The 123,995-nt window shown below is 50.4% G+C and overlaps 1 protein-coding gene across 1 annotated transcript; it reads left to right on the top strand.

Annotated features, from left to right (window-relative positions):
* Positions 1–2,751: 2,751 nt before the first annotated feature.
* LOC118211024 (plexin-A1-like) lies at positions 2,752–100,509 on the top strand. The gene is made up of 28 exons (XM_035387729.1): positions 2,752–2,865; positions 5,152–5,275; positions 6,180–6,333; positions 9,900–9,999; positions 19,361–19,475; positions 36,104–36,304; positions 51,817–51,913; positions 54,815–55,005; positions 62,241–62,392; positions 63,790–63,913; positions 64,582–64,718; positions 67,371–67,538; positions 71,849–71,942; positions 74,054–74,290; positions 75,641–75,784; positions 77,159–77,393; positions 79,754–79,896; positions 80,633–80,889; positions 82,993–83,059; positions 85,745–85,891; positions 86,373–86,532; positions 86,715–86,818; positions 86,932–87,028; positions 89,670–89,860; positions 93,762–93,931; positions 96,094–96,306; positions 96,592–96,742; positions 98,876–100,509. Exons 2-28 carry the CDS (start codon positions 5,261–5,263, stop codon positions 98,969–98,971), a joined length of 3,960 nt encoding a protein of 1,319 aa, XP_035243620.1. The 5' UTR covers positions 2,752–2,865; positions 5,152–5,260; the 3' UTR covers positions 98,972–100,509.
* The last annotated feature ends 23,486 nt before the right edge of the window (positions 100,510–123,995 follow it).

The raw sequence follows: 123,995 nt of genomic DNA, 5'->3' as shown, positions 1-123,995 counted from the left end.
GGCCCGTTTACCTCCGACGGCCCGAGGCCTGAACTCTCCCTGCTCCCGGCCCGTTTACCTCCGCCGGCCTGAGGCCTGAACTCTCCCTGCTCCCGGCCCGTTTATCTCCCCCGGCCTGAGGCCTGAACTCTCCCTGCTCCCGGCCCGTTGATCTCCCCCGGCCTGAGGCCTGAACTCTCCCTGCTCCCGGCCCGTTTATCTCCGCCGGCCCGAGGCCTGAACTCTCCCTGCTCCCGGCCCGTTTATCTCCCCCGGCCTGAGGCCTGAACTCTCCCTGCTCCCGGCCCGAGGCCTGAACTCTCCCTGCTCCCGGCCTGAGGCCTGAACTCTCCCTGCTCCCGGCCCGAGGCCTGAACTCTCCCTGCTCCCGGCCCGAGGCCTGAACTCTCCCTGCTCCCGGCCTGAGGCCTGAACTCTCCCTGCTCCCGGCCCGAGGCCTGAACTCTCCCTGCTCCCGGCCCGAGGCCTGAACTCTCCCTGCTCCCGGCCCGAGGCCTGAACTCTCCCTGCTCCCGGCCCCTTTTTCAGGAGGCTTTCAGGGAGGCCGTGTTTCATCATCGCTGTGCAGAACAGTTTGACCGCACGCTGGAACATCTGCTGTGGGGCGTGTTGGAGCTGAGCCCCCCCCCCCCCCCCCCTCGCCCAGCCGGGTCTGTTGTCTGCGCCCTGCTGACAGTCAATGAGGGCGTTATGTTCCTCCGTCCTTCCTCCAGAGCCCCCTGTGGTCACAAACACAGTTCCCGAATGAGAGACCCGGCTTGGCCAATGTTGCAGTTTGGCAGTGGAACTTCACACAAGTGTGTTCCTCAGTATTCTCCAGCACTGTTTCTGTTTCCTGTCACAGTGGTCAAGGGTCAGTGTTACAGAGCCCCCTCATATGTTTGCAACAGCCATATAAGTTTTACAATCTCTGATAAGTGTTTTATTATTTTTATTTTATGTTTGTAGATTACTTGCGCACTGAATTAAAATACATTTTTCAGAACTGCTTGTTTCCAACAGCCATTTGGTAATATCCAGGGTTCTCTTTTGGGCATTCTGGAACCTTTTGGGCATCTACTGTTCTAAAGAGTTGCCATAGAATATTATGTCAGTTGTCAACCATCAATGTACTCTGCTTTAAAATTGTAAAATGTATTGCAAAAGTGTTGTTAAAAATGAAAGTCAATAGTTTGTGTATTTGCCCAATTTAATCTCATGTTGATATTTAATTTTATTTTATTGGTCATACATTCCATTAGCATACAGGTACATATATTAAATGTTCATGCAGTTTTTGCTCAGTTTCGTTAGTAGGTCCATTCTGTCATTTGTCATACAGGTGGGTGTCTGCCCACTCACCATGGAGAGACTCATTGATTATTTCAAGTCTGGTGGGTTTGAGAATCAGAAAAGTGCTTCAACACGTACAGACACACAGTAACAGCCAGGCAGCACACAGATGTGCACCTACTGATGTACGCGTGCTCACACACTCGCAGGCAAGTTCTCTGTGTACCCGTGGATCAGCGTTGTTTTCCCTAGACTAGCGAGGGCGTCTGTCTGTCAGATAGTGGTCACCGTGGTTCCCAACATGCTGACGGCCGCGTGCTCTCAACAGCTGCCACCGAACCCGTCCCTGCCACCGGCCACCTGCGCAGTCAGTCACGCAAACGCACAAGGACAGGCACGGAGAAGTGCATTTACTCTTTCTCATACGTGTACACACACACACACATACACACACACCCTCCACACACACACACACCCTCCACACACACACACACACACACACACACACACACACGCTCACACACACACGCTCACACACACACACACACACAAACACACACACACACACGCACACATACCCTCCACACACACACACACACTCACACACACACACACACACACACACACACCCTCCACACACACACACACACACGCTCACACACACACTCCCTCCACACTCACATACGCGTACACTCACACACACGCTCGCACGCTCACACACACATACAGATACACACACACACACCCTTCACACTCACACACACACACGCACACATACCCTCCACACACACACACACACTCACACACACACACACACACACCCTCCACACACACACACAAACTCACACACACACCCACACACACACCCTCCACACACACACCCACACACACACTCACACACACACACACACACACACTCTCCCTCGGCATGCCCGCGGCGCTTCCACAGACCTCAGATCGGTGAGCCCCGGCGGCGTGGGGGGGGCAGGGTCCGGGCGGGTCGCCCTGGGCGGTGCAAGACCCGCCGGCTCCCCTGTCAGTCCGGAACCTTCCGCCTCGCTCACGTAGGGAAGGGGGCAGAGGTACGCTCTCGGCAGACAGGAGAGCAGACACTGGCAGACAAAGCAGAATACCAAACATGGAGAGCGGGTGACTTGGGCGGCGTCTCTGTCACAGCCAGGGGGGGACCTCAGGCCAGGCACAGCTACACACAGGCCGCGTGTGCACATGCAGGCGTGTGGGCTAATGTGCTTTGCAACAGCCCTCAGGGAGCTCCTGTTCTCAGCACTTTTTAAAACTTTTTTACACTTTGTACGGTGTAACATTGTATCTATGAATGTTGAGAAGTGCATTATTCAGTGCGATGCAGTGAACTGACACATACTCTCTCTCTGTCTCTGTCTCTTTTTCTCCCTCCCTCTCTCTCTCTCTCTCCCTCTCTCTCTCCCTCCCTCCCCCTCCCCCCCTCCCTCTCTCTCTGTGTCTGGTACAGGTGAGCCTGGTTCCTGTGGAGAGCTGTGAGCAGTACAGCACCTGTGAGGAGTGTCTGGGCTCCAGAGACCCCCACTGTGGCTGGTGTGTCCTTCACAACATGTGAGTGAGCCCCATGCAGCGTGCGGCGGCCAGGCCGAGCCTGCGCTAGTGTGAGAGAGGTCTGGAGGGTTCTGCCTGGGAGGTGTGGCTAACGAGCTCGGGCAGCAGCCATTGGCTTTCAGGTGACTGGGAGGTGTGGCTAACGAGCACGGGCAGCAGGCATTGGCTTTCAGGTGACTGGGAGGTGTGACCAACGTGCTCTGGCTATAGTCATTGGCCTTCAGGTGACTGGGAGGTGTGGCTAACGAGCACGGGCAGCAGCCATTGCTCTTCAGGTGACTGGGAGGTGTGGCTAATGAGCACGGACAGCAGGCATTGGCTTTCAGGTGACTGGGAGGAGGAGATATGTAACTGTAAAGTTTGATATAACCTCTGGACATGCTCAAGAGTGGTAGTATGGCCTCTAATTTTATTTTCACAGATATCACTAATAATATTATTACTAATATATATTTTCATTCGACTTGTTCTTTTCATTCCAATGAGATTTTTTTAGTCTCTGGTGTACGGGAATACAGGAGAGCAGGAAGGGAGGGGGTTGAGGCGTCCATGAATCGTTAGTGTCTGAGGGGCTCAGTGTGGAGCTGGTTCTGCCACTAGAACGTGTTTGGAAGTGCGGAACGGGCGCGGGTTTCGCTGAGGACGTGGAAGAGCAGGAGCGCGGTGCAGATCGACTCGCGCCGGTCTGACTTCCTGTCGCTGCGGTTTGACCTTCCCTTGCTGCAGCGCTCCTTTCCAGCTCAATGAAATGTCCATTAATAGAGCTGCATGGAGAGGCGCTTGCCTCAGTAGCACGGGCTTCGGCGTTTTAAAGTGGAGCTTCAGTCCAGCGCAGAACAGCACAGCAGCACAGCACAGCTCCCTCAGCGCAGCAGCACAGCACAGCTCCCTCAGCACAGCAGCACAGCACAGCTCCCTCAGCACAGCAGCACAGCACAGCTCCCTCAGCACAGCAGCACAGCACAGCTCCCTCAGCACAGCAGCACAGCACAGCTCCCTCAGCACAGCAGCACAGCACAGCTCCCTCAGCACAGCAGCACAGCACAGCTCCCTCAGCGCAGCAGCACAGCACAGCTCCCTCAGCGCAGCAGCACAGCACAGCTCCCTCAGCACAGCAGCACAGCACAGCAGCACAGCACAGCTCCCTCAGCGCAGCAGCACAGCACAGCTCCCTCAGCACAGCAGCACAGCACAGCAGCACAGCACAGCTCCCTCCCCTGCTTAGCTCATTTCTTTTTTTTTTGAGGTGATAGAATAGCTAACCTTTTTTAACTTTCTTCCTGACTTCGGAGGTGAGAAGTTTAACTCTGAATCGCAATGCAGAGCTCTCACATTTTTGGTTTTAATATTAAAAATGTTGAAAATGTCAAAAGGCTCTTGGTTAAAACTTTAGGTGTTGATTTAACTCTGAAATACTGTGCTTCCAAGAAGAACTGGATCTTCTGTCATAGAGAAATGTGCGCTCTCTGAGTTTATCACCGAACGTTTAGCCGTGTTGGTTTAGACCGGTTTACTCTGAGATGGTGAGCTATGCACAAGCAGCATTAGCATTTTCAGTGCAGTACTCCTGTGTGTTGGGCCCGGAGTCCCGCACGCTCAGCTGATTAAACGCTGTGAGAGCGTGTGCGGTACTCCTGCCTGGGAGGTGAAGTGTCAGCTCTGTGCAAACGCCCCTCCTTCAGGTGGCTGCACTGGAGCCGTTTGATGTGGTTCTGCAGGGAGACAAGGCCTACTGTGAACATGTGCGGTCCGTTCCTAGACCTCACACATCTCCCTCCCTCTCTCTCCCCCTCCCTCTCCCTCTCTCCCTCCCTCCCCCTCCCTCTCTCCCTCCCTCTCCCTCTTTCTCTCTCCCCCCCTCCCTCCCTCTCTCTCTCTCTCCCCCCCTCCCTCCCTCTCTCCCTCCCTCCCCCTCCCTCTCTCCCTCCCTCTCTCCCCCCCTCCCTCCCTCTCTCTCTCTCTCTCTCCCTCCCCCTCTCTCTCTCCCTCCCTCCCTCCCTCTCTCTCTCTCTCTCTCTCTCTCTCCCTCTCTCTCTCTCTCTCTCTCTCTCCCTCTCTCTCTCTCTCTCTCTCTCCCTCTCCCTCTCTCTCTCCCCCCCTCCCTCCCTCCCCCTCTCTCTCTCCCTCTCTCTCTCCCCCTCCCCCCCTCCCTCCCTCCCTCCCTCCCCCTCTCTCTCTCCCTCCCTCCCTCCCTCTCTCTCTCCCCCTCCCCCCCTCCCTCCCTCTCTCCCCCTCCCCCCCCCTCCCTCCCCCCCCCCTCCCTCTCTCTCTCTCTCTCTCTCCCAGATGCTCTCGTAAGGATCGCTGTGAGCGGGCGGGGGAGCTGCAGCGTTTCGCCTCTGACCTGCGCCAGTGCGTCCAGCTCAGCATCCAGCCCAAAAACATCTCCGTCACCATGTCTGAAGTGCAGGTGCGTCACCTCGCCCACACGCCTCCGTTACATCAGTGGCTCATCCCTGTTACATCTGACACTCGCAGTCTGAATCTGTTACATCACTGACTCATCCCTGTTACATCTGACACCTGCAGTCTGAATCTGTTACATCACTGACTCATCCCTGTTACATCTGACACTCGCAGTCTGAATCTGCTACATCACTGACTCATCCCTGTTACTTCTGACACCCGCAGTCTGAATCTGTTACATCACTGACTCATCCCTGTTACATCTGACACATGCAGAATTAATGTTACATCACTGACTCATCCCTGTTACATGTGACACCCGCAGAATAAATCTGTTACATCACTGACTCATCCCTGTTACTTCTGACACCCGCAGTCTGAATCTGTTACATCACTGACTCATCCCTGTTACATTACATGTAATTTATTTGGCTTTTATCCAAAGCGACGTACAATAAGTGCACACTGAAGTACATTGGAACAACTACAAAACACAGGTCCGATAAGGTACAATACTCATTATGTAACAGTTACTCATAGCCATTAAGTTCACACAGTAAGCATAGTCTCGGCCAGAAAGTTATGGTAAGTCCAACTAGGAGACATGACGACGAGCTACAACATCAAGATACCGATACAAGTGCAATATAAGTGCTGGATGCAGGTACATGTGTAACATGAAAGTACTATTGGAACAAAGTAGAAAGATACAAATGATAAGAGTGACACTTGAATCTGACGCATCATTGACTCACCCCTGCTGTCTGTGTCATATCTGTGTTACATTGCTGTTGAAACGCTGTTGTTTCATTTGTCACCTCTCTGACATCTCGAGCGTTAAAGCTCTGCAAGGTGTCTCCGCCTCTGACACGTGTGTCCTCACCGACCATCCCCCCCCCCCCCCCCAGCTGGTGCTGCAGGCGCAGAACGTGCCGGACCTGTCTGCCGGGGTCAACTGCTCCTTCGAGGACTTCACCGAGACCGAGGGCCACATCCAGGGGGGGCTCATCTACTGCCTGTCCCCCGCCACCCGCGACGTCGCCCACATCACCCGCGGCCAAGGTGATCCGTCGGCTCCGCCTGCAGCTACACCCGCAGCTACACCCGCGGCTCCGCCTCCAGCTTCGCACCGAGAATCACCGTGAATGCGCCGCGCGTGCGCGACAGAGTACTTTGCGCTTAGGGAACGGGGGCCGTAAAAATAAAGGTTCCAGATCTGAATATTGGGCAGGAGACTGTGTGCTGTACCCTTGAACCCAGATACTTAACTTAGGATTTTTCAGTAATTGCCTGGCTGCTGCCTACAGTGACATTATGTAAAAGCTGAGCCTTGCCAGTCGCTCTGGATGAAAGTAGTTTGCCAGCGAGCGCATAATGATGATGTTGCGCGCGGCTCTGCGGCCGCGCCTCTCTCTGCCTGTCCCAGCGGCGGTATCGACAGGCTCATCCACTTTGGCAGCCCGCGGAGGCGATGGAAAGAGCTTTCTTGGCTTACCGATTGTCTCCGACCGACCTTGAGCGAAATATTTTGGTCATATCATCGCGGTGGAGCATTATTAATTAAAGGCTACCTCTCTCGCTCCCTCGCTTCCGTTCACCGGCGGGAGGGGGCAGGGCGAAGTCCCGTCGGCATCCTCGGCGGACCTCGGGGGGGAGGGGGGGCGCTGGGGATACGGGGGGTGGGGGGCGTGTTGGGGGGGGGGGGGGGTTCTGTGTGGGGTAGCGTTGCGCAGAGCCCTATGTCTTGCTGATTCTCAGCTCGTAATGGCAGCCCATGGAATGCGTCTGACCCCGAGGGGCGGAGGCCTGGCCAGCTCCTGGGGCTCCTCAGCGCTCCAGCCAATTAGCCGCTGATGAGAGGGCCGGGAGGGAAGATCCCTTATTTGGTTTAATTACCGTGAGGTGCAGTGTATAGATTGCACCTGCAGGTTAATCACTACGATCCAGAGTATAGATCACACCTGTATCGCAGGTTAATCACTACAATCCAGAGTATAGATCACAACCTGTATCGCAGGTTAATCACTACAATCCAGAGTATAGATCACACCTGTATCGCAGGTTAATCGCTACGATCCAGAGTATAGATCACACCTGTATCGCAGGTTAATCACTGCGATCCAGAGCACAGGTAGCACCTGTATCACAGGTTAAATAGTGTACAATCCAGAGTATAGATCACACCTGTATCACAGGTTAATCGCTACGATCCAGAGTATAGATCACACCTGTGTCGCAGGTTAAATAGTGCACAATCCAGAGTGTAGATCACACCTGTATCGCAGGTTAAATAGTGCACAATCCAGAGTGTAGATCACACCTGTACCGCAGGTTAAATAGTGTACAATCCAGAGTATAGATCACACCTGTACCGCAGGTTAAATAGTGTACAATCCAGAGTATAGATCACACCTGTACCGCAGGTTAAATAGTGTACAATCCAGAGTATAGATCACACCTGTACCGCAGGTTAAATAGTGTACAATCCAGAGTATAGATCACACCTGTATCGCAGGTTAAATAGTGTACAATCCAGAGTATAGATCACACCTGTATCGCAGGTTAAATAGTGTACAATCCAGAGTATAGATCACACCTGTATCGCAGGTTAAATAGTGTACAATCCAGAGTATAGATCACACCTGTATCACAGGTTAAATAGTGTACAATCCAGAGTATAGATCACACCTGTGTCACAGGTTAAATAGTGCACAATCCAGAGTGTAGATCACACCTGTATCGCAGGTTAAATAGTGCACAATCCAGAGTATAGATCACACCTGTATCGCAGGTTAAATAGTGTACAATCCAGAGTATAGATCACACCTGTACCGCAGGTTAAATAGTGTACAATCCAGAGTATAGATCACACCTGTACCGCAGGTTAAATAGTGTACAATCCAGAGTATAGATCACACCTATATCGCAGGTTAAATAGTGTACAATCCAGAGTATAGATCACACCTGTATCGCAGGTTAAATAGTGTACAATCCAGAGTATAGATCACACCTGTGTCGCAGGTTAAATAGTGTACAATCCAGAGTATAGATCACACCTGTATCGCAGGTTAAATAGTGTACGATCCAGAGTATAGATCACACCTGTATCGCAGGTTAAATAGTGCACAATCCAGAGTATAGATCACACCTGTATCGCAGGTTAAATAGTGCACAATCCAGAGTATAGATCACACCTGTATCGCAGGTTAAATAGTGTACAATCCAGAGTATAGATCACACCTGTATCGCAGGTTAAATAGTGTACAATCCAGAGTATAGATCACACCTGTATCACAGGTTAAATAGTGTACAATCCAGAGTATAGATCACACCTGTGTCACAGGTTAAATAGTGCACAATCCAGAGTGTAGATCACACCTGTATCGCAGGTTAAATAGTGCACAATCCAGAGTATAGATCACACCTGTATCGCAGGTTAAATAGTGCACAATCCAGAGTATAGATCACACCTGTATCGCAGGTTAAATAGTGCACAATCCAGAGTATAGATCACACCTGTATCGCAGGTTAAATAGTGCACAATCCAGAGTATAGATCACACCTGTATCGCAGGTTAAATAGTGTACAGTCCAGAGTATAGATCACACCTGTATCGCAGGTTAAATAGTGCACAATCCAGAGTATAGATCACACCTGTATCGCAGGTTAAATAGTGTACAATCCAGAGTATAGATCACACCTGTATCGCAGGTTAAATAGTGTACAGTCCAGAGTGTAGATCACACCTGTATCGCAGGTTAAATAGTGCACAATCCAGAGTATAGATCACACCTGTATCGCAGGTTAAATAGTGTACAATCCAGAGTATAGATCACACCTGTATCACAGGTTAAATAGTGCACAATCCAGAGTATAGATCACACCTGTATCGCAGGTTAAATAGTGTACAATCCAGAGTATAGATCACACCTGTATCGCAGGTTAAATAGTGTACAGTCCAGAGTGTAGATCACACCTGTATCGCAGGTTAAATAGTGTACAATCCAGAGTATAGATCACACCTGTATCACAGGTTAAATAGTGTACGATCCAGAGTATAGATCACACCTGTATCACAGGTTAAATAGTGTACGATCCAGAGTGTAGATCACACCTGTATCGCAGGTTAAATAGTGTACAGTCCAGAGTATAGATCACACCTGTGTCATGGATTAATCACTATAAACCCTGGTGTGTGAGTTACACCTGCGCGTTAACCTTTCAGTCTTTCTCTGACTCATTTTGTCACATGTAGCCATGTACGAATACGCCTTAATAGCATTCGTTTTATATTTTCCCAGATGCCAGGGTTTTATTCTTTTATTCTTCTGCAAAAAAATATCTTTTAAGTACTAGGAAGCAGCATGGAGACCTGCATTTAATCGGTATTTGTCCTTAACATTGCCTTATGAATAAGTAGACGCAGTTGTTTTTAATCGCAAACGCAGTGTGGCATGTTCATTTTGATCACTGAACTGAAAAACTAAAACTTTTTTTTATTGGTGAGCACAAGTCGAGGGGAAATGAGTCTGAATCCAAGAACATTTCACATAACAACGACTGCCAATGCTTAACGGCAACCGCCAGTAGAAACCGGTCGAGTGACGCCACCGACTCTCTCTCTCCAGGCGACAAACGTGTGGTGAAGCTCTACCTCAAGTCCAAGGAGACGGGGAAGAAGTTTGCCAGCGTGGACTTCGTCTTCTACAACTGCAGCGTCCACCAGTCGTGAGTAACAATATTTTCATGTTTTTTCTCCCCCCCAAGAGTTCTGTGTCTGTGAGCCCACGCCCCAACCCCTCCTCTCCCCGCCCCTCTTGTTATGAAAGGGGACCGGCTCACATGTGAAGCCTTCTTTGGTTGCTGTCCTCATGTGTGGTCTGTATTGGTCTTTACTCATGCTAGTTAGGAGGCATTCCCACTTCTTACTCACCCTTAGACACAGGAACAGGACTTATTAAATGTGCCAACAGCATTCAGATTAAAAGTAAGTACATATGGGCATGAGGGGAAAAAGTAGCCATAAAAGTCTGTCTGATTGCTTGCGTGTGCATATATATTTATGTCTAGCCTAGGTGCAGAATTTGTAATTCAGGCGGACATATTCTTCATATATATGAGATGGGTAACATAGAGAAAGAAAGTGCTAACGAAGCTTACTTTGGTCCCAGGAATTCTGGGTAGGACGAGGAATGCTAGAGGAACTGAACTGAAACGCTTACGCATGAATATTCTGAGCGAAAGGGAAAGATCTCTTTTGGGCAATGCCATCACCATCCGTTTTTGGTATCTTTATTGCGAGTCGGTGTAATACTCTTTTGCTCGGACAGCTGTTTAAAGGGCGATTAAGTTTGGGATTCCTACATGGTGCGTGAAATTGACCTTCGCCGCGTATTAAAACAGTGCTCCGCTGAAAGTTTAATCATTGATATGGGGCTCTACAAGTGGCGGTAATTTCCGCTAACTTTCTAAAGTACTGTAAAAGTCTTAATGGCTAAGTTGTTCGGCTGCCCGGTGCACATCGGCTCTGGCACCTGCTCTCTCTCTCTCTTCCCCTCCCCCTCCCTCTCCCTCTCTCTCTCTCTCTTTCTTCCCCTCCCTCTCCATCTCTCTCTCTCTTTCTTCCCCTCCCTCCCTCTCCCTCCCTCTCTCTCTCTCTCTCTCTCTCTCTCTCTCTCTCTCTCCCTCTCTCTCTCTCTCCCTCTCTCTCCCTCTCTCTCCCTCTCTCCCTCTCTCTCTCTCTCTCTCTCTCTCTCCCTCTCCCTCTCCCTCTCCCTCTCTCTCTCTCTCTCTCTCCCTCTCTCTCTCTCTCCTACCCCTCTCCCTCTCCCTCTCTCCCTCTCCCTCTCCCCCTCTCTCTCTCTCAAATTCAAATTCAAAATGCTTTATTGGCATGAAATACACTTGTACTTATTGCCAAAGCGTACACATAGAAACAGGAATAGGAAACATTAAATACAAACAACAATGCAATCAACAGTGTGGCAATGGCCATAACGAGTAGGCTATACAACAACAACAATAACAATAAAAAAATAATAATAATTGTGATTATAATAGTAATAATAATAATAATGTAGAAGAAAAAAAAAAAAAAAAAAAAAAAAAAAAAAAAAAGGGATAGAAATTAATAAATAATTAAAATAAATATATTTGTGGTGGTCAACCAGTGACTCTCTCTCTCTCTCTCTCCCTCTCTCTCTCTCTCTCTCTCCCTCGCTCGCTCTCTCTCTCTCTCTCTCTCCCCCCTCTCTGTCTCTCTCCCTCTCTCTCTCTCTCTCTCTCTCTCTCTCTGATGGAACGCGGTGGTCTTTGGCCCCACATCAGCGAGGACGCGCTGGCACGGAGCCCCGCGCGTCATAAACCACCCCTCCTTCCCTCCGCGTTCCGCCGGGGTCCGGTCATCACGTGACCGTGGCCGACGGCATTCATTGGTCCGCTCGAGGCTCCAAATGGATGTGTGCGATGTGGTTCCTTGGATGTGTTACGCGGGCGAGCGTGTTCACGGGGACATATATCCTAACGTGTGCGGTGTTCGTGCGGTGTGTGTGTTCGGTGTGTGTGCGGTGTGTCTGCAGTCTGTGTGTGGTGTGTGTGTGCGGTGTGTGTGCGGTAAACGCTGAGCTGTGATTGCATCCGGCGAGCTGTGCTGATGAATAGAGCGCTAGCCCGTATGATAAATGCTGCGTGCGGGAGGGCCTGTGTGGGGTCCTGTGAACTGTCTGTGTATCCTTTCTAAACAGTGGCACTGCATTGTTGAGTGCGTATGGACTAGTGATGAGCTGACAGGTATAATCACGAACTAACAGGAATTAAAATACTTCATACAAGTTGTGGTTTCATGAATATGGATAAAGGGACTTTGAACTGGATTTTTCTGTCACCCATGAGTGTGTGACTTCAGTGATTTTACCTGAATGAGTGTGTGATTTGACCTGAATAACAGTTTGATTTGACCTGAAAGAACATTTGATTTGACCTGAATGGGTGCTTGATTTGTTCTGAAAGAGCGTTTTATTTGGCTGGAATGAGTGTGTGACTCACCTTTCAGGCCTGTGCTCTGACATGTGAACCCTCAGCAGCACCTGCTCTCCCCCCCCCCCCCCCCCCCCCCCCGCCCCTTTCCCTTTCCTGTTTCCGAGAACCCCTCATAGTCAGGTCAGCATCCCATGGGATCCCCAAACTGAGAAGGGAAGTGATGTCACGCTTTTTTTGCACCAGCTAGGATAGCGCCCCCGTGTCTCACACAACAGCTGTCTCCAGCGCTGCTCAGTCGCTATCGACATGGGGCCACCCCAACCTGAAAACCCTGGCGCCCCCCAAAGAGACCCTCTCTTCCCCTGTAGCCACCGAACCTGCCCTGGCCTTCAGCCCCGCCCCGCGGGGTGCGCTAACCGGCGTGGTAAACGGCGGGTGTACTGTGAGGTCCGTGCTTGCGTACTGTACGCGCGCGTAAACAGGAAGTGGCCGCTGAAGCGTCTGAGCCGCTCGGCGCTGGGAGAGCTCGTGTGGCAGCCCGTGAGCTCCGGCTCCTAATGTCATTTCCTAAATTACTCTGCGCTGTCCCGAAGTCAGAGCCGTCCTCGGCCAGATGAAGATAACTTCATTTGAGCCCAGTGAGTTATGGCGTGTAGTCCGGAGTGCTCCTACCACTCGCTGCGCAGGGCGTGTGTGTGTGTGTGTGTGTGTGTGTGTGTGTCATACCATTCAGTCTAGAGTACTCTTATCGCTGTGTGTGCGGGTGTGTGTGTGTGTGTGTGTCATACCCTTCAGTCTAGAGTACTTTTATTGCTGTGTGTGTGTGTGTGTGTGTGTGTGTGTGTCATACCCTTCAGTCTAGAGTACTTTTATTGCTGTGTGTGTGTGTGTGTGTGTGTGTGTGTCATACCCTTCAGTCTAGTGTACTCTTGTCGCTGTGTGTGCGGGGGTGTGTGTGTGTGTCATACTCTTCGGTCTAGTGTACTCTTGTCGCTGTGTGTGTGGATGTCTGTGTGTGTGTGTGTGTGTGTGTGTGTGTGTGTTTGTGTCATACCCTTCAGTCTAGAGTACTCTCATTGCTGTGTGTGCGGGTGTGTACGTGCGTGTGTGTGTGCCTGTTCCTACTGTGTTGTGTTTGTGTTTATCCTTAATGAAGACTATTATTACTGTTTAATGAAGACTTTTTAACCAGTGTGGTTACAGTGCTGCCTGGATGTTCTGGTACACATAGAGGCACAGCATCTCCCACATACTCTCTTTGGATGTATTAATCTTGTCGTACGATGTTTTATTTGAATAATGTGTTTGCATAATCAGTTCACGATGCTTTTCGCACGGAGGGCACTATTTTTACGATTATTTTAATGCATTTCAGTGTTACGTTCCGTCGGACTCATTACGACCCCGTCTTCCGCCTGGCGTGTGCCTGAATACCGCACTCTCGCGTGTGCGGTGCCGAGCCTGTGCTCTGGATGGCGCTGAGACTGGGGGCAGTTCCACCACGCGCTTCATGTTTTTGTGTATTTATTTTGCCCCCCGGGGCGTGTCAGCAACCCTAGATGCACTGGCAGTGGGCTCAGGTTCGTCTGGGAGACTGTCTGCAGCCCTACACCTTACACCCTCTCAGAAGAGGGAAAGAGGCTTGGTATACACAGAGCCACGCTGTGCTCCACATATCCTCCGCACACCCCCCACCCCCTCCCCCGATTATTTATTCAGCTGATTATGTCTTGCCCTACACTTTAAAATGGCATAAATTTGCATAGCAACATTAATCTAATTAACAATCGTACTCCTCCATTTATAGTGGGGGAATAAGGGAGAAATTGAAACAGAAAATCACTTGGAGCTATGATTATGGCTTAATTAAATATTTCCATGCTTCCCCCCCTTTGCTGATTTGTCAGTGTCTGTGTGCGTCTGTGTGTGCGTATGTATGGGAGTGTGCGTGTGTGTGTGTCTGCATGGGAGTGTGCGTCTGTGTGTGTGTGCGTTTGTGCGTGCATTTGTGTGCGTGTTTATGCATATGTGTGCATGTGTATGTGTGCATGTGTTTGCGTGTGGGTGTGTGTGTGTGTGTGTGTGTGTGTCTCTGTGCGTGCCTGTGTGTGTACACTGTCCTGCTATACTGCCGTTTGTTGCCTGAATGTAGCTCCCCGTGTTCAGGTGAAGTGGGTTTTCTTAGTGTTGAGTGGGTCCTGATTTGTTGAGAGGTTTAATATGTTTAAGGGTCAGTAATCTGTACACTGCAGTTCCCCACCGGTAGCCTTTCTGAAACGGAGAGAGGGTTCGGGGTGAGTTTAGAGAGCGTTCAGAGGGGGCGGAGAGACAAAAGGCCCGGAATGCGGGGCAGAGGTGTGGAGGAATGTGCGGAGTGGCATTAAAGCCGCAGCTCTGCCCCCCCCCCCCCCCTCCTTCCCCTCCCTCGCTGTTCCCCGAAACAAGGCAGAGAGCCTTTGATGTGGGGCTGGGAGAACAGGCCGTTTCACAGATCCAGCACATTGCTTTCTGACCGCGGTCGTCAGGTCAACGGCCGCCCCCGTCGCCCCCGTCGACGCTGCGAAACCCGCCCGTGCAGCAGCTGGACGGAGGCCCCCCCCCCCCCCCCCCGTTGCGCCCCGCGTGACCTCACAGTGGAAACGCGTGCCAGTCCCCAGTGTGTGCCAAGCGGGGGTGATAAAGAGGCTTCTCTTCGGAGGGGTCCTGACCCCCCGCGCTCGAACGTGCCCGTGTGCGTAGCAACCGCCGAAAACTTCAAACGGCTGGGAAAACGGGGGGGGAGAAACCCCGAGCGTGCCCACAATGGCCCGTCTGAGGGCGGGGGGTGAGCGCGGGGCAGGGGGGAGGGAGGGCGGAGAGAGAGCCAGCGGAACGGAAGCGGCGGCGCGTTGCGGCGCGGTGATGCCGCTGGCGTTCGGAGGTCACAGCCTCGCCTGCCGCACAATCACAATTTTAATATGAAAGGATTCAATTAAAGCCGTCCTCGGGGGGAATGAAAGGGCCCATTATGGGGTGGGGGGGGGTTGGGGGGTTGAGGGGGTGGGTTTCTGGGCGCTGGCGAGCGGCAGTACCGCCCCGCGGAAGCCGGGGGGGTGGGGGGTCCCCCGGTTTTGATTTTCGACAGGCCGCTAGGCGCTCCGATGCTCGCTCCAGGGGGTTTCTCTTTGTCCGTCGCCGCGGAGATCGCCGGTGTGCTCGCGGGCTGTTAGGGTGTGGTGTTTGCAGCTAGCCAGCAGGGTAAGGGTGCGGTGTTTGCAGCTAGCCGGCAGGGTAAGGGTGCGGTGTTTGCAGGAAGCCGGCAGGGTAAGGGTGCGGTGTTTGCAGCTAGCCAGCAGGGTAAGGGTGCGGTGTTTGCAGCTAGCCGGCAGGGTAAGGGTGCGGTGTTTGCAGCTAGCCGGCAGGGTAAGGGTGCGGTGTTTGCAGCTAGCCGGCAGGGTCAGGGTGCGGTGTTTGCAGCTAGCCAGCAGGGTAAGGGTGCGGTGTTTGCAGCTAGCCAGCAGGGTAAGGGTGTGGTGTTTGCAGCTAGCCGGCAGGGTAAGGGTGCGGTGTTTGCAGCTAGCCAGCAGGGTAAGGGTGCGGTGTTTGCAGCTAGCCAGCAGGGTAAGGGTGTGGTGTTTGCAGCTAGCCGGCAGGGTAAGGGTGCGGTGTTTGCAGCTAGCCGGCAGGGTAAGGGTGCGGTGTTTGCTGCTAGCCGGCAGGGTAAGGGTGCGGTGTTTGCAGCTAGCCGGCAGGGTAAGGGTGCAGTGTTTGCAGCTAGCCAGCAGGGTAAGGGTGCGGTGTTTGCAGCTAGCCGGCAGGGTAAGGGTGCGGCGTTTGCAGCTAGCCAGCAGGGTAAGGGTGCGGTGTTTGCAGCTAGCCGGCAGGGTAAGGGTGCGGTGTTTGCAGCTAGCCGGCAGGGTAAGGGTGCGGTGTTTGCAGCTAGCCAGCAGGGTAAGGGTGCGGTGTTTGCAGCTAGCCGGCAGGGTAAGGGTGCGGTGTTTGCAGCTAGCCGGCAGGGTAAGGGTGCGGCGTTTGCAGCTAGCCGGCAGGGTGAGGGTGCGGTGTTTGCAGCTAGCCGGCAGGGTAAGGGTGCGGTGTTTGCAGCTAGCCAGCAGGGTAAGGGTGCGGTGTTTGCAGCTAGCCGGCAGGGTAAGGGTGCGGTGTTTGCAGCTAGCCGGCAGGGTAAGGGTGCGGCGTTTGCAGCTAGCCGGCAGGGTGAGGGTGCGGCGTTTGCAGCTAGCCGGCAGGGTGAGGGTGCGGTGTTTGCAGCTAGCCGGCAGGGTGAGGGCGGGGCTAGCTGCGCGCTGTTAGCCGATGCAGCGCCGTCGCCCCCCCCCCCGCGCCGTGTTTCCGTCCAGCGCGTACTCCGGTGTCTGCTGGAACCTCCCTTTCCCAGGGGCGGGGTTAAGCACAGGGCAGGTGCTGCGATTCGCTGACAAATCCAGACACGGTCGGCTGGACGTATCGAGAAGTCGGGCTAAAACATTCAGAGGTAGTGAGCTCTACTCGGTGTGCGCACTTGCCAAGTCCCGCAGGGAACCCAAAATTGTAAAAAAAAAAAAAAAAAAAAGAAATGTTTAAATAAAAACTAGAAAGCTAGAAATAAGGAGAGTATTATGGGATGTGTGCTTTATGGGCCAGAGCATGCTCAGTGTGCGGTACTTGGGGCTTGTATTGACAAAGAAGGGGAGATCTCCCTTTTTGATCATTGCAGGGATCAATGAGCAGACGACCGGAGGCTATTCATTTACAGGAACACAATATCTCGCCCAATTTCAGCGCATATACAGCAGGGAGGCGTCTCGTGAAGTAGGGTCTTCATTTCACTGCAGTCGTAACAGACTCGTCGTAACTGCGTTATTTTACGTGAGTGATGTGTCGGCCGATGTTGTTTTCAGAATAAAATGGCTGCCTTTGTTTTTGATGTGTTGTGTGTTGGGTCTGCTTGGACCTGGGTGAGGAGGAAGGCTGGAGCGAGGCCTTCTGTGGCGTTCGCACGTTCTCTCTGCGCCGCCCTCTCTCACGCTTCTCGTGCGTCCCTGTGCCCTCTTGCCCTGGGATGATTGCGGTGTCGTTTCCACCGAAGAGGAAGAGGGGTGGAGCCGCGACCCTGCCGACCCCGCCGACCCCTGCCGATATTCCCATTGACCCCGCGCGTGGAGACGGGACGCGGACAATAGGCCAGATTTATTTATCTTCTCCCGCCCTGTGTCTAACGCGGGATTGAGTGCTTCACTGTGCCCCCCCCCCCTTTACCGCGCTGAATGAGGTCACGGGCTGAGGTCAGTTTGAGATTACCCCCCCCCCCCCACACTTGTGATTTGTACAGAATTGCCACAGGTTTTCTGTCGTCCTTGTGCATATGGTTTTTTTGTTGTTTTTTTTTTTTGCCTACCCACCAGTCCTGCCATTGCGATTCGTGCTCCAGCGTGCAGTTCCCCACACCGCCGCGCTGCTGAGATGCAGCGTTCAGTCCCCCACACCGCCGCGCTGCTGAGATGCTGTATTCAGTCCCCCACACCGCCGCGCTGCTGAGATGCTGTATTCAGTCCCCCACACCGCCGCGCTGCTGAGATGCTGTATTCAGTCCCCCACACCGCCGCGCTGCTGAGATGCTGTATTCAGTTCCCCACACCGCCGCGCTGCTGAGATGCTGTATTCAGTTCCCCACACCGCCGCGCTGCTGAGATGCTGTATTCAGTCCCCACACCGCCGCGCTGCTGAGATGCTGTATTCAGTCCCCACACCGCCGCGCTGCTGAGATGCTGTATTCAGTCCCCCACACCGCCGCGCTGCTGAGATGCTGTATTCAGTCCCCCACACGCCGCGCTGCTGAGATGCTGTATTCAGTCCCCACACCGCCGCGCTGCTGAGATGCTGTATTCAGTCCCCACACCGCCGCGCTGCTGAGATGCTGTATTCAGTCCCCACACCGCCGCGCTGCTGAGATGCTGTATTCAGTCCCCACACCGCCGCGCTGCTGAGATGCTGTATTCAGTCCCCACACCGCCGCGCTGCTGAGATGCTGTATAATGCTGCTGGCTTCGTGTTGGAGGCGATTGCAGTTAAAGACCTATGGCTGCCTGGAGGGCACTGAGGCTCCATCTGAGTTCCACATCTGGAGCTGAATGGACTGCTTCTCTCCGCACGGCGGGCGGGTGAACGGATTGAGCGGGGCGAGCGTTTAATGAGGGGCGGGGCCTGGCCCTGGAGGGCCGAGCGCTATTCTGCGTCGGTTCCGAATGGCTGCTTAAATGACTTAATTGAACAAATCACCTGCCTAATTCAACCGAACGGGCTTAGTCTGCGGTCTTCAGGGCCCGGATTGTTTAATTTAGGAAAATGAAGAGGGAGCCTCGCGTCTGAAAATGAACGGCCTTGTTTTCGCAGACGAATGTTTTGCTCGCTTTGTTCGTCTAGCTTTGCAGCGTTTCTGGCCGTTGCTTCACTGTTTATTTCATACGCTTGTGTGTGTGTGTGCGTGCGCGTGTGCATGCTCGTGCTCATGCGCGTGTGTTTGTGTGTGTGTGTGTGTGCAGGAGTGTGTGTGTATTGTCTCAGGTTTTGGAATGCATCTGGTGCTGGGCCAGTCTTTAGATATGCATTCTCTCACCCCCCAGCAGGGAAACCATATACCAGCAGCCGGGGGCCTTCCCCTGCTGCTTTGGGGGACGCACTGGAGTGTGTGTCACGTCAGCTGGGTTAATTTGGGCTTGAGGACCCATGAGCTGCCTTCTCTCCTCCTCTCTGGGCCCCTGAAAGACCGCTGCTCTATAGATCCCCTCCACCTCTCCCTCTCTCCCTCTCCCCCTCTCCCTCTCTCCCTCTCCTGAGACAACCCACCTGCGTTTGATCCGTTGATTCATCTGTCATCTCTGCCCGGCCCTGTCTGTCTGCACCGGCCCATCTGAATTCTAATGGAGAGCGATCCTTTTCAGAAATGATGAAAGATTTCTGAGACAAAGAGCAGAGGTCACAAAGAGACGGAGAGAAAAAGAGAGAGACTGATGGGGGAAAGAGGAGAGATGGAAGGAGCATGCTGAGCCGGGCCCGAATTGTTTGTTGTGTGCTGCGTGTCGCTTGGCTCTCTGTCTCTCTCACTCTCTCTCACGCTCACTCTCTCTTCCCCCAGCTGCCTGTCGTGTGTGAACGGGTCCTTCCCCTGCCATTGGTGCAAATACCGTCACATGTGCACGCAGAACGCCAATGACTGCTCCTTCCAGGAGGGCCGTGTCAACGTGTCAGAGGTCAGTGCCCAACTTCCTGCTCAACTTCCTGTCTGTTTCTGAACTTCAACTTCAATTGTTTCTGTGAATAAACATATTTCTGTTGCACACGTGCACATACATTTACACGTGCACACACGCATAGACAAACCCACACACAAGCTTGCTTTCACAAAAATACACATGCATGAATATGTACACACACATACACACATACACGCACATACACACATGCATGTGCTTTCCTTTACAAAAACAGACTCGCATGTCCGCACACATGTAAACAAACCCTTGCTCACAACGAACCCGTAAGCCCTCTCTCTCCCTAACACGCAAAAAACCCTCTCTCACTTACGCACAATCGCACGCACACACACAAATACAAACACGCATAACACATGCAAACACGCTCTCTTATGCACACACACACACACACACACACACACAAACACACACACACGCACGTGCACCCATACGCACACACACAAATACAAACACGCATATACTTGCCTTCACAAAAACAAACACTCATGAAACTTACAAACACGCTCTGTTATGCGCGCACACACACACACACACACGCACACGCGCGCACACCAGTTGATTCCAGCCCCAGTTGGGTCTTTTGTGCTGCCTGTGGTGCATTGTGTCTCAGAGAGGAGTTCTGGGAGAGCCACCGGCGGCAGCTGTTTAAAAAAGCCTGGGATTTATGCATTTATAAACGGGGAAGGGTGAATGACTATGCAAATTGTATCTTGTTCTACATATCCAAATGCTACATTAGCATAAAAACTAATATCAATCACATCTCCCACTCTCTCCGGGCCCTGCAGCGGAATACCAAGTGGGAAACGGTTACTGGGGGAGACTGTTTATCAGCCGACGCCCCCCCCCCCCCACACTCCACACCGCTCCTACCCACAGCCCCCTGCCCCAAACCGGTCCTTACTCTACCCTGCACTAAACAATTTTGCAACAATAATTTTTTTAAATTTTGCATGCAAATCCACAGACCTGCTGAGGGACGTAGGGCCCCATGGTGCTCGGTTATCTGGGTAATGCAGTCTTTAAAATCGAGCTCATTCGCCCGTGCTTATTGGGCTTTCAGCGCGGGCTGACTCCTCATCTTTAAGGCCCGGATGTGCCTCTGAGAGAAGCCTGCTCTCGTCTCTTTATTCACGCTGGTCGCTAACCGTACGCTAGCTGATCTCAGTCCGGCTGTGCGTGTCTGCGTTGTGTAGGCCCGGCACTGCTTACACTGCACCTTCTTACTTCCCCTCAAAGCATAAGTGACACTTTCATCTACCTAACCGAGCTCCCTCACGTGGTAATATTGGGAGCAGCCATATGTTTGGCATCTCCTGTGCTAATGCTAGAAATGCCTGAACATTTGAAATGGTCCAGTGGAAATGCAGTCAGTGCCTAACATTTGGACATTTGGAATCTCTGGTGGAAATGCAGGCAGTGCCAATTTGGAATCTCCTGCAGACATCCTGGAACTGTGTAAACGTGAAACCTCCTGTATAATTGTGGGAAGTGTCCAAGCATTTGTGATCTGCGGTGAACATTCTGGAAGAGCCTAAATGTTTGGAGCCTTCAGTGGAAATGATGCGTCTTCGCCAAGAATCAAATTACTTATGCCTAATGAAGGCTGTGCTGTGTCTGCTTTGCTGAATCGTTCGGGTACGCGCAGGTCTCTGGCAGTAATCGAATTGTAAAATGTTAACAAGGAAGCGTGGTGTTTGTTCCCCAGGGGAGGGGGGCGGGGTGAGAGACAGAGACTAGGGGGTTTGGGGGCGTTTGGGGGCTTTCCGAAAAATCACTGGTTCATTCTGATGACCTCTGAGAGTAGAAAATTACTTTATTCAACGATTACAAATCCAAATATGGATGCATTTTGCCAGCCTTGTGTAAGCGATTGTAGACCTGTACATTAATAACATTTTTTAAAAATGACCAAAGACAGTCCCGGAATTATAGAACTTTTCAAAATTTGAACTGCACAAAAGTGTACATTTTTTGCCATCCATTGAGCTTGACATAGCTAGCTAGATAATGTTAGCCAACTCATTTCAGCATACTATAAACATTTAGTAATAAACAAATAGCTGTTTGCGGTCATTCTTAATCATGTCATGCGTTTGTACTGATGAAATAATCTGGCCTAGATCTGCAGTAACATAGCTATGTGACAAATGTGAAGACTGAATCCAGTGCTTCCCACAGAATTTTGTGAAACTTGTGGGGGGTCCCTGAGCCCTCTAAGGGGGTCCTGGGGCATGCGCTGTCCCACCTCCCCACCCTCTGGGAGAAAGCTTTGTTCATTTTAACAGTTAAATGCCTCAATCTGGTGCGCTTTGAGAGGAAAATGAAGAGGCTAGATCTGTGAAGTAGCGTGTGCTCCTGTAAACAATCCAGTCATAAACCCCTGCAGTTGTATTGCCTTTTAGGACACTTGAGCCATCAAAGAATTGAAGTAAAAGCTGTCACATACTGATTTATTTGAAGTGCTTGGAATTACACTCTAATGTTGCAGTAAACATGTCTATGTTTAAGCTATGTCAGATTTATAGATCATATTCAACTAAAATCCCGATGGTGATTGAAAGTTAACCTATCATGGAAAACAGTTCTTCACCAAAAATACCTCTGTTTCAAATTCTAATAGCTAGAACATTTAATATACAGGTTTCAAGTAGAGATTCTCTTGATTGGAGATATTCTAACTACGTGGACCTCTGGTGTCAGCATTCAGCTTAAAGCAGTACTTGAACTTCACTTCACAGTAACATTCAGCGGCTTTTAATACGTTTTTTAAATCAATAATGTTACCTAACACAGTCAGGATATGCAGTAGCTTTGCCAGTTTGATGCTGGGAATGTATCCTACTAGTGCAGGGTAAGTGTGTTGCTAACGGTCGTTGTTTTATCTTTACAGACCGTTGTAACCACTTTGTTCCTATTGATGTAAATGTACCTCAGAGTTACCTGCGAGTTACCTACCTCAGAGAACAGGCTACTGTATCGACTAATTCATATCGCAGTGCAAATGCCCACGATATCACTCCCTTGCGTGATCGACTCGACATAACGTTACACTTCACAGTCGAATAGCTTATTTGCTATCTTTATGCTGGTAATAACGTTTTAAACCATCGTAACCACGGTCACATCGATGTAGCTAGCAAATAGATCATTAACTCAAACAATGTTTTCTCCTCATAATGTGTTCTGGACCGATGGTTTACGGAAGTTGAGAGAATATTTTGTCTTCATTCTGAAACTGCACTTCTGGAACAATGCCCTTTGTTATACAGAACTGCCTTAGCTAGGGGGACAGCTTTTCCTATTTCGGTTAACAAGGGAGACGACACTCCCCCACGTTCAACGATGATTTGAACCCTGGTCGCCGAAACCCGGAGTGGCGGCTGTAGCAGCGTCGTGTGTAATGGGTACGGAACTTGTCTTGTAAAGGTCACAGGTTCGATTCCTGGGTTAGGACACTGCCGTGTACCCTTGAGCAAGGTACTTAACCTGCATTTCTGCCTGTATAAATGGATGCTAAGTAAAGACTTTAGAACGTTGTGTAAGTCGCTCCAGACAAGGACGTCTGCTGAACGCCTGCAGTGTAATGTAATGTAATGAAGCCCCAGCATCCAGACTTCGCTCTGCAGCGGACAGCCCTGCTCTGGAGGAGCGCTGGCGCTGGTCATCCAGACTTCGCTCTGCAGCGGACAGCCCTGCTCTGGAGGAGCGCTGGCGCTGGTCATCCAGACTTCGCTCTGCAGCGGACAGCCCTGTTCTGGAGGAGCGCTGGCGCTGGTCATCCAGACTTCGCTCTGCAGGGGACAGCCCTGTTCTGGAGGAGCGCTGGCGCTGGTCATCCAGACTTCGCTCTGCAGCGGACAGCCCTGTTCTGGAGGAGCGCTGGCGGTGGTCCCGCGCTTCGGCTCCTTCGCCGCAGCGCGCTTTGCCGCGCGTCCCGTTCGTTCCGGGTCCCTCTGCCGGCTAAGCCGCGGGGATCCTCCCCCGGCGGCCGCGCTCGCCCCAGCCCCCTTCCGCCGGCCTCATGGGGCTCGCCGTCGCGTCTACACGTTATTTTACTTTATTTTTTTTACCCCGTCCCTTTTCACCCCAGCAGCGGGGTTAGTCATCCCGTCTGTCATCCGGCCAGTCTTCCGGAACAGTCGTCCATTAATCAGTCATCAGGCTTTCCTCGCGCCGGCCCGAGGCCTCGGACTTGGCCTGTCAGCGGCGCTCGACTCCGGGCCCCAGAGGCAGGCCTGAGCTCCACCGCCCGCTTCCCCGCCTGTCATCTGCGGTCAGCATGCAAGCTGATACAGTGCGTGCACTGTGTGGGAGTCCAAGGTGCTCCCATTCTCTCTCTGACTCCCTCCCTCCCTCCCTCTCTCTCTCCCCCCTCTCCCTGTCCCTGTCCCTCTCCCTCCCTCACTGTCACTCTCACTCTCTCCGTCCTTAATTCATCTAACACCCGCTACGCTGAATTTAAACAAGGTAAAACACGCACAAAATAAAGAATGAGATGGTGGTTAATCTCTAATACTTTTTTTGGGTAACCATGACAACCACATGTCCAGTATAAACACTGATTCTTCTTTCAGTATCTCTCCAAATGCAGTCAATTCATAATTACGACTATCCAGAAGACTGCAGCTTTTTTTTTTCTTCAAAAGGAAAGCTAGCAATTACTAATTAAAGAAAAACAAATAAAAAATTCTATTCGGAGAAAAACAAAAAAATTAAGCCGCTGAATGTAACGGGTAACATTTACAAATCAAATATGTATAAATCAACATCCTTCTGACAGACAATAAACAAAGAAGCACATTAAATCCGACCAGGCAGAAAATTGCCTGAGTAAGCCACACTTCAGAAAGCCATCAAGAGAAATAAATAAATACATAAATACATTTTTCTCTCGCTGTGTGAACGGCTGCTGTACTCTCTGTGTAGTTATCCGCATACTCTGTTGCGAGGACCAGTACCCCAGGTCTGAGAGTGGTCCAGTCACAGTCCAGTCACAGTCCAGTCACAGTCCAGTCACGCCTCGCTGTGTCCATCAGTTGGTTGGGAATCCTAGGGCCCGAGTCTGCAGGAAGACTTTTTGGCTCGGAATTCCTCTTGGCTGTACGTTCAGAAGAGGGGGCGGAGCTGGAAAAGGAGGGGTTCTTAAACTGGAGGGTCGCCATACCAGCGGTGCAGTGCTGCGACGGGGACCTGATCCCGTAATCGGGGAGGTTGCAGGCTCAAATCCGTCGGCGAGGGCACTGCCACCGCACCCCTGAGCGAGGGGACTTAACCTGCGCCGCTTCAGCGGATGTCCAGCCGTATGAACGGACGTCGCGTTAGCGGAAGCGCTGTGCCTGTTCGCTCGGGCCGAGGTTGAGCCGCACCGTGCTCCTCTGCCCCGTCCTGCCCTGAGTGAGGAGAGAGTGGGAAGGAAGGCCCGCTTTATCTGGGCAGAATGTTGGCCGTGGTTGCGGTGGCGGTGCGAACGCTTTCCAGTGGGACACGATGCACACTGTTTCACCACTGGCATCACCTAGCGCCTCTCCCCCCACGCACTGCCTGGGATCCAGCCTGCTCCGAGCCTTATCTGTGTGGAGCAGGATCCTTACCAGTAAAAAGAGTGGGTGGGGGTGGAGGGGGGGGGGGAGAGGGGGGCAACACAGCCCCCTTCTGCATGTGTGCAAATCTCCCATGAATCTGTCTCCACCTCCTCTGCTGGCTGTTCCACCCTTACCGTCTGACCGCTCTCTCTCTCAGCGAATCCCGAGCGGAGGGAAGGAGAGCGAGCCACTTCGGCTCGGCTCAATTCATAACCATTACGGGCGCTTTTGTTTTAAAAGATAATAAAACAGCGGTTTCCGGATAGAATTGATCTTATTGACGCTAATTAGACGATGGATCAAAAAAGGACAAAGAGCGCCAGCACCTTCCCTCCCTCTCCGGCTCTGTCTTTCATTAGAGGAGAGAGAGAGAGAGAGGGATGGCTGGGGAGAAAAGGGAGGGAAAAAATGCGGGCTCTTTTAAATAAAATATGAGCGCTGTCGAGCAGTGAGCGGGAGAGCGAGGGAGAGGAGCCCCGTCTGCCCGTCATTCCCTTCATCCCTCCATCGCTCCATCGCTCCTCTGGGGGGACCCTCATAATTCTGTTTTTTTAAGCCTCTATTAGGGGAGAAACTGGAATCTGTCACTGTTGCCTTAATTGATTCCAGATGTGGGCGGAACGAGAGAGGAGAGCGCTCTGGCGAGAGTGGGGGTGCTCTGGCGAGAGGGGGTGCTCTGGGAGGGCTGTCGGCGGTGACGCAACCTATTTTCCGAACTGCCCTCGCGAGTTTCGGCCAGGCGAGGAGGGTCAGGGGACAGGGGACGGGGGGGACGGGTTGGGGGGGACGGGAGGCACCAGATTCGTGCTCTCGCATGTCGCGTGACCACAGCGCTCCTGCCGCGACCATCGCGTCCTCGAAGCAAACATTGATTCTCTGGGTTTCTGCTGACGCATTCATTTTTCATTCTCTTTTAGTCTTTTAGCGATATAGGCTTCTGCTCCACTCTTCCCTGGTCTCAATCCCTTTTAAAAAAATTGCTTTGTTTTCCTTCCTCCTGTTTCAGTCGCCTCTCTGTACAGGTCACAACACAGGCCCACACGGCCAAGACCGGGGCTTCATTTCTGAAGCTCACTTCCTGGTCTTGTTGTTAGCTGTTGCTCTCTTGCTCCAGTGTGGTTGGCTCCAGTTATAGGTCTTTCAGCCACCCATTTAAATGTAGGTCAATGGTGACAATACAGTGGACGAGCGCTGCTCTGTGCTCTCTGTGGCCTCTGGACGAGCGCGGGCTCGGTGCTCTCTGTGGCCTCTGGACGAGCGCTGCTCGGTGCTCTCTGGGCCTCTGGATGAGCGCTGCTCGGTGCTCTCTGTGGCCTCTGGACGAGCGCTGCTCGGTGCTCTCTGTGGCCTCTGGACGAGCGCTGCTCGGTGCTCTCTGTGGCCTCTGGACGAGCGCGGGCTCAGTGCTCTCTGTGGCCTCTGGACGAGCGCGGGCTCAGTGCTCTCTGTGGCCTCTGGACGAGCGCGGCTCGGTGCTCTCTGTGGCCTCTGGACGAGCGCGGGCTCGGTGCTCTCTGTGGCCTCTGGACGAGCGCGGGCTCGGTGCTCTCTGTGGCCTCTGCCGCGGGGAAGCGCAACCTTAGCCACTCCGTCCCCAAAATGACTCCTCACCGACAGCCTACCGGCACGCCCCCCCCCCCCTCCAGCTGTCTCCACCGCCCACCCTTCGGGGGGTGGGAGGGAATGTAGAAAATGACAACGTGAGCCGTGACTTTTGATGAATTAATCAGCAAGTGAAGGAATTTGGGACAAACGGGAGCTTGTTGAAGCCCCTCTCTCCCGTCCGCTCTGGACGCGCGTGGTGTAGCTGGCAGCTCCTCTCTTCTCCTCACGCCGGGGTCTCTGCTCCGGGATCAGAGCCCGTCACTGATCTCTGCCGTTAATTATTCAAAGTGTATTAAATCTTCATTTTCACATGCTTTCATGTCTGGTGCTGAAGCTGAATTTTCTGCCCTGATTTTTTTTTTTTAGGGGGGGGGTGTGAATGGAGGATGGGGGTCGGGATAGATGGGATTGAGGCTTCCCCATAAGGGGCCTTTTTGGAAAAACACACATCAGTCTTGATGTGTCCTCACCTGAAACTGACAGTGTTTCTGAGTTTCAGATTCTTTTTGAAACGGAAAGTCTAAATTACTTTTTGCTCGTAAAAGTTTGCGCCACTGAATCCTGCTGTCTGTTAGCACATTGTTAAAAATGTTCAGTCCATCAACATAAGCGTCTGAATATAATTTAGCATGTTTGTACATCGGTGATGTATTAATTTATGTTTAAGAGAGAAAAAATGAACTTTTTCAGCAGTTACCATGGCAACCTAGCAAAGAAACTGGCACGTGTTGTGAATGGTACTCTGACTTCCAGTTGGACACTTATGCTGTCTTAAGGACATAAAGAGCAGATTTTTTTTATTTTTAAACCAAAATAAACTGCCGGCTTCTACATTAATGAGCACATGTGATGATGCAACTCATTATTTAGCCTCTACCCTCTCTTAAAATATGGCAGGGATCTGTTGGGCTGCCACCTCTAATTGGGATTTGCCAGCTCTCTCTCTTTCTCTGTATCCCTCTCTCTCTCTCTCTCTCTCTCTCTATCCCTCTCTCTCGCTCTCTCTTTCTTTCTCTCTCTCTCTCTCTCTCCCCCCCCCCCCCCCTGCTATTTTGGGCGCGGGGGTGGGCGGACACTCAGGAATCCCTTTCAACGTTCAAAGTCCCTTTTATTTATCGCCGGGCTCCTCTGGGTGCCGGTTGCTTATTAAGTTGCTTCTCCTCGCTGCTCGACGTTCGGCTCCTGCCAGTCGACGCGGCCCCTGGCTGCCTAATGAGACGCTTCAGCTGCTCCGCCAAACGCATTCGCCAAAAATAACATTAAAGGGGAGGGGGGAGAGAATGGGAGATTGGGAGGGCTTTTAATTTGTTTCTCTGAATCCACTCCCGCGCCATTATCGTCGGTGGGGCAGGCAGGTGCCTCTGAAGACCCCTCCCTGGCTCGTGCGAGGCTTTTGAGGAACGCCGTTGGATTCGCGGCAGGAGTAGCTGGCGAGGCCGGGCGCTCTTTTCCCGCTGAAAGCGCGTTCCCTCTAATTTTAGCTGCGGGCTTGATTGTGTCGCTCTGTTTACCTAAAGTTTGGAGGAGGCAGCTGGCTCCGGGAAAAAAGATTTCATTCTGATCAGACGCACCACCTGTCTATCATTGTTTAACACAGCGGTTGGAATGCGATTTTTATGTAAACAAGCATAAGAAATGTGTGTGTGTGCGTGTGTGTATACACACACACACACACACATATATATATATATATATATATCATGGCACATGAACTATAGAAAAAATTGTTAAAAATGACAGTTTTTGGGATGTTGTTTGACCTCACATTATCTCACGAGCTGATTGGCTGAGTGCCTTCCCTGGGTTGATGTGCGTTTGCCGGTGAACCATCACCGGTGCCCTTTAAAGCTCAGAGCAGCGGCTGTGCAGAGGGGAGAGGGCGGGACCGGGCCTGGGCAGGATCGGCCGTTACCCCGCTACCCGGCCTCGGAGGCAGAGGGGGCGGGCGTCAGGGCTGCGAAATGTCAGGAGCGCTATCGGAGTGGAACGTGGAGCGATCCGGGAGCAGGGCGTGCAGCGGACCGTGTTCACTGTGCGTTCGGCCGTCTGCAGCTCCTGGGTGTTCCCGGGGCTGGGGGGTGACGCTGGGGGTGATGTTGAGGGGTGATGCTGGGGGTGACGCGTGCGGGCGCTGTGTGGAGTCTGCACGTATTCGTGCGCCGCCATGGAAGATTGAAGGACCCGCCTGAACTGTTGGTCAGCGTGTAACTTCCTGTTTGTCTGCGCTTTTAAACATTTATATGGCAATCCGACTTCCTTCCTCTAATACTGTAAATCTTCTCTTCTGATTGATTAAAGGGAGCCTCCACTGGGGGGGGGGGAAAACATGAGCTCAAAACATAGAGAACGGTGAACGAAGAGCACCTCTCTCTTGCTTCCTGTTTTTTGTTTTGCGGATTTGTAAAATGGATGCCAGCTGTCTGAGTGGATCGTACGTGAAGTACGTGAGCTGTGCGATTCGCTCAGTGGCTCTCTGCGACGTGAGAGAAGCATCCTTTCTCCTCCTCTGTTTAGCGTGGCCATTTTGTTTCATCGGCCTGTGCTTGGCCCTCGTTAGAGAAGTCTGCCGCTTGGAACCCGCGGCCGCCCCCCCGCCTTCTGTCGCTTCAGCGGCAGCGCGTGCGCTCCTGAACGCTCGAGCGTTCCGCTCACAGAGAGGAGGTCCAGACTGGCGAGATTTAAAATCTGTGTTTTATTTTTACTGTGAACCGAACAATGTAAGCTAATTGTCAGCATTCACAATTATCCGTATGCGCACAGATTTCAAATTAAGCGCAGTCGTGTTTGTTCATTAGCCTATGTGGTGCAGTGAGATTGATCATAATTAAAACATGTTTAAATCAATGCGTGTAATCTGATCACAGAAGTGGAAGTGAAGACTATTCAGGGGAAAAATGTTGTTAAGCTCAACTAAAAAAAAAAAAAAAATGAAAACTTGATGCATGCCCTGAATCCAAGTCAGCGTATTGTCGATTTACTGTTCTCTATAATTGCAGCTCCATTTTTACATTGCCAGTTCCCTTACAGTCAGTCAGTCCATCCACAAATCAATCGGTCAGTCAATTACACAATCAGTCTGTGAGCCAGTCAAGCGAGCCAGGCGGCTACTGAGCCAGCCAGGCAGCTCGCTAGTTAGTCAGTGAATGCAGAACAAAGCAAAGGCGTTCAAAGCAATTGCCTGAAGGTTACTGATGTGTGTTAAACAGTGCAGCGGCTGCTCTCCATTCAGGGTCTTAAAGGAAACTTCTCCTTCTCCAGCAGTGTTCCTTACAGCTCACTTCAAACCAAAAAGTGGTTTCTGCTTTGTTTTCCTGGAATTTCCTGTTCGCCCTCGATCTCCACAGGCCTAGAGAAATGAAAGTGGATGGGAGCTTGAGCCTGAATGGCCGCAGGCTGGAGGACTGCATTTAGCAGGGATGTTATTTTGAAACCTCTCACACCATTTAATGCAAATTAATGTTCCCAATTGTTCTCCTTCCTCGCCAGAGGAGAGGAAGCTGGTAAATGATTCTCTTTGCTGTGTGGAGAGGCTGAAAAGGCCCTGGCATTTAATGCCTCTGCTTTCCTCTGAGAGAGAGAGCGAGAGAGCGAGAGAGCGAGAGTGAGAGGCCTTACCTGCTTATGCAGTGCCAATCCCATCAAGATATGCTGTATTTTGTTTCTTTTCTGTTGATTTCACTGTTTGTGCTGGAATGGGAGATTAACCGCTCCCTCACTCTTTATTGCGTGCGTGTTTTCCCCCGTTTGAATTCAGCCTATCAGGTGCTACATGAATTAGGGATGGATAGCTCTGGAGACCCGGGGTGCTCCAGACAGCCCATGCATTATGCATCCTTAATGCGCCGTGCGCGTTCTCTCCCGACAGCTCTCCCCGCCGCCCGGCTTAGGCCCGCCAGTCCCGGCCTTTTATTTAAATAGCTCCCTGATTCTTATCGGGCAGAATCTCGCTCTCCCTGGTAAATGGGGCTCGAGTCGTGTTGCCGGGCGTCCTGCACACCTCCGCGGCTGGCTTATCGGATCCCACCATGGACACTTGATTGCTCGGTCGAGATAGGAGCTAAGACGTATAGAGAGAGTGGGTGCGGAGGAAAAGGCAAAAGGGACGTCTATGGTAATGGAACACCAGCCCCTTAGTTTTTTGGCACATGCTGCTCAATGTAAATTAAAGACTAAAAATGAAATCTAACTGGCATCTAATTTTGTTGTAAATTAAGGGAAATGGACCTGGCTCTGTCCCCCTGCCATCTCATTGATGAAAGTGCTCTCGTCCCTCTGAGCTGGCTAAAAAGTACCCCTGTCCCTGTCGAGTGGAAATGGGGACGGGAAAGTCACCCCTCGCGGGGGTGTGTCCTAAAGCGGACCCTGCAGCCAAACGAGCGGTCGCGTTTGTGCCCTCCCTGGCCTCTGCGCAAATTAGCCGTCCTTCTTCGTCCCGGAGTCTCATCGCTTGATAGCCCCCCCCCCCCCTTCCCCTTCCCCCCCACCATCAGCGCGGACGAGACCGCCTGCGCCAGCTGTCACTCAGCGTGAGCCCGTGCGTGGCCTTGTCCTCCGCCGCCCCGCGGTCACGTTTCGCCGGCCTGCCTCTCGTCGCGCCGCAGATGATTTGTCCGCAGCGTGTCGCCGTGTCGCTCCTCGTCCAGGCCGGGCTAGCGGCGGCACCGCCGGCTCCCCCGCAGCGGGGCGAGAGCCGGCGCGAGGGCCTTATTAGCATGCTAAGGGCCAGCTGTTCCTCACGACGCAGTCAGGAAGCGGCTACACGCTCTCAAAAAATGGCTGGGCCGCATTGTTCACGATGAATCATTTTTTGATGTAGAAGGACTCCAAATCCCATGATGCCCCTCTGCTTGTTCAGGGACAATAGCGGCTGCGATTTGCTGCCAGAGGGCGTGTAGCTGAAGGCAGCGTTTGAATAAAACAAACATGGTGAAATGGAGCTGAGGCAGCAGGGAGCTGAGAGGAGGGATGTTGGACCCGTTCCACTAGCTGTAGTGGAGCATGTTCGTCTCTTTTTAGTCTGTCTCTCTTCCAGCTTGTTTGTGACTAGACGAGAGGTGTGAATTTTCTTGTTGTTTTGACTGCAGCTGTTGGGGGGGATGTATGACTGCAAAATAATGACTTTTTGGGCAGATAGAAAATTATAAAGTATTTTTGGAGTAATTAGTGTGTGAACTCCCTCTCTCTGAGGTGCAGTCGCTCAAGTGGTCTACCTCCTGCCATAGTGGCTCTGCTTATTTCCTGTTATAAACACACCCCTTTAAAAGTGTGTCATTCCAAAGACTCCCCCAGAGGATTGTGGGCAGAAAAACATGTTGACCTTTCTGCGGATGATCAGAAAGACCAGTGAGGAACTTGCCCTCGCCCCTGCCGTCCCTCAGCAGCTAGGCTAACTGCACCTGGAGAATTCTGGAAGCAATAACACGAGTTTCCAATCCTCCAATGGACTTTCCCTCCCTTTTTTTTTTTTCAAAAGAAACAAAAGCAGAGCTGGGAACTTCAAAAGAATGAAATACTGTTTCATGGTTCTCTGCAGTTTTTAAACACAAGCCCTGGACTGTTTTGACACCTGTCGGAACCCGTTGGTCCTGCCCCTGCCATGGTGCCTTCGGAGCTGACGAGAGATGAGATCACAGGCCTTCACAGAGTCCCAGTTCCTTTTGTTCCCTTTGTTTCCAGTGACCACGTGGTTCTGGCAGGTGGTACGGTACGGGGTTCGCATAGATGGTATCGGCCCCGCGGAGAATTTGCCCCGACTATGCTTAAAAACAAGGAAGTCCTTCTTTGGAATTTGACCTCGAGAGAACGGAGCCCCCGCACCCCGCATTCCCCAGACGGGCTTTCACTTCCTGTTTCCAGAGGCATCTCCACAGGTGTGACCTGTGTTCTTATGCAGGGTTGGAAAGGGGAGTACGTCTGGCAGAGTCCCCCGCATTCCTGGCTGGAATAGAACTCTTGTGTCTGGCGGAGCCTGGTGTGGTGCTGGGCCGTCAGTCCCAGGAGCAGGAAGAGAGAGAGCCCTGTTCCTTCCCACCTTACAGATAAAACACCACATGGTATCAAGATGAGGGCCTGAAGAGTGTGCAGCGTCCAGACAGGCAGACAAACGCTTCCCGGGCTGGACATTGAGAGCATTACATCACACAGATTCTCTATTGCACCCAGATTGTCAGCTCACGGCGTTCCTCCTGTCCTCTGTTTTCTTACCATAATAGGATCCAGTTGGTATCATTGCCAGATTTTCTGGTGCTGCATTACAGGCCATGAATATTAATGAATAGCTGTGCCCAAGGAGAGAACATGCGTTGGCACCACTATTGTCCTTGCCCGGCCCCCACCCCCCCCTTCATTAATATTCATGAGCACTACACACACAGCTTCAGTCATGGAGAGACCGAGTTGACCACCTGGTGAGTCTAGAGAACATCTGTGGTGCAGAGCCCACCCTGAAGGCAGGGTATGGTTGCTGTGCAGCCGTCCCACCCACGACTGAGACAGACAGATGGGGGGGGGGGGGAGGCACCAGTGGGAATTTCGAGCGGTACAGGTGTCTGTTATTGATACAAGTACATTACATCATCGCACTCGCTTGCCTCACGACCAATCGTGAGGAAGACTTCGTTCTCTGTCAGCTGCCGCCATACGGGCGACTCTAGAAGCGCGTTGTTATCGAGTAGGATTGCAAAAAAATTGATACCAGCTTGATTCAAATAGATTTACAGGCAAACACACACTTCCCTTCTATAAAGGGCCTGGGGTTCGAAGAAATATCACCGGTGTTGTAGAGCATGTCGCCTGGGCACATGCGCCTCAAATGTGTAGGTTCCTCTCAGACGTATGAATCTAACACAATGTTGCCACACAGGTAAAAATAACTCCACATCATAGTCATGTTATCAAAAGTACTCTGCATGTATATGATATCCATCGTCTTACCCGTTGGTTATGTTGCCTACCTCAACTAGGCCTTCTGTTTATTGAAGCTGGTATTGTGCCATTTTGTTTATTAGCATATTCCTGTCTTCATTACAAGCTCAAGGCAATTAATTAACTTTTTGTTGTCAGTTATATGAGGGTTTGCGAATCCTATATCATTGTTGGTGTAAATGGATCTGCTTTCTAATCCCTGGAAGTGATCGTTTGTTCACCGGGCTTAATCAGCATTCAGTCCGCAGTCTGGCAGCCGGAATGGGTATTGCTCGATTTCATTATGTCTAATGTTTCCCCTCTTCTCAATCTTCAACTTTCAGTACCAGCTCATTACTCGCCATTATTCCGACACCATTTCAACAAAAATAAATGAAAATTTTAAAAAAAACTCACAAACAAAGCATGTCAGCTAATAATTGGTGTATAATTACCTAGCTGACTGATTAAGAATATTTCCGTTCTTTTCCGTTTCAGTATGAAAGTGTGTACAATAAATATTAAAAGGGTGACAATTCCTATAAGCCATGTAAACAGGCTATACTTTTCTCTAGCAGGTATTATGTGAACCTGTGCTTAAATATAATAAATGTCACCATAAGCACCGCAAAAGACTCCATAATAGCATCCATAATCACAAATCTAATAGAGCATGACAAATGTATACCTTATATGCTGTATGACATTTTATATCCGGAGCATAGTAAGTGGCTATAGATTTTTGTGAATGAATACAAATGGCTTTATACAGCATACACACAATGGATATAAATGAATGGATATGAATGCTATCATTTCGGCTGTGTTTATGAAGTCATTTTGAATGCTGTCCTGTTGTCTTTGCGTTAATTAAGATGCCTGTTTCAGACTTAAGTAATGTTGTTTGTTAACAATAAATAAAAAAACTTGTGCATTATTTGAGTGCTTTTGTGAAAATGTGTCCATAAGGCATGGGAATTTATTTATTTTTCTTCTTTTTTTTTTTGCCTGAATCATGGGTCACATTTTGATAAATTACTCATACGTGTAAATGACTGTGTTTCATACAGAAGAGCCAGATGATGCACATCAGTGTAGACACCTTTGCCACCGATGATTTTTTTCCAGCTGTGAAGTGATGAAAGAAGGTCAGAAATGTGTTAATATAGGGAGGCCGATCCATGGCCATCACATTTGCAACACAAAGGAATGATGCAATGTCACAGGGAGCTCAGAGAACAAAGCTTGTTCGGTTATTCTGATACAGCACGTCAGTCAGGGAACCCGCAGTGACTCAAAAGTTGCTCTGCCAGCGTGTGTGCACTGCTGCTTTTCTGATCTGATCTCAGGTGTCAAAAGAACTTTTCTGAGGTGCAGTTGAGTTCTGTGGCCGAGCCTGATTCTCTGCAGCGGTACAGTGTGCAGTGGATGGGCTTCCTTGGGAACACCTCTCCGTACAAATTCAGAAATTGTGATATAGCCCCAGAAGCTCCTGTTAGCAACCGGATCCTTCTTTCGAAAGAAAGTTGGCAAGGATGGAAGGAATGCAGGAGCTGACCGTCTGGTTACTATAGAGAATCTGCGGTGTAGTCCAGACCCACGTTGCTGTAACGAAAAAGCCTGTCGCTGTAGACTTCTGCTTCCCATCGATGTGGAGATGCCTCATTTTGTCTGCATTTTGTTTAGTGACATCAGTCCCTAGTCCCACCATATTTGAGCATGTCTCTTACGTGTCATTGGTCAGGAGGGTGCCTCTTGTTTTCATGATTATTTCAGTCTGCAAGGGTGAGGGGGAGGGGGGGGCTGTGGGCTGAGATGGGGAGTGTTGAGCTGTGTGGCTCTGTTTATCCACCCCCCTCCCTGTGCTGTTTGGCCTTGGGTTCCCGTTGTTGTGGCTGAAATCTTCAGCGAGTTTTTCCTAAATCGGAGGCCATCGGTAGCTGTCTGTGGAGACCCAACCTTCACTGAACAACGCCGGGTCAGATAAAGGCCCAGCTGTCTGTCCCAGTAACAGATTGGTCTCCGGAAAAAGGTCACCATAGGGGGCGAGGTGCGTGACGAATGGGGGTGGCACCGGGCCCGTCTCCCGTCTTCTACCCTCGTTCCCCGGCCGCGGCGACAGGCCGCCCTAGCGCTGCGGTCGGGGAGGGGGCGCGGGAGAGCGTGGCGCTGTTGTGCCCCGCGAAAATCTTCCGTGACGCCGGGGGGGGGCACAGTGCGGTCCAACTGGCATGACAATGTACTCAGCCCTGCCAAACTGCACTAAGCGCTTTAAATGGCCTGATTTCATTTCTCTCTCTGTATCCAGTGATTGGTCTGCTAATGAGCGTTGCTGAATCTTTTTTCTCCCTCTCCCCCCTCCGTTGGCAATTCATTCCATAAATTTCACCTGCCAGTAATACAAAGACAGCTTGTAGGCTCGTGCTCTCTCTTTCTCTTTCTTTAATGATGAGATGTATCCAGTTCTCGTGTTTTTCGCTGATGTGTTCTTTTTCCTCTCCTCTCCCTCAGGACTGCCCCCAGATCCTGCCCTCCACGCAGATCTACATCCCCGTGGGCGTGACCAAGCCCATCACGCTCTCGGCCCGGAACCTTCCGCAGCCGCAGTCGGGCCAGCGCAACTACGAGTGCGTCTTCCACATCCAGGGCGCGGTGCACAGCGTCACCGCCCTGCGCTTCAACAGCACCAGCATCCAGTGCCAGAAGACCTCGGTGAGCGCCCGGGCCTCTGTCCATCCTCCCTCCGCCTGTCCGTCCGTCTGTACCTCCCTCCCTTTGTCCGTCTGTACCTCCCTCCCCCCGCCCATCGGTCCGTCTGTCCGTCCTTCCTTCTGTCCCTCCCCTCGCCCATCGGTCCGTCTGTCCGTCCTTCCTTCTGTCCCTCCCCCCGCCCATCGGTCCGTCTGTCCGTCCTTCCTTCTGTCCCTCCCCCCGCCCATCGGTCCGTCTGTCCGTCCTTCCTTCTGTCCCTCCCCCCACCCATCGGTCCGTCCGTCCGTCCTTCCTTCTGTCCCTCCCCTCGCCCATCGGTCCGTCTGTCCGTCCTTCCTTCTGTCCCTCCCCTCGCCCATCGGTCCGTCCGTCCGTCCTTCCTTCTGTCCCTCCCCTCGCCCATCGGTCCGTCCGTCCGTCCGTCCTTCCTTCTGTCCCTCCCCCCGCCCATCGGTCCGTCCGTCCGTCCTTCCTTCTGTCCCTCCCCTCGCCCATCGGTCCGTCTGTCCGTCCTTCCTTCTGTCCCTCCCCCCACCCATCGGTCCGTCCGTCCGTCCTTCCTTCTGTCCCTCCCCTCGCCCATCGGTCCGTCTGTCCGTCCTTCCTTCTGTCCCTCCCCTCGCCCATCGGTCCGTCCGTCCGTCCTTCCTTCTGTCCCTCCCCTCGCCCATCGGTCCGTCCGTCCGTCCTTCCTTCTGTCCCTCCCCCCGCCCATCGGTCCGTCCGTCCGTCCTTCCTTCTGTCCCTCCCCTCGCCCATCGGTCCGTCTGTCCGTCCTTCCTTCTGTCCCTCCCCCCACCCATCGGTCCGTCCGTCCGTCCTTCCTTCTGTCCCTCCCCTCGCCCATCGGTCCGTCTGTCCGTCCTTCCTTCTGTCCCTCCCCTCGCCCATCGGTCCGTCCGTCCGTCCTTCCTTCTGTCCCTCCCCCCGCCCGTCCGTCCGTCTGTCCGTCCGTCCCTCCCTCGCCGTCCCCTCCGCGGGGCGAGACACCGCGGTGTCGGCTGACGCGCCGCGGGCTCGGCCTCGCCCCGGGAACGCGATACATCACGAGGTCCTGGCTGACAAACAAGATAGCGCGCGTGGAAGCGGGCGAGATAAGGGAACGGCGCACCTCATGCGTCAGCGCGGGAGACAGGAGCGCGGCGTCTGCTCAGATAAAGCCGGGCAGCGCCGCCGTGCGAGCCCGTCTGCTCTGCTGCCTCAGCGAGCCGCGGGGCGTGAGGAATGCCCGGTCCAGCGCGGCCGTTTCCTGGGTAACCGCAGGACTTCAGCGTGACGGTGCCAGAAGGCCAGCGCCCCAGCAGTTTGGGCTGCTTTAGCACCTTATTCAGCAAATCCCAGCCCGGGCGGAATCCCTCTGCATCTCTGGAACACCAACATGCGCTTGGCTCGTGGGTTTAAGTCGAATTCCAGGGCATTTTCTCTCTCCCTTTAATTTATCCGGAGCCCCGCATCGCCCTGGCCGAGCCCCGGACTCCCTTCTGTCCCGGCCCCGCCCAGCCAAGACCTGTCCCGCCGTCCCAAGCCCCGCCTCCCTCCTGTTACGGTTGGACGAACGATTACCCTCAGCTCCGGGTCCGGGCTCTGAAGGGCTGTCCGCAGGGCCCAAGCCCACGGGGTCCCCCACTCCTTCCTCCTCCTCCTCCTCCTCTCCTCCTGACAGCAGAGTGAAGCACGGGGGGGGCGTGGGAGGTGGGGTGGGGAGTTCCAGAGCCTCCGCTCCACCGCACCGTGTCGATGTGCTCCACTGAGGTGGAACACGCGGAAGGCAGGCCTGGATCTCGGGGGCGGGCCGTGGCGGGATTGATCCCGTTTATGCCTCCGCGCCTTCTGAGGGCCGGGGGCAGGTGATGGATCGCTTCTGCTTTGGGGGGGGGGGGGGGAGGGGGCGCAAGGGCAGGGAAAGTTCCTGCACGTTGTGTGGCGCTTCCTTGACAATGACAAGTATGGATTTGACTTGACCCCTCCCCCCTGCTGTCGCTCCTTTCCTGTTTTCGTTTACCTTCTCCATCTCCGTTGGCCCTCCTCGCTGCTTCGCTGCCGTGGGGCCTGCAATTCGCCGGCCAAACACCGGCCCCGTTCGGTCCCTCCCCCTTTTTTCAATCCTGTTTTTTTATCTGTTCGCTCAAACGTTTCACGCCGCCGCTGTCGACCGTTTGTCAAACACGCGCCCGTCACGCCGTACAGATGAAACTCTTGTTCCCAGAGACGCGTACGAGCGGAAACCGTACGCGGAGCGCGGCGTCGATGCGCGGCAGACCTGAGCGAGCGCTCGGTGTAATTACCCCCCCCTGGTAAAAGGGGCCGGGGCGTGATGCGTCTTAGCGGGGCGCGCGCTCATTACCGAGCCTCGGCCTGCATATCTGATGGCGTGGTGCCAGGCGGCCGCGGTCTTTATTGATGGCTACGGCAGGACCGCGAGCCGGGGCTGGGGAGGGGGGGGAAGCTAATTACACGGGGACAGCGCTGTCTCGCTAAAGAAGCTTTTATTGACTGTTTGCCATTGTAGCCGCTCCAAATAAAGAAACGCGAGGCGCGGGCTCCCTGCGCGTCCTCCAGCCCGTATCAGGAATGGAGGAGGCAGTATTATCGGCTAGTTTTACGGTTTCGGCAGTCGGTCTTAACCGGAACGCTCGGTCGCCGTGGCGAAGAATCTTTGTTGGAGTTTCAGTGAAGTTAGAGTTTCAGTGAAGATGCAGCGTAGCGCTGTTTTTCTGGTCACTATTTAAATTCAAGTGGAGCCACTGACGTGTCTTGCGTTGTATAGACGGTAAGAGTTATTTACGCTGCTGGATAGACTGGGGCAACTCCTCAGAGCTACAGAAAAGCCTCGTAGATGCATGCGCTTGATATTCAAGCCAGGTTTCTGCTACTGTTGCCGTCGTATAAAATAATAATAGTTTTCTGTTTTGGCAAACTGTATCCGCCATACTGTCTAGTGTACCACCCAACAGCAGTGCCTCAGAGAAGAAAATATGTAGGAGCCAAACATTATATGATGACAAGGACACACTGCAGTTATAGTTCAGCGGTTTGTTTTGCTCTGGGAGTTTTCCAGCATTATTGGGGAAATGTGACACATGCCTGCCCAAACCGCACCTCAGCTTAACACCGTGATTATGTTGACAGTTTGACACATGATGGCAAGTGGATTCTTGAGGTTCTTTCAGCTGGAAGCGGCAATCGAGTAGCTACCGTAAAGTAGAGGAGTTAGCCGATTTCTGTTCAGAGTTGTTTTTTTTCTAGCTGAGAGCAACTACCAACAGCCAATTAAAACTATTTAATAACCACGGCAACAACAAGCTGCTGTTTTACTGGGAGCCGTTTCCCTCAGATCCGCAGCAGCTGGAGAGCTGTGGAACATGAAATGTTCAGAGGTGAGCTCCAAAACCGAACACACTCGCTGGACCGAAACAGAAGATGAGGAGTTTATTGAACTGTGGCGGTTGCTGAGTCTGGTTAATCTCTTGCCAGACAGCAGACAGCTAGCACTTCAGAAGCCGGGAGCGCAGTAAGTGGTGGTGCTCCAAAGAACCCGCCGGACAGCTTGCGCATTTTGGCTCCCGTATACATTATAGGGAAGCATCAAACGGCCCCAAATTTACCAGGGCCCTGTTTCACCAAGCAGGGTTACTGAGTTAGCGGGACGACTGCACCGAGTAAAACTCAGAAATGTGAAACATGGGCTGAAGTGAAAAAGAGACGTTGCGGGTTTTGACCAGCGCTGCTATCTGGCTAGCTCCGCTATCCTGCTTTGTGAAACACCCCCCAGGTCCGTGAGTGGTCAGGCACAGTTGGGTTCCCCAATTTAAAAACTTGTGTGGAGAGCTGGCCTCACCAATCCTTATTCTGCTCTGGGCGGCTCAAGTCAGTCAGGCTAGTTTACAGCACACTGCACAGACGTGATTTTGAATAATGATAATCTGTATGTATTACTTGCTCATCGTTGTTAGCCGTAGCTGCCTCATGCGTTGCTTTGACCAAAAGCTCTCGGGCAGATGAATAAACGCGAATGCAAACGTGTAATCCTTATCCTCCCCGTCTCCCTGCGTCCCTCTGAAGTTAATCTGGCCCGGGGAGCACTGTTCCAGCAGCTGTACCGCAGCACAAAAAGGATGCAGTACAGCAAAATTTTAAGGAGAAACAGTAGAATGCTGAGGCATTCTTGGAGTGAATTTGGTCAGGTTGTTGTATGGTAAGTGCTGTCATATTTATTTGTTTTAATGTTGTTGAGGGCCAGTGTTGAGGGATTCCCAGCCAGTGTGCAAACAGTAGAATGCTGAGGCATTCTTGGAGTGAATTTGGTCAGGTTGTTGTTTGTTAAGTACAGTCATATATATATATATATATATATATATATTTATTTATTTAATGCTGAGGGTCAGCGTTGAAGGGTTCTTAGCCAGTGTGGTGTTGAGGGATCCTTAGCCAGTGTGGTGTTGAGGGATCCTTAGCCAGTGTGGTGTTGAGGGATCCTTAGCCAGTGTGCTGTTGAAGGGGGTTCTTAGTGGTAGTTGACTTGGCTCTCTCCCACCCGCATTACTAATGCATGATGTAAATGGCTGTCCGCTCATCTGAGATGCTGAATGTACTCCTGAATCCAGCAGACAGGGAAATCATGAGTGGTTAATAGATATTGGATTTTTGACAAGAACGGGTGGAAAAAGACCAATTTGTGTGGAGGAAGGAAAGGAGAGGGCGGGGGGGGGGGGGGGGGGGGGGGGGGGGGGGGGGGGGGGGGGGGGGGGGGGTGGGGGGTTCCTGCTAATCGATTGGTTAAACAAGAGGATGTTAATCCTGACTTTCGCCCACCCTGAACTCCAGCGCACAGATGGCGTATTGTTCTGTTCTGTGTGTTAGCTCAGCAGTCCGGTCTCCAGGGTCTGAGGGGCTGTGTTCATCTGTGTGTTTACACTGCGGACTGCACTCTCTGTTTGAAGAAGAGCCTGCTCGTCGTGCTTTTCTGTGTGTGTGCGCACGTGCGTCTCTGTGTACGCACGCGTGTGAGTGCGTGTGAGCGTGTGTGAATGTGTGCCTGCCGCGTGCACGCGTGTGTGAAATGACGGTGGAAGTTTAGCGTAAGTCAGGTCACGTCAATTCCATCAAGAGAGACACACCACGCAGTTTCGTTAAGAAAAACCCTTTGCTGTTTCTGTTTAAGAGTGCAGAAACTAGGCCTTTGAAGTGCCAGTGCTTCAATTAAAGAACTCTGACTGTGTGGGGCACTAAATTGAGTTTCCAGCCTACACAAGGCCCCAAGTCTCCGCCACTCCTGGTAGGACTGGATGATAAATTGTAACTGCAATTATTAAGAATTATCACCAGGGTAAGATGCACCATCCTCCTTTTGGTCTTTTTCTGTAATCATACCTGATGAGTAAGTGAACCTCCAGATTTCAGAGGTCCTATGAAATGCTTCTGGGGTGAAAATGACATCACTCCCATCTGTAGGGTGTTGATATGACCGCCAGTCAGAAGCATAGCCATGTGATTGAACAAATGCATCACATGATCACACGGACGCTACGTGGCCTTGCTGATTGGCTGTTGTATGAACACTCAATAGACACCAGTAGTGAGGCATTTTCCCGGAAGCATTTCAGATACTGCAGTATCAGGTGTGGTTATGGAAAATAAACAGTAAAAAGAGCTGATAGGCTGCTCAGTGGCGATACTTGTTATTGCTGTTATAATTATCATTATCATATATCACCCAGCCCTCATCTAGCTCAAAATCGTTATCAAGAACCAACACGAGGAGAAAGAGTCTGTGAATCCCGATGGCTTGATCAGTTTAGAACGGGACAACAGGGCTGCTTGATTCTGCCCCTGCCAGGGTGCTGTGTAATTAGGCCCGTTCGCTGGAGCACAGTGGCATGTTGGGACTGCGTAGTCCCGCTCCGAGGGGCTGCAGGGGGGCAGGGGGGGGGGATTAGGGCGCTGTTTGGGAACGCGCCGGGTACCATTCTGGAGCCTCCTTTCCCTCCGCGCGCGAGCAGAGGAAGAGCGCGCCAGTTTAGCACTGCCACAGCCCGCCGCGCAACACAGCCCCGTGGCTTCTGCCGCACGCCGAGCGTCGCCGTAACAACCCGAGCCGGCGTCGCGTTGCCCGACGGGCAAGACTAACCATAACTACAAGTTTCGGGGATGACCTCTCCAACCGGACCCTGGCAGTTTCATTGATGGAGCGTAAATGCATTCCTGTAATTCTGGTAATAGGCCATTGCTGTTGTGTTTGGAACAGAACTGTGGTGGTTTGTGAAGTAAAGAAACGGGGTCAGCTCTTCTGGGTCAGCGGGGGGCAGAGCCTAGATCTGGCTGAGCATGTTGAGGTGAGGGGGGGGTGGAGGAGGTGGAGCAGGAGGGGGCAGACGTCGGCCCCGCGGTCTGCCGCGCAGCCGGAGAGCCGAATTTCATTCGCGGGCGAGGGTACAGTAGCGCGCGGCGTGGCGCGGCCCCCCCGGCACCCGCGGAAGGGTCCGGAATGAGAAGGGACAGATAATATCGCGAGCGGCTCTACACCATTACCTCCCCGCTGATAAATGGCCAGCCTCCTCCATCACCCACTTTCCCTCACTTTCAGAAAAAACGAAAGAAGCGCAGGAGGGGGAGGTGGAGGTGTGGAGGTGGGGGAGGGGGGTGGAGAAAAAAAAAATCTTGTCTGGAATCTTCTGCATCCATCTCAGCAGCAGCTGTTTTTAAGCAGCGAGCGAGAGTATCAGGAGAGCCTGATGGGATCCAATTAAAGCGGCCGCAGATAAAATGATGATGAATTGCAGTCGGGCGTGAGAGAGACGGCCAGCGCGCATCACCGCCTGTCCCCTGGACCCCGCAAGAGACGGGGAGAGAGAGGGGCGGGGGGGGGGGGGTAGAGCTGAGGTCATCGAATCGGAGGAGAAAAGGAGGGCATCGCTGTAGCGGGTGTGCGGTTCCCTCTGGGGGAGGGGGGGGGGGGTGTCGGAGTGAGGGAGAGCGGCTTGCTGTGTGATCACCTGCAGCTCGGGTCTGATGGCGTCGAGCCTTCCCGCAGCGCTGGGCCCGGCTGTGCGAGAGCGAGGCTGGCGGCTGTGCGGTCTACGTGTCTGCGCTGATGCCTGGTTTGATGATGCCCTGTCGGGTGTCCTTTCTGCAGAACACCACAGCTTTCAGCCCAAATAAAACTTGGCTGTTATTGATTTTATTTTTTAAGGGGTTAAGCGTTTGTGATGATCAGTGGTCTCAGGGGTTGTCAGACTATGGTCTGGGGACTTCTGGGGGAATGAGAGCAGCATCCTTGGTTCTCATTATATTTTAGCTACGTGTTATATAGATCCAGGGTATAATGCCATTATGATTTAATAATGCTGCAGCTTTGTCGGATTGGGGTCTTCAGCCACATGGAGGTCATTTCAGGGGTCTTGAGATTAAAGACCAGTGAGCTTCATTGTACATAAGCTTGTCCTTGCCTTCAGCATCATTAGGGGAGCCACGGTCATAAAGGGCCACACAGGGCACCTTCAGTACAGATAGCAGGGTCACACAGGGCACCTTCAGTACAGACAGCAGGGCCACACAGGGCATCTCCAGTACAGATAGCAGGGCCACACAGGGCACCTTCAGTACAGATAGCAGGGCCACACGGGGCACCTTCAGTACGGATAGCAGGGCCACACAGGGCACCTTCAGTACAGATAGCAGGGCCACACAGGGCACCTTCAGTACAGATAGCAGGGCCACACAGGGCACCTTCAGTACGGATAGCAGGGCCACACAGGGCACCTTCAGTACAGATAGCAGGGCCACACAGGGCACCTTCAGTACGGATAGCAGGGCCACACAGGGCACCTTCAGTACAGATAGCAGGGCCACACAGGGCACCTTCAGTACAGACAGCAGGGCCACTCAGGGCACCTTCAGTACAGATAGCAGGGCCACACAGGGCACCTTCAGTACAGATAGCAGGGCCACACAGGGCACCTTCAGTACAGACAGCAGGGCCACACAGGGCACCTTCAGTACAGATAGCAGGGCCACACAGGGCACCTTCAGTACAGATAGCAGGGCCACACAGGGCATCTTCAGTACAGACAGCAGGGCCACACAGGGCACCTTCAGTACAGATAGCAGGGCCACACAGGGCACCTTCAGTACAGATAGCAGGGCCACACAGGGCACCTTCAGTACAGACAGCAGGGCCACACAGGGCACCTTCAGTACAGATAGCAGGGCCACAGCCAGTGTGCTTCTGTCACAGGGTGCAGATTTCTAGACTTCTTCTGCCACAAGTCTCACCTCACCACACAAGTCCCCTGAACAGTCAGAGAGAGCCACTTTGGACTAACAGGGACTGATGGTTTCCTTCCAGAACTTTAAAAAAACCGTCAGTGCCCATTAAGGAAGTAACACCAGCATTTCCGCTGCAGACTGCCTGACAGCGGTGCAGACCAGCTTAATTAGCGGTAAACACGCGTCTCGTCCAGCAGCAGTCTCTCTCTCCCGTGAAACGCCGCTCCCTGCCACAGAACCCTCGCCCGTCTCGGACCGCACCTGCATTTACCGCGTTCACATGAGAGGAGAGGTGCAGAGCAGGGGAGAGCCTTACCCTTCACCTCCTCCATCCCTCTCTCCCCTCGTCTGCCCCCCCCTCCCTCCCCAGTTTGTCTAGCGCCCCCCCGCCCACGGGCCCCTGCGCTGGGCAGGAGACGAGGCACTCCGCTCCCACGCGCTGTCCCGGCTAAATAAGGATTAATTGCGACCGGCCTATCAGCATATGGCAGCCTCTGCGCTCGCCCCCCCCCCCCCCCCCCTGGTTCGGCCGTAAAAAGGAAAGACCTGGCGTCAGGTTTATGTAAATTTCCCCCGTGGTTCTCACTCTAATTAGCTGGATCAGTGCAAAGTTAAAAGACGACAAGTTGTCAGGAGGAGTTAGGGAGAAGGGAGGCGCGCTTGCTCCTGGTCACGTCGCCTCCCCCCCCCCCCCCTCTCCCTCTCAAAATGTTATCCTGCAGTGCGGAGCGGGGAGCGGGTTTTCTTTAGCTCAGTTTGTGCAGGCTAGCAGTTTTTTTTTTTCCTCTCTCTCTTTTTTTGATATTTATTTTTTCATCACTAAATGGCCGCTGATAATCCCTCAGCGTGCTGCAGTAATGGAGTCCTGATGGAATCCCGCTGAGTCCCCTCCCATAATGCCATAATGCAACACATTGTGACCAGACGCAGATTCCATCCCGTCCGACCACCCGCATTAATCCCGTGTAGGATTACTGGGCGGCTCCTGATCCTGCTTCTGGGTGTTGTGTGTGTGTATGTGTGTGAGTGTATACGTGCGTGTGTGTGTGTGTGTGTGTGTGCGTGTGTGTGTGTGTGTATACGTGTGTGTGTGTGTGTGTGTGTGTGTGTGTGTGTGTGTGTGTGTGTGTGTGTATACGTGTGTGTGTGTGTGTGTGTGTGTGTGTGTATACGTGTGTGTGTGTGTGTGTGTGTGTGTGTGTGTGTGTGTGTGTGTGTGTATACGTGTGTGTGTGTGTGTGTGTGTGTGTGTGTGTGTGTGTGTGTGTGTGTGTGTGTGTGTGTGTGTGTGTGTGTGTGTGTGTGTGTGTGTGTGTGTGTGTGTGTATACGTGTGTGTGTGTGTGTGTGTGTGTGTGTGTGTGTGTGTGTGTGTGTGTGTGTGTGTGTGCATGTATGACCATAAGTTTGTCAACAGGTCAGTCAGTTATCATCTTGCTGGTCCCTCCTGTTCCCTCTTAACGCCGTCGCTCAAAGCTGAAATGGAGAGCCCTGCGCAGACGTGCTGCTTCATGGCGCAGTGTCCCACGCAGAGACTGGGCCAGGAGCTCCAGCTGCGGTTGCGCAAACACTAACAGCATTCCGCTGTGTTCGCATCGAGCTTTCTCTCAGCGCAGCTACACATACACAGACCACAAAGGATACACAGACCGTGAAGGTCACCGGCTTTGTTTACAGCTGGCGTGAGTGTCTGTGGGGGTCGTAAATCCTAAAATCACAGCGCGTTGCGTAACCGCGAGGTATGATCTGGTTATGTAGTTCTGTGAGAAGCTGTGGCCAGCAGCAGCGGGGCAGGGCCCGCGCGGGCAGCGCTGGTCCCTGTGAGCGGGGGCAGTACAGCGCCCGTGCGGATACTTTTGAGCGTTTAGACTGGGCCCACGTGGACAGGGCCTCCCGGGCGTCGCCTCAGAAGGCTCCGAGGACCCGATAGACGTTGCCGTGGCGAGAGGTAACGGGCGCTCGGAGGAGGCGAAAGAACCGGGGGACGACGCTGGCCGTAACGCGCCCCCGCCCTTCGAACAGCCAATGGGAGCGCGGGGGAGAGGGAGGCTCGCCGCGCGGGGAAGCTGAGCCCTCTGGCGAGGGGTTTATTTTTGGGGCCGTTCGCTCAGGTACACCTTCAGAATGACTAATTGTTTCGGTGTGACCCGCGCAGAAGGCGCTCCCTCCCGCCCCCCCCCCGCCCCCCCCCCACCCTCTCGCTCTCCTCCGGAATGGCAGCTGGCTCGTTTTGTAGCGTCGGCACTTTTCGGCTGGAGAGGTTCTGCATCTTCTCCGCCGCGATAGCGCTCCCGCCCCCCCCCCCCCCCCCGCGCCGCCCCCACTCTCTCCCTTGATCTATGGCGCTGTCAGAGCGAGCAGGAGCAGGAGATCTGGAACACGCTCCCCTTCCCCATGTTTAATTAATCCTTCCCAGGCTCCGGGTTATTTGTTTATTTACGTCGTCTCTCGGGAGGGCTCTCTCTCTCTCTCTCTCTCTCTCTCTCTCTCTCCGTGCCTTCCGGCCGCTAATTTGCGCGGGGGCCGCCGCCGTCTCCGCGCTCTGGAAGCGATCGCCCCCCCCGTCGCCCGGGTGCCGTGCCGCAGCGCGGGTAACCTCCGTCGCCGGCGGCGCTCGGCAGACTGTCCGGCGCGTCGCCGCTAGGTATCATGCGACTGGCAGTTAGCGCCGGGAGCTTTCCAAGAACAGCAGAAACGGCAAATTCAACACCGCGAACGCCCAGCAGTGGAGTGGGGTTCAGTGTGGTTCAGTGTGGGCGCAGTGGAGAGCAGAAGATACTACATTCTACTGCTGGCAATTCAGTCTGTCTCGAACTCGCTTTTTCTGTTATTGGAAAGATCACTGTTAATTGCTGTTGTCCATTATTTAATCTAAAGGATACCTTTTATGTGCATACACACCCACACACACACACACACACACACAGTTGGACTTAAACTGTGCACTGAATATTTTAGCGATGCAAATGCATCTAACACATTGCCTGAATTAACGAGCTATTCATCAGAATTTATTTTTTCGGCACACAAATTCAGGCTGAATTCAGAAAATAATTCCTATTAGAGAGTAAAAAGGGATTTGGCATTAAGACAGCAGTGTGCTATTGTTCATCTTTGTTCGAGCTAAGACTGAACCATCTGGAGGTGTGTGTGTGTGTGTGTGTGTGTGTGTGTCTGTGTTGTGGGTGGGTACTCCCACCTAATCAGGAAATGGACTTTTTTGTTTCTCTGACTGGTTTCAAATATTTTATTTATAGTCTTGAAAAAATACTCCTCCTCTCTCTTACCTTCAGAAGGGTTTTAATTAATTTAAATAATGCAATAGTTTTTGATTGTGTTACTCGTGTATGAATATTGAATGTGGAATTAGGCTTAAAGCCTGACATCTCTGCCGTGCCGTCACCCAGATCCTGCGTTCAGGCCTCTATTTCCACGGCAACAGAAGGTTCTGGAGGGACGCGGGAGCTGCCTGGCGCAGAATGTGTCATGGGTGTTCAGTTGGAGAGGGAGCGCTGCTTCTCCAGTGTCAGCCCAACCCCCCCCCCCCCCCCGACCCCCCCCACCACATGGTATTGCTGCCATGTAACAAGCGTGTGAATAAACCATGAGCGAGTTTTTGCGTGTTGAGAAAACACAGGTTCCCCACACCGGCGCCCGCTTTAAAGTTTAATCAGCCGCCGCGTTGGGCTGACCGGCGGGGTCGCGGGGGGCGCCTGGCGTAAGGCTGCGGGGTGTAAACAACCGTGTGCGGCCAGGGTCTGCGGCTCGGCTGGTCCGGAGGAGAGGGACCGCTCCGATCGCTCTGGGCCCCGCGCTCAGGCCTGACGCTCCGATCGCTCTGGGCCCCGCGCTCAGGCCTGACGCAGCGAGGACGGAGCTGCCCACGTGGGCGTGGCACAGGGAAACGCGCGTGGCGTTTGTTTTGGAGCAGGGCGGGGGGGTAGGGGGGGACGGGGGGGGGGCTCCCTGAGGCTGCAGACCTCTGGTCTGACTGTGACTGGCTGACCCCTCCACCCCCCCTCTTCTGGCCTGATGCAGGATGAGCTGCGGTTCCCTGGTGTGCTGGGTGGTCTCTGCGGTCGTGGGGGTTGGGGGGGGGGGGGCGGGTGGGAGAGCACGCGCATCAGGAAGCAGAACACATTTGATTACGCTGCGGGAGATGTATTAGAGCAATGGTGACGCATGGAGATGGAGGTTCGCAAGAGGAAATGAAGGACGAGAGACGTGTGTGTGTGTGTGTTTGCGTATGCGGCAATGTGTATGTGCGTGCGTTTATATGTGTGCCTTTCTCTTTTGTGAATGTGTGTGTTTGCACATGTTCTTTGTGCTTGCACTGTCTGTGTGTTTGGGCATGTGTGTAAACATGTATTTGGATTTATGGGAATGTGTGTATGTGCATCTGTATGGGCTTGTGTGCTCTTGCCTGCTCATACTGGCATGTAGGAAAATGTCTGCAAGCGTGATTCTGTCTGCATGCAGGAGGATGTCTGCACAGAAGTGACCTGCTTGTATTAGTGTGAATGTTGTGGAGATGCCCCCCCCTTCAGTGCTGAAGGGGTTGAAGGCTTTTGGGGGGGGGGGGGGGGTGTTCTCCAGGGACTCGGTCCAGGCTGCTAATAAATGTTAGGACAGCTCCGGCTGGGTGGTGGGGGAGGAGGCGGGAGGGGCCAAATGAGACATGTCAGAGAACAAATTGAAAATGCCAATTTCACTTACTCTTCAGCATTGCTCTTCACGGCTAAATTCTGCCACTTATTTCATGTGTAAATTAATGGCCTCCACTCGGTAATTCGGATTTACCAGCCATCTCTCTCTCTCTCCATCTCTCTCTCTCTCTCTCTCTCTCTCCCTCTCTCTCTCTCTCTCTCTCACTCCCTCTCTCTCTCTCTCCCTCTCTCTCTCGCTCTGTCTCTCTCTCCATCTCTCTCTTTCGCTCTCTCTCCCTCTCCCCCCTTTGCATTTTCTCTCTCTCTCTCTGCCTTGTATAAACTCATATTGAAGTGGAGTGCTCCTTCAGATGAGCAGATTTCTCTTAAGACGCATTTTCCTTGTTTTCTTGCACCCTCGAGCCGCCCTGTCACAATGCTTGTTTTTTTCTTCTCCTCCGCGTCTTTCCGAGAGAAAAAGGTGTTAAAAGGTAGGGAGCCGCTGAAAGGTTCTTCAGCAGCGTTGGGCTGTATGAATGAGCCCAGCGTGTTCAGTAAGTGCACAGTAAAAGCCGCGCAGGCTGGCCCAGGCAGAGGTTCCCGCGAAGCACACGATGCCTGTAGATGAAGGGCGGGTGACGTTAGGCCGGAGGACGGCGAAATGGCGGGCAGCTGAAAGAGCTGGAGCGGGGCTGACGTGTTCCTGCCGGGCTGGGACAGTGCAGGGCGGTCCTCTCGCAGCGCCAGTTTGAGGTTTCATCGGTCATCAGTTAGTTAAGAAACTGGTCAACATGTTCATCAGAGTGAAATTTCTCTCCGGGCTTGTCTGTTGAACTCTTGTTGCCTGTGCGTGCATGCGTGCATGTGTGCATGCGTGCGTGTTCGTGTACTTGTGTGAGAGCTTGTGCGCTCATGTGCATTTGAGTGTTTGTGTTTGTGTGTCAGGTTGTGTGTCGCTTCACACCTCATCATTCCTTATCAGTGGTAACCTCTGTAGGGAAAAAATGCTTCTTCTATTTTTTTTGCACCCCTCATGTGTGTGTTGTGTGTGCGTATGTGATAGAGGGACGGAGGTCACCTCTTATTTGTGAAGAGAGTGTCTCTCTTCCCCCCCAAACACCATGTTGATTGAGCCTCCCTACTGTGACCTCGACCCTTGTGAAGAGCAGGGAAGCAGAGGGCGCGGCGGCTACGCTCTCTTGCTAATGGAAAAATGACCAGGTCTGCGTGTGGCTTTGCGCCAACACACGGGTGCGTCTCCTCATCGTCAAAGCCTTCCAGCTCCGCGAGGCCTTGGATGCGATTGGTTTGTGCGAAGCTGGCCTTCCGTTCACTGCCCCCCCCCCACCCCGGCTCGGGTTGTGGTCCGGCTCGTCCTTGCTGAGCTCTGGGTCGCCCCCCCCCCCCCCCCTTGTTCCCGGGAGACGCGTGCATCAGGTGTTTCGGGGAGTCGGAAGAGAGCGCGTGTCTCTTCAGGAAAAAAAAGAGTAAGCTGAGCCGGGGGACTCAGCCAGAAAATCTACAGAACAGCCACCGGCTCTTTCAAAACTTCCTGACATGTTTAAGAAACTTTCTGACTGGAAAAAGACTTCACTTCCCTTTAAAGTAGGTCATAAATAGCATGTGAAGGAGGCTGTAGAGACTGCACTCGGAATACACAGCAAGAAATGTTTCTACTGAGTGTTATTCATTTGTTCATACTTTAATGTATTTGTCAAATAAATATAAGCAGAAAATGGTGCCTTGTTGAAGGTACTGAAGTGACTTATTGTTGAGTACGTGCAGACGGTGTATATGAGCGTAATGTTTGATGACAAGCCATTGAACCCATCAAGTGATTCACTCAGCCTGACAATCACCCATCCTCCCAGGATGCATCGTTCATATAGGACCACTTCATGTAGTCCCCACGCAACGGCACGCCATAATTTAACCCTTCAAGGTGTAGGATCGCAAATGTGTGATTAGAACGTTGTTAACTGAACATTCTAATGCTGATTTAACGATCACTGCTGGTAATTGAAAGCAAAGGAGTTCTGTAACACTTAACTTAGAATTCTGAAGATAAAAACATTCCAAAAGAAAACCTGCTCTCTAACAGGGTCAAGGCGTTTAAATCTTTTAAGTCTTGGGGAGCGACTGCGGGCGCCCCGCGGCAGGGCGCGGTCCGTGGCTGACAGCAGGGAGACAGCCAGCGCGAAGAACCGGAGCCACTTAATGGCGTCCGGCGTCGTCCGAGTCAGAGCTCGGCGAAGCGCGCGCTGTTTAGCAAACCGGTCAGCCGCACGCGTCCCTCCAGTGAGGCGTTCCACCGAGCGCGTGGACGGAGGAAGAGCTTCTCCCTCGCCTTCTTTCCAAAAGGAGTTTGTGTCAAACTTCTTTCAAAAGAATCCTTGACAACAGTTGACTTTGGAGGGAAAATAAACTCTGCTGTTTGTTGCCTGGGCTCTGCAGGGCACACGTCTTAATACACAAAACAAAATGAAGTGATCGTGAAGCAGAGCTGCGTTTTGCGCGAGTGTGTTCAGGTTTTGCTTGCGTTGAGGGAGATCTGTACCCGTGCACTGATTTGACTGGGTCTGTGTATCTGTTTGTGTTTTAGTATGACTACGAGGGCAATGACATCAGCGACCTGCCCGTGGACCTGTCGGTGGTGTGGAACGGAAACTTTGTCATCGACAACCCCTACAACATCCAAGGTAACTCCCCTCACAACCCCTCCCCCCCACTTCTTCTGCTACTGCCAAACCTCAACACATATGAACATCCTCAAGACGTATGAAGGATCTCCGGTCCTGATCCAGATCCTGCTGGTTTTCAGTGTGCCTCATGGGGTCGGGGACTGGTTTGCTTATTCCCAGTCAGAAGCTCCCAAGGATGGGGATGGGGGAGGGGGATCTGGTGTTGCCGTTGCTACCCCTCTGACTCCGCCCCTTGAGTTCACCTGCTCTCACCGTGGTCACGGCAACGTGCCAAGGAACTTTCTGACTACAGTTTGGAGCCTGGTCTGAGTGGAGGGAAAGAGGAAATGACCAGTGAGAGCCATGAATCTCAGGCCACCTAGCGCGTTCTCAGCTGGTGTTCCTCATATCCTGTCAGTCGATTAATCGGCTGTTAATTTCCTGTCGCCGTTTAAAGACTCTCAGGATGCACATCACTGTAACAGAGGGCGAGAGTGGAGACGAATGGGACTCCTGGAAAATATCTACTAATCACCCACACCTGTAGTGGGATACGGATCTGAAAGCTGATTGGGCAACCTTGCTATCGCATTACAGAACGGCAATCTTAATATCTGATAAGTAGTGCTGCATAGCAGGTGCTTTGGATAGAGAGAATGCGGTAATAATGTGATCTTGGCTTCACAAAGGCGTATGTGAATCTGTGGTTGTATCCTGGCCTAATGAGATTTTGCAGGCTATTCGGTGGATCTCCCTGAATGTTTTTTACACAGCGTGGATACGAGGTGTGGCAGGGGAAAGGTAACGGGACGTGTTTAACGGCCGCAGTGCGTAATGGCAGTGAAGCAGTGTTGTTCTCCTAACGGCCGCAGTGCGTAATGGCAGTGAAGCAGTGTTGTTCTCCTAACGGCCGCAGTGCGTAATGGCAGTGAAGCAGTGTTGTTCTCCTAACGGCCGCAGTGCGTAATGGCAGTGAAGCAGTGTTGTTCTCCTAACGGCCGCAGTGCGTAATGGCAGTGAAGCAGTGTCGTTGTCCTAACGGCCGCTGTGCGTGATGGCAGTGAAGCAGTGTAGTTCTCCTAACGGCTGCAGTGCGTAATGGCAGTGAAGCAGTGTAGTTCTCCTAACGGCCGCAGTGCGTAATGGCAGTGAAGCAGTGTCGTTGTCCTAACGGCCGCAGTGCGTAATGGCAGTGAAGCAGTGTCGTTCTCCTAACGGCCACAGTGCGTAATGGCAGTGAAGCAGTGTCTTTGTCCTAACGGCCGCAGTGCGTGATGGCAGTGAAGCAGTGTCTTTGTCCTAACGGCCGCAGTGCGTGATGGCAGTGAAGCAGTGTATTTCTCCTAACAGCCACAGTGCGTAATGGCAGTGAAGCAGTGTCGTTCTCCTAATGGCCGCAGTGAAGCAGTGTCGTTCTCCTAATGGCCGCTCCCCGTGATGACGTAGGGGGGCGCCGCGGCGCGGGTCAGGGGCCTCCTGAGTGTCTATAAAAGCGAAGCTCGCTGACCTTTTCTGAAGAGGAGAAGCGGCAGGATCGAACGCGCGTGGAGTTAATTACCGACCGCGGCGGCTCCACCGCGCGAGTCTGACCGGCGAACGCGGTGCCTCCACGCGCCGCCCGCGGGCCGCAGATGCCGCCGAACGAGGTGCAGCGGAACGTCTCTGAAGAGCTCCATTTTGAAACGGCGCATCCTCGCTAGGGCACCGCGTCGCCCGTAACGAATGTAGATGTGCTGCTCTTGCCACCTGGGGGTATCTACGGGGGGGGGGGGGGTGGCAGTAGTAGTAGCAGTACGAATAGCATTAGCACTAGTAGTGGTAGGACTAGCAGGAGTAGTGGTAGTATTTTTCTTAGCCAGCACCCTTATCCAGAGTGACTTGGCCAACTTACATTCTTACATACTGCTGCACAGCTTGATATTTACTGAAGAAATTTAGGCAATTAAGCCATGCTCGAGGGTGGAAAAGCAGTGCTCCATCTGGGATTTGATCCTGCAGCCTACACTACCAGCTGTTCTATAGTGCAGTAAGCCGGTCTGTGATATATGACTGGGAAAATGGTGCACTGTGGCTGCGAATAGGCCTGAGGCCTAGCTCTGCGGGCCCAAGCCCCGCCCCCTACTACACGGCCCCTCCCGCCAACTCCCCCCCCCCCCGAAATGTCCCCGAGACATCCATCTCCGCCAGCCCCGCGAAAAGAGAGATGTACCCTGGTGTAGCGGGGAAATGTTCGCGTAATTGCATCATTAATTTACTTCAGTTTAATTAGCGTGGGGTTACTCTTAAGCCTCACCGTGACAGAGAGGATTAGAGGAGGGCCATGGCTGGCGAGGAACGCGAGTTCTCTTCTGAAGTCCCGCGCACGCCCGTCCCGTCGATCCCGCTCGCAGCCCCGCGGGGGTCCGGCCCCCCCCCCCCCCCGCAAACATATCCCGCTTCCATCTTATCTCCGCTGTGCTAAAACAGCACATGTTTGGGCTGGTCAGCCATGGAAGAAAGTCTGCATTTCGCTACATGACATTTTTCAAATAAAATAAAGTTGTTTTTTTTTTTAAATCTGTAAATCACTTTGTGCTGTATATGCTCAAAACGTGCTACACAAATACATTAATGGAACTTTAAAAAGTGTGAGACATCAGTGTTACTCTCTGGAATATTGAAAGAATGATATAACCGATAATGAAAAGGTCGGCTGAACAAACCGAAAATCAATATTGCAAATAAAAATAAATACCACTACACAGCTAAACCTGAGCTAGCATGGCCGCACCTGTGGCGGTACTCTCGCTATCTTGCCCAGCTCTGCGGAGTTAAGACTTCACCCCGTCTCTGTGTTCACGGCCCTTGCCTTTTGCTGAGCTGACGAGCAGGCGTCCGCTGGGTGGACTCACCCCCCCCCCCTCTCTCTCTCCTCCCCAGCTCACCTGTACAAGTGCTACGCGCTGCGGGACAGCTGCGGCATGTGCCTGAAGGCGGACCCGCGCTTCGAGTGCGGCTGGTGCGTGCAGGAGAAGAAGTGCTCGCTGCGGCAGGAGTGCGCCCCCCCGGAGAGCACCTGGATGCACCCCGCCTCGGGGAACAGCCTCTGCACCCACCCCAAAATCACCAAGGTGAGCCACTGCGGAGGAGCGGGATACAGGGACAGAAGGGAATGGGTGGGGGGGGTCTATATAGGTATGAAGTTGTTAGTCTGTCTGTGCTAGTTTATATCTGTGTGTGTGTGTGTGTGTTTGAGTATGTGTGTGTGTGTGTGTGTGTGTGTGTGTGTGTGTGTGTGTGTGTTTGTGTGTGTGTGTGTGTGTTTGAGTGTGTGCATGTGTGTGTGTGTGAGTGATTGAATGTGATTGAGTGTGTGTGTGTGTGTGAGTGTGTGAGTGTGTGTGTGTCTGAGTGAGCGAGTGAGAGAGACAGACAGACAGAGACGTTGGTCCAGGCCATCTGTTGCGCGGGGTTGCCGTGGCGCTGGGTTGCCGTGGCGCTGGGAGGAGGCTGGCGGCGGCCCAGGGCATTGTTCCTGCTCTCCTCCGCCCTGTCACCTGGCTGTCAGTGCACATCAGGGCCCGTACTGAGCGCGCTCACACTGACACTGCTCCAGCACCCAGCCCTGCCCCTCTCCCTCATGGCCCCTGGGCTCTGGCACTGTGTGTGACTAAACCACTTCATTTATTTTTCACAGCGTTGCTTATATATGAGCATTCAGCTTGGCGCGGGGTAGAGGAATTAGAATGGTTTCTAACCAGCTCCCTGTCTTTTATAAAGGGGGCATTTTCTAAAGCGACCAATTCCAGATAGTGGGTAATTGGGGCAGCAGTGCAGAGAGACCTAATCCCTTTGGTAATGTATTCAGTCATCGCTGTGTGACGAGCACTGGAGCCCTAGGGGCGGAGAGGGTGGGGGAGAGACGCCATTTTAAAGAGGAGAGCCGGTCGGAGATGCCGCTGAAGAGGGGAACAGCACTTTACGCGCTTCCAATGCGTCTCGTAGGAAGGATCATTCTTTTTCAGCGGGCCAGCAGGAACAGCGAGATTTATTCCGAGGAACATTAAACCCAAAACCACGGGACGCTTGACTCGGTTTTGGGAAATGGTCACCTCGTAGTACCCGCCGCTGCCGTAAATTGCCGGTGTGGAAGCTGTCCAGATTTGGTGGGCTCGGGGCAGATATTTAACAAATATTTAAATTTTGATGGCCTTTTAACAGGGTGTCAACATCAGTGTCCAGTTGCTGTCACTTTTCCAGTTTTGAGTTTGAATTCTGTCCCTCTTGTTGCCCCAAACTGGCCTCATCTCATTGTTTTACGGACACACGTCTGGAAGAAACACATCTTTGGAGCTCCTGGGGGAACATAATGACAAGACCCACTTATTTGAGCTTCATAGCGGTGTAACTGCACACACGTTCTGCTTGAAGGTCTACACGCGTTTATCACACTGCTATTGCAGTCATGTTGAATGCTTCAGTTTTATAAGATGCTGTTAATTTGGTGTTAAACATACTACTTAAAATTTCAGAAAGTAAACCCATTACTGGCTGCCACGTATAGATCTATTTCAGACGGGGTCATCGTGATCTCTGTGGTATGTAATGATTGTCTTTTTAATCCGTAAGTATGTTGATAATTGCTATGTTTCATGGCTTCTTTCTGTGTCGGCTGTCATTTGTCACTTGTTTTTTTTGCCAATGTGAAGACTGGCTCCTAAAGCCGGACACGGGGAACGTTCCGGCTCATTCCGGAAAGATTTTGGAAGCTGCTACGCTGCCGGCCGGTGCTGGGAGAGGCTGCTGTCTGGGCGGTGGCAGTGTGGCGCGACCCACAGCGTTACGATTTCAGCACGCATAGTTTTTTTAAATAAAAAAGGCGCGGCCGAAATGCAGATGGCTCAAGCGGTGTGGAGCGGCGGTTCCTGGCTTGCTCCGGCGGTAGGCTAGCGGAATCGGGCCGCCGCGCGCCGCTGCCTCGCGCGAGGGGACGTCTGTCACCTTTAGAGACGCTCTCGTTGGAAACCCTCCAGCGCGGCCGTCTCCGCCCGCGTCAAAAGACTTTTACTGTACCGCGCGCGGCTCCGGCACCTTCCGCCATTAATCGAATATTCCTCCATCTGTCTCGCAGCTCTCCCCGAGTGAAGCCCCTCCCCCTTCCGCCGCGGCCTCTTTTCTGCTCGCTCCCTCTTTCTCACTCGCTCCCTCTTTCTCACTCGCTCTCTGGAAGGCCGCTGCCGCGCGCAGGCTTTATTAGCGCGCCGATTAGCCCGTAATTTCATTAGCAGCGGAGCGCTTAACTGGGATTTTAACTCTTATTTAACTGGATGGCAGGAGACACCCCCCACCCCGCTCTCCCCTCCCCCTCTTGAGGTCTTGAAAATGTGACGACCAGCCTCCCTTTCTTCCCTCCCTCATCTTTTTTCATTGTCGCCAGATGTTAAGTGACTAATGGCGGAGTTAGCTCATCTTGGATTGACATTTCCGCTGAGTGTGTAATGGATTCAGTTATGACACAGTGTTGTGTCACCGTCTTTAGAAGGCAGTGCATGAAATGAAGAATCGCCATCTTCGTGCACTCTAGCGCAGCTGCTGGAAACGGTGCTGGGGAGGCCATATTGTAGGGGCGACAGTTTACCGCACGCTTGCTCAGCTTCGGTCCCGAGGGGAGCCTTGACTCAGTGACCCCAAATTTCTTTAAAGTGCTAAAACCCTCGGACCTGACGATGGGCGCTAAATTAGTTTAATCAGGACTCCGGTCGGATGAGTTAGGCCCTTCGGTCAGTAAAACATCTGTAGAACCCGCAGCGGTCCTGAATTAGGGCTGGAAAACTCTGTGAATGTGTGGGGGGGGCGGCAGTAGTGGGGGGCGGTGGGGGTAGTGGGGGGCGGTGGGGGTAGTGGGGGGCGGCGGCAGAAGTGGGGGGCAGCGGCGGTAGTGGGGGGCGGCGGAGGTTGTCGTGGGCGCAGCTGCATTCGAACGCGTACGGCAGTTTGGGAAAGACGCCCGCGCGGTTCTCTGAGCTCAGTCTGCGAAGGCGCTCCGCAGGAATGGTGCGCTGGCCCTGAGGCTGCGGGGCCGAGCCCCGGCCTTGGCCGCGTGGTGAGCCTTCGGGGGGCGGGGCCCCAGCCGGCCGCGTCCTGCCCGGGGTGCGGCAGGTTCGCCTGGGCTGGAGCTCCTCTGCTTACCCCGCTACGCTGTTTCCTCCGGAGGGCATCGCAGGTGCTCACGGGCTACGGGTTAGACGTACCTCCGGTGAGCGCTAGCTCTCTCGCGCGGCACGCTGCCCTGTAGGGTGTGAAATAATCACCGGCTCTGAGGCGAGTTCGCCGTGCGAACGCCCGCTTCGGCTGCATTGCGCTTGCCGCGCAGGTAGCCGTATCTGCCGAATCCCGTTTCCATTAACATTTCCAAGAATTTTGGGAAAAATAGAAAACGGCGCTGTTGTGAGCATGTCCTGATGTGAGCGCCGGAACCTTTCCTGAGCTTCAGTGAAGTGGATAAGAGCAAAAAGCCAGAAGAGAGGGGTAACCCCGCCTTCCTTCCTGACGCCCTGGGGCCCCATCGTACCCGAGAACTCCAGCCTCTGTCCCTCTCTCAGCTATGAGCGCAGCCGAGTCCGGGCGCGGCTAGGGGTAGACGGTGACAGATGGATAAGCAGTATAGCTCTCTGCTCCTCGCTGGCCTTTAGTCAAAGAACAGTCCTGATTAATGCCGCCATTTTGGCTCCAGTGGGAGGGGAACGGAACAGAATAGTGCTGAGGTAATCGTTACAGGTCAAATGTTGCATAGCTGCTTCTATGAAAACGCGTCTCAGCAAAAGCATTGTTTCAGGCACGGGCATTTGTATAACAGCCTTTTAGTCATGGCGGCTATGGCACGTGCCAGGAATGTACAACAATAAAACACTTTTTTTTCTTCTTTTTTTGTTGCCAGTTTTCTTTTTGTAATGCCTGTTGAATTGTTCTGGGTGACCTTGAAATAAGTGAAAGCAGCCCTAACGATTTGTAAATTTGAAAATCAATCGTTAAGTGAACGAGTGGACGCGTATTTCAAGTTGCTGCCGCCGGTGCGTGTTAGGAGGGCGGGGTAATTGGTGGAGAGAGAGCCGCGGGCTGGTGTGTTAGCGGCTGTTTGGACGGGCTCCTGCAGATTCCTCTCGGCCTGAAGACCACTGACGCGTTTCAGTCAGAACAGGAAGGCAGAGAGCCGTGGAGGTTAATCTCGCCTCGGCCCCCGCCCTTCGACTTGCTCTCGCTCGCTCTCCGTCTGTGAGCACCGAGTCGCGTTTGAGAACCCCTCTGAAACCAATTAAAGGCCAGCTTGCTTTGCCCTCATTGGTTCGGCTCTCTGTGAAAGGCCAATGCTTTAGCTGCCAGGTCCTGCTCCCTCTAGTATTGTTTAGCTGCAGTTCTTACTCTAGAGCGTGGAGATCAAATGCACAGACACACAAACGTGTGTATACACACACACGCAAACACACAGGCGTATGCACATACACTTGCAAATACACACGCACACACACACACACATGCAAACATGCAGAACACATACACAAAACACATACACACATTCACACACACACAACACACACACACAAAAACACACATATGCACATACACACAAAACACACATACACACACACACACACCCAGAGAAAAGGCCCTGGTACCAGAGCCAAAAGGTGGTGGTGGGGGGGTGGGGGGGTTCTGTATGTGTGTACACCCCCACCATACTGATATCCCTGCTGCCGTTTCTGAGCAGTAAAATGTCCCTTCAGCAGGGCAGCGGAGAGCCCCCCCCCCCCCCCCCCCCCCTCCACCCCGCCCTCATCTCCGCCGCGTTCCCTCACCTGTGGGGGGCGGCGCAGAGCGCCACGCGGCGATAATGCCATTTGTCTGGCGGAATTGTCCCTCATAAAGCGACAGGTGTGGGACGACAAAGCAAATATTGTGACTGATGCGCGGCGCGCTCACAACAATCAGCGCATAATTAGGGGTAATTTCGCCGCCCCGGCCGTTCCTTTTCATCAGGGCCCGCCCATGTCCGCCGAGTGACGGCCAGCTGCAGGCGCCCGGCGGCCCCCAATCACCGCTCTTTCATTACCGCCGCAGCCGCTGCCCGCGCCATCACACATCCGCCGCCCTGAACGTTCGCCCGGCAGAACGCTGAACCCCGGAGCAGCGGGGGGGGGGGGGGGGGTCATTCTGTGTGTGGGTGCTGGACAAAGAGCCTGCAGACGCCCCTTTAGCGTCTGTTCCCGTGCTCTTTGTGCTGCTGTGACGTTAGCATCTGAAGCTACTCTGACGTTGGCGTCGGGAGCTGCTGTGAGGTTAGTGTCTGAAGCTGCTGTGAGATTAGCGTCTGAAGATGCTGTGAGATTAGTGTCTGAAGCTGCTGTGAGATTAGTATCTGAAGCTACTGTGAGATTAGTGTCTGAAGCTGCTGTGAGATTAGTGTCTGAAGCTTCTGTGAGGTCAGTGTCTGAAGCTACTGTGAGATTAGTGTCTGAAGCTGCTGTGAGATTAGTATCTGAAGCTACTGTGAGATTAGTGTCTGAAGCTGCTGTGAGATTAGTGTCTGAAGCTACTGTGAGATTAGTGTCTGAAGCTGCTGTGAGATTAGTGTCTGAAGCTACTGTGAGATTAGCGTCTGAAGCTGCTGTGAGATTAGCGTCTGAAGCTGCTGTGAGATTAGCGTCTGAAGCTGCTGTGAGGTCAGTGTCTGAAGCCGCGGCAGACGCCTGAAAGCTGAGTCTGGGATGAGCTCTTTCCTTAAGGCGCCTGTTCCATCAGCGTTAAGCAGCCGCAACCTTCAGCGTGATTTCCGCGCGGCTTGCTAATGTGAGCGCATGTAATTATAATGATGAAGTCACACGCGATCAGCTACGCTCTGTCGTGACACCAGTCCCTATATAGAGCAGAGTCTTTCGCATGTCTCTCGAAGGATGAGGGGTTAAAAAGAGACACAGACTATTACAGAACGCCGTGGCGGATCTGGGGGGTGCGACAGCTGTGGGGAGACGCAGTCGCTCTGCAAACAGCCCCCGTTTAGAGATAAAACATCACCCGCAACGACAAACTGTAATCATGGTGGAAATGACAGGACTGTCTGTCCATAAGTGCACTTACTTTACTAAGCCCCCGGCATTTGTGGGTTGAAGACATGACTCTGTATATTATTATATATCAGTTCCGGCATAAATGACCTGTGACCCAAATGGGGGGCTTGCTGGCCCATTCAAACATGCTGATGTGGCGCCCGCGCAGCGTGCCGATTCGGCGATGCGGAGCGGCGTAGTTTGGCTCACGGCTCGCTTGCCGGCCCCTTCCGGCAGCCGTGTCCCCGGTGCGACGCAGCGCTCGGGGGGGGCGGTCTCTACGCCGTTCGATGCCCATGTGTCGAGCGTCCTCGTCGGCACGGTGGCCTGACTCAGCTTCAGCATGCGCACGGCCTGCTTTTTCCCCCAACACCGAGGCGGAGGGCGCTGCTTCCCCTTCCCCTGTTCGAGCCAGCGCCTTTCTGTTTCTTCCTGTGTTCGATCGCGTTAGGAGGCTTTAGACGGGCGGGCTGGAGGCTACGCGGCAGCCGAGCCGTGCGGGGAGCTCGTGGGGAAAAGAGGGGGTGCGGGGGGAGCTGCTCCTAATAGAGGGAAGAGGACAGACTCTTCTTCCCGGAAAGTGTGGGCTGTGTCATCGATGAGGCGCTCGGGGACCCCACATCTGCTCTGGCGAGCAGGACCGTACGGCTGCGGTTTCCTCTTCCTCTCCCCGGGGAGACGGACTCCGTGCCCGGCCACTCAGTCTGGCTCTGAAAACTGCTACCTGCAGATGTGTGGCATGTGACCGCTCTCCCACACGTGACCTCTCCCGCGCATGTGACCGCTCTCGCGCACGTGACCGCTCTCGCACACGTGACCGCTCTCGCGCACGTGACCACTCTCACGCACGTGATGGGCACGCGCCTGTGAAAGCACTGAACAGGGCCTTTTTTCAATATTTAACAAGATAGAATAATTGGATGGTGTGCTACCTATTAATGAGCCTGGGGACCAGCCTCCAGTGAACGTGTTTGTGTGTGTGTGTGTGTGTGTGTGTGCCTGAGTATGTTTGAATAACTATGAGTGTGTGTGTACCTGTGTGTGAGTTTGTGTGTGTGTGTGTGCCTGAGTATGTTTGAATAACCATGACTGTATGTGTATCTGTGTATGTGTATGTTTATCTGTGTGTGTGTGTGTGTGTGTTTGGTTTGTCTAGTTTCTGTGCAGTCAGTGTTCTGACGACTGTAATGCGTTTCAGTTATGGTAAATGGTGGGTGGCTCAGTGGCTGAGGTGTTGGAGGTGACTCTCTCTCTCTGCTCTGCAGCTGTTTCCTGAGACGGGGCCGCGGCAGGGCGGGACCAGGCTCACCATCAGCGGGGAGAACCTGGGCCTGCAGTTCAGCGACATCCAGGCCCGAGTCCGGCTGGGGAAGGTCTTCTGCCACCCCATCGAGGACGAGTACATCAGCGCCGAGCAGTGAGTGCTCTCCTCTCCTCCCGCCCCTCTCCTCTTTTCCTTCTTTTCCCTCGTCTCACCCATCTGTCCTTTCCTCAGTAGTCCACCTGTCCTCTTCTCCACCTCTCTCCCTGCCTGTGCACTTCTCCTGCAGCATCCCTCCCTCCCTCCCTCCCTCATCATGGTCAGTTGAATCTGTTGAAATATAAAGTAAAGGTCTTCCTCAGTGTCTGCTGAACACCTACAGAACACATGCAGTCCAGCTGAAGGGATTACTGAACGCACCAAACGCCTGCACCTCCTCCCTGACACCCAAAAGCGCAGCCGAGGGAATGCGCCCCCGCGTCCTCCTCCGTGCCTCGCCGCACCCCCCCCCTGGGCCACATGGACTGCGCTGTCCAGGACCCTCCCCCCGGCCCGTTGCCGGGAGACGCTCCTGCCCGCATCCCTCCCTCCGCCCTAATTGCGCGGGGAACAATTACGCCGGTCGCCAGAGAAAGCATTCCGGAAGGGTCTCTCGGAAGCGTGCTCTGTGCGGGCGGGTTTCCGCGACGAGGTCAGAGGCCGTGCGCCTTCTGCACTTCCCCTTCCATTCCTGCTTTCCACACGCAGGCGATCGTGTCCACCTCTCGTGTTTTTGGTTAATACTGCAGCCCCTTTCAGTCTGTTCAGATGCTCACGAGGTTATCCAGCGTTATAGCTGCATTGATAATAACGGGCCCGTGGATTGATCTTGTGCCGGTCCTCCTGGGCTCCCTGGGTCTGAGGCGGGCAGAGCACGGGAGCGGCGGGTCCAGGGTGACGTCACCTGGCAGGGGCTGCTGTTGAAACAGCCTGCCTGGAGCGCGGACCAAAGCAGAGGGAATTAATAACTCGCGGCAGGAACAAAGGCCATCGAAGCCATGAAAGCAGCCCAAGCCGGTCTAATTAATCACCCCCCCCCCCCCCCCCCCCCGTCCCCCCCCGTCCCCCTCCCCCGCTCTGTAACAGGCTAATTAACAGTCCAGTGCGCATCCGTGAAGCAGAATGCTTCTTGGATAAGAGCGCGTCGCCTCCAGTGGTTGTGTTCGCTTTGCCGTAGTCTTGTCTTTTTTTTCCCCCCAGTTTCTGGTTTTCAGTTTTTACCTTTTCAGAACCCGATTGGCGCGACCCCTGCTGACTTTGATATTGCTTCATTTTTATTACAGTTTTTTTTGAAAAATTGGAGCTACGGAGTAACACTTGTAAGACCTGTGCCCCGCGTGCCCCCTCCCGGGACTTGAACCCGTGTCCCAGGGGCGCTCGGTTTGGCGCCCTGCGCTGTTGCGCCGTGTTGTGGAACGGCAACAGTGGCCCGGTGATGGGCGAGCGAGGTGCTCAGATGTTCAGTCGGCTGGTCCCTAACCCCCACCCCCCCCCCCCCCACTCTCTCCCCCCAGGATCGTGTGCCAGCTGGCTGACGCCACGGGTTACCGGGTGCAGGAGGCGAAGGTGGAGGTGTGCGTGCAGCAGAACTGCGAGCCGGACTACAGGGCCGTCTCGCCAAAGGCCTTCACCTTTGTGGTAAGCAGGGGGGAGGGGGGGGGTGCGGTGCGCGGTAACGAAAGCCTTCCTCTCCGCGCAGCAGCCGTTCTGGACTGAGTGTCACTAGACTGAGGCAGGAGAGACCTGTTTCTCCGGGGTTGTGATTTAAGCTGTGTTTGTGTGAAAGGTAGTCTGGTGGGTTTATTCACTCTTGCAAAGGCTCTCTTAGTGGGCATGTGCTTATTTGCATTTCCTTTTCCTGCGAGCGCTTCCCGGCGCTCTGTACCCAGTCCAGCCGGACTAATCTGCTTTGTTCCGTGCCGGTGAGTCAGAGGGCTCGGCCCCGCCCCCGGCTCCTCCCTCCCAGCGCTGGGTTTGGTTGGGCTTTGAGCGCGTGATGCGATTTCCACCCTGGCGCTCATCGTTAGCGCCTGTGCTACACGCGGCAGGGGTGGGCGGCTCGTTTCCTGGGGGGCCGGTGTGTGTACGCAGGCTTTTGTTTCCGCCAATTACCCGGGCTCAATGAGCCAATTAGATGTGCACACCGGCGCTGGGGCGCCCGCAGATCAGAGCAGGCCCCAGCGCCCTGGCGGCTTCCACTGTCATCCGTGACCTTATCAAAGGCTGCAGCTACAGCGTCTGATCAGATGCCCCCCGCCACCTGACTTAAAATAACATGTGTCTTCCTACCCCCGCCCCCCCCCCAGACCCCGTACTTCATGCGTGTACTCCCCTCCCGGGGGCCGATCTCCGGGGGCACGAGGATCACCATCGAGGGGAACCACCTGAACGCCGGCAGCGCCTTGACCATCAACATCGGCCTGCACCCCTGCCGCTTCGTGAGGTGAGCCCCCCCCCCGCTGTGCGTTACTAGCGTCCCGCCTGGGACGAGGCCCGGCGCTCCCGCCCCGTCCCGCCTAAGACGGGAGCGCCCGGTCTCGTCCAAGACCGCTTTTGTTTTCGTCTAGTGCACAAAGACTACGATAGTCATTTAGACTTGAGTGGAATGACCCATCCTTGGCGCTGTATTGTGAAGGTGACCGCTGTTATTGCTGTAATACCCGTTTCTGTTATATATGCAGAGCTTGTCACTGCTTTCTCAGGTTCCCATTTATAAAGGCTTAGGCCATTGTCGTTGCTTGTTTGTTATTTTCATTTATTCGTTGGGTAATAAAAACAAGTTACGGCGTTTGATGTGTTTTCCGTTGGTTAGCAAATATCTTTTCCTGTGCAGTCCCTGGACAGGTTGTAGTAATACAGCACAACAACGAATCAAATCACAACTATGAACAAAAAAAATCAATGTAATAAAAACAGTAAAAGTAACCGTAGCAACCATGAAAAGCAAATTAATGTAAAAATGTTAGGGAGCTGAACTTGATTGATGGATGACCTTACACTATGCCTTTATCTTTATTTGAAAAAACTACCAAAATGGCTGCCGTCCGGCACTTTTCACAAAGTTGTAGCGTTGGCAGAATTCCCACTACCCACAATGCAGTCTGCCCTCATAGAGGTGAGCCTATGAGTGGTACCTGAGCGAAGTTTGGTAAACGTATTAACTGTCACGGTCCTGTTAGGAAAGTCAGTCTCCCGTTATGAGTCCCAGCATTAACCTTGCTTTGGAGGAGCCGTCCTAATGACCACAGCAGAGCTGAACCCGGGGGCCGGGGGCCCCCCCCTCACTGTCCGTGCTCTGATTGGTGGGTGGTGTCTGGAGGTCTGAAGGCTCATTAAAGCGCGGGGCGGTGGAGGAAAGGCCTTTCCTGCCCTCGGTGGACGAAGGCTTTGCCTCCGTGCCAAACGCCAGGCTGGAGGCGGAGGGGAGAGACTGCCCTCCCGCTCTTTCGCTAGCACAGAGTGCAGCGCTGGAGAGCAGCCAGCCTCGCAATTTATCAAACATTACCCCCCCCCAACCGCCCCCCCCCCCCCACCGCCGACACCCCCCAAACCGGTTCCTGTTCTGCCGTGGCGGAAACGACGGCTCCATTCCTCACGTAAAGCAGCGGCGTGTTCTCCCTCTCTTTTTATCTCGACACGAATGCCAGACCCGCGCAGCCCGCAGAGGAGAGCGGCGTGAGCTATGTTCAGAACCCTGTGCCGTCATCCACCAGCGCTGACCGACCGGCCGGCCCCAGACTGGTGCTGCCCATCGTAAACACGTCTAGAATAGAGCGGATAAACATCCAGTCTTCTGCTATGCCTGTGTGTGTGTGTGTTTGTCTGTCTGTCTGTGTGTGTGTGTGTGTGTGTGTGTGTACGTGCATGCGTGTTAGTCGGAGAAAGATTTTTACTTGGTAAAATAGTGAGCAAGACCATAGCATGTTTAATTGTGGGATTGAGCATATTAATGAGCCTTTCCTCAGTGCTGTGCAGTGCCATTGCATTTCATCTCTGCAGCAGGACATGTTCTTGAGCGTTTCTAAAGCCGGCCTCTGCTCATTTTATTAGAACATACCCTGGCTGCCATATTAGAGCGCGCTGTATTTTCATATTCACTTCGCAGTCAGGCAGGGGCTCATCTTCTCTTCCGCCGCCTTCTCTGTCTGCGCCGCACTCCCTCACTCTCTCTCCTTCTTTGTGTTTGTGACAAACACCTTGTCAAAATATGTACGGTCCTGCGGGGTTTTCGCCGACGAGTGTTGTGAAAGGGGTTCCCATGGAAACGGCGCGAGAGTGGAGTCGGCGAAGGAGCGGCGAGTGCGCCTCCCTGTCAGAGCCGGGAGGACGCGGGCGCTCGGAGACGGCAGGAGCGTGCGTTCAAAGCGTCCCCGTTCATTTCCTGTTTGTTCCATCTGAAGCCCCCTTCTGAAGCTTTTAAAAACCGAGCCGCCCTCCCGCTCCCAACCCCGCCCCCCACCCCCCCCCCCAGAGCGAGCAAATGAATCTCGGAAGGTCGCAGAACAGACAAGATGTGTGTGTGTGTGTGTGTGTGTGTGTGTGTGTGTGTGGAGCACTGAGCTCCATGAAGGATCGAGGGAGGGGGGTGTGTTTAGGGAAGGGGGAAGCAGGTAGTACCCCGCTGCTGCCGGGCTATTGGCCCAGTGATCACTCCCGGTTTGAAGTGCTGTGTGACGGAACACGTGTATCTTCAAACAAGTGTATGTTCATTTCAAATTAAAATGGGAAAAATTTAAAAAATGTATATATGTTCCCTGAAAGACATGTGAAACTTGTTTCTTATCAAAAGGTAAAGACAGGAGTTTTGTGAATGGCATCGAGGGGAAAAAACAGCTGTTGTTACATTACAGGCATTTAACAGATCGGCTTAAAACAGCTTTTTTTTATACACGTATTATCCATTTATACAGCTGTATCCGTACTGAGGAAAGTCAGGATAAGTTCCCTGCTCAAGGGTACGATGGCGGTGTCCTACCTGAGAACTGAACCTGCAGTCTTTAGGTCACAAGACCAGTGCCCTTCTCCCTGGCTGAGAAAGCGGGTCTTTTTCGGAGAGGAAGTGGGTATTGAAAGGTAGTTCCTGTGCCCTTCGCAGGCGGGGCGCCAAGGAGATCGTGTGCGTGACGCCGGCGGGCCAGAGCCCGGGGGGCACGCCCGTCATGGTGGACATCAACTGGGCCGAGCTGAGGAACCCCGAGGTCAAGTTCAACTACACCGAGGACCCCACCATCCTGAAGATCGAGCCCGACTGGAGCATCGCCAGGTAAAACCCCGCCCATGCCTCGCTAGGCTAGGAGCCCGTTTGGGGCGCGCTGTCCCTCCTTTCACTGTGAACTGCATTGGGTCTGTGAAATATCCAAAGTAAAAGCAGCATTATTATTACTATTATTGTTGTATTATTTGTTACACTTGCCTGGCTCATGGCAATGCAACAAAAGGGAGACCACACAGGGGCAAACATTAAACAAAAGTATTTATTAAGAAAATAATGAGATTTAACAGAAAAACAACAGGTTTCAGTGTAATTGGAGTCCTAAAGTGAAGTGTAGTGCAGTATGGACTGTGTAATGGCAAAATGTACCGAAAACAACAAAACACAGCTGCTGGAGACCAAGGGAGAGCTCGCTCTCTGCACCAACCACCTCCTTTATGCTTCATGAGCCCAGACCTGAAGCCAATCAGCCAATCACACACACCTGCCAGCATTCCACCTGTGATTGAGAGAGAGAAGACACAGGTACCACGCCCAAGAAATCCAAGAGAGGGGCGTGACACATTTTATTTCATTTAATCTGTTTCTAGTGTGTCTGAAGCTGTCTTTGCGTATCCTCTTGGCTGTGTCGTTTGTCAGGTTCTGGCTGTGAGGTCTTGTGTAGCAGTGGCGTGTTCTCGTGAGCTGGCAGATTGGCCCAGTCCTCTCGAGAGGTGCCCTGGCGGCGGCGTATTTCGACAAACGGACGCGCCCCGCGCGTGAAGACCAGCGAAGTGAGCGGCGGGAGAAGCTACTTCACGCCGTGCCCTCGCGCCGCCCCCGGCGTTAAACTCTCAGGGTTTAAAAAATAAATAAAATAAGAGCGTGCCTCCTGAAAGACAATCAACACCTCGCGCTCTCGCCGCGGGTCCCTCTCTTTCCGAAAATAGCGCTTTACACCAATTACCCCCGCTCCGCCCCCGCGCAGCGTAGCCGGGGAGCTCGGGCCACGGCGGCGGCGGCGGCGAGGCCCCCGGAGGCCCCGGAGCATGCTGGGCCGGCCGGTTGAGGGAGCGGCGGCGGCGGAGAGCCGGGGTGTCGAAGAGGCGTGTGACAGGAGCGCGTTTTTTGAAGCCCGTCGGGAGGAAGGGCTGCAGAATGGAGGTGCGAGGTGGCGGCGGCGGTGGCGGCGGCGGTGGTGACGGGCCTCGCTTTCGGCTGACGTGCGAACAGAAGAGATCTTAAACGCCGGCCGCGGGGAGCCGACCCTGTTGCGCTTTCTGCTTCGTTTCCCCCCGGATCTTTCCGGAGCCTTTACTGGAGTTCAACACACGGCGATTACGCCATAATATCCGCACACCCAGCAGACCCCCAGCAGACCCCCAGCAGACCCTCAGCAGACCCCCAGCAGACCCTCAGCAGACCCTCAGCAGACCCCCAGCAGACCCCCAGCAGACCCCCAGCAGACCCCCAGCAGACCCCCAGCAGACCCTCTTTACCTGGGAAGACACAGGACACGTGCTGGGCTTTTTCCCACATTCCTCAGTCAGACGCCTTAAACTCCAGACAGTGGTGCGTGATTCCGCTGGTGAGGTTGGAGTTCGCGGGCAGGTACCCACATTACATGACATTAGTTTGGAAGACGCCTTTATTCAAAGTGACAGTAAGTTTACAGTAAGTGCATAGCGAAGGTCATCGGAACAACTGCAAAACACAGGCCAGATAAGGTACAATACACATTATGTAACAGTTATTCATAGCCATGAACACATTAAGTCCAGTTCACACAGTCAACTTTACTCTCTGAGCTAACCCATGCTGAGTCAAACTAGGAGGCATGACAAGCTACAACGTTACAAAGTACAATGTAAGTGCTGGATGGAGGTACGTGCAAAATGAAACCCGCCAGGCCTGCTGTGGTGGCGGTAGTTCTGCGGTGGTACTCAAGCCTGGCCCTGGATGGCCCTGACGTCTGGCCAGGCACTCGAGCTCTCGACTCAAACGCTCATTGTCTCGATTGAGCCGAATCCCCGCCGGGTCTCGAGAGCGCGAAGAGAGGCTGGACCCCCCCCCCCCCCGGCGGCCCTGGAGAGCGGGGGGCCAGGGGTCGAGTGGCCCTCGCGCGGAGGACGAGTGGGGGTGGGGGGGGGGAGGGGGGCGGCGCTCGGAGCGACGGGGGGTCAGGCTCAAGTGATGCCGGACGGGACGAGCGAGAGAAGAGGGCTCAAGGGGTCGTGCGTCCGCCTCAACACACAACCTCGCGTGTGTGTGTGTGTCCCTCGCCCTTTCTTTCCAGTCTCTGAGCTCACGCTCTTCCCATTCCTCTCCCCTCTCCCTCGCCCTTTCTCTCCAGTCTCTGAGCTCACGCTCTTCCCATTCCTCTCCCCTCTCCCTCGCCCTTTCTCTCCAGTCTCTGAGCTCACGCTCTTCCCATTCCTCTCCCCTCTCCCTCGCCCTTTCTCTCCAGTCTCTGAGCTCACGCTCTTCCCATTCCTCTCCCCTCTCCCTCGCCCTTTCTCTCCAGTCTCTGAGCTCATGCTCTTCTTGGCGTTGTCAGGATGGGGGGGGGGGAGGCGAGTGAAATCCCAGAGGTCTGTGGGCCCTGCCTGCAGCACAGCTGTGGCGCCCCGCTCTCTCTCCCCGTCTGCCGCGCCGATCGCCGCTGAGTCGCTCTCCGGCAGAGCCCGGCGGGAAAGGCGGTGTATCAGAGGGGCCCGGGCGAGCGGCCCTTCCCCAGGCGCGCCCCTCTCGCTCGCCCCAGATACGCGGGGGCCCCGTCTGGCAGGCGCTGAAGAAGCCCGAGCGCCCGGATGTTCTTCCGGAAGAGCTTCCCCGGGGCCGCCGCCGCCGCCGCGCAGCTGGAGCCTCTGTTAGTTACCGGCGCCGGCAGCGGGGGCAGAGGCTCGCGGCTAAGACGACACCGCCATTACCTCGAGCCGTCGGAAAGACGCATCCCCTCGTCTTGACGGATCCCGCTCTCCCGCTCCCCGAGAGCCGTGCCGCGATTGCCGCGCCTGTCGGCTTTAAATCGGGGAACGCGCTCCACTCCGGGCTGCGTGCGCACTCCGGGCACTCCATCACATTTCCACGCATGAGGTTTTCCCAGGTAATGGTGGGAAGTAATGGATAATGCATGAAATTACAGCCCCGGGCAGCTTCCCCCCCCCCCCCCCCCCCCCCCCCCCCCCAAGGTTTCTCCTCAGAAAGACACAGGACGTTAGCCGCGGCTTCGCTGTGAATCGAGACTGTCAGTGCGACAGTCGCTCGTTAAGCTGACGGGTGTCTGACATCACTGCGCTGCAGCTGGAGTCGCCCAGAGCCCCATTTCACTCCTCATCGTTCACCGCAGGAGCCTGACAGAAGCGTGCGTTCGCGCGGCCCCTCCCCCGCTCCGCGCTCTCGCAGCGGACGTCTCGTTCCGCGCTCCCGGCCTGCGGGTACCGCACCTCGGCACGTGAGCGAGAGGAAGGAGGTCTAATCAGCCAGTGAAGCTTTGGGAGGCCTTGGCTTTTCAGCGCACTTGCGGTCCTGAAAGCCTTTGTTGGGATCACGGGGTCGCGGGGTCTCATTGAGTCACCAGTCCAAAAGGCCCCGTAAAATCCAGACTGCGTCCCCGCGGTCCCCGAAGACCGATGTTTCACTGCACACGCCCGTGCCCTTCAGAGTTCTTTATTTAGCCGCCGCGCTCGACAAATAAAACACACGCGCGTATAAATAAAGGTGGAAGCCGCGGCGGCGAAGCCACTCTGAAATCCCCCCGGGGGGCCCGTGTTGATGCAGTCGGGGAGAGAGATCCATGCAGATAGTCGTCGCAATTTTTATGGAGGAAAATCCATTTTGAAAATCCTGTTGGTTATTCTCCGGAGCGTTACCTGAGCTAAAAAAGGGGCCCCCTGAGGAAAGGGGGGGGAGGGGAGGGGAGGGGGGGCTGGAGCTCGGCATAAATAACGCTAACGGCCACGGAGCCCCTGAAATGGGCCGGTGTCAAACGCGGCTCGGAGCGCGGCCAATCGGACGCAGAGCCGAGCGGACGCGTCGCGTTTGAGCTGGAATCGAAGCTGAAGTCGTGTTTTATCTGTTTTATTTATGACTGTTTTTTTTACTAACTTTGCTGTTCTGAAGGCTCTTCTGGAAGGGCTTGTTTGGAATGTGAACATTTCGCCTGTCCCCATTTGTCCCAGTCAGCTGCTGTAGATTTGTGTGCACCCGGTTTGTTGTTATGGAGGGATTTTGAGTCGTTGCGTGGATGGTATCTCACAGTGGATGTTGGGTGCGTTTTGCATACTGATTGTAGATGGGCCTTCGGTGCCTTTGTGGTGATGTCACACCCCTGTGTTTCTGCGTTAGCTCACTCACTGACCCGACTCCTCCTTCCTCTGTAGTGGCGGGACCCCCCTGACCATCAGCGGCACCAACCTTGCTACCATCAAGGAGCCCAAGATGCAGGCCAAATATGGGTCTGTGAAGTCCCTCCACGTGAGTATCGGTGTATTTATTCCCCACCTTACAGGGACTGCTACAGAATACTGCAGTAACAGTCAGGTTATTACCCACCTTACAGGGACTGCTACAGAATACTGTAGTAACAGTCAGGTTATTACCCACCTTACAGGGACTGCTGCAGAATACTGTAGTAACAGTCAGGTTATTCCCCACCTTACAGGGACTGCTACAGAGTACTGTAGTAACAGTCAGGTTATTACCCACCTTACAGGGACTGCTGCAGAATACTGTAGTAACAGTCAGGTTATTCCCCACCTTACAGGGACTGCTGCAGAATACTGCAGTAACAGTCAGGTTATTCCCCACCTTGCAGGGACTGCTACAGAATACTGCAGTAACAGTCAGGTTATTCCCCACCTTACAGGGACTGCTGCAGAATACTGCAGTAACAGTCAGGTTACTACCCACCTTACAGGGACTGCTGCAGAATACTGCAGTAACAGTCAGGTTATTACCCACCTTACAGGGACTGCTGCAGAATACTGCAGTAACAGTCAGGTTATTCCCCACCTTACAGGGACTGCTGCAGAATACTGCAGTATCAGTCAGGTTATTACCCACCTTACAGGGACTGCTACAGAATACTGCAGTAACAGTCAGGTTACTACCCACCTTACAGGGACTGCTACAGAATACTGCAGTAACAGTCAGGTTACTACCCACCTTACAGGGACTGCTGCAGAATACTGTAGTAACAGTCAGGTTATTACCCACCTTACAGGGACTGCTGCAGAATACTGCAGTAACAGTCAGGTTACTACCCACCTTACAGGGACTGCTGCAGAATACTGTAGTAACAGTCAGGTTATTACCCACCTTACAGGGACTGCTGCAGAATACTGTAGTAACAGTCAGGTTATTCCCCACCTTACAGGGACTGCTGCAGAATACTGCAGTAACAGTCAGGTTATTACCCACCTTACAGGGACTGCTGCAGAATACTGTAGTAACAGTCAGGTTATTACCCACCTTACAGGGACTGCTGCAGAATACTGCAGTAACAGTCAGGTTACTACCCACCTTACAGGGACTGCTGCAGAATACTGCAGTAACAGTCAGGTTACTACCCACCTTACAGGGACTGCTGCAGAATACTGCAGTAACAGTCAGGTTATTCTCCACCTTACAGGGACTGCTACAGAATACTGGAGTAACAGTCAGGTTATTACCCACCTTACAGGGACTGCTGCAGAATACTGCAGTAACAGTCAGGTTATTACCCACCTTATGGGGACTATTGTGAGTTGGTCTGTTAGTCAAAGTCACCAAGTCCCTGGGCTTGTTTGTGTCTGTCTGTCTTGGACTGGCAGTTTAACCTTTGAAATGTCAACCAGCAATGAACCAAAGCTAGCAAAGCTCACCCTACCCACTACCACAGGGCCTACATAACCTTTCTCAGATTTACACCTGAAATGAGACATTAGTCTTGGAACTGGGAGATTTTATTTGCGTTCTTCTCAATGTCAGGTTTGTTTTGGCTATTTTTTTGCATTTGTATCCACACGTTGTGCCAATGATGAATACCGCAATCCTTTTACGCTGCCTCAAAAAGTGCCTGCTTTTTATTTTGATTTTAAGAGATGTCAGGCTGTGACTAATGATATTCTAGACAGTTGGTAGTGTGCTAGAAGAAGTGGCTTTTTTTATTTCCTGGACCAGATTGGACTCGCATATCCACACATGGCAAAAATGTTTATTCAGCACTTCAGAGTCTTAGTCTGTCTGTATGGTGTCAGAGATAATAAAATCTAATTTAGTCAGGAGAATGGCGAGCATTGTTGGGCTGAATGGCCTGTTCTCCTCATTATGTTATGCTATGTTATGTTCAGATAGGGATAGAACAGACATGTCATCGCCATTCACAGCTTGATGGTGATTGGTGGATACTCCTTGGTGGCACTGCTTCTGGGATCCCTGAACCTGTGTGGGTAGCATGGCCAGAAGCTGTCCACCAGTTACGATTGGCGTTGTTATATTTGTTGTTATCAGTGCCCTCTGTGATTGGTTGAGCTCCTCTCTGGATTCTGTGTGCCAAAATGTCTGCCCTATTCCCATTTTCACTGTGGACGCTTGGCCCTCCTCAGAACTGCACGGTCTACAACAACACCATGATGGTGTGCATGGCGCCCTCCGTGGCCGGCTCTGAGAAGGGCTTCTCGGAGGTGGGCAGCGCCCCGGACGAGATCGGCTTCGTCATGGACAACGTCCAGTCTCTGCTGGTGGTCAACGAGACCTTCAGCTATTACCCGGACCCCGTCTTCGAACCCCTGAGCCCCACGGGCATCCTGGAGCTCAAACCCAGCTCCCCGCTCATCCTCAAGGTGAGAGGCAAGCTTCAGAGAGAGATGCGTCCGCACTTGGCTCGTTCTGCTCCCTCACAAGGACGAGTGGGTCCTTCCCTCCCCACCGTGGTTATTCCAAGATGTTAAGTAATGAGACCGGATTCAGCACTTTGTGCATATGTGCTTGTACCCCACCAGACAAAATGGCTGCCTGCATCGACAATTTTGCAATGGCATTGAGTCCTGCTCTTTTTTTCCTCTTCACCATAGTTTGTTTCCTTTATATTTGCACTAGGTGCATTGACCGCCATACTTAGCACTGATGGCATAGGACACCTTCAGTTCCACCATAATGTGACCTATGAGCTGCACTGAATGCACCCTCCGCCCTTCTGTGCCAATTAAGATCAGAAAGTGTTGAGCGCTTTATTTATTTTTTTCCTCAAGGAGCATTTTTTTAAACCTTTGATTGGCTCTATTAAATATTTTCCACTTGATCCAGTTCTCCCTTATCCATTTCTCCTTGAACTTCAAAGCAATAGAAAAAAAGAAAAATCTGCATATTTTACAGTGGAAAAAAAGCTTTTTTTTTCTTTGAGCTTATTTAAAAAATGGGAAAAAGAAGCATGACTACCATTACTTTACCATTAAATGAAAACTCTGTAATGAAACCTTTGATTACTGCAGCCACTGCTCTGTTAGCAAAACCTGCACATTAGCGGGAAAAATAAGAACAAGAAAATGCAATCCCCGCGATGTAATCTCGGATACATTAGCCGTGCATTAAATTTTTCATGCAATTAATTTTTCATGGCCGATCCTCCTGGGTAATGTAAAATGTAACCCGTTTGAAATTAAGATGTGTGTTCTTAGAGGGTATTTACCCACCTAATTGGATCCCTCGGTCACCAGATGGATTGGTGCCTCCTAGCAGCGGAGCGAAATGATACCAGAACGAATCGGCGCGTGAAGCGCCCCCGGTCCCAGCGCCTCACAGCGCGACTGGCAGGGGGACGCAGCAGCGCCGCTGCGCCTACCTGTAAATCCAGCGCGCGTCTGTGCCGCTGTTTCAGGAAGTGGGGCGGCTGGTCATTGTCGTCTCAGTGTCCCCTCCTGTCTTGGGGTTGTCTACTGTTGCCAATTTTTGAAGGAGTCATAATCGATATTGAAAAATGTTGAAATGCATGTATGATTATCAGCAGTAAGTGCCCGGTGCTAATTTAATGAGCTCATTTGATCTGACTAATGCACTGAGTGATTAAAGTTTCACGGGTGCTATAGGTAATTAATGGGTAACTGAAGCATCCTGTTGTGGTTCAGATCTGTGCTTTGTCTGTCTGAATGGAGGCACGCGGGTGTGAACGGACGCTCGCTTCTTTCCCCTCGCAGGGCCGGAACCTGATCCCCTCGGCCCCCGGGAACTCGCGGCTCAACTACACGGTGCTGATCGGGGAGACGCCCTGCGTGCTGACGCTCTCCGAGGCGCAGCTGCTGTGCGAGTGGCCCAACCTGACCGGGCACCACAAAGTCACGGTGCGTACCTCCGCCCGCCGCCGCCGCCGCCCGGGCCCCGCCCTCCGCCTGCTCTGTCTTACTCGCGCTTGTGATCCACGCGCCGTGGAAACCGCTTCACCCCCGTCCCGCTCGCACTGCTCCGCGCTGGGACGTTTGTGTTTACACCGCCGCTCTTCACCAGAGTTAATCTGCAGCGCTTCGTTTGTGTTTACATCACCTTGGACCCGTTAAGCCAGTGGAATTGTTTGCAGTGAGGCCCAGCGTCACCCCGGACCTCCTGGAAATGAGTCTGACATCCTCCATTTACTTCCCTTCTCTCTGGCTGCTCGTAATCCCCCCGCGCGCGCGTGCCCATTCCCGCAGGACTTCCTGGTTTGCTGTAGCTCGCGCCGCGTCGTGCAGAGAGCTCCTAACAGACCCAAAACACAACTCTGTGTTCCTGTGTCCGCAGGGCCCGGCGTAGTTTCATTTCATTTTTACCGAGCGGCGAAAAGCAGCCCGCGCTCCGAGGTTCGAGTGGCTTTGCGAAGCCGAGGCGATGCACGGACGAGGAGAAGATGAGGGAGGGGGGAAAAAAACATTATTTTTATAAAGCGCGGTCGGTACGGTCGCTGGACTGTGGACGGCGGTAAAAATAGAGCTGTCTCTTCCAGTCCCGAGCCGGCTGCCCTGATTGCGCTAGGCGGGCCCTGGAGAAGGCCACAGCTGTCTGGTCCCATGCCTGCGCGGAGTGACCTACAAAAGGGCTGAGCTTGGCCGGGTTCCCCCCCCCCTTCTCCCCCACTCCCAGTCCCAGCACAGGCACACTGACCCCATACGTGGACAGCTGCACCCCCCAGCCCCAGCCCACACTCGCCAAGCATTCTGGGAAAGCTGTTTTGATTCTGGGTTCAGAAAGATGGGCTTTCCCAGCGGACGCTCTCTCTCTCTCTCTGTTGGAGAGCGCTGACGGGGACGCGGGGGCCCACAGAGCCGCGCACGACTCGCTCTTTTACTATATAGGACAGCGTGAACATGGGACTTTTATTCTTCATAGCATCTGTATCTATTTCTGACTTCATTCAGCACAAGAGGGTAAATAATTCCTCAAAACACGAAAAGTGTATTTGTAAGTTAACAATTAACAGGTTGTTAAAATCCTGGGATTGCGATTGCGGCATACGCAGGGGTCCCCTGGAGAACCGCTGGTTTAGGTAAACGTGTGCGTTTTGGATACTTAATGTTACTGTCATTTATCATTTTTTGCTCCTTGTTGTCTGATGATGTGCTATAGAGACGCTACAGCTGAACACGAGTGCTTGGTGATAAAGTGTCACAGGTTGATGGAGTGCTGTTTTGTGCGTTCGTGCGTGTGTTTATGGCCGTCTGTGTGTGTGTGTGTGTGTGTTTCAGATTCGGGCGGGCGGGTTCGAGTACTCCCCCGGCACCCTGCAGATCTACTCGGACAGCCTGCTGACCCTTCCCGCCATCATCGGGATCGGCGGGGGCGGCGGCCTGCTGCTGCTGGTCATCATCGCCGTGCTGATCGCCTACAAGCGCAAGTCGCGCGACGCGGACCGCACCCTCAAACGCCTGCAGCTGCAGATGGACAACCTGGAGTCCCGGGTCGCGCTGGAGTGCAAGGAAGGTAGGGCGGCCGGCCGCCTCCCCGCTCTCTCTCACCGGCGGCACCTCCCTGCCCGCTCCTCCTCTGTCCTCCCTCGCTTCGGCACTCCTCTGGTGGGGTGCCCCAAAACCCGGCTCCAGTCTTTCTCAGTGCCTGTGTCTCCTTCCGCCCGTGCTCCCCACAAGTCTCTCTCACTCGTCCTCCAGTCTGTCTGTCTCTTCTTCCTGTCTGTCACCCTCTCTCTCTCTCTCTCTCTCTCTCTCTCACTCTCTCTCTCACGCTTTCACTGTCCCTCTCACTCTCTCACTTTCTCTCTCTCTCTTGCTCTCTCTCTCTATGTCTCTCTCTCTCACTCTCATAGTGAGATAAGTGCACCCCCACCCCTTCCAGGAGGCAGTCCCTTTGGTCTGGATCTGCTTCCTTTACTTCTGCAGCGAGATGTTCACACCTCCCATTGTCCTGCCAGGTGTTTGCTGTGGGTGTGTTGGGGGTGGGGGTGGGGGTGGGGGTGGTGTTGGTAGGTGGTGGTGGGGGGGTGGGAGCAGGCCAGGCCAGGCCTTTTCATGCACACTTAGGCTTTCTGATCATCGTTCTCCCTGGCGTCCAGACAGGCCGAGAATCCCAATCCAGACCCCGCTCTTCCCCGTCTGTTACGGTCCCCCCCCACCCTTACCACCGGCGGGCTGGCAGGTCAGTGCGGGGGCGGGTTTGTTGTGCCAGCCCCCTTCCCCGCCCAAGTTTGTCAGCAGTCTGTGTGCCTGCCAGCCGTCAGGGGCACGGAGAGTAATTGGCCATTATCTGGGCCTGTCCGTCCAAGGGGTCGCGACCTTTCCGGTCTGGCCCGGCAGTGCGGTCTGTCACCCGAGCGGGGGCCGGACGGAGGGATGGAGCCGAGAGAGCTGGAGCAGGAGAGAGGAGTGAACCCAGAGCCCTGCGTTTACACGCTTCACATGTATTTATTTTTAAAATGGACTTATTTGCATACTTTCATGGCAGATGTTCTTATCCGGGGGGCGTGGAGTTAAATGGGGACTGTGAAGGCTTGAAACGCACAAAGATATAAACGCTTTGTGAAATGTATGGTAATTGTGATGTCATACGGCGAGGGCTTCTACTCGCTTTTCAAACGAGCGGCGGGTGCGGCGGCGTTGGCGGTAACCGAAGTGGAGAATGCGTTCGCTCCAGCCTGGCTGCCAGGACTGAGAGCAGGGAAGGAATTTGTCCATCGCGACGCTTAGCGCGGCTACTTGGCGTGTGGCGGACCCCAGGCCGCGTCGAGCATTCTCGTTAGAGAGGATAGGCCCTCCCGCACTGCAGGGGAAAGGCAGCCGTCCATCACTGGCGCCTCACTCTACGCCCGCCACCTTCTGCGGTGCAGCGTGGGGGGAAACGAGCCTCCAGGGGAATCATGGGAGCAGGGCTGTCCGTACCCTCCCGTCAGGACCGCCGTTTCACCCGTCTGCCGTCTCATGAGATTGAATGTGAACCGGCCTCTTTTGAAATAGCCTTGCCCTTAACGGTCGCCCTGTCCGCTCAGTTTTCTCTTTGTGTGATGGACTTCCTGTCTCGTCGACGGACTTCCTCGAGTCTCCGTTGGTCCTGGGGAGCGGGAGAGCGCCGTCGCCTGCCGCCGAGCCGGTGCGGCTCGCTTTCCTTCTCTGACCATCACCGCGAGCGGGCCTCCGTAATTACCCGCTCGTTTCAACCGACATCGGAGACGGACATCTTTTAATGTTCCGCTACATTCAGAATTAAGGGAAAGCGTTTGATTGGTCAGCGGACGTGCCCGGCGCGGTCTGGCAGAGCTGGTTAATACATTCTCGGCGTGCGGAAGGAGCCGCCCTCTCTGGCGGGCGGCGGTGTGGCTTAGCAGTTAAAGGATGGCGCTGGTTGCCAGAGCGATCCGGGGTCAGTTTTCATTTGGGCCCAAGCCACTGTACCCTCGAGCAAGGCACTGAACTTAATTGCTTCATTAAATATGCAGCTGTAAGTTGCCCGGAATAAGGTCGCCTGCTAAGCAAATAAATAAATTCAGAGTAACAATTACAGAGTGAAAACATTTTTGTGAGCGACTGTGAGAGCTTCACGGCTCTGATGATGCGTAGTTTGAGCGCTAACGCCGAGCCGTCCTTGTTTGACGGCTTCAGGACGACGCTGCTCGTGTAGCTATTAAACATGCTACCACACGGTACATTTCAGACCACGTTGCTCACTGGCTCAGTGGCGGGTTGCTAGCATACATGTAGTTTTAATTGGGAATGGCTTCAATTGCATGTTTAATTGAATATGGCTTATTGTTGTTGGTGTTTGAAGGAAGATGGCGACGCTGTTTCTCCCGAATGCGGATGGAGTTAAAGTTTTCGGTGTCTCTTGTCCTGCAGCGTTTGCCGAGCTGCAGACGGATATCCACGAGCTGACCCAGGAGCTGGATGGAGCCGGCATCCCCTTCCTGGACTACAGGACCTACGCCATGAGGGTGCTGTTCCCCGGCATCGAGGACCACCCTGTACTCAAGGAGATGGAGGTACGGGTCAGTACATCACTCACGGTCATGGGCCCGCACCGAGGCACAGGACGGTCACAGCACCGCTGGATCGCACGGTCGGGCTGCAGTCACAATGCACAGTTCTGCGCAGTTCTGCGCAGTCACAACACAGGACTGTGCAATCACAACACTCAGCTCTGCAGTCACAACACACAGCATTCCGTACTCACAACACACAGCAGTGCAGTCACAACACAGCACTGCGCAGTCACAACACACAGCATTGCAGTCACAACACAGCACTGCGCAGTCACAACACACAACATTGTGTACTCACAACACACAGCACTGCAGTCACAACACAGCACAGCGGTGTAGAATATGTTCTGAATCTGTAGGGATGCTGCAGTTCATAAAAAGACCATTTAAATGTTTATTTCATGAACGCCGGAGCGTTCGAGAGCTCCTAACCTATCAGACGGAGAGCGCAGCGACTGGCTCAGCCGCTGCGCACGGCGACGCTGGAGTTGTAGACGTGCGTTTCCCGCTGAATTCCCATCGGCTTTCCGCCGAGCTCGCCGCGGTGCCGAGGCTCGATCTCCCAAGCGAATCGCCGCCGTTCACCTCTCCCCAGCGCTTTCCCGCTCCACTGCTTCTCTCGCTTTTTCTTTTTCTTTTCTTTTTTTCTCATCCCGCGCTCCGCCGGGCCGGGTTTTCCGCTCCGGGCCCCCCTATTCACTGACGCTCTCTCTATGCCCCGCCCCCCCCCCCCCAGGTGCAGGCCAATGTGGAGAAGGCGCTGACGCTGTTCGGGCAGCTGCTGAACAAGAAGCACTTCCTGCTGACCTTCATCCGCACGCTGGAGGCGCAGCGCTCCTTCTCCATGCGCGACCGCGGCAACGTGGCCTCGCTCATCATGACCGCGCTGCAGGGGGAGATGGAGTACGCCACCGGCGTGCTCAAGCAGCTGCTCTCCGACCTCATCGACAAGAACCTGGAGAGCAAGAACCACCCCAAGCTGCTGCTGCGCAGGTCTGTCTGTCTGTGTGCATGTCTGCGCGCGCGTGTGTGTGTGTGTGTGTTTGTGTCCATGTGTGCGTGAGGAGTGAAGACAGCCCTGGTCGCCTTCCTTCTTGAGTTCATCTTCCCTCTAATGTCCTGACCTCCTCATGTCACTGTCACTGAGGATTACACCCCTGAACACACACTCTCCCTGTGGAGACCCACAGAGAGAGAGCAACTGTGAACAGAGACAGCGTTATTGACTGTCAGCATTTTACATTTGTCAGTTACATTTGCACTGTAGTTCACTTGTTTAATCTTAACTACTTTGACAGTAGTTTAACATTATAAAATTGAGGGGAGTGGAAAGTGAAGGATTGATTGATGATTGTACTGACTGCAGCAAGCAGACTGCAGTCAGATTCAGAGGTTTTGAGTTTTGGAAAGAGACGGTCCATCTCGTTACCTGGTGGGGTGCACATCAGTAAATCTTCACTTCAGCATTTTCTTTTTATGTAGCGTCTGTACTGACTAGCTTCCGCCTGTTAAATATCCACAGATCTTAAATATTCATGAAGGCCTGTTGTTGAGTCCAACTCTTTCCCTAATGTATCTTCTCACAGATGTAAATGAATTGTAAATAATGATTACGATAAGGAAATGGAAGGCATTTAAATGCATAGCGCGCTGCCTCCGAAGGCGAATATTCCACAGAATCAAATTGACTGAGCCCTTTAGCTGATGTGAATGTAGGCGCAGCTGGAGAATTCTCCAAAGATGCCTACAAGTGCGTCTTATCCGTGTTCTCTTTATTGCATTTAGTCTTATCGCTGCTTACGGATCTTCCTGAAACGGAACCGACAGCGGGCTTTAGAGACTTGGAGAAACGCGTAAAGCTTGTTTTCAGGATTGAGGAATTATATCAGCCAAATCTTCACTTGAATCTGTTAGGTGTGTACCTGCACGGTGTGCTGTAAAATAAAGAACGCACGGCGTTCTGTCAGGAAACGCGTATGTGGACCTTTGCTCGAGGAACGTCGGTCGTACGCACATGCTCAGTCCAGATGATGTACCTCCAGGCTAACCAAGGGTGTTCCTGGAGATCTACCATCCTGTAGATTTTCATTTCAACACTAATTTGGCACCCCTGATTCTAGTCATTAGCAGCTCAATGAGATATCTAGCTGTTGAGTGAGGTGTGCTTTGTTTGGGCTGGAGTGGAAACCTACAGGACGGTAGATCTCCGGGAACAGGGTTGAGCAGCCCTGGCATTCCATTATGAAGGCGGTGGTGAGGAACTTGTGCTACCAAAGTAGTTTTGCTTGAGTTTTGGTGCAGCCAGGTCAGGGGCGGCCCAGGTGGGCCAGCGGCCCGGTGCGTTTCCCCAGCGACTCTATTACGGTCGCTGAGCTGTGCCGGCAAGCCGAATTCGATCAAAGAAATCAAATGCATCGGAGTGGTCAGGGCCACTGTACCTGGAGCCTGCTCCTGCAGCTCACTGATTTCTGCTGCAAACCTTTCATCTCTTTCTCTGCCAAAAATGTAAAAAACCTGAGTCCAGGTCCCTGCCCATGAATATACTTTAGCTGAGTTAAGAGTCTGACTCTGTTTGAGGATTGGGGGGAGGGGGGGGTTGTGGTGGGAGGGGGGTGTAAGAGTGTTTCTAATTTCTCCCATGGTCTCTTTAACAAATGAGGAGTTCTAAAGTCTGTTAATTGAAGTATTTTAATGATTTTGGGGGTCATCCGCGTGTCCCGTGTTTAAGATTAATGTGCGCAGCTGCTTAATGCGGCTAATTGCGAGGTTTTAGGGAAGGCCGCTGATTTGTCTTTGTCTGTTTTGCGAGCTCGTTTTTCGTTTTTGCCCGTGTGAAATGGATCGGCTGCAAAACTGCGGAGGGTATGCAGCAGGCGCTCCCGCTTGCCGTTTGTTCTCTCTCCCTCTTCCTCCTTTCATTTCTGCTGCATTGTGCACGGCGTTTCATTCCACCGAAGACACAGGGAAGGCGCTTTTATACACAAGCCGGGGCTGGAGCACAGCTCCACTGCATTTTCAGCAGGATTAGCTTCAGCACACTGAACGTCGAGAGCGATGCTCACGTGTTCCTCTCTCTTTCCTTTCCTTTTTCTCCAGAACGGAGTCTGTCGCCGAGAAAATGCTGACGAACTGGTTCACCTTCCTGCTCTACAAGTTCCTGAAGGTAAAGTCCCAGCCGCCCCAGGCCCCGCCTCCTGCAGGGAGAAGCGGGGTTTCTTTGCGCAGGGCTCGCTATCGGCCGAGGATGAGCGCGCTGGCTAACGCCGGTTTAGCGGCTTCCTGTCACAGCCGCCGGGGCCAGATAAGTCGGCACCTCGTCGGCGCCTCTGCCGGCGCCTTCTCAAAGCTCTTCGGTCTCCGGCGTCTCCACTCAGACGCCTGACGGGCGGGAGCTTTGAGCCGAAGCGTCCCCCTGAATTCACCACGCCCCCCGCGTCCGTACCGAGGCTCGCCAGCTCATGCTCGCGCGGAAGCGCTCTGGTGTTCTTCTTTGTCGGCGTTCGGTGGACGCCGGCGTCTCTCGGGGGAACGCGATTGGGCAGCTTGGGATTCCAGCCGTTATCCCCGCCCCCTGTAGGAGTCGCCTTCTTTAAAAAACTATCTCCGTACGTGCAGAGGTAGGGATTGTTTCAATTGGGGACGACAGAAAAACTCCCCGCATTGATTGCCAGGCTTGTGGTGGGGGGGGCGGGGGGGCGGAGAATGCTCCAAGAGAATACTTTCCAAATTCTCGGTTTGATTGTCGAGAGACGGGGGGAGGGGGGGGGCGCTGGTGGCGAGGCCGCGCGGAACTTGAGAGACGGCGCGGTAAACAGATTGCTGTCAGCTGGAGAGAAGAGGACGGGGAGCAGAGAGACGCTCTGCACCGTGTGCCGGCTCACCGGGGTGCTTTTCACCTGCACTTTCTCTTTCTTTTCCTTGCTTTTTTTTTGTTACCTTTGGCACATTTTCCGAGTTTCCTTCTGTTCTTACGAAGAGTAAGAGCAACAGTAGCGTAAAGGTGCGGAGTGAAGGTGTATTTGTTTTCTCACTCTTGCTGGCCCTCCTGTCCGCTTTGCGATCGCCACCCCTCTCCAGTTTTAACAGAACCGCCACTGAGGAACAGAAGCTAGTCCCAAAGCCTCAGTTTACATTTTTATCTTCTTGTTTTTTTATTTTGTATTTTGGCTTCCCGCCCCCAGCCCTCTGGATATCAGTTTAGCGCTAATTAAACCTTATTAGAATTTGCTTTTTGATGTGTTCCAAGAGCCTTTTGTATAATGTGGAAGATGATGGGGAGCGAATGACTAAACCAGCAGCGCTAGCCTAAGGATTAGCATTACGCCACCGTCAGCTCGCGCAGGCACGACCTGTCCCAGGATTGTTTTTGCAGCAGCAGCCACGCCCGCAGGCCCATAAAGCCAGCGGACTTGTGGGTGTCTGTAGCCCGTTCCCTGCCCCCCCCCCCCCCCCCCCCTCCCTGGCCTGCAGCCCCGCCCCCTCTCTCTCCAGCGAACGCTGGCTCCGAGCACGCCGCAGTGAAGCCGGGATCCGGAATCAGAGGCGATTCCCGAAGACAGGCGTGCGAACGCGGGGTCTCCGGGAGTGATGTACGCGTGTTCCCGCTCGTTAGCAGCTGTCTGCTTAATTACCGCAGATGCTAGCGCGTCGCGGGCGGCATATGGCGGCGTTGGGGAGGGTTACCCGGGGCCAGGAAGCGCTTGTAGGGCCCGGGGTCACGCGCGAGTGGAGTGGGACGGAAGCTCCTTCTCCAGACTGCCAGCGCTCGGTCACTTCTGATGGCGAGCCTCTGGATTAATGCAGAGGGTTATAAATGTCAGATGGTTCACTTTCTCCGACTGTGTGGGAGACGCTGTGTGTGTTCCAGAGAGTGGTAGCGTTTGCATATGCGTGTGTGCTTATGCGTGTGTGGCTGTGTGTGTGTGTATGCTTTTATGTGTGTGTACGCATGCGTGAGAGAGAGAGATTGTGTGTGCGTGTGTGTGCGTGCGTGTGTGCGTGTCTGTCTGTATGTGTGTGTGCGTGTGCGTGCGTGCCTGCGTGTGTGTGCATGTGTGTGTGTGTGTGTGTGTGTGTGCGTGCGTGTGCGTGTGTGTGTGTGTGTATGTGTGTGTGCGCGTGCGTGCGTGCCTGTGTGTGTGTGTGTGTGTAAAACGGAGAGCTCAGTCCTAGCTCTCCTGTCTCTCACTGCCTCGTTGACACGCTGACATTTCATGCACTCAAGTGCTTTTCGAGCACTTTTTTTACTGGGAGTCATTAACCTTCCATTAACTCCTCCGTCAGTTGCCGGTCTCGCTCCCCAAAGCCAGGAGGCCGGGCCGCGCATTCTAAACTGTTTGCCTTTTTAAGGGCCTTTTTTTTAAACGGGCCGCGCGGTCTGCGAGGGGGCGCCGAACGCCGTCGCGGCGACTGCATCATCAGCTCCGCCTTCGGGAGACGCGGAAGGCCTCGGAATGCCGCGCGTGATAACGACCGGCCCCCGCGGAGAGAGGGGGTTACGCTCCGACAACGCCGCAAATCACATCGCGGCTCGGAACGGAGCGCGTTCAGCTAAACGCGTTTCAGATTGGGTTTTTGTTTTGTTCTAAAATCTCCCGCGTCGTGAGCAGTCATCGATAGAATTACGGAGCCGTTGCGACGCCGACTTTCACCTTCGGGGCCGTTTGAGAGACTGTATCCGCCGTTTGACATTGGTGGGTTTTTTTAGAGACGTCCTGCGTCGTGCCTGGATAGACGTCCTTCAGCTTTGTCTGGCGCGGGGTTGGTGAATGGCGGGTCCGTTCCCCTGAAATCGCGGTTCTGGCGTTCTCCCCTTGCCGACGGGCGTGTCCTCTCTCCCGTTCCGCAGGAGTGCGCCGGCGAGCCCCTCTTCATGCTCTACTGCGCCATGAAGCAGCAGATGGAGAAGGGCCCCATCGACGCCATCACCGGCGAGGCCCGCTACTCCCTCAGCGAGGACAAGCTGATCCGCCAGCAGATCGACTACAAGACCCTGGTGAGCGCGCCCGAGGAGGGGCGGGGCAGCGTGTTCGGAGACCTGGGGGCTGTGAAGCAGTCCCAGGAAATGTGGGACCCCCCTCTGTCGGGACTCTGTTTACTTAATATTTTTTCAGCCGTCAAATAATGTAGCGTAAATGTAATTCGATAGCTGGGCGGTCACAAGCCGAGAAGGTTCTCGGGGAGCTGACGTCTTGATTTGCTACATAAATACCTGTGGTGTTTGATGATCTGTGTCAGCTCGAGGGATTTTCAAAGGTCAGCGGAAAGGAGATATGGTAGCGGGTGAAGCACCAATATGGCTGGGGTGCCCTTATGAACTTGACTTATTAAAAACAACAGAGGGATCCATACAGTATGACTCTCACGGTGGAGAGTGTGGGAACCTCAGAGCACACGTGCTTTCCTGACCTCAGCAGGATGTGCAGGCTTGTATCCTGATTGGCTCTGATGGTTTTCTCCTGGCCCCTCCCCCTCAGACGCTGCACTGTGTGAACCCCGAAAACGAGAACGCCCCAGAGGTGACGGTGAAGGGGCTGAACTGCGACACCATCACGCAGGTGAAGGAGAAGCTGCTGGACGCCGTGTACAAGGGCAGCCCCTACTCCCAGAGGCCCAAAGCCTCGGATATGGACCTGGGTAAGGACACCAGAGCTGTCTGTTTGAGTGAGTGAGTGTGGAATGGTGGGTGAGTGAGTGTGGAATGGTGGGTGAGTGAGTGTGCGGGTGAGAGTTTTCTCTTGTGTGCAGTGCTGTACTGATTGGTGGACAGTGGTCATGTGACACGGCGGTCTTCCTGAGTCTCCCTGTCCGTGTCGCAGAGTGGCGTCAGGGCAGGATGGCCCGAATCATCCTTCAGGACGAGGACGTCACCACCAAGATCGACAACGACTGGAAACGGCTCAACACGCTGGCGCACTACCAGGCGAGTACGCCCGCGCAGAACCGCCGTCTGTCGCCACGCTAGCCCGCGCGCCCTTTCCGATGCCCCGCTGACATCCTCTCTCGCCACCCTGCCCCCCCCCTCCCCCCCGACAGGTGACGGACGGCTCCGTGATCGCCCTGGTGCCCAAGCAGAACTCGGCCTACAACATCTCCAACTCCTCCACCTTCACCAAGTCCCTCAGCAGATACGGTGAGACCCCTTCGGCACCTGCTCCTTCAGCTTTACTTTCTGCCGCGCTGCAGAACGGCACGAAAATCACACTCCCGATGCATAGCACAGTGAGCCGGTCCAGGTTTTACCAGAAGCAGCTGAAAGTAGTGCGTGGAGAGAGTTTCTCAGTAGTTTGCCCCGGTACACTTAATATTGCTTCTGCTACGACTTGGAATGACATAAGTAACATTCACTCAAAAAAAAAAAAAAAGTCTTTTTACAGTCTGCAGGCGATGATGCAAACACCCAGAGCATGGTTTGTGTGATACTCAGACAAATTATTCCTTATGATGCAGTTCATGTTTAATATGAAAACCGCACATCAGCATTTCTTCTCTTTGTAATTGTAGGTTTGCGATTTTAAAATCAATTGACATTAATAAATCACCAATCGGGCGAGTCAGTGTATCAGTAAAGCTTATGAACGTGAATCTGGCTACGTTTGGTATACATTACAGCTACCGTAAACATAAGCAACAACATGTACATTTTAAAGAATGAGCTGAATTGAATTTTTTTAACTTCCACGCACTGTGGGTGTTATTTATGTTTCTGATACTGCAAGGTTGTTTATCATAGTTTTTCTTGCATTTTTCATGGATTACGGCCTTGAATACTGTATAATATACACTGTAAGCTGCACAAGCTTATTAGTCACCGTCTGCTTTTTAAGATGAAAAATCGGAATAACAGAATCAGAGTTGTGTATTAACCTTCTTGTGAATCTTGTGGAAGCGGCCATGAATGAAATTAACTTGTTATGCTGCATTTCTTGTCGTAGAAAGAAACGTAGGCTGCAAGTAGGCTGCGTTTCCTGTCGTTTTAAAGCAGCCGCGCGGCGAGGTTAAGCGTGGCCACTGTAAGGAAGTGACCCGCGGCTCCTGAGGAATCGCTTCCAGTTCAAAGGGGCCCTGATCTAAATCTGCGCTCCTGACGGGCAGCCGAGGCGCTAATCCCACAGCGCTAGCTTGTTCTGTGTTTTCGGGATTTCGCTCTCCTTTTGATAAAATAATCTTGTTTAGCACTTCTTTTGTTGAGGGTCGAATCCCCCAGCCTGACGCCGGTGTCCAGCCCTCGCGTTGTTAAGCCCTTCCCGCCATGTCTAGGCATTAAATCCGCCAACTGATTTCTCGAAAACGGCCCGATTTCGTGTCGTAAAATCGCGGTCTGACACGGGGGGAGGGAGGAGCGGAAGCAGAAGAGCAGTGGCGCCAGTCCTCGCCAGCTCTCCCACCAAATTTAGATTTTTATTCTTTAAGGTTTTTCTTTGGTTTTTTTTTCATGAATTTTTTTCTGGTGCACGTTGCCGTGATTGATAAGGGGGTTTCCATAGCAACGGCGGCTGCTGCATGAAAGCGCGGATTCTTCGTTTTCTTGGCCCGGATGAAAGGGGCGGGGTTGCCAGGCGCCGAGCCGTGGCTGGCCCAGAGAGCGCCGCCGGATCTCGGCTGCCTGGTGGCGACTCTGGCAAGCGGCGGTTTTGGCTCGCGGCTCCAAGATGGAGTTTCTGTGCGCAGACGTCAGTACAGGTGTTAACCCTGCACGCAGTTCAGACTGTCCTCCCTAACTATGTGAGAGTTTCACACTGATAGCAGGAGTCCACTAGTTATGGTCTGCCTCTGCCTAGCTTGCCAAGCAGCGCTAGCAAAAGAGACTTGACTCTAAATGGTCATCGTTTCTTTGACCCAGCACCTAAAGCCCAGCTTCACACTAAAAGCTCTGTGAAGAACACACAAACAGAGCAGCATGTTTATTCGTTTGGCACGTGGAACTCAATCATATTTAATTATTTGCTCTTTGGATTGAGAGTACCAACTGTTTCGGATTTAGGTTTCTTAGCCTCTCTTCATCCCTCTCTTCCTCTCTCGCTCTATCCGTCTTCTCATTCTCTCTGTATTCTTGAAACGTACTCACACATGCTTCTGGTTAACTGCCGTCGTACATATAAAGACGATGCAGTAGATACTCGTCGTTTTGGTTTCGTATAATGGTATTTGACGTTTGCACCGTTAATAATGAAGTGGAGTGTTCGTGCGCACTTACCCACGGGTCTGTGGCGTAACACCCCCAGCCTCGCCCGCAGTCAGCACGTTTTGTGTTTTCCTCTTGCGTTCCAGGCTCTGAGGATCGCGTTATGCATAATTTGTGTCGTGTTAGGCAGAAAGGAAGATAAAAGAGCAAAGTGGTTAAAGATGGATCCCGCTCTCTGTCTGCTTAAAGCACGGGGCCTCCACGTGCTGCTCTCTCTCCCTCGCCAATTAGCGCCATTTGAAAATGAGAGCAACGGGTTATATTTCCTCTATTGCCAAGATTTAAGAACTTTTTTTTTTTTAGTGTGTCAGTTTCCGTGGTAGCCTTTGCCTTTGTCACCACCATTGTCATCACCACCATGTCCGCCATATAAACAGTGGTCAGAAAGCCCAAAAGCACCGTAGCTGTGCGCCATCCTCCGCACTCACTGCTGCTACGGCTCCGTAGCACCCTTAGCGTTTAGCTTAGCTGCCGCTACGGCTCCGTAGCACCCTTAGCGTTTAGCCTCTCTTGGAGAAACTGCCGACGCAGGAGCGCGTGCGTGGCGTCGGCGCCCTCTGACCCGTCCCTCTCGCCCCTCTCCGCGCAGAGAGCATGCTGCGCACAGCGAGCAGCCCCGACAGCCTGCGCTCCCGCACGCCCATGATCACGCCCGACCTGGAGAGCGGCACCAAGCTGTGGCACCTGGTCAAGAACCACGACCACTCGGACCAGCGCGAGGGCGACCGCGGCAGCAAGATGGTGTCCGAGATCTACCTGACCCGCCTGCTGGCCACCAAGGTAAGCCCCTTATCTGGAGATCTACCTGACCCGCCTGCTGGCCACCAAGGTAAGCCCCTCATCTGGAGATCTACCTGACCCGCCTGCTGGCCACCAAGGTAAGCCCCTTTATCTGGAGATCTACCTGACCCGCCTGCTGGCCACCAAGGTAAGCCCCTTTATCTGGAGATCTACCTGACCCGCCTGCTGGCCACCAAGGTAAGCCCCTTATCTGGAGATCTACCTGACCCGCCTGCTGGCCACCAAGGTAAGCCCCTTATCTGGAGATCTACCTGACCCGCCTGCTGGCCACCAAGGTAAGCCCCTCATCTGGAGATCTACCTGACCCGCCTGCTGGCCACCAAGGTAAGCCCCTTTATCTGGAGATCTACCTGACCCGCCTGCTGGCCACCAAGGTGAGCCCCTTTATCTGGAGATCTACCTGACCCGCCTGCTGGCCACCAAGGTAACGTGGCGGGCGGGCCCGCTGGGTGTGGGGGGCAGAGGGGAAGGCCAGCCGTGCGCCAGCTGAAGGGTTTCTCACTGCGCACACCAGTGTGTGTGGTGTACACACAGACAGACCTGGAAATGATGCAAACACACACACACACACACAGACATCAGACATACGTGGACATATAATCACATGCACACACCCACCCACACACAAAAGTAGTCGTTTTTGTCAGATTCATATTCATACCTTTTGACGGCTCTTACTGACTCCTTGTTTTCTTTCGCTCAGAACTGATGAATAGTTTTCATAACCTCTGCTATAGAGGAAGGTTGAAAGATACTGTGATTAGTATGGCCCGTGGCTACCGCCCTGTCTGTTTTAGAGTTAATTTCTCCTGTTAAAGGCCTCTGCTGTACAGTAGGTTCTCCAGGCACACACACGGCTGGCTTTTAACATGTTAATGTCCTCATTTCTCATCTGTGCACCTCTACATATGAAGGACCTTTTCCATACATGTTCAGCAGAGACTGATGTCACACGTCATGCCCTAATAAGGTCAATTTTTAAGCAGCGTCTTTGGCCTTTGTCTCTGGAAATGTGAGTAATTACATTTAATAAATAAAAGTCATAGGAATCATAAGCTAGTTATTGTGCTAGAATAAAATGGAAATATGTCTGTGGGATCGTAGACATGTCTGAGCAGATTTCCTTATTCCATTACATTTCATATGGCTGAAAGAAATGAAGTGTGGAAAAAGTCACACTAGCAGGATTTAATCAAAGTCTAAGGTTACATTACATTACATTACAGGCGTTTAGCAGACACTCTTATACAGAGCACCTTGCACAGCTTTTACATTGCTTTTACATTGCTTCCATTTATACAGCTGGATATATACTGAAGCTGTACCTCTAGGTTACAAGACCAGTTCCTTACCCATTATACCACAACCGAGACGAAACAGAACAAACAGCTGGGAATGAGGATATTGACACCGATGGGGCAATACTGAGCTCAGGCACTGAATGGGGTTGGGTTTCTTCTATGGTGAAATCCCTTTTAATAAAAGTGAATCTAATTAGTTTAAAGCAGAGCTAAGTACCACGATCTTATCAAAAACATGCACCATTTTTGCCTCTTTTATAAGGAAGCGAATGCAAAAAAATTTTGTAGGTAATTCCGTTTAGTTATTACATGTCTTCATTAAAAATGGTAAATGTGATTCTGCCTCTTACAATAGATATGATCTTTATAAATAATTGTTGTACACGGTACTAAGATCTCCATTTTCAAACTGAGAAGCCTCAACAGTCATTACAGATGTGGGCCTGCTTCAGATCCCACTCCTTTTACTGTGAGCTCGGGGCATTCAGCGTTATCTCCACATGGCTTTAGTAATCCTGTGGTGTTGTGTTGCCCCTCCTTATCTGATCTGTTGGTCCTGTTGCTTCTTCACAAAGGCGATAAAACCACACTCATAGTGGTAACCAGGACGCCCAACCCATGTATTTATAAGGACCTCAGCATGTCTTAATTGCCAAAGGAGTTCTTTTTGATATTTCCAGTGAGGATGTATAGAAAGAAAGAATTATAGCTACTTTATAACAACATTGTTTGGGCAATGAGTTACCTGTATCAATGCATATTGTCCCCCTCTCATATTCTGTAATAGTAAAAACTAGATATCGGACAGAAGCTTAACCTGTAGTTGTGCAAGGAGGCAAACTCACCTCAAAGTCATCAATACTGACTCCTGCCCACCAGTCAGTATTTTGTCATGAGCAGTAAAAATGGTATATAGAAATGTTTTGGCTGCAATGTAAGTACTCTCGAAAAGGTCGTTAATTTTAAAGCAAATGTACAGGTTAATAAAGATGTTGGAAAAACTCATTCCAAAACACAATTTATGTAAACGTCTGGAGCCAAATTTGGACTTGCAGCATCGGGCTGTAGATAGCCTTATGAAAAAGCTGTTAAAATATATTTTAGTGCATTAGGAAGGTGCTGATGTTTTGCCAAATATATTAAGAAAGGATAAAGGTGATCGGTCTATATGGACTGCAGTAAAAAGTGGCTTTAAAACGCGTTAACTCTTTGCTGGTGTTGTTAGAGCATCCCAATCTTCTCTTTCTGTACCCAGACAGGGGTGCACTCCATCACCATGGAGCTAACTGTGTTCCTCAGAATTCCAGAGGGGCCATAAAAAAGATATTAAAACATACTTCCTGTGTCGAAATTCTTCCATTATAGAAAGTGTTCTAGACAATGCTGGAGAAAGTGTCCGACTCCCCCAGTCATACATCTGGAGTCCTTTAGAATCAGGCCTGTACAGATGGGGGAGGGGCAAAGGTAGTCCTGTATGTCACATTTATGTTACACACCCTGAGGCTCAGCTATCAACAAAAGAACTCTAAAAACAGCCCTCTGCAGGGACGCTTTGGATCCCCGAAAGTCCCTCTAGCTATGAATCATATAATCATTCCCCCCCCCCCCCCCCAACCTCCATCAGCTTCACCCCTCCCCGGGGTTGTTACCCCATTTACCCTGTGACCCAGAGGTGGGGTGGCGGCTGCTGACATCACTCCCCGATGAGAGATTGCCATGGTGATGGGGTAGGCGGGGGAGGGGTTGTAGCGTTAATGTGTGCAGTCCTTTATTACTCCTCCACGGCTCATTTGCATCATTGGCCTCTGAGCTCCGTTTGGTAATTTGCAGGTGCTTACGGTCCTGGTGGTTTTTTTTTGTTTTTTTTGCTTGCCTGTGCTTTTTTCCCTGTTGTTCTCTCATTATGCTTCTATTTTTGTTACCTCCGGCAGCTAAGTCCGAGGCTGAGGCTGGAGATGTGTCTCAGAAGCCTCGTAGAGCGAGAAAGGAGCCAGCAAGTTTTCGGCTCATGAACATTCTTTCGGGATTCATTAGTGGAACTGATGCTTCCCCAGTACACACACTGAGATGGTCAAAACGCACCATTGAATAAAACTGTCATTTATCACCTAAGAGTTCTGGTACCTGCTGTTATGCAGTGAGCCAGGAGGCCCTTGAATCCTGAGGAATGTGCTCCAGTTTCTGTTTGTCTTCTCTGCAGTACTCAGCTTAACTGTAACCGCATTCAGCTGGGCTCACGTTTAAAACTTAAGCTGCAACAGTGCTGGATTGGATTTACCCAGATCTGAGAAGATCATGGTTGCGATCTCTGCGTTCCCATGGATTTCTTCTTCCGAGTTTTGGTCTTTAGTGTGGGAAAATCAAATAAAGCATTCGAAATGTGAAACGTTACACAAATAACTGTAGTAACCTGCCAAAATGCAAACGCTGGCTGTTTTAGAAAAGGGGGTAGAGCTTGGGGGAGGGGGACGGGATTTCAGTTTTTAAAAAGTCATAGTACTGTTGTCATAGTACTGTATCAGTCTTCGGTTACCTTGAGTCACCTGGAAAGCTTAAAGATACTTTTGTGTGCTTCTCAGGGTACATTGCAGAAGTTTGTGGACGACCTGTTTGAGACCATCTTCAGCACGGCCCACCGCGGCAGCGCCCTGCCCCTCGCCATCAAGTACATGTTCGACTTCCTGGACGAGCAGGCCGACAAGCACCAGATCACCGACGCCGACGTGCGGCACACCTGGAAGAGCAACTGGTGAGCGCCGCGCTCTGTGTGTGTGTGTGCGTGCGTGTGTGCGAGCGCTGTGGCCAAACGTGCCAGTTAACTTGGATAAACACAATGACTCATTTCACAGAGGCTGCGCTTATGGGAAGCGGTCCAGCGCTGGTTTAAATGTGCCTCAAAAGAAATTCATTTCCAGATCCGTCCAGACTCCCCTTGGACGCTAGCTAAGCATAGCGCAGCGCTCTTCCTCTTCAGGTGGTGTCTGGCGAGCTGGCTCTGACACCTCCTTCACTGTTTGGTAGTCCCTTGTGATTGGCTCCCTGATGCAGGAGTGGAAGGGGAGGGAGATGGTCTGTCTCGCTCAAAGCTCTCCTCTCTTTCATTTTCCCTCTCTCTCTCTCTCGCTCTCTCACTGTCTCTTCCTCCTTTCAGACTCCTTTTCCTCTCTCTTTCTCTCACCTCTCCACTCCATCCATCTCACTCAGTCCCTTCCCTCTAAGCCTGCCCGTGTTCTCCCAAGTGGTTGCCTGTGCTGGTGGCCGATGGATGTCCATTCCACGTGAGACAAGAAGATCCTAAGAAAAGTAGCCCCCCCCCCCCAATCCCTCCCCCAATTCCCCCCCCTCACCGGTTCCCATGTCAACAGGGTTCAGAGCACCTTCAGCTTGCACACTCAGGAAGTGCTTTATTAGCATGACAGTTGAAACAGTGCTATCAGCAAAGGCATTAACATAGGACCCACACACAAAATAACACTTAGAGAAAACTGATCTCCCACTACTGCTACGTAATTGTATGGTTGGTGCAGTGTAATAGAAACGTTACTGAATGTGGTTGTTATGCTTACATCGGCCCGCTTGCATCTACCCACTGTCGCTCAAATTCTTAATATGTATTTTCGCATCTGCCACAAGATTAGCCCAATCATTTTTCTGTCCCTCCAAATGGGATTTATGTTTTTCTTGGGCTGAAACTGAATTTGCGATCGCAGTGGTTTGCATGTTGCTTTTGCCTCTTAACAGCCTGTGCCAATTTACTGTGTCCAATTGCAGGCTTGCGTGTGCAATCAAGCAATCAAGTGCGTTTTGAAAAAGTGATATTGGGTTTAAATTTGTCTGTCAGACATGGTTTGGGCATTAGGAATCTTGATTCTTAATCCTATTTCTTGCGGTTCGGTCGGGGCTCATTACCTGTTATGGTTATTGTTGCAATCTGGGCCCGTGTTCATAAAATGTCAGGGTAGAAGCAAGCGCTGGCCAAGGATAATTTCCCCCAGTTCTTTCCCGTTATGGAAAAAAAAAAACATTCCTAGGCCCACACTCCTACTCTGAGGCACCGAATGAAAGCAGGTCCGGGTGGGCCTGATGGGCGTCGGAGTTCTGCGACTGGGACGGAGCCTTCGTTGTGTTGGACTCTACCAAACGTTATCGCTGCGCTTTTCAAATTTTCTAATTTGTTAGCCGCAAAGCGGCGCGGGCGATATTGACTGTTTCTGTGAGCCTGCGGAAGGAGGCCCTCGTTGGGGCTCGGAACACGCGGCTTATCTCCATTCCTGTAATTTGCGTTAATAAGGGGCCCCATTCATCACGGAGTCGGCACAAAAGAATAGCTTTGATTACGGGGGTGAAGACTGCACACACACCTGTGTGTCTCAGCAACGAGGGGGGAGAAAATTGCAGCTACGCTTGGCGCTGAATGGAAGAAATGAATCGGTTATTGTTAAGACGAAACACACTTTAGCACAGAGGATTCATCAAACGAGAGTGTCCGCAAACAATATAACAAGACAATGCTTATAAATGATAGGCTAAACACACTCAAGAAATAAAATTGTCCCATACAAATTTGAGACCAGGTTTAAAGACAAACGATCAAGGGCACACTCACACGTGCATTCAAGTGTAACCATAGAAAATGGCAGGCAGTACTCCAAACAGTCAGGTGGAAGTAGGCAGCTGGCTGCGTTTGGCCACTGAGACCCTACTGATGTCAGAAGTGAATTTTTCATATGAACTTGGCGTTAAGCAGGGAAGCGCTTTCCAGTCTTTTTATCCTCACCTTCACCAGCCACCTGTCACCTTTTTACATGCTTCGGCTCTCATTTCATCTCATCTTACCTTCACTGATCTTTCCCTTTCGCTTTTTGCATTTATTCAGACGTTTGACTAATTGTCCCTTTCTGGCCTCTGCAGCTTGCCCCTGAGGTTCTGGGTGAACGTGATCAAGAACCCGCAGTTCGTCTTCGACATCCACAAGAACAGCATCACGGACGCCTGCCTGTCGGTGGTGGCCCAGACCTTCATGGACTCCTGCTCCACCTCCGAGCACAAGCTGGGGAAGGACTCCCCCTCCAACAAGCTGCTCTATGCTAAAGACATTCCAAACTACAAGAACTGGGTGGAGAGGTACATCTGAGCCGCTAAAAATGATTCATAGCGCGTGAAATGAGGTTGGGTTATTGTCTTTTTGTGAGAAATCGGTAAGACAAAACTGAAGAAATGAGTTGAAGGTACCAAGTATTTATGAGTTAGCCATGTAAGTACTACTTTACCTTACCCCTTAAGTTCTGTTAACTTAGATTAAAGCCACAGAGAATGGCCCTGGAGCGCCTTGAAACGGGATTTATTTTGGCATTTAAATTACAATCACTCCTTCCCCTCGTTCCCCGTTTCTGCGCTGCCCACCTGCAGGTACTACTCGGACATCTCGCGGATGCCGGCGATCAGCGACCAGGACATGAGCGCGTACCTGGCGGAGCAGTCGCGGCTGCACCTGAGCCAGTTCAACAGCATGAGCGCGCTGCACGAGATCTACTCCTACATCACCAAGTACAAGGACGAGGTGAGGGGGCCGAGCCGAGCGGGAAGAGCAGGCGGTCTGTGGTGCCTTCCTCACTCGGTTAGCAGTGATTTATACAAGCGTGCAGGAAACAGAAACACAGACGCACGCACAGACGCACACACATACACACACACGCGCACACACACAGACACACACAGACAGACACGCACACACACACACACACACACACAGACAGACAGACACGCGCACACACACACACACACCGACATGCACACACAGACACGCATACACACATGCACACACACACACACGCACACACACACACGCGCACACACACACATGCACACACGGATACACACGCATGCACACACACACACACACACACACACACACACACGCACACACGCACACACACACACACGCACGCACACACAAACAGGAGCACACACGAGTAAATGGAGTAATAAGTACTCCTCTAGGGCAAATCAAAGAGACATAAACACATGATTCATAAAGATTAGATGGGATAAATAGGATGTTAATGGAGGGCTTTGGAAAGCCCATTTAAGCTCCTTCTTCCCGTCCCTCCCTGTGGGCTCTCACTGTGTGTGTGTGCGTGTGTGCGTGTGTGTGTGAGAGAGTGAGTGTGTGTCTTTCCGATTCTCTGATTGTGTTTTTTTTTTTTTAAATCAGAAATAACACTGTGCGGCCCCGTTATTAATGTTTGAAGGTACATTAATTTTGGTCTGGGTTTACCTGCTCAAGAGCAGCATTGAGTATGTATTTGTATATTTTCAGCTACTGAACTATTGAACTATGGGCCATTCAGAATTGATGGTGTTCTCAGTGGTGTGCTTGACATTTTAGTCATTTTGCTTCTCTCTTATTATTGGTAACTGAGTTTGTGCTCAATGCTGCATTGCTAAAATGTTTAACTGTTGACCAGATCCTAATAACAAATTGAGGCTGCTGTTGGTTATTTAATTTCCCAGTCCCAATCCAACGTTTACTCTGGAAGTTTGTGTATACAGTAGCTGAGTTAACTGAATATTTCTGAAAATTGTTTTCTGTTAGTCCAGACTTACACATTACAGAAACGGCCGCCTCCACCATCTTGAAAAACACTGTTCCAGGGCAAGACCTCAGATTCTAAAGATGGTCAGCTGCCTGTTCTTAAGTGTTCTCTCTTTCTGTCACTGAGGCTTTATTGATGCTTTCGTGAAGGGGCGTGTCCAAAGATGGCACCAGCCGCTGTGGTGTTCTGTCATTGGGCGCATCTCATTCTGGACACACACACTGTAATGCAGCACTGGAAACCCCTGTTGAGACGGGAATCTCTGAAATCAGGAAGTGTTGTGGACCGGAGATCGGAGCTGACCATCGTGGTTGACGTATAAATCTGTGTTGCCGTGGAGCTCTGTGGGTGTCGGTCGGAGAGCTCCACCGAGCCCAGGCACGACCTCCCATTTAGCGTCGCAGGACTCGGTGGACGTGAATCACATGACTCACAGGAGAGCAAGCAGAGCTCCTGTGCAGGATGAGCAAGAGGCACCCCAAGGTCCTCCGCTTCCTGTCGGGGGCCGCCGGCCGCCTCTCCCGTGTAACGCGGGAGCCAATTACCTGCAGCTCCGCGAATACCGCTATCCGCCGCAGCCGTTCTCCGTATTTCTGTCCTCCGCTCTCCGAGGAGATCCTCTGGGCTTCTCGGTCTCATTAGTCTGAGAGGGGGGGAGAGAGATAGCGGCGGAGCGATTCATCATGCGGACGCAGGTACATTACAGACGCCCAGTGGGCCCTGTGCGTGCTGTGGGTCTGCTCTGTAGCACAGGCCGCGGCTGTTTGCTGTCCTGGAGAACAGTGCGGCCTGAGAGATTTGCGTTCTTGGTCTTCTCCTACCTCATGTCAGCCCTCTCTCACTCTTTGTTGGTAACTGAGGTTGTGGCCGAGGCCCCGTGCTTCACTGCACTCCTGAAAATGTTTGTTTTACCCGGTGACCGGGTCCCTCGAACCGCCCGAGGGCAGCTGTATGTTTAAGCTCCCTGTCTGGAAGACAGTCATTTTTGCTTTGGGAGTTTGTGTAATGGTACGGTGACTCAGCATTTCATCAGAATTGCTCATTACTCTGTGACACTAACGCGAAGGCCTCTCCCCCCCCTGTTCTTCGCCCCGCAGATCCTGTCCGCGCTGGAGAAGGACGACCAGGCCCGGAGACAGCGGCTGCGCTGCAAGCTGGAGCAGGTCATCGACACAATGGCCCTGGCCAGCTGAGGGCGCGGAGGAGGAACGAGGACGAGCGCGTGGTTCCGAACCCCGAAAAACCATGGACCGCAAGGACAGGAAGCAGTGCACCGGAGATTTGGCAGAGCCGGGCGGTGCCGCGGGGCCCGCCTGGGCCCACAACAGAGAAAAAAAAAAAAACAACAATAAAAAAACAAAAAAAAAAAAAACCCGCAACAATCACGGAAAGCATCCGTTCATCGCTGTCTGTTATCGTTTCGTTGCGTGCGTGCGTGCGCTCAGCCGCGCCCCCTCGCCACGCCGGGATCGGAGTCCACCGTCTCGGCCAGGAGAACCGAGGAAGGGGAACGGCTGGGGCACGGCCTTCTTTCGGCCTTTAGGAAATGCGCCCCCTTGTGACACGTCCGGGCGTCGCGATAGAATGTCAGTCCAGAGACCATGTCGAGATCAAGGACATTTCTTTATTTTTTTCTTTTCATTTTGTTTTTTTTTTGTATGTTTGTTGGTTTTTATTTTTGCTACATCGATGTACTCAACTGCCCACTCTCCGATCTCCTGCCACTCGTGTTACTGCTGAATTTGCACAATTTACAGAAAAAACTGAAATGAGAAGAAAAAAAGAAATAGATATATATATAAATGCAAATACATTTTTAAAGGAACAAATAAAAATAAGGGTAAAATACTTTTTCCATTTTAACATATGGAAGCCGCCGACAAAAAAAAAACGGCTTCAATATTTCAGACAAAAAAATGAAGAAAAACAATGAAAAAACTTGTCCTGTGCCATGTTTTATTTGAATGTTGTTTAGTGCAAAGACATTTTGTTAGATGAAACGTGCTATAATTTAAATGTTAACATGCCTAGTGACTGGAAAAAAATGACTAAATTGATCAAAAAAAGAAACGAAACAGCCTCCATGGAGAAAAAAAGAAGGAATCATTGCAATGTGGGGGCATTGCCTATTCAGGATCATTGGCTGAAATAGTTGGAATGGGTCTTGAAAATAAGCAATTTATTTATTTTCAACTGTAACCGCTCCCACCCTTAGTGCAATCATGGTTTAAACCTGGAAACCCAACCGCGCACACAAGCTTTGTTTATGGTTACTAGCATAGCTTTCAACTTAAACTGCGAACAAACCTGAGACCGTTAGAACAACATGGAGGGCCTTGTGTCTTCAGACATCTTGGAGATTATCTGTGGTGAGGAATATTTTGTTTTGTTCATTTGCTCACTAGACTAGCTTGCGCTGAAGACCCCTGTCCATAAGGGGTAATCTTATATGAAGTACATTGCATTACTTGAAGAAAACTCAATTCTCCGTTAGATAGTACCAGACTGTAAAGTTGAGTGTGGTGAAACCCAGCGTGGTCTGAAGTTTCAGGAGGGTTGAAGGTCAGTGAATTCAAACGTTTTAATACACCGTTCGTGCATTCCAACCGCTGCAGCCAGCTGGCTTGTTGGAGGAGAGACCCAGCTTTGGGCCCTGCTAAAAACAGCAAGGTTATTTCAACATACAGCAAGATTTTTCTTTCAAAAAAAAAAAAAAGAAAGCAAAAAAAAAAAAAGAAAACAACCTGAAGTGTCATTCTGTTTCCTGTTTTCGAGGTCCTCTGCTGAGGCCTGCCAGTGGGATGAGGCGCTGTGTTTAGTTTGGCTCTCCTCTCTTTCGCAGTCCGTGGTAATGAGGTCAGGGAGGGCATCTCGTCTCCGCTAGAACAAAGAGGAGCGAGCTCTGCGCCATTATTCAAACGCTAAAAGCAGAAGGGAGTCAATAAGTCAGTGAGATTGCTTGAACAAACTGAACGGTTAGCTTTGTTGGAGGGGAGCATCAGAGGGCTAAAAGACAAGGGTAAATCCTCTTAGCTGATGACCTCCGTGACTTTAGCATTTTATTACATTTCTTTTCTTTTATAAGAGATCTTGGATGTTTGACTTTGTGGTGAGAAACTGTGTAAATTGTTTCTGCTTGCCTAAAACCATAGTGTGGTCAGTAATGGATTTTGGTATTTTATTTTTTAATGTATTGCCTTTTTATCCAGAAGTGAAGCTGATTTTTGTCATCCCCCACCCCTGCTCCTACACACATGTACAAACACACACACAGACACAGGTACAAACACACCCACACCCACACACACACACACACACACACATACACTCACAAACACACCTACACACACACACACACACACACACCCCCCTAGTTATGTTCTGCCTAGAGCAGATTTGAGGGTACTTTCTCACCGATCCTGCAAACATGCTTGGTACCTTTAGCATAGTACTTTGCCGATGGAACATCAGTATTCATATCCTGCTCTTCCTTGTCAAGAAGTTAGTCTTGAGGTAGAAGGGATTCTTGTCTTCTGTGACAAGTTGGTGAGCTGCTGCTTAATTCTGTCAGGTTTATTTTTCTGAGGAGATGAAGAATTTTAGGAAACTCATTGTTGCATAGTTACGCACTTACTCTGTCTGCCGCATCACCCAAAATGAACAAGTCAAATCAAAGAGACAGGAGAACAAAGTGAGGGAAGACATTTTACATGAAATGAGTGGGTTTCCTGGAAAACTTGATAGTCTGCTTTTCCCTTTTTTAATTTGCAATTTTATATCTTGACAATCATCCTGAGATGGTTTGAATTTCATTTCATTTCTTACCTGTGAAGGGGCGTGAAACTAAAACTGAAACTAGCCAACTGTGTTCATGAGACACAAGCCATCGCTGCATCAAACACCTTTTATGTGTGTCATCAAGTTCCTCCTGGACAGTCCTCAAATGTAAAAACCCTGCTGTTTAAATATTTAGGTCAGAAATCTACTGTTTTTTTTATTTTATTGTTGTTGCTGTTGTTGTTGCCGTTGTTGCTGTAGCTTCTCAGCCTCAGACAATGGCTATTTCTTTAAATAAGGACTCCTCCCGGATCCACAAGGCTTCTCTCCTGAAATCAGGACTGCTTGAGAAATTCCTGTCAGGTGGCGGGACCTGAAGTGAAGTCTTTATTTATTATTTAATTGACTTTTTTTTTTGGCTTTTCTCATTTTCACTCCTAATCAGTTGGGAGCAGGTCCAGTCATTTGGACCGAAAATACCAATCAGTCTCTTTAGGCTTCTGTATTCACTGCACACATTGCTGTTACAGAACCTTATGGGGGAAATGGTGTGTGTTCTCTTTGTTAGTCTTTTAAAAAATAATTTTGCCTGTAACTTCCTGTCCAACACACCCATGAACCCCTTCCTGGGCTGCAACGGCACCCAGGCTGGGTTGGGTCTCCCCTCGAAATCGACCAGGGCCGTGTGGTTTGTCTTCAGCCTCAGGTTCTCCACAGCGATATCAGATCAGGCTTTTACCGCCCAAGGTAATTGGTCAGTTGTAAAGATGCTCATTAAAGCCGTTGAGGGCCCCAGTGGCCTTTTCAGTTAACTGGAATGGATCATCCCAGCTGTTTGTGGTTGAGCGAGCATCCCTTGAACTCTGTTTCAAACTGGGCTGCTTAAAGACGTATGCAAGGGGGACCGTGTCCCCTTGTGGTTCTTATGGGTGACGGTTGCTCGCATGGAGTAAGTTTGGTGTGATTCTCAGTTTGGGTTTAGCGCTTAGCCTGTCATGGTGTGGCTTGTCCAATATGAAGCTAATTTTTTATCGCTGTGCCCATATCATGTTTCTTTGTCTAGGTGCACCTCGTAAATGAGAATGTCTCAGAACTACCTTCAGGTGCCCAGCTTTTGGAATTTTCCTCCTGAAAATCAGTGGCACATTGGTCCAGTTGGGTCCAGTTTTCCCTGCTGAAACACCCGGTGCATTTTGCCCATTAGCACACAGGTTAGCTTTTTGATGATTTGAATTGTGGATGCTTACTACTCTGTCTCAGGATTTCTTTCCCTTGTTTTGATGGCTTTTTGCTTTTCAGTTTTGTTTTGTTTTTGTCTGGAAAGATGGGTGGGGGGGTGAACTGCGGACTGTTTGCGTGGCTGCTCTGGAGCGAACTCGTTATTTTGGCAGAAGAACACACATAATGGCGGCCGTAATCCTCCGTAAACGTCTCCCCCTTTTTGCCACACGTGTGAAGGTCGAAAGAGACTCACCTGTTGAGCTCCTTTCACTGAGGCGGCACAAGGCCTCTGTCCTTTCAGCAGTGCTCAGGGCTTGGGCTCTGGCGGAAAGGACGAGACGTCGGAAGGAGAGACGGACACGAACGGCCTGCTCTCACTTAGCACGGAGTGCCTTGTCAGCTCCAGTCCATCCCTACCCATGATGCACTTCTTTCATCCCGCTCTCACTGTGGTGCCCGAAACACACCTCTCCTCCCCAGGCCATCACCGACACACTCATGCCATAGCCGGGTCATTCCATTGCTTCTACAGTACCGTGTCTGAACAAACAAGTTACGATCTTTGGCCTTTTCAATTTCTCTCTTCTTTTTTTTTTTTTTTTTTTTTTTAAATTGTGGCGGATTAAGTAGCTGTCCTTTTTAAAGTGAAAATAAGTGCATATGATCAAAATAAATACATAAATAAAAACAAATTTAAGAAAACAAATCAGAGGAGTTTTAATACTATAATTCTGATACATTTTTAAGAGTTTCAGACTTGAAGCAACTGTGACAAGTTGGCTGTTAAATGCTCATTGTGTAAATATTCTGCTGTTTCCTATTTTGCAGATTTACTACTTGTAAATAAACACATGCATCAAGGAGAGATTAAACATTTTTTGCTAAATAACATCGCTTCTTGTTTTTCTTGTCATTTTACCTTTGATTGTGCATGGTATGGTAAAAGTAGATATGATTATGTGCAGTATTTATAGGTTGCAAACACGTGTTGTATACCATTGCTAATGGGAACTGATCTGTATAAACACGTTTGCATTAGTAGTCATAGCAGTTGTGGTAGTTCTAAGTAGTGCTGCTAGTATTTGGCAGTTGGAGTGGTGAAATTGAACTGTTACCTGTTCTTTCAGTTTCTGTCGCCTGTATGATTTCATCATTCCCGTGTGAGGAGCCGCACAGATGTGCAAAGGCATAAGGAGAAGTTAGTCAGTCCGTCAGCAGTTCTGACTTGGACTCAATGAGCCTTGATGGACAGGAATGTTATCATTTGTTCCAAGCATAACCACTCGGCCTAATTCAATTAAAATTCCATCGGAGAACAGCTGAACTCGCGTAATAATTGCGAGACCACTGAATCTGTAAATGGTTCTGCCGGATGCATGTACGCATTTTGAGCTTAATGTGATGGATTGGCGGGGGAGCCAGGCTTCATTTTCACGCCCTCCCCCCCCCCCCCCCCCCCCCCCCCCCCCTCCTCGCAAAATGATATCGCCGTGGTTAATAAAGCTGTGACATTTAAACATTTTTTGAAAATAATATTCAGTGATTCAAGAACCGTTATGGTAGCCCACACCCGCCGTACACACGGAACATAGAATTCCGGTTTAATTTAGTTCTATTTTCAGAAGCACTTCGTAGGATTTGTCAGTGTGCGTCCTCTCCTGATGACACCATAGCCAGTGAAGCCCCTGCAGCAGCGTCCCCGGCTCTCCGATCCTGGGCGTGATTCTGTCGCACCGCGCGACACCGAAGCGACAGCCGTGACCAGCTGGGGGACGCACTGTCCTGGAATGCTGTCGCCAGGAGGAGGAAGAGGAGGGGTGAAGAGCAGGTGGAACTAATGTTCCCTCCGCCAGCTAAGAGTATTGACTCCTCCCGTCCTACCCCAGTCCTCCAAATCTTCCCCAGGGAACAGGCAGTGTGTTCTGATAATGTCCTCTATTTATGAACGCGTTTCTTTTCATTTGTTTTATGATAAAGCAAGAAATTACTTTTTCAACTTTTAATTGACAGTTTGTTACAGTTCCCTTCCCTGCCCATCTCCCCCCTCAAAATGTCTTCTTCCCCCACAGATGTTCGCTGTCGCGCAATTGCAGAGAGAAATAAATAACCTGATCAATCCGAGCAATTTACTGCTGGGCTGTAAAGGGAGACGAGCCCACGAAGATGAAAATGAAATGAAAGCATGAAAAAAGCCTTATTTAATCCAATTTAAATCAAACAAATGCTTTACTACCAGCCTGATAGGTCTTGCAATGTTTATTTTCATAAAATATAAAAATGTCTAGTTTGCATTTTTATAGTACATATTCTGAGAATGATTGCTTGCTTGGGCCTGATCTTTTTAACGTGCGTCAAAACTTTCTGGAATAGGTGAATGCTGCTGCAAGCGTGATCTTTTCAGTGGTGCTTCAGTGTCTGGCTTTAGTAAGCATTGCACTACTCTACTCTATGGACATTAGGAGTGATCAGAATACTATTACTTATGAGCCAGTATGAGTTTTGGGCAGTAAAGTAATGCAGAGTATATAGGATAATGCATAGCTAATCTCAGAAAGACATTGACACAGTAGTAAAAAGGAAATCATGTTGTGAGTTCTAACAATGATAAAAACAATATTTGACTGGCTTCAGACAATTTAAATAGTGATACTGCTTTTCCTCACTCTGGGAAAGCCTGGTTTATAAACATGCAAATCAGTGGTTCAGAGAATTTTTGATCACATCATGGGTAAGTAGCTTTCTAACTATGGATTATTTTACTGAGGATTGCTTCAAGGCTAATTTGAGTTATTTAGGTGTTCATTTTATCTTATTTTTAAAGCACATCTGTACATATTAAATCCCCAAAAACGATATAACTATTTTTGCCACAGAGCCATAAATTCCCTTTTAAATGCAATCAAATTTAGTATAATGAAACAGACTAGACTTTTACACTTTTGAAAAAATAAATGTTTAATTAAAAATGTGTTCTGGTCGTACTGTTTTGATTAAAATATTAATTTATTCAAATGTTTGGTGACTTTTTTACTCTGCATCTACTGTGATTATATTATCAGTAGCTTGCAATAGTCGTGTTGCAAAATTAATAACACATTTCTGTAAACATCAGTGTTAGACTGTTGAATGACTACATCAGTCTAATACTGAGGTTTACGGAAATTTGTTATTCATTTTGCAACGCGACTATTGCAAGCTTTTCCACAAAGGTAATAGAAATGCTCAGAGTATTTGAAAATAGGTTTATTTTCCTTGTAACAAATACATTGGTGTCTCATATTTTGTTGTGTATTTGCTTATTTGTGTATTTTTGTGGAAATTCTCAGCATCCTCTAATTATATGGTGTGGTCATCAATGTATTGCATGTACAGTATGTGGCTTGCATAAAACACCCAGGACCGTAATTAATTATAATGCACAGTGACTGCTTTGATTAGTGTTATACTTGTTAATACTGTGGTCAGGGAAGGCAAGTTGTGCTGTCAGTGATTAAACGGATGACCTCTGGTTTACCTCTTCAGAGTGAAGAGGTCAGAGTAAACCCAGACCACTTCTATGGTCTAAAGCACCCTGGCCTATAATGTCTGATTGCCCCTCTGGTGGAGTATCTTGGCTGGCTAACAGCTTGATTTAGATTATTACCTTTCTTTCTGTCTTACTCTCCGCTCTTTCTAAATTCACACCAGGCGGAATCATTAAAGACAGAACCTTTCTGTGAAGTACAAAGGAAATCTATCTCAGTGCTACACCTCAGTCCTGGACCTCAGATTAACTGTGCTGTCAGAGAACTTGTAAGTTCCTTTTTTTCCCCCTCCCTGTTCCTTTTCCCCCACCCCCTCATCTTTTCTCTTTTCCCCTCAGCTAGAAATGCCACCCCTCTTCCCTCTTCCCTCTTCTCGGACGACGTTGTAAGAACGTGTCAGGAAGGCCGTGTCACATTGACTTCAGCGGGGGTAGCAATGACTTTAGGAGAGATGTGGCAGCGATAAGGGGCTTTTGTTATAAACTATTACTCAGGGATTATAGACTGGTCTCACTGGAGCAGAGGATTAATGCACTCTCCGTGGTGAGCAACTGCTAGAGAGGTCTTGTGTCTTTTTTACGAAGAATGGTAATAAGAGTCGATATGAAAAATATGAGGATAGAACAGAATGGATGAGAGTGATGAGCTGGTGTCAAGTGACTATCACTGTTACTGAGCTGAACTGGCGCCGGGTGTTTTATTTAATATGTTGAGAAAATAAGCCCAGCTCACCCCTGCTAAGCTTCTCCACAGGATTTGTCAAGGCGATCGGTAATCGCCGTGCCCCTGTAAAGCCCGGAATGGGCGATTGCAAATCAAGGATGTGATAACTGTTTCTCCATCTGCCTGCGATTGAGTGTCTGAGTCAATAACCTCTGTTCTTTGAAGGCCTGAAGGCTTATTCTCAGCCTTTAGTCCTTTTCCTCAGGTGGACGAGACAAGCCCTGGAGGAACTGACATAAGGGGAGGAGGGGCGGGGAAGACTAGCCGAGTGGACAGAATCATTCTCACACCTGTGACCTCCACTTCCCCACTCTGTCCCCCACCCCCACCAGAGACCAACCAGTTGACTTTCAGCGCTCCGCTTTCAGGTTTCCAACCTTGTTCCAAAGGCGGGGGATCACGTCCCAGCGGTCCTGGAAGTGTCTGTCCGATTACTGGGTCACACGCCTCACATCTTCATCCATGCGAGGGGAAGGATGGAGAGAGAGAGAGAGAGGCCCTCGTTCGTTTTATATCTTGCATGTTCTGTGATCATTTTGAAGGTGGATTCTTTTGACATAAGAACCGGAGACAGCTTAATATGGTTGTGTGAACTGGAAAGTGAAGGGCGAGACGATAGTTGTGGTGGCTTAGATCAGATTCTCCTGCTTTTCAGGCTGCAGCCGCATTGTCTGGTTTTGATTTCTTTAATAGCGTGCGTCGCAGCTAGCAGAACCCTCCTTCAAGCTTGAATTCTAAATGTCAACAGATCTAGGAACATTCCCTTGGAGAGGTTGGTGGGCAAGCAGGATGTGGTCTTCCTTAGGGACCAAGCAGAAAACCAGTGCCTAGTGCAGTGTGAAGGGCACTTTCTATGGTAGAAGACACCATCTTTCTTAGGGCCATTCAACTAGGTTATTGTGATCGTTGAGTTCCGAGCCGTTATTTCAAAGGGGGGTTTCCCAATGCTCTAGCCCAATACCCAACCTTGTTCTCTCAAAGCAGGGATTATCCCCCAGTGTGTCCTAATAATCCTTCAGTTTTCCAACTCAGCTGATGTGACTGCTCTGGTGCAAAATGGCAGCCTAACCTCACCCAGGTTTGTGCGTTGAGGTGTTTCTCTCCTTCACTGTAAAGGTTTTTCAGAAAGTTGCGATATAATTGCACTCGATTACTAATAATATTATTTTAAGTTCAGGAAAATAACCACATATAACCAAGGTCTTCTACAAAGTAAGCCATAACATCTTCGTTTTTTCTTAGAATGACTCAGATATTTTCCAAAACAGTCAACGTAATTATTATTCTACAGGAAGACTTCAGCAGACCACATGCGAATGAATATGGGAAATGTTAGAGGTCAGGAAAGCTGTGGACAGTTTCTTTTCATTTGTTTCAGCAGGCTGAACCACAGAGCTGAATTTCACGCGCTGCATGAAAGCAGTGGGTTTGAGAAGGGACGTGTTGTAAAAGGGGTTGCAGACCCTTAAAGTTGTCAGCAGAAATGATCGATTTGAGCATGTTTTCTTCCCAGGGGAAATAGCCAATGATGTTTATAACTGAATGGAGAAACAACAGGAGCAGCAAAAATAAGAATACTTCCTCTCCTTGGATCGCCTCAGAATGAACCCAATTCATGTATATACTCTTTTCCATACTGACCATAGTCTCCCAGTAGAAATTGCATCAAATTGGTAGTTTAACAAGACAACTTTAGTCAATTCTGACCAATAGAGACACCCTGTATGTGTTCTGAAACACTGACTCCAGAATAGACATTCAATCAAATTCGCCTTAAGGGAAGGACTCTGAAACAAATTGCTCCACAGAACCCAATCGGAAAAAACATTTCCTTGTCTAGCGTGATCCGTCAACAAATGAATTGCAGAAAGTCATTCCTGATATCTCTTAAAATATATTGATTAAAAACAAGTTGTCTGACTTTTTTTTTGTTTGATTGTTTGCTGGAAATGTTTTTTTAATTTGGAAATGTGACATAAGGTGATCTGAAAATTGAGATTGTTTCATGCTGGCTTTTTTCTGTTTTTTTTGTTTGTTTTTTTATTTTTTACTTCTGCTATGAAGGGAACTATGAAAAATTGTTTTATTTCATGTGACATTTGTTGTTGCTCAGGACTTTCAAGTCAGTGTTGTGCTGCTGTAGTCGCCGATGTACAAGCACAGAGTGGTGGACCCTTTGCCTGGGACAGCAGCCAATATTCTCCTTGACAGATTACATTAGTTAATTAATTAATTACTCCCTGGGCGTGTTTCATGTGGTGGCTTGATCTAACGCATTGTGAGAGAGAGATAAGCTGGTGGACGGCGCTGACGACAGAACTGAAGCACGGACTTTAATTAGTCAAATTAATTAAAAAGCAAAGGGTCTGGAGTTGAGCTTCAAATACCTGGAGATGATGCCGGGTTTCACAATAGCAGAGGGCTAGAGTTGTGCATGGGGAGAGATAAGAGCATCTCAAAGAGAAAGGGTTAATTATTCAGCCTGGGTCCTCATACATTGATAATGTTCAACATGCAAAGTCCATTAAGTCTTGCCACAGGATCCCAACTGCAATATATGCCTTATTCATGATGGCATGGCAAGAATCACTATCCCTGTTTTATCCCAACATCATGTGGGCGTGTATGCACACATACGCACGCATGCACACACACACATACACACACTCACACACCTGCATACAAGGGTAGTTAATGTTAGTTTGCTGACCTATGGAGTTAATTTCTAAATGAATAATGTGTTATTATTTTTAGTGCTATTAATCATAGTTTCATCCACATAATCTGCCACCACTGTGTTGATTGTGTAAAATGTAAACAAAGTACTGTGTAGCACCAGGCAGATAAAGACAAACGAGAAAATCCAATGGGCTACTGGGGTGATTGAAAGCTACAATCTAAATAACCGTTAGTATGCTACTTGCGTCTAGATTAAGCACATCAAGCCCTTGTCTCTGTCTCACATCAAGCCCTTGTTTTTTGTCTCAACTCCATAATAAATATGAAATTGTTGATGTTCACCAAATTGTTGTTATTCTTTTGTATTTCCCACCTAAGAAGCACCTGGTTAGACAGGTGGAACTAATACTGCAGCAGTAATGCCACCACAGAAACGCCGTTGTGTTTTCCACATCAAGCGAAAAGCAAATAAACACACAGGGAATCACCAGCTTTTCAGATTACTATTTCATTTCTACTTGATTGACTGTGGAATCCCCCTGCCCATCCCCTGTGTGTGACATCTTTAAAATCAATAATGGCCAAATCATTAATGTCAGAAAAAAAACAACAACCTTGGCAGATTTTTCAGGGTCTTTGACGGCCCTGTGCTGGAATGGCCCTAGTCAAAAAAGATCATTTCCAAAATGCAATGCATTAATTCTGTGTCCTAGTCTCTTAGACAATGCTGCAAGGGCAAGGCAGGTGTTTAATAATTACAATATAAGTCATCTGAGACATGTAAGATTTTATTTTAATTAATAAATAAAATCATTCACTTTTAGTTTGTTCGTACTTCTTGTGCTTCTTGATTTGGAATCTTTATTATATAATTGATTTGAATTGTCATGGTAACTCATTGGATGATAAGGCCTGGGAATAATTAGAAAATGGCGGTACATGGCAGCCCTGCAGTGAATTTGTGAAAGCTACAGTCCTGTAACTGCAACCGACAGCTTATCCCTGTCAAATCATTATAAATAATATTGCAATGATATGACAAATCAATGGAATATGGAATCCATTGTATGTATTTTGACAGACATAATAGCTTTGAATGATTGGGTCAGTACATTTTTTATTGATCTTTTTTCCCTTTCTTTCTGGTTCTGTTGGAAGCTGTTGAGGCCCTTAGGATAGAGAATAGAGCTGTTGCGCTTCATACGGAAAGTGGGGCACGGCACCATGCAAATAGAAATTCATTTTTACCAGGACATGTAGAAGCTGTGTGCAAGAAGGATAGATTTTATACCCATGTAAATGCATCATCTTTGTTTCCTATTTGATATGTTCGCTACAAATGTATATGTTTATCACCCATTTGTGCTGCTGTATAATGGTGTGATAACACCTGACCTCTTGGAAAATTGAGTATTGTTGATCAGTAAAGAGGCTTAAGATGGGATCCATTTGACTCTGCACATCCCTCTAAGAATAAGAGTTTATCTGATTGCTGTTTGGAGCTCTCAAGGATCACCGGTCAACTTCATTATATTTATAATTAAAATAAATTCAAATGTTTTGTTGAAATAATAAAAACCCTAAATTTATTCAAATCTACAACTTAAAAGTCAAGGATGTTCCACAGGATTACCTAAGGGTTTTAGTTGTTGAATAGAATAAATTAAGAATTCTTTAAATCCTTATAGGAAAATAAGTAACCAATAATTGATGTCTCAAACCATGGGTTCTGTAGGAAATTAGTCCATTTTTGTTCCTGACCCAGTAAAAATACTAACACACAAAGTTACCCTGAGATCCGGAAAAAAAGTTTAAGTATTCAAAAAAAAAAAATTTAAATACAAGTGTCAGGATAACAAAGACAATGTTGTAGTCCGAATATTTTCAAAAGCATTATTTGTTTTAATTGATTGTCCCTTGTAATGTAGGTTTCAGCATAAAATGTGGTTCTTGAGATTAAGACCAGAGACTCATGTCCCCTACAAGGGACAAAAATGAATTGCTGGGTCTTAAGAGAATATGAAATTCTATTTTACAAATGTGATTTAATTTGATTGAAGTTGGATTTGTTAAAGGTTAATTCAGTCAAACAATCATCTAGATTGCAACAGTCAACTCCGTAAGTAGTCTATTAAAATTGCTTTTCATAAATAATGATTTCCTGGCACACTTGACATGTTTTAATGTGTTTATGTTGAGGGTGAAGCTGGGGTGATGCCTGCCTGAGAGGAAGACATACAAGCTTTTAGATTTTAATTAAATACCTTTATACACTGTAGCTTTTAACTCACATGAATCAAATCGTACTCATTAGGATTATGAAGTGTAACACTAATAATAATAATAATAATAATAAATGTTGTTGCTGTTGTTTTTCAAGAACTTCATTGCCATCCCCTGCATGGGATATTCGTCTGTGATTCACAATGTGGGATGGAGCTAGCGACACACGCGATCTGTTCCCCGTAATGTCAGCCGTCTGGAAACAATACAAAGTGTGTGAAGCGGACGTTGAAGCCTGCTTTTTTCAACCTGGGTCTTATTTTCGTAATGTTTTTCTTCATTCCTGTCGGTTCTGATAGTATTTCACGTCACTGTTTTATTGTCAAGTATTTTTTTTTTTTGCTTTTTATGCATTTTTCCCCCTCTATGCCAGCAGCATCAACAAGGCGTCTGTGGGGCATATCATCTAAACGTGTCATTCAATAAAAAATAATTCCGTCTGAACTTGCAGGATTGGCCGTAAACTACACTATTCTGTGCGCTCATAAATTTAATTTAGCACTTCGTCCCTGTATTCTGGTTCAAATAAATATAGTCGGACATCAAAGTTTCTTCTCCTTTCATATTGGTTTCTCCCACACACTCCCGTGAAAAGGCCTATGGTTTGGATTCACCCGCGCTTGGCGCTTCCTTTGGAAACCGACAGAACTGGATGTCTGTTTGGTATGTGTCTTATATTACTTTTTAATGTATGTGCACATAAAGAACGGTTCACACACAGTTGTTACAGCATTAGTTGACTTGCACGCCCCGGCATATTTACAAAGGATTCCCAACTGCTGGTCCTACTGTGGTATTTACAATTTCTGCGAATTTGTAACAGAAATGCAAATGCCTACACTGCTTTCTCATTTAGCGGTAAAACTGCCGTTGCATTACTGCATAGTTAACAATTTGCACCTTACTCCTTGGCCTGATATTAAATTAATCATTTTTCTTCAAGTACATTTTATATTACCCTGGTCATGTTACTTGTACTGATGCTTAATTGCGCGCATTTAAAAGTGCGTAAAATTTATTTTAGAATGCATTTAGCCCTGTCCTATGCGCATGTCGGAACGTCCCTTGGCATGTAATCACTATTGTTCAGAGGGAAGCACATCATCGCCTGTGCGACTTTTAGGGTGGGGTTATGGTTGTTAATGCTTGTTGTCTTTAACAGCATGAACCAATATTTAGTGGTATTCGTACAATAAAACTAATGTAGTGTGCGCATTTACTCGGGTATATTATGAAATGCTATATTTAATAAAAAAATATGTAGCCTACTCTCTCAAAACGCTATAGGCTACGTGGCACAGCGTCTCAGTTTCAAACCCAGCGGCCATGTGGCTTCAGTATTCCATTGCAGTCGGGGACTCGAATGGACGAGGCTCACGTTTATTTTTCGCCGTAATAAAAACAAAAAACAAATTCGTTAAACTAAAATGCTTTATACCACACTATAAGACATTTGCCGACTATGAGTATAATTATAGTGTAATTTTTCAGGGCTACCTTGCATAAGAGGATTGCTACTTTGATTTAAAACAGATTAATGTTATTTATGAGCTATGCACTATGCGTACATGTGAGGAACTTCTACCTTAATACATTTGTTTGTCTTTCATTTTTAAACATGGAGATACATTTTTGGTGGTCTGTTGTACCTCGCTTAGATCGTCAAGCTTGAGTTACAGCAGCATTCAATGGTGCTGCGGATGTATTGGGATGCATTTACAGCAAGTGGCAAAGCATTTAAGAAATATTATGCTATTTTAGGACAGGCACCAGTGCAAATCATGCCCCGAGCCTTCAATGGGCTCTCTAGTTGGAAAGATCTCAAAAAAGATGTCTTACTTGAACCTTCCATTATTAACAATAGGCTCATCTCTACAAAATCTCAAACACACTCTCAGATGTCTCTCTCCTCTGATGAAAACCCAAAAATGATTGGGTATAACCATTTTTATACATATGTAAGTTTCTGGATGAGAGGAATCAGCTGATCTGGAATCAGAAGTTTTGCACAAAATGCACCAGAATCCCCTGGTGTTTTCATGCATACTACTGATCCCAGATCTGTCATAGGTGACACATGAACGGGTATTCAGAACAGTCTTCAGACCCATAAAGGCCAGGCCCTGAGTTTCCAGTGGCTGAGGCGAGGTGCCTTTGCCCGTTAGTCTGGTTTAGTTTTTCTCGACCTGTTCCATGCAAACCGTTTATTAGGCCTTACTTTTATTCTACCCAGCACACATTGGCATATAAAGAGGTTCGTAACAATAGTGGCTAGGGAGAAATGGCAATTATTCAGGATTGTACAAGAACAATGCCGCAATTATTCAGCAATATAATTTGAAAGAAGCCTGCAACGCTGGCAAACGTTTATTCAGCTGCTGATTCTGAAGCGTGTGAATGTGTTGAACGATATTATTGTGGATAAATTTATGTATGATATTAGTAGAGTGGCTTGTTTAAAATAAAATTGCATTTGTGTGAGGCTGTGCTACTAGCCTATAATTTTAAAGGCTTTGTTATTGTAAATGGCTTTTTGTTCCCTTAATATGTTTCAATTTTGTCAGTTGAAATGTGATGTAAAGGAATAACAAGCTTCTACTTCCCAAGTTATGTGACAATGTCTAACTGACTTGATTTATGTATGAACCGTGTTAAACCATGTAGCTTATTATACAAATCTGGAAAAATTATCTTTTTCTAAGTTTGGCTTACATTTTTCTTGTGTAGGCTAGATCTTAGTTTTAATAAGCAAAGTATTTATAAAAAAAATGTTGTTGACATAATTACATATTTTTCAGATAACCATTGCCTGTATGAACTATACCTATACGCTCAATTAAAAAATAATGTCACTTATTCCTTATGCGTTTTTCAGAGGCCAACACAGATGTTTCTGGTTTGCACATTCTCAGCAGAATGTTTTTCATAACTAAATAATTAGAAACTAAAATAACAGAAGTGCCTTATTTTTATTTTTTTATTGAGCAACCTATCATTTTATATCCCTGGAGTGGTCAATCACACTCAGGATGAACGTGAAGACTTTTGTGGTTGGAAGTCAGTTTAGGCATTCAGGTGAAAACCTGGCTACATTTTGTTGAAAAGTGAATGTTTTTTTTTTTTTAACTGACTTGGACATAGCCAGGCTATATACAGGCAAAACCTGGGCTATACTGGGATTAATCTAGTCCATTTTTGTCAAAAATGTCTCTCAACCTAAATCACCACCCCTCTGGTCGTCTGGATCCCGTACCCGTGGATTCTGTCATTATGACGGCGCGTTTCACTTTTCGCTGTACAGCCCACCATCAGGAAAGAGTAGAGCACAGCCAGCATGTTGCAGAACTGCGCATCTTGTGCAGCTGCTATAGGCTGGCTGCATCAACCAATGTGTGGCTGCTGTTGTGTGATGAATTGGTGAATATGCTATATTGAACTCTCCCTACCACAGCCAATTAGGAATTGTCCCATGGGGCTCCTATCCAAAATAAGAACGGGCGTGGACAGCGTTTGATTCCGGACTGTTGGGCACATTGCTGTACCTAGACCCAGTGCTTAGATGAATATGCCCCTTGGGAACACTGGATGATCTTTTAAGATATTGCCCTTTATTTTTTATTCATACACTACAAAATAATTGCTACCTATTATGGCAGCCAACCCAAGCATGCATTATTTCCTGTCAAACTACACAGGAAAAAAAGCACAGTGTCCATTTAATTTTTAAGGACCATTATCTCCTGAAGTTAAATGTTTGGATTTCGTATTCCAACTGTAAGAGTATTAGAAGTTCAACATGACACTGGTTAAACTGAGCAATTCCAAAATATATGTATATATTTTTCTACCCTTCACCACAGAAATTGATGTGATAGGGAGCACTCTTCCACTGAAGCTCCTAGAGGTGAATTTGTTTTTTTACATCACCTGCAATTAATGGCATCCCACAGGAATTTTATGCTTTGGCCATGGCTCGGCCCTTTGATTAATACAGCTGGTGAAAAGGACTCACTTAGAGGGGAAGAGAATGTTGCATTAATTTACTTGTGGTTTAAACATATAAAGATCCTTCTTCTGGTGCCAGTTAATGTATCTCATCTGCAGTCCATTCACATCTCCCAGGTTTGTTCCAAAAATGCTTTCACCTTAATGTGAAACCACTTACTAAAATATATTTACCGCTGGTCTCAAATAATGTTAATTCAAGCTTGACTGCTTTAAATCTCTCCATGAACAGAGCAGATGGATTTACTTTTGTTAGACTTGGAAAGGTGTATTTGACTTGAAGTCCTGTACAGTCTTAGGCAACATTGATTTGGTCCGAGTTGCATTAGCATGGATGATATCGCAGAGTATTGTAATTTGAGCTGTTTTACTAAGTGGCAAAAAGTGCCAGTCAGAAGCAGTTTGCAGTATGAAGGGGCCAAAGACAATCTTATTTAACCATACAGAACACCATACATAATTTTAAGCTGAATATATTTTATTATATGAACATAATAAAACCGCTCAGTATATTAATCTATTTAGTAGGTTTAATGACCTTTTTAAATCTACTTTGATCGATATAATGCTTGTCACTAAAATGTGTGCAAAATCTCTAATATTATGAAAGACATTTTTCTATCTTCCGCATATTGTAAGCTACTCATTGGCAGATACCCCTAGTCAAGGGTAGGGAATGTTGGCAGATTTGTTTTTTGGGAATGATTCTTGCACGTTCTAAGATATGTCATTAGAAACAGATGCTTGGTGGATCATCCTATCGAGGCACTGTTTTAGAGCGCAGATGACTCCGTGGTCTTGGACAGAATAGGGACCGTTCCTGTGCTGACTGTACTGTAGGATGCAGCCCCTGAAGGGACGGTAAGTTTCAGTTGGCTAGGGGCCTGTAGTTTTTAGCTGTATAGCGACCCTCACTAGTTGATTGGGTGCCTGGGGTCTGCTTTGCCAAAGCTGCACAATGAAGTGTCTTCCTCCAGCTCAGTTCTGTGCAAGCTCAGCCTGTGGCGTGAAAAATACGGCTGGCGACACCATGTGGTTCGGAGGTGAACTGCGGACGTCACCACCCCCTAATTGACTGTGGAGACCGCTGCTTGAACCTGGTGGTAATTAGCTAATTGGCCATTCTAAATTAGGGAGGGAATTGGGCATGCCAAAAAAATTTTTGTTTAAGTGCCATTAGATTTTATTTGCCTTTGTTCTCTCCCCTTTCCAGATTGCTTTCTATGTGTGTGGTGTTCAGTGGGGATAGTTTTACCTGACACTTACCTCTGTAAATTTTTGGATAATAAGAGCAAATCAAAAGTGTTAGTCCCTAATGATTATATTGCATTTGGCTCATTTTAAAATCTTTCAACCTGTAATCAGTGGAATTATCTGAATTTGACAATGTGAATAAAAGGTGTGCTGGGACCACAATAAGTCTGCCAAAGACTCTGAACAGTGGCCTAATTGGTAAAATCTACTACTGTTTACTACTGATATATCTACCCTGCATAAATGATACAATATGAAACCTATCCTAAACAGTCCCTTGTATACACTGCGTTGGGATGGCCACTTTTTAAAAACTGTTTTGGTAATGTTCAGTAGTGTCTTTTTCCTCCAACCACCTAGATCGTTTGTACTTGTTTACTGGTGATTCGGATTCCTCACCTGTAAAATGCTCAGAATGTGCTCGTGGCACGCCCCTTTACTTAGTCAGGCACTTGGGATCCCCTGCTATGTATTTATGGATTTTTAAAACCATTTAAAATCTGTTTCTGTAATTAATTAAACACTTAAACACACAGTATATGTTCACACCTTCTCACCCCTTTATTTAAACTTCGGAGAAGCATTGAGGGAGAGCCCCTCATTTACAATACTGCTGAGTTCACAACAAAAGAACTCAACGCTTAGGGTTATGGTTAGTATTACACCACTATTGGCAAGAGAAACAACAGAAGCAACAATATAAACAAGGCAGTGTGTTCTTCAGGAAGCAAATTCAGTGGTAATAATGACCAAAGAGTAATTAAAGTGCAGGGCCATTCAATCTGAAGTGGACAAATGCATACACAACGTATCACAATGTATGGCTATTTAAAGGTTCAAGCATTCAAAAGCCTTTTTTTGTTCTCCACAATTGCTCTAGATAATGTCTGCCAAATACACTCTTCTTGAGGCAATATGACGTAGCGATGCCCTAATTATTTATTGTATTAATACTGCATCTTTATCTATCTCACTGTTGTGGGAATGCTGTCAGTGTAGCCATAGATCTGCTTTGCGTATACATAACTGAACCCCTCTCTCCAATATTAATTTGCATGTCCCTTAAATTGTCCAACGAGGTGTTTCATAACTGATAGGTGATGTGGAACTGTAATTTAATGAGAGAAGCAAGAAACATTTGTTGCATGATTTGCTCACACAAATGTTTAGGTATCTAATTTCTGAGCTCATAATTCCAGGTATTAAACTTTCAGGTGAGATTTGTTGTGATAGAGGGGGAGTAAACAGATGGCACTATGAGGGCCTTTGGTATCTAATATAAGGGTGCACCATGACTCAGTCCAGGATTCGCTTTGGGATTCGGCCAAATCTGGCTTTTTTTTCTTCTCTGGTTCGGGTTCTGTGAATATTTTCTCTTTTTTGGTCTGAATCCCATTTTTTATTATTAATAAATATAGGCTACATAAATAAAGCAAATATACGGTACAGACAAGGGATACATACTCGGGTATTACAATGAGACGTCACTGAGAATAAATTGCCTATTACAAGTTTTATTTATTTTATAATGTGATGTGTAGTACTGCCACCAGCAGTGCTTCCTTCCACAATTTCCGCTCTTCAACAGCATGTCACTTAGAGCTCTGACTTAAACGCGGAGGTCACAGCCAAAGGAATTCCTGTGCTGCAATATTTCAAATGAACAGGGAGACCGAAGTCAAGCCATTTGTACAAATTGTGAGGCTTACTTATCGCTTAATGGCAAGGATCCGGGAAATACACTGCATTGCCTTTTCTGAAAAATCTTCACTTAAAACGTCCTGTAGTGCGTCAGCATTGGCATTTGTCAAAAATGCAGACAGAGAGATAAGCAAGAACCAGACCATGATGCTGTACTACACTGCCAGAAAACTGAAGTGACAGCTTAAAGATGTTTTCTGTTCTTTTATAAGAATAAATATTATTTAGTCATTAAATTTTCTATTTTTCCTAAGGTTTGCTAACCCAGTGATGTTTGTGCAATACGCAAAAATGTTCTGATGGAAGAAAATGTCAAGGTTACTATGCATTACCGATGCTGTTTTCATGTAAGGCCACGCTTAAAATGCAGGGTTGAGTTAAATGGGGCCCTTCTCACAAACGTCTGTGCTAAATAACCTCTGATAGAGTACACCATATCTTGGACTCATTTAAACTCGGCTAGAGTTGAAAAACACAGGACTGCTTATTGTGGGCTTGTTTTTGGCTGCTTATTATGTGAGATTAGATTAGCAGTCCTGTGAAGGGAGACGGCTGCACAGAACTTTTACCTGCGGGGGGAATGGCCCTCCTGATCCAATCGGCTGATACGTGGACGTATCTCATGGACGACATCGGCAGAGTCGAGCGTAATGCAAGTGGTACTGATGGTAATCAGTCAACTGTACCCCGCCCCTGAAGATTGACCGCACTGCCAGCTGTCACCATGAGGAATGCTGTTTACCGGCAGCAGGCCCGAAAGCCTGTTCCCCCTCCTACGCCAGATTCCTTCAGAAGACTCTCCCTCATTATTTCATCAAGCGCCGCATCTGTCACTCCGGTTCAATTAGACGTTTTTTCACCGGAACGTCGAAGGATGCATTTTGGAAGTGGCTTTCGCACAAACGCGTGGTCTGCATCGAACCAAATGGATGGAGCCAAACCCAAATCTGGCGAAATTAGGGTACGGAGCATCAAATCGACCAAATTGCAGAAGGGAGCGGCAAAACGGATCCCGTTCAGATGAAGACCAAAGGTAGCGACTCAATATAAGTCTGAAAATTCACAGAAGGAGCCGGAGTCTAGGTTCAGAGGGCGTTCTGCGCCTTCCTTCATGCGTTTCGTCCGCAGCAAACAGACTCCACAAACCCAGCATGAATTTTTCATGAACGCTGTTGCAAGCCCTGCTTCTCTTTGTGGCCTAGCAGTCTGCCAAACCCTTCAAAAGCCATCAGCCTCAACCTTGCCTTCTCTGATATAGAATGGCATTTCTGTTCAATAGCGAAAGGAGAAAAGCGGGTGTGGGCGGGTGGGTGGTGGGGTGGGGGTGGGTGGGTAGTGGAGTGTGTCTCTTACCTTGGCAGTGTACCCTATTCCTGCAAGGTGTCTTTTCACTCAATTCAATGCCAATATATATATAGTAATTCTTTTGAGGAAATCAATGAGAGAGAATATCTTTCAGCTCCAGAGGTTACTGGTTTGATGCCCCGTGTACACGGGTTGTAGGAGGGGCTTTCTATCTCATTCTCTGTCATCTTCCGAAGGCCGTGCAGTCAAAATAATGGGTAACACAGATTTTTGTGTTTCTGCGTCCTGTGCCACGGTCGCGCCTGTGATATTCAGACTGCCGATGTTTTCATTGGGTTGTCTTCAACTGATAGCCAGGACTGTGAAAATATCTGCTTTACACAGGAGCTGTGCCAGACATACAATCGGCTTCACTGGCCATGATTACTGTACATGTATTTTTGTTTTGTTCAAACTGCATGTAAAAAAACTGAAAATGCAGTCTTATTTAATCCGATGTTGTAGCATAGTGTTAGGTGCTTTATCTAATTTAATTCATATAAAACTGGTGTGCATGCAGGTGTTCATCTGTATTCATGTAACCCTGGTCAGCTCAAAAGTGGTTTAACTTCAATCCAGTTACATCAACTACCTGTTTTTTAAAAAACCTTTTAAAGTAACTCGTTAAATTTGTTGGATGGAATTTTAGGTTGGATGGCCAGTATACAACTGAATCCTTTTTTGGTATAATTTTCATAATTACAAAAAGAATGAGAGGCAAATTTACTGCATTTAAAAAAACTTGGATGGAAGGAGGCAGTCTTCTTTCTGGACAAAATAAAATCCAGTTTTGCAGTGCACGATTAGTGAAACTGTGCTGGAGGAGGTGGTGTCCTTTGAAACCATTGTTGGCTGAGGTCCTTAATCCTTGTGGTCATAAAAGATCCCATGCCACAGCTCTAGTATCCTGATAAAAAAACTCACTGTCTTCATCTAGCCATCGAATTACCTCCTACATCTGATTGCTGCATAATCCCTTGCAACACCTATCCACTTTGATTTTTCAGGTTGCCACTGCAAGTGGGAATTAATTTCTCAGTTGACCTTCTTCGGTAAATAGAAACCAAAATAACATAAATAAAATTACAAATGGAATTGATATTTGATTAACTGTATTACCTATGTACTGTATTCTGGAACACAGGATCTATTTTTCCCCTCAATTTTGTTTTCACTCAGTTTTCTTAACCTTTTTTATTCTCTGAAACACACTGTGGCATTTCATATGAGTTATAAAGTTGCCCCTCATCACACTTGTGTATTATTTTTCCTCTATGGATGGATGCGCTGTTATTTTGTGCATTTGGTTCTTGTTTCTAACCCTCAGACACTTCCTGGTACAGCGTGATATATGGATATGCAGCGTGACAGAAGCTCTTATGAATATCCTGTGCAGTATATGGCAAGCCATGGATGTAGTAAAAGGAATGAGATTTATAATATGAGCTCTATGCTTCTGGCTGTGATATGTACACCCTGTTGCACTACCAATAAAACAGAATATTAAATTATAGTCTCCTATCCGTTGGCGTTGTTGTACGTCTCCAGTGAATCTATACTTGCGGCGCTACTAAGCTGTTCCACCTGCAAACCTATATAATTCCTGCCCTGGCACAAGGTTTGCAGAACTCAAAATATTTCTTGTTGGCTAATAACTAGCTGACTGTTTCATTTTTAAGCTGGCTAGATTATTTTTCAGCCCTACCAAGGTCTATCAACGTCAATATTAACCTGGACTAGAGTAGTATTCTTTGATTTATTCGTTGTAACTAGCACTGCTATGTTTTGCAGGAGATGTCAATAACTAGCCGTGTATCTTTGAGGTTACTGCCATGTAATATTATATGCAAGGGCCTGTGCATCTTGAACTGCATATCTTTACAAGAAAACAGATGAACATTTCACCCTGCCTAATCTCTGAATTTACAACCAGTTTAGTGATTTGTGTGATGAGTCTGGCTGAAGTGTAATAACAGGACGGGTCAAATGTTTTGTTTGACGTATGCACTCTTCCATAGCTGAGAATGCAAATATGCAGTTGTAAAAACAGGTGTCATGGAACTCGCCAGCCACCCCCCCCCCACCCCCCCGCTCCTTCCCCTTGTGTTTTATGCTTTTGAAAATGTCACATATAAACACACCAAAGGTCTTTTTGCTGTCTTGGCTGTGGCATGGTTGCATAAACACCCTGAATAGAAGAAAGCAACCCGTTAGCCAATGGCATTCAAGTCGCAGTGTCCTTCACCATGTGATTGAAAATGCTGCTCTTTTTACTGTGTCTTTTTTGTTGTTTTGTTTTTTAGGTTTCATGCCTACGCCTCACTTGCCCGCACCGCGGACTCCCATTCGTCAGGGGCCTGGCACGGACATGAAAGCGCGCTCGTGCGGGGGGGACGAGGGCGGAGGAGCAGGTGGGCCGAAGGTAATGAGCAGGTGAGCCCCGACCCGCCGTGTCTCCTCCTGCTGGGGAGGAGATGAGAGAGGAGCGGGGAGCGCCGAGGAGCCGGCCCCGACAGACGACCGACTCCGCCGCGGCAGACAGGGACTCGCACGACCGTACAAATCCCACACCCAAGATGGCCGTGACCGGCGGGGGGGATCAGCACTCTAGGTGGGAGGTCTGCAGAGAAGTGGAGAAGAAGGTGGATAGTCTGGAAAAGAACTTAACGTGACTTTCAGCCCTGATTTATTTTCTCATTTTACTTTTTCGAATGGCTTGCCAAAAAAAGAAAAGAAAAAAGAAAGCCGCAAAGAGGGTTCTCTCATTGACTGCCTAGATAAGTGCTCTGATTTACTTTGGGAGGGTTTGAGAGTGGGAATAGCTACGTTGAAATAGATTTACCATATTACTATAAAACACGTGGAGAGGACTCGAGATGTAGCCAATAAATACTATTCCACCAGAGCAACCAGAAATTACCAAAAAATACTGCAATTATGGGAACTGTATGTGCAGCACCGATATTAATCGTAATTCCATCCTTTGCATTATTAAATCTAGATCATACCACATGCATTTTCATATTTCACGTACATTACCCCAGATTTCATTCAGCAGAGCTCTTCTGTACTGTAGGTCTCGGGGGTCTTTAACCCACTGATCACAACATTAGTGGTGCCATTTAAACAGTGCCTCAGGGAAGCATCTGAGGCATTAGCTCCTTGATATTTATTGATCTTGTGATGTCCAGAGAAAACAAACTTTGTCAAAGCATCACAAGTTTACCGACTGCACAACATGGCACAGAAAGATGCTACTATCGGAAAGGCCTTAGCAGCAGCCTGAATGGATGGATTCATCACTTTTAGTTCACTTGGTTTGAAGGATGGAAGTGTAGTTAAAATAACCTGGTAACCAAATATCCTATCATTTGGATTATGATGTTACCACTTACTTTTGTCTCTTGTTAGTTAACTAGATTATTGATTAGCCAGCAGGAAAGCTATTTTAGAATACATATTAAATGTTTAGCTAGCTAAATAAAAATGCATTATTTATGTAGTCTACTTTATTTAGCTTATGAATATTTATATTTTAAATTTTTTGTTTTCTGCTCGTATTAGGATAAAATCAGGACTTGGCTATTTTCAAAAAGTGTTGAATTTAGCGAGGCAGTGTCAAAGACGGACTACATATTGTATTTTTATCTGCACCCACTGCATTTGAGTCTTGCTTCAGATGTAAATTCAAATTTGGGTTTGCTAT

This window comes from Anguilla anguilla, chromosome 13, assembly GCF_013347855.1.
Source record: "Anguilla anguilla isolate fAngAng1 chromosome 13, fAngAng1.pri, whole genome shotgun sequence".
In the NCBI taxonomy this organism is placed as follows: domain Eukaryota; kingdom Metazoa; phylum Chordata; class Actinopteri; order Anguilliformes; family Anguillidae; genus Anguilla; species Anguilla anguilla.
The sequence above is the reverse complement of the archived record's forward strand: the minus strand, read 5'-3'. Positions and strand labels throughout refer to the sequence as shown.

Excerpts from the sequence above, each read along its gene's own strand:
- LOC118211024 (XM_035387729.1), top strand. Across the intron at positions 86,533-86,714 it reads AGCCTCGGATATGGACCTGG|AGTGGCGTCAGGGCAGGATG; the intron begins GTAAGGACACCA and ends TCCGTGTCGCAG. Across the intron at positions 96,743-98,875 it reads TCACCAAGTACAAGGACGAG|ATCCTGTCCGCGCTGGAGAA; the intron begins GTGAGGGGGCCG and ends TTCGCCCCGCAG.